Source organism: Ochotona princeps, chromosome 4 (genome assembly GCF_030435755.1).
Source record: "Ochotona princeps isolate mOchPri1 chromosome 4, mOchPri1.hap1, whole genome shotgun sequence".
Lineage (NCBI taxonomy): Eukaryota > Metazoa > Chordata > Mammalia > Lagomorpha > Ochotonidae > Ochotona > Ochotona princeps.
The window spans coordinates 12,775,793-12,911,328 of NC_080835.1; the positions used below are offsets into that span (position 1 = coordinate 12,775,793).

General features: G+C 39.5%; 11 protein-coding genes and 1 long non-coding RNA gene across 12 annotated transcripts; 10 read left to right on the forward strand and 2 right to left on the reverse strand.

The window, feature by feature from the left end:
- The first annotated feature begins 3,249 nt into the window (after positions 1-3,249).
- LOC101518785 (olfactory receptor 9G1-like) lies at positions 3,250-5,428 on the forward strand. Its single transcript, XM_004585309.2, has 2 exons — positions 3,250-3,339; positions 4,709-5,428. The coding sequence occupies exons 1-2, from the start codon at positions 3,250-3,252 to the stop codon at positions 5,426-5,428; spliced, it is 810 nt and encodes a 269-aa protein (XP_004585366.2).
- Positions 5,429-14,971: 9,543 nt separating this feature from the next.
- On the forward strand, positions 14,972-15,937 carry LOC101530030 (olfactory receptor 9G4-like). The gene has a single exon (XM_004585524.2). The coding sequence runs from the start codon at positions 15,005-15,007 to the stop codon at positions 15,935-15,937; it is 933 nt and encodes a 310-aa protein (XP_004585581.2). The 5' UTR covers positions 14,972-15,004.
- Positions 15,938-24,018: 8,081 nt separating this feature from the next.
- LOC101530284 (olfactory receptor 9G19-like) lies at positions 24,019-24,936 on the reverse strand. The gene has a single exon (XM_004585525.2). It carries the CDS (start codon positions 24,934-24,936, stop codon positions 24,019-24,021), a length of 918 nt encoding a protein of 305 aa, XP_004585582.2.
- A 12,966-nt stretch (positions 24,937-37,902) lies between these two features.
- Positions 37,903-38,871, forward strand: LOC101530532 (putative olfactory receptor 2B8). Its single transcript, XM_004585526.2, has one exon. The coding sequence runs from the start codon at positions 37,936-37,938 to the stop codon at positions 38,869-38,871; it is 936 nt and encodes a 311-aa protein (XP_004585583.2). The 5' UTR covers positions 37,903-37,935.
- Positions 38,872-53,812: 14,941 nt separating this feature from the next.
- LOC131480054 (uncharacterized) lies at positions 53,813-55,233 on the forward strand. The gene is made up of 3 exons (XR_009245225.1): positions 53,813-53,940; positions 54,776-54,836; positions 55,070-55,233. It is a non-coding gene; the product is annotated as an uncharacterized LOC131480054 (long non-coding RNA).
- A 207-nt stretch (positions 55,234-55,440) lies between these two features.
- On the forward strand, positions 55,441-63,667 carry LOC131479971 (spermatogenesis-associated protein 31E1-like). The gene is given in 3 exon segments (XM_058662250.1): positions 55,441-56,692; positions 57,311-57,540; positions 63,578-63,667. Coding segments are annotated over 3 exon segments (1,572 nt in total).
- A 2,342-nt stretch (positions 63,668-66,009) lies between these two features.
- Positions 66,010-66,986, forward strand: LOC101531007 (olfactory receptor 5T7-like). The gene has a single exon (XM_012927017.2). The coding sequence runs from the start codon at positions 66,048-66,050 to the stop codon at positions 66,984-66,986; it is 939 nt and encodes a 312-aa protein (XP_012782471.2). The 5' UTR covers positions 66,010-66,047.
- An 8,921-nt stretch (positions 66,987-75,907) lies between these two features.
- Positions 75,908-77,726, forward strand: LOC101531254 (olfactory receptor 8K3). The gene has a single exon (XM_004585529.2). The coding sequence runs from the start codon at positions 76,081-76,083 to the stop codon at positions 77,020-77,022; it is 942 nt and encodes a 313-aa protein (XP_004585586.2). The 5' UTR covers positions 75,908-76,080; the 3' UTR covers positions 77,023-77,726.
- A 9,516-nt stretch (positions 77,727-87,242) lies between these two features.
- LOC101519027 (olfactory receptor 8J2-like) lies at positions 87,243-88,190 on the forward strand. The gene has a single exon (XM_004585310.2). It carries the CDS (start codon positions 87,243-87,245, stop codon positions 88,188-88,190), a length of 948 nt encoding a protein of 315 aa, XP_004585367.2.
- Positions 88,191-100,415: 12,225 nt separating this feature from the next.
- On the forward strand, positions 100,416-101,360 carry LOC131479972 (olfactory receptor 8K3-like). The gene has a single exon (XM_058662251.1). It carries the CDS (start codon positions 100,416-100,418, stop codon positions 101,358-101,360), a length of 945 nt encoding a protein of 314 aa, XP_058518234.1.
- Positions 101,361-107,470: 6,110 nt separating this feature from the next.
- On the forward strand, positions 107,471-108,459 carry LOC131480055 (olfactory receptor 8J2-like). Its single transcript, XM_058662439.1, has one exon. The coding sequence runs from the start codon at positions 107,471-107,473 to the stop codon at positions 108,416-108,418; it is 948 nt and encodes a 315-aa protein (XP_058518422.1). The 3' UTR covers positions 108,419-108,459.
- Positions 108,460-123,785: 15,326 nt separating this feature from the next.
- LOC131479973 (olfactory receptor 5M10-like) lies at positions 123,786-124,733 on the reverse strand. Its single transcript, XM_058662252.1, has one exon. The coding sequence runs from the start codon at positions 124,731-124,733 to the stop codon at positions 123,786-123,788; it is 948 nt and encodes a 315-aa protein (XP_058518235.1).
- Positions 124,734-135,536: the final 10,803 nt, after the last annotated feature.

Sequence of the window (135,536 nt, forward strand, 5' to 3'; positions counted from 1 at the left end):
TTGCTCATAATTTACCCTGAGCAGGGACCTACATCTCCTCTTTCTCTTGATACGCATGTATGTCCATCCAGGCAAAGACTGGCCTAAGAACTTAGTTCTCTTTTATTAAGCAGAACAAGAAAATTGTGATCCTCAGCAGTGTGCCAATCATATGACACGCTCACTTTCCTAACAAAGGTTATGCTTTTTCCTGTAAGCTAAAGGTAACTTTCAATGAAATTATTGAAACACATACATTTTGTGTTTATAAATGAGCTTTCTTTGTAAGGGAACTAATAAAATACACCACACTTTCTTAAAGAATATCAAACTGAAATAAAATGTTTTGAATTTATTTTTTGTCCTTAGATTCAGTATCTCTGTTACTTCCTTCCTCTTCCTCCATGTCGAGAATTAACAAGGAGTTTTTGATGCTTGCTGATGTTTGGTATCCATTTAGTCTCTTCCTTTCTTGCAAACTTCATTGTCTAACTTTTGTGTCTAATCATGAGAAATGCTTCTCTCTTTTCTGAACTTTTAGCAGGTTTATAACTACAATAGGAAGATGCTTCGAGAAGGTCTTTCTTCAGCACTTACTTTATCTTAGTGTGTAATCACCTTCGGCCACCTGTTTCCAACATCTGAATGAAGCAACTTTCCTCTAGATACGCAACACTTCACAACACCATCAGCTCTGTTGATTTTGAAATTTCCTGCCTCACAATCTTTTATGCAGTTTTATTGATTCCCAGAAATATAACTTCCTACAACCTCTCAGGGGTCCATAGCTTGGGGAATAGCTAACCAATTTAGCAAAGTTGTATATTTCTAAATAAGGAGTTGTTTAATAGGATGGAAAAAACATTTGGGATATTGTGGTTCCCTGATGTAAATTTAATGTGTCATAAATTTTATCCTTAGGCTTGCCTGAATTGTGCAGCTTAACCATAATTTGCATACATATGTGTTATGTATGCTATAAAATGTGAAGGGTCTTTAAAAAGTTCAAGGGAAACATGGTTTCCAAGAAACCAGGCATGCATTTTGAACTTTCTGTTTGTATCAAACAAACTTTTACTTTTATTTTCAATGAATTTTTCAAAGTACTCACACACACACACACACACACACACACACACACACACACCCTGCTTAACCATGTTAACTGTATCGTAGGACTCTGCCTTCTGTCTATTTAAGAGGATTATACAATGTATGTTAAGGTCAGGAGACTAAGGGCAGTGGATTTTCTTCTGGCTCATTTCCTACAAGGAAGTCATGCTGCCACTTTCCTGGACCTCAAGTTCAGCCCCCAACAGGACACCTTTCAAAGTTAACTCTTTCGTGCCCAGAACCTCTCCCTGTTATATATTCAAGGATACAGGTAGTAGCATCTCACAAATATCATTAGTCTCCTTGGTTAAAAAATTCTATGGAATTTTCCTATATTTTACACATTCCTTTCTAGTAATCCCTTTATTGAATCCTCCTCAAATAAACCAATTGACCATGCGTTACTTGCCAGGCTCATGACCAAGTCTGGTCTAAGTAGCTAAAAATGTGTAATTGAAGTGAAACTGGGTTGTTCACATACTTGGATTATGTGGAACAATTTATAACTGGGGAGCAGTGACCCACTGATAAAGATGTAACACAGTGGCATCAAATTTATGATCACTGGTATTAACCAACATTAGAAGAATAAATACAAGACTAGATATTGATAAATGCGTAAGTTTAGAGATAAGTATCACATGCTGAGTTGACTGTTGAAACGTGCATCTGTGAATGGGTAGTTGGAAAAAAATAGCCAGACTATTTCTCATTACCTATTCCCTTTGAGAAAAGATATTTAAAAACCAGACATGAGGCCTGATCATTGACTTTGCAGACTTAGAGGCCAAATACATGCTCAGCTTGAATAGTACAGGTTAAACATCTCTGATTTAAAAACGTGAAATTACTATTGATTCAAATTTGAATATATTGAACTCTGACATTAAATAAAAATGGGTGAAAATTCCACACTTAATCTTGTGTTATGGGTTGTAGTTCAAATGCAGGCACATTAAAAATATTGTATAAAACAATCTGCATGTTTTACATATAAACTGTGAATGTGCTTATTGTTTAAACTAGGGTCCCATTACAAGATGTTTCACTAAATATACATTTTTTTTTTGCAAATATTCAAATAGTGAAAAGAAATCCAACTTGGAAATACATCTATTCCCACACTTTTGGGTAAAAGAGGCTTAATCTGCATTTAATTAAAAGATAACAGAACCCACTGGAAAGCTGTAAAATCCTGAGACATAAGATTGGGGACTTTTGAAAATTAAAGAATGGTCTAAGTTTGAATCTTAAGTTCTCTTGAGACTGTTTTTCAAATTGAAGTTTTATTTATTCTTATTTGAGAGGCAGATTCACAGAGAGAAGGAGAGACAGAGAAGGGTCTGCTCTCTGCTGCTTCACTCTCCACATGGCCACAATGGCTGGAACTGAGAAAATCTTACTCCAGGGTTTGGTGCAGAGGCCAGAAGACTTGAAGCATCCCCTCCACCGCCTTCCTAGGCCAGAAGCACGGTGCTGGCTGGGAAGTGGAACTCAGACAAAAACCGGCACCCATATGTGATGGCGGCACTAGAAGGTAATAGCTGGCCTATGTTTAAAATGCAGTTTCTTCTAAATATTTGAGAGAAAAAGGATTGCTCCAGAATGAATACTTGCACCTTGGAAAAGTTACTTACACACCAGTAAAAGTTTCCTTAGTGAACTTCAGTATTGACGTTGTATTTGGGATCATGGTGAAACTGAAAAATTAATGCAGTCAAGACTGAGTTGCACACAGTGTCCCAGGGAGAACACCCTGACAGTGGTCTTTGCTCACCAAGACCTCAACCTGGTTTCATCACTGCACCCAGTTTCTCTTTTCTGTCCTTGGATGAACTATGTGAGGACTTCCTCAATAAGCAACTCTGAGAAGTCAAGTGTGACCCACAGCATACTTACAAGTTGAACTTGACCTGTGGCATACCTAGCAGCCATGCTTTATTGGAGTGCCCAGAGGGCTAGACGTGCCTTTTAGTCAATTTAAGTGTCATAGTTGGGTGGAGGATTGTTGGGAGATGTCATTCTGTCTTACCCTTTCTTAGTTTACATAAGTTTGTATGTGCTTTACAATAAACAAACATGCTTGACCAGAGTGCCTCTGGTGGTTCTTCCTGTTGTTGAACACCATAGCCTTACCTCCTCAATGATTCTGAGAACATGTTGGACAGGAAACCCCTGAGAGAGAAACAGAGAAGTAGATCAATTGAAAAGAATGAAAATCTGAGAAGAGAGCTCAAGCATGTATTGGTAACTGATCTTTGACAAGAGACCTGAAAATTATACAGGGGTAAATTTAATCTCTGCAACAAATGTTGTTGGGATAATTGGATAGCAACCTGCAGAGGTAAGAATAAAAACCCACCTGTTTCACTTTATACAAAAGTGAGGTCTAAATACATCAAGGACCTATAGATGCACCAGAAGTCATCAAACTATTAGAGGAAAACATAGAAAGCACTCAAGAAGATACATACAGTAATAGGCAGAGACTTTTAGAAACGTGATCAAAAGCACAGGCAACCAAAGTCAAAATCAACCAACCAACCAAACAAACAGAACCCAAATGGAACTATATCAAGCTTTTGTATTGCAAAGGAAACAATCAAGTGAAGAAGCGATCAATACAATGGGAGAAAATCTTTGCATACTCTTTAACTTAGGGGGTACTAATATTGAGAATTTATAAAGAGCTCCAGAAACTCAATGAGAGCAGAGGAAATAACTCTGTTTAGAAATGAGCAAAGAAAATTAACCAGCTTTTTAAAAAGAAAAAAGTCACATGACTAATGGACATATGAAAAAATGCTCAGGCTCCATAGCTTAGGGAAATGCAAATAAAAACCACACTGAATCCCAATTAAATTCATTGAGCTTCAGCTACATTCAGAACTGTACTAGCAACACCTGCTGGAGTATACATGGGAGAAAAGGTACACTACTTTGTTGTGTAGTATAGGCTAATACAGTCACTATGGAAGTGAGTATGGAGAGTCCTGAGAGAACAGAAAATTAATCTACTGCATGGCCCACATCCCACTTATAGGAACACTTCCAAAGGAAATAAAATCTGCATATGAGAAAATGACCTGTTCTCCTATATTTTAGCAGCATAATCTACAAGAGCAAAAACATGGAAACAACTCAGATGCCTAGTGAAAGAGGAGTGGATAAAAAAACTGGCATATCTACTTCATGGAATATTACTCAGCCACTAAAAGAACATAATTCTGTTATTTTCAGCAAAATCGTCCCAACTGGAGACCCTTCTGCTCACTGAAATAAGCAATTTCCAACAGGACAAATTTCATATGTTCTGTCTGATATAAGGCAACCTGACTATCTTCTTGCCTAAAACAGTATCCTGGAAGAAAAAAATACCTACTGGAAAAAAAACTGAATAATTACTACTAGAACTCTCTGATTGTCCTGTTATTAGATGTATTTAATTAAAATGGTTATACTGAAGCACAGATGATGCATAACACCTGTTCAAAGCAAGCATGATTCTTCCTATTGTAAGTGGCATCTCAGGGTGGGAGAGAGAAAATGTCATCAATGATAAGGACAAGAGAATTCAATTCTGCTGTACTTTGTTTCTAGGTGATGTGTCTGGAAGCCATGCAGAGGGGCCAATCACTCAGTGACCGAGTTCATCCTGCTGGGCTTCACAACAAATCCCATGATGCAGCTGGTCCTCTTTGTGCTGTTCCTGGGAGTCTACTCCATGACCTTGTTTGGAAACACCACCCTCATCGTGCTGATCTGCCATGACTCCCGGCTACACACACCCATGTATTTTTTCATTGGAAATTTATCTTTTCTGGATCTCTGGTATTCCTCTGTCTACACTCCTAAGATCCTAGTGACCTGCATGTCTGAAGACAAAAGCATCTCATTTGCTGGCTGCCTGTGTCAGTTCTTCTTCTCGGCTGGATTGGCCTACAGTGAGTGTTACCTGTTGGCTGCCATGGCTTATGACCGCTACATGGCCATCTCCAACCCCTTGCTTTATGCTCAGGCCATGACAAAGAGATTGTGCACTGCATTGGTTTTATATTCCTACACTGGCGGGTTTGTCAATGCAATACTATTAACCAGCAACACATTCACTCTGGATTTTTGTGATGACAATGTCATTGATGACTTTTTCTGTGATGTCCCACCACTAATAAAGTTAGCATGTAATGTGAGAAAGAGCTATCAAACTGTGCTGTACTTCCTCTTGACTTCCAATGTCATTACCCCCAGCCTGTTCATCCTGGCCTCCTACATTTTCATCATCACTGCTATCCTAAGGATTCGATCCACCCAGGGCCGCCCTATTATGGATAGGTAGAATTAATTTAATATTTTTTTTCAAGATTTTATTGTTATTGGAAAGCCAGATATGCAGAGAGGAGGAGAGACAGAGAGGAAGATCTTCCATCCGATGTTCCACTCCCCAAGTGAGCCGCAACGGGCCGGTATGTGCCGATCCGATGCCGGGAACCTGGAACCTCCTCCGGGTCTCCCACACGGGTGCAGTGTCCCAAAGCTTTGGGCCGTCCTCAACTGCTTTCCCAGGCCACAAGCAGGGAGCTAGATGGGAAGCGGAGCCGCCGGGATTAGAACCGGCGCCCATATGGGATCCCGGGGCTTTCAAGGCGAGGACTTTAGCCGCTTGGCTACACCGCCGGGCCTGAATTAATTTAATTTAATATTAAAATTGCTTTACAAAAATTATGTATTTAAATTTATTTTTTAGAATGATTACGTGGTTGATCAGTGTGGGAAGGATCAAGGTTTAGGAAAAATTGTGTGAACTCATTGCTTTCATATTTGCTATTTTTTTTCTTGTTGTTCTTGAGGTAAGGTTATTTTGAAAGTTTCTGAGAGGCAGAGAGAGAAAAGAGAGAGAGAGAGACAAAGAAAGAGAGAGACAGGAGAAATCTTTCACATAGTGTGGCTATTAACTGGCGCCAATAGCCAGTTAAAGGGCATGCTGAAGCCAGGAATCAGGATCTCCGACACATGCAGCTGGGACCCAAACATGGGGCTATTTTCCACTAATCTTCCCACACCATTCTTAGGGAGCTGGATCAGCAGTGAAGCAGCTGGGTCATGACATGCCACCCATGAATGATGCCTTTATTCCCGACAGCAGCTTTATCTGCTATGCCACAACTTGGACCTTCCAACACAGTAGTGATATCTGGCAGCTGGCATTAGGCTACAGTGGCTCAAGTGGCTGTTTTTGATGTTGATATTCTCTATGTAGTCCTGGTTTCAGACCTAGCTACAGTGCTCCTGATTTGTTTTCCTACCAGTGTGCCAGGGAAAGCAGCAAATACCCATGTGGAAGATCAGAACAAAATCCCAGACTCTTGTTTCAGCCTGGCTCCACTTTGGCTCTCTCAGCTATTTGCAGAATCAAACCAGTAGAGAGAAGAGTCTCTCCTCCATCTCTGTATTTGTCTCAGTAACTTTGCTTGTCAAACGAACAAAGCATTTTTAAGCTTAATATCTGAGTTTAATACAAAACATGTATGTATGTAATAGCTCTGGCTTCCTAAAGATTGCATGTGACTTTATTCTTTTCTCCAAATTTGATCCAATTATTGTTTCTACCCAATGGACATTATAAAAATATAAGGGAAACATATGAGGAATTTTTGAAGGTCTGGAATGATTGCTCAGCTGGATATTCCCAGCCATTGCAAATGCCAGGATCCTAAATGGGCGCATTTTCTTCATGTTCTGGCTGCTCCACTTCCCATTCAGCTCCTTGCTTGTGGCCTGGGAAAGTGGTGGAGGATGGCCCTAATCCGTGTGACATTTACTGAACCAGAAACTTCTTCATGGGAATCTCCTGATGGACAAAAAATATCTAAATGATACTGAGATTTTTGCTTGTTTAAATCTGATCCACTTAATGTCATTTTCTTTTCTTCTTAAAGATTTTTTTTATTGGAAAGTCAGATTTACACAGAGAAGAAGAGACAAAGAGAAAGATCTCCCATCTTCTGGTTCATTCGTTAAGGGGCCACAACTGTCAGAGCTGAGCCAATTTGAGTCAGGATCCAGGAGCTTTTTCTGGGTCTCCCATGTGGGTACAGGGATCCAAGTCCTTGAACGATTTTGTCCTGTCTTCCTAGGCTACAAGCAGGGAGTTGGAAGGGAAGTGGAGCACCCAGGACACAAACTGGAGCCTCCATTGGATCCTGGCACATGCAAGGCAAGGACTTCAGTCATTAGATTCCTGCGCCAGGCCCTTAATGTTATTTTCTTACAGTGGAGTTTGTACTCAGGGCCTGGGGAAGACTCTTATGGGTGTTGCATTTATCAATTCATCCATCAGGAGAGACCGGGGGTGATTCTATATCTTGACTCTTGCAAGTAATATGGCAGTGAATACAGGAATGAGATATTGGAGTTTTGACCTGGATTTCCATGTTAATTAGTGTTGAATTTTTTTGTGTGTGTTTATCACCATCTCATATGTGCTTTTCATCTCCTTTGGAAATATTCCCAGAAGTGGTATACAAATCATACAGAAGGCCAGTTTTCAGATCTCGTAGCACTCTCCATACCAACTGCCATAGTGGTTGTTCTAGCATACACTTGCACCAGTGAATGGGAGTATCTTTCTTCCCACATCCACTCCAGGAGGTGTTGTTAGTAGAGTTTTGAACTTAGCTTGTTCTTACTGTAGATGGGTGGAGCTTAAAATTCATCTGGAAATACAAGAGGCCATGGATAGCCAAAACTATGTTGAGGAATAACTTATGACTGCTTATGAAGGAGTATACTATTGTAATAATATGAAGAAAATCAGTCAGGGGTGGGAATTTGGGAGGGGAATGGTTATGGTTAATTTCTTCAATAAATGCTGTTATTATGACAATTGGATAGCAACCTATAGAGGTAAGAATCAAGACCCCCATATTTCACTTTCTACAAAAATCAGCTCTAAATGGATTAAAGACCTACATTTTTGTCCTTAAACCATAACACTGTTAGAGGAAAATATAAAAAGCACTCTACAAGATACAGGAATTGGTGAAGAATTCTTAGAAAGGTCACCAAAAGCACAGGCAGTCAAAACCAGGATAAACAAATGACACTGCATCAAACTAAGAAGCTTCTGTACAGCAAAGAAAATGATCCACAAAGTACTGAAGCATCCAACAGAATGGGAGAAAATCTTTGTATACTACATACCCAATGGGACTAATATCCAAGATTTACAAAGAGTTTCAGAACCTCAATCACAGCAAAATAAACAACACTGTGCAGAAATGGGTTAAGGCAGTAACCAGACATTTTTCAAAAGAACACATTCAAATGGCTAATAGACATATGAAAACATGCTCAGGTTCCTTAGCTATCAGGGAAATGCAAATGAAAATTATAGTATATCTTTTTAAAAGGTGATGTAACATTGCAGATATTCATCACGGTGGCCATCTCAGCTTTCCCATTTTCTCACATTCTCAAAACTACACATAGTTCGTGCTGTATTGTAGCTTGCTGAGATAAGGATGGGTTATGAAGAATGACCCAGTGTTTTTCCAAGTCCTTCTTGGTGCAGAGCATCCTTTAGTTGTTTAGCTGGCATGTCATGTGGGACCTGAACTGGAAAACCCAGGACTGGCTGCTTGTAAGGGTTATTGCTTGTGGTAGAAGAGACACAAGCAGAGAAACCCCATCCATTCTCAATTGCTTTCTCTAGCCTTGTGGTACAGATTCCAAGGAGACTGAGGCCTTTGTGTGGCCAAGACTGACTGTAATAAACCTGTTTCTTGTATTCATAACTCTGTGTGTGTGTGTGCTCACATATATGAGAATTTAGCTTGTTTACCATAAACACAGCCACATTCTCAATAATTGGAATTTTGAATGTTGATTTATCTTTTGGGGTGATATATTTCAGCCAAGGATTAGTAGGATATACTTATAGATGACTGAGATGAGGAAAGTTGGTTTGAAGAGAGAAAGCAACACATTCCAAAGTAAGAACTCAAGGGCCACATGATCTAATATTAGATGTATTGTTTTTTTTTTACCATAGACACATTTGATGATTATATTGTTACTAAGATATGTTGAATGAACTTGAAGAAGACATGGATTAGCTCATTATGTCCTAATTTAAAATATCACCCTTAAATTTCAGCTGAACTCTAATTGAGTCTTTGGAGACTGAAATATCTCTTTCTTAGTTGCAATGTCAGAGGAATCACTAGCGGTTATCAGGAAAATGCATATATTAGGTCCAACAAATTCATGTCAAAACCCGAGAGACAGGAGAAAGATTGTCACTTCCAATAACTGGCCTTTTTAATTCAGGGTAAGCATGTGGTGTCAGATGCAACTAAGCACTTAGATTTTCTATGGGTGACCACAGCTGCAATTACAAGGGGTGAAGAGAGACGTGCCTTGGCTCTGGAAGAATCGGTGCTTTGCTGCTCACACACACATGCAGACACACATGAATATATATTCTTACACTCACTCATAGACACATGTAAACAAGTAAGGGCAGACATTCAAAATTCTCTTTTAAATAAGAATTTATCCAATAAAATATTTGGCCTCTTCCACAGTTTGAAATTAAGCCTGATAGCTATTACAGGTTATTGCATAATTTCATATCCAGTAACAGAATCAAGAGGAAAAAAATGTGCCTTCATTTGACTTTAATGGCTTTTGCTATGCTTCCAGACTTCTAGAATGTGACATTACCACTTCTTGGTATTTATTTCAGGTTAAAAGATCACATATCTTCCCAGATTCATGCAGAGATAATAGGGTAAGAACAGGTTGATTCCAAATTTTTGACTTGAAAAATTATGCAGGTGGAATTTCAACAATTGATGGTGGGAATGAACAGATCACATTTTTTTCTGAAGACAGGAAATTTACCTGTAAATATGGTGAGTTGGTTTTCTCTTCTTCCAGAATGTTAGTAGTGGAAGAATCTGACACTTTTGTTAGAATTTATATCCGGAGGGTTATGATGGGGAAATACAAGCATAGATTTATGGGAGTTTGTAAGTCTTCTAAATGTTTATATGTGTGTGTGTGTGTATGCTTTTGTACATTGTAGCAATAATGATTAATGCTTTTTTCATGTACACTAAGTACATGAATCAACAAAAAAAACCCTACTTATATGCTGATGAAGACATTAAAGAATTAGGGGCTTAGGGGATGTGTATAAGCTCACAGGATTGATGTATTCAGAAAAACTTGAAGAGAATGTAAATCTTGAGGTAAAACATGCATCCTTTGGCATTTTCTGTCTCCGACTTCAACAAAGATTGTGCTCACAGCATATCCCAGATATATGTATACATTAGGAATGCGAATCAGGTCTTCATACCATATTGAAACATATAAGGTTATCTGTTTTCTTGTGATGGTTTTTATATATATTCTAATAAATTAGAATCACACTAGTGTGGTATTTAAAAAGCACCAGAGTATTTTATAAATATGTAAATTTCATTCTCTGAAGGCAGTATATTCTCCTTTGACACAGGTAATGATTTTCAGGGGTGCATTGCGATGAGAAACACCCTCAACCAAAGGTTTCCATCTACCTTGATTGCCATCTCCAAAGTATCACTGCTTAAAGTGATATCAATTAGCCTTCCCATTGTTTTATCCATAGGTTTATAGTTTCATGTCTTACACTTATGTATTTAAAGTATCCGGGGAAAATTTTTATAGGAGGTGGCAAATATGAACGAGCCTCATTCTTTGCATTGGGATACCCAATTATCCCAGTATTACTGATGGAAGAGACTTCGATTTCTCTGTCCTGAGTTCTTGGAGTCCTTGTCAAAAATTAGTTGTGTAATGTTTTTCTGGACCCTTTATTCTGTTTCCTTGATGTCTGAGTCCCTTTGATGTATTGCAGTACAGTAGTCTGATGACATGTTTTCTGATATAGTTTGAAATAAGAAAATGTGAAGCCAGTAACTTCTTTGCTAAAATATTTATTGATCTATTTTATATAAAAGGCAGAATGATAATGCTAGAAGAGCCATTCCACCTTCCGGCTGATCCCTCAAATGGCTGCAAAGGGTGGGATTGGGTCAGACTGAAACATACAGTCAAAATCAGGAGTCTGGAACTCTACCCAGTCTTCCACGTGGGAGGCAGGGCCCAAATATTGGAGTCAACTTCTGTTGCTTTCCCAAGCACATCTGTTGGGAGCTGAATCAGTACTGGAGCATCAGGGGCTTGAACTCTTGCTCCCACAAGCAGCACCAGCAGAGCAGGCAGTGACTTCTGTGTCTGTAATACAATGGGAGCTTCTGATTTTTCCATGAACTAAGCTTTAGCTATTCAGAATGCTTTGTGTGATTCCAAACAAATTTTTGGATGTTTTGTTCTATTGTCAAACATACCAGTGTAAAACATGTGAAACTGAGAAAGTCTTCTAGGAGAGGTAGGCGAGATCAAAAATCCAACACTGTATGGCAGTCATGTTGTGGGATCTCTTAATATATCAGACTGAAACAGATAGGTGTGATTTTTCCTAACTGGAAAGCTAGAGAAGTGAAAAGCAGGATGGTAGATGAGAGGCTGGGGAGTGCGACAACATGATGTAAGCAGTAAGACGCTCAGTTAAAAATAAGTAAGTCCTGGGACTTAATGTGCAGCCGTAGTGACTCTGTATGGGACACATGAAACGTGCTTGAAGAACACATTTTAAATGTTTTCATTGCAAAACAAAGACAATAGAAATGTTTTTTTTTTAGAGAAGGATTTATTATATTTGTAATGGAAAGGCAGATATGAACTGGAACCCATATGGGATCCTGCTGTGTGCAAAGTGAGGATTTAACCACTAGGCTACCGCACCAGGACCCGAAATGTATGTCTTTAACTTAAGTCAGGATGGTGACAAAGTTTTTGGATTGCAGCCAAAATGTGAATGACAGCATGCCATTTTAAAAGCTGTTGGATATTATTTTCCCACTCAGAAAAAATAGCAACCATTTGTGAGATGCATTTTCTTCCCAGACACTGGGTTGTACACTTTATCAGCATTATATGGATAATAACTTATGTTTTGAGATGTACAACTGATAGGTTGAAAAAAATGTTGCATTTTGTACAAGATTACAGAGCTTTCAAGTAGTGAGAGCAGATATAAACTAATGTGCCATTTAAGTTCAGTTTCTGACTACTTTAAACCCTTCTGTCTCTAGCTGGGCTAGCACAGCTGTCCAGTTAGTTCTTGCTTTATTGGAACTGGATCAAATCTAATGGTCCTAATCACATGTTTTGGGACCAGTAGCAGTGACAGAATACAGAATATGACCATTCGTCACACTGCATTGCACAGTAACCCAGGCTTATTATCTGATGGTGGCAAGATTCCAAAAGTGAGATGAGAATCCACCCCCCCGAAATCTTTTGAGACTCTGTGTGGAATCCACCTGGGTCCAAAACTAATTTCTGAAAGCAAATCACAAGACCAACAATCACACAAGAGTTTGTAAAAACCCACATTGTTGCAACAGGTGATGCACTGTGGCCTTCTTTCCCTCTGGCTTATCTTGTAGTTCATTACTTTTTGGTGAACTTGTTCTTTCTGTTTTAGCACTAAACATTTTGGTACCAAAGTATAATGTGACACAATTACATGTCACAGGCCGAAGTCAGAACGATCATGCATATGTTATATGTTTACATGAAGAGTTTTAAACGTCTATTATGTTTATTTACTCATACTTTCTAGATTTTGCAGTGTGTCATATAAAAATAAACATGGCACCATTTACACTTATATATATATTGTATTCCATATATAAATGTTATATATATATATAAGTAAATATAAATGTTATATATATATAAGTAAATATAAATGTTATATATATATATATACTCCTTGCATTTTTTGGATTAACTGACACATGATGAAAATAAATTTTTAGAGGAGAGGTTGTGCAAATATTTTTGCCTCTGGTTCCTTTGGGCCATTTAGTAGACTGGTTAATTCATCAGTTATTTGCCTTTTCTGAGCTAAAACAAAACAAAAAAATAGTACGCCACTTTTGCTCTTTCCCAAACTTGTGCTGTGTTAAAAATATTTTCCCAAACTTGTGCTGTGTTGTATTTTCCAAACTTGTGCTGTGTTAAAAATAAGCCTGACATATCTCAGAAGTGTTTCGTTTTACAGGCAGATGCTAACAAAAAAGAGGACGTTCTCAGATGGATTGACTGCAACTCAAGATTTTATACATTATTTATTTATCAGCTGTAAGCTTCTGGCAGGATAATGCTACTCAAGGTTATGTGTATTTAGAAAAAAAGGAGTAGTGTGTTAATGTACGATAGAACAGCAGTGTGTGTCTACTGTGAAATTCCTGGAGTGTGAGACTATTGTGAGAAAATCAACTACATGAATCATCTAGGTTGACTGAAGTCCCATTAGATGGAGAAAATTGATGAAAAAGGATTATAAGCATAGCTTCACAAAAGGCTTGGTGCAGAACTATCTATAGTTTGTTCATTAAAGGAAATCCCTGATGCAATTGTACAGAAATGAAAGGAATTTCAGGACTCCAGCTATTTTGAGCATGATGCTATTAGTCCAATTACATCATCTCTGATCATCACCAGCTACATCTATGCATCTCACTCCCTAACAAGCCAGAATAGCCAATATAGAGGTAGACATGTTGAGCTTATATTCCAATTAAAACACTTTGGCTTAACTCAGAAGTAAATGTTTGCAACACAGAAATAAATAACAATAACCACTTCTGGTTTTAACTTCCTTTTAAAAAAGATTTACTTATGCACTTTTATTTGACAGGCAGATTTACAGAGGGAGGGAGGGAGGGAGGGAGGGAGACACCCACCCACCCACACACACACACACAGAGAGAGAGAGAGAGAGAGAGAGAGAGAGAGAAACATCTAGTCACTGTTTTATTCCCTAATGGTCAGAATGGACGAAACTAAGCCCATCCGAAGTCAGGAGCCAGAAACTGCTTCTGCGTCTCTCACTTGGATCCAGACACCCAAGGACTTCAACCATCGTCCATTGATTTCCCAGTCTACAAACAGTGAGCTGGATCAGAGTGAAACAGCTGGGTCATGAGAACTGGCACGCATATGGGCTGCTACTGCTGCAAGATGCAGGATTAGCCTATTGAGCCACTGTGTCACTCCCTGCTCACCATTTTAACCTTTTCCTTCTACTTTAGGAACCTTTAGGGGAGCGACTGGGGTTTATTTGCCCCTAGATCGATAGTCTACAGAGGTTATTTGCTTCACATACTTATTAAAAAATCATATATATATATATATATATATATATATATGTCAAGTAGTGTTCTTAGCTAAATATCTTCTCTTAGCTTTCCTCTGAGATTTTTTTTAAGTATCAGGATTTCACTCTGAAGAGTTCATGGTCTCTCAATGACTTAATGTTAGGTTCTTTCTAATACTCAACATCTAGGACACAAAATAATTGTTTTAAGCAAGAAAATTTCTCCCTCATTCCCTCTGCCTCTCTACTTCATACGTTTGCTCCTTCACTAAGCATCAAAAAGCTCCTTTGCTCAATCAGACTGAAGTCAGGAAGCTATTAGTAACCTCCCTGAGCTTGATTTTTTTTCCCATCTCTTTGTCAGAAAAGCTACTTTTTATTAAGTTTAAAACATGATGAACTTTATTTAAAAATGAGAAGTGTAATCTTAAAAATCAGTTATGAATCCAATTCCAACAATCATCCAAACTCACAGACTGACTCATGTTATACAATTTAAAGTCGTTAGGAAGAAAAACCTCCAGATTGTCTTCTAATTGTTGACATCACTGTTGCCTTTGTTCACGTGTTTTACCTAATAAGTCAATGAGTTATCTTTTTGCTTCTTACACTCAGACTTTCCACGCTGGGGGCATGGAAGTGGAAAATCGTACCTTCCTGACTGAATTCATCCTGGTGGGCTTCTCAGCAGATCCCCGGTGGCAGCTGATTCTATTTGGAGTATTTCTGTTACTCTATCTGTTAACCTTGTCAGGCAACATGAGCCTCGTCATCCTAATCTGGATTGATTCACGCCTGAATACACCTATGTACTTTTTCATAGGTAGCCTTTCCTTTCTGGATTTCTGCTACACCTCCGTGTATATCCCCAAAATCCTGGCTATTTGTGTATCAGAAGATAAGCACATCTCCTTGGCTGGATGTGGGGCTCAGTTTTTCTTCTCCTGTGTTGTAGCCTACACTGAGTGCTATCTCCTAGCAGCTATGGCCTATGACCGTCATGCAGCAATTTGTAAGCCACTACTGTATTCAAGTGTTATGTCTACTGCTCTGTGTACTGGGCTTGTGGCTGGCTGCTACATAGGAGGATTCCTGAATGCCATTGCACACACTGCCAACACATTCCGCCTACGTTTCTGTGGTCAAAACATCATTGACCACTTTTTCTGTGATGTACTACCCCTGGTTAAAATGTCCTGTACGGATACCCAGGAGTATGTGAAAATCCTTACATGTATGGTTGGCTTCACTGTCTTCTCCTGCCTCCTCGTCATCTTTCTTTCCTATTTCACCATCCTCCTGGCTATCCTGAGGATCCGCTCAGCTTCAGGAAGGCGCAAGGCGTTCTCCACCTGTGCCTCCCACCTCATCTCTGTCATGCTCTTCTATGGATCCGTGCTGTTCATATATTCAAGACCTAGCTCCTCCTACTCCCTGGAAAGAGACAAGGTGACTGCCTTGTTCTACACCATCGTCAACCCTCTGCTCAACCCTCTCATCTACAGCCTGAGAAACAAGGATGTCAAAGAGGCCTTCAGGAAAGCCACGCAGAGCATATGTTCGTAAATGTGAAAATGATGCTTGAAGTCATTTTTCAAATTTTAGATCTGTAGACTTCCTTTTATGCCTTCTGTAGTTTAATCAAAAATTTAAAATATACTTATGAACAGAAATAAGGCAAAATACTATTTGGTGTGAGGTGAAGATTTCAAGTTAGTAGTAATTGAAGTTGTGAAATATATTTGGCAAGCAAATTTTAGTGCTAAAGAAATGAAAGAATAATCATATTGTGGGAACATTGCTTAAGTTATTCTAAATGTTTGTTTCTAGTAAGGCATCTGTTCCAGAGTTCTTTCTAAAGCACCAATTAATTATGCACAATTAGTGTATAATATTAAATATTAAAAATATTAGTGTAGACATGCAGCTTTTATATTAACAAAATAATCATATACCAAAAGGTAGCCTGCTTGCGAGTTTTGCATAATTAGTGATTATATTTTTCATGGTTAAGACACATTCTGTGTTTTCTCATATTTTATATTAATGTAAGAGAGTTCTTTTTAGATGAAAATTTTCTACTTTATACAACATTTACTTTTCTCATTAGGGGAATACAACAAAGTCAAATTTAACAAAGTGACAAAACAAAACACCCATCCTATGCTATGACCAAGAAATATTTTATTTGTGTAGTATGAAGAGACTTACAGATTAAAATTAAAGACATGGCTTTTGTGTAGTTATTTTGTTTAATACTCTTTATGTGTATAATATATGTCTTACATACAATCATCTTGATTATGAATTTGTGTACATGTTCATGGAGTCAGTGTGCAAATAGGTTTCATGATATTGCAGTTTAACATTATAAAATAAACCAGTGAGAAACTTACATATTGGAAGTTAGAGATCTGCTGTTAAAATTATAATTATTCTTGAGACACATATTGCAAAATTCAATTGAATGAAGTTTCTTAGGAAAAGTAATGGCATACACAGTTTGTATTTGCATTATTTCTGATATTTCTTTATACTTCCATTTATCTTCTAATCAATTTGCACTTCATTTTGTCATGTCCTTTTCATAATTTTTTAAATTCTGTTTTAACAAAAGTCCTGTTATTACTTCATAAGACGAATTTTAGATGGGTTCTCTAATTTCTGTAATCACAATATAATACTTAATTCACATTCTTGTAAAACACATCACTTAATAGATGCCAGAAACGGAGCCACTTTAGGAATGATGAAAAATTTCGCCCTTTGTGGTCTTCTTCTGACCCCATTTTTTAAACCAGCTCACAGGAACTGTTACAGAGTTTAGGTTATAAACTGATCATTAAAACAAAATTAATCAATTAATGTAAAATAACATATGCTTTCTTTTGAATTTCTTTTAATTGGAAAAATAATTTTCAGAAAAAGAAATCTGGTTGTTTAGCTTTTTCTGAAGAAATCTGGTAACATTCACCATAATACTGATGTGAGCAACTTATATCAGTTTATCAGTAGATGCAATGGAGAAAGCCTAAGAGCCTCAAATGACACCCAGTGAGGCCTTCTGAGTCGGCACCTGGGAGGCTCCTGCTTGCAGCAGACATCCTGCCTACCTTGTGCACGGGGCTGTTTTTTTTTTTTTTCTGAACCTATCATAGTAAATTCAGCAAGATAAATTTGATGTTACAAAGCTTATAATATAGTTGTTGGTTGTATTTATTTTTCAGGCAATATTACTTGAGATCTAAGAGCTATTCTGTATACTGTGATAAAGCAGTGAAGACAATCAGGTTTATCTTATTTGAAGGAAATTGTTGCAGAAGGAAGAAATCTGTACAAGCAGACAAGCAAGCAACTAACTGAGATATGAAGTCAACGACAGTTGAAAATTGGCAGTGGCTCTAAAGATGAAGTGGGAGAGCAGTTATTTTGAAATTGAGACACTCATAAAAAGAGAACACATAAACACTTAAAAACAGAGGATATTAATAAGCAAAGAAACTTTAAAGGAATAGGCAGCCAAAAGAATTAGAGAAAATGTTTACCAACTATGCCTTTGAGAAAATATTAATATCCAGGATCTATAAAGAGCTCAAGAAATCTGATAATTGCAAAACAAACAATCCAGTAAAATGAGCAAGCACACAAACGTTCTTCATTTTTCAAAGAGTGAAATGCCAATGGCAATAGGCAAATGAAAAAAAAAAGCAGGAACATAAACCATTCAAAAACTGCAAATAAAAACCATAAAGAGATTTCAGGCAACCCTATTAGAGTGAATATTATTATCTCCAAAACACAAAATAGTAAAATCTGGTAAGGATATGGAGAAAGAGACATCAAAATACATGGTGGATAGGACTGTAATGTAGCGTAATCATTATAGAAGACAGTATGCAAAGTTTTTTGAAATCTGAAAATAGACACACCATGTGATTTTTGGGAATTAGCTCAAATAAAATTAAATCTGCACACAAGAGTGCTATGTGTACCTACCTATTTATTTCAGCTCAAGTTGCAGCAGATTAGATGTAGAATCAAGTCAGGTGTCTGCCAACTGAAGACTGGGTGTATAAAATACAACATCCAAACACACAATAGAATACTATGCAGTGATTAAAAAGAATACAATCCAATCTTCTGCAAGAAAAGTATACAACTATAGAACATTAGTTTAGTGAAATAAGCCAGTCCTGAAAAGATCAATGTCATAATTTTTTTTTCTGATATGTGGTGGTTAGTACAGAACACACACACCCTAAAGGATAGGAATGAAACCGATATCCTATGATTGATTACTGTTTTCAGCCCTTATCTATATTCTAAAGAACAGGAGTCTTTGTACTTTTACTTGCTGAAAATTATAGTTACTGATACATTCAGCTGTGATCATAAACTAAATTTAAATGTTTACAGAAAAAGTTAAAAGAAAATAAACTAAGGAAGGAATGGAGATTGAGGGAAAAAGGGAGTGTGTGAAACAAGTATGACTTCTTAGAATCATATCTATGAAATATTTTTACATTAGTAATATTTTAGAAAGGCTTATGTCAATTATCAGAGAGATACAACTTCAAAACATAATGAGCCACATATCATTTGGGTAAATGGAAAAGGTGTGTAGAAAAGTTGCTCATTGGTTGATATTTAAATTAGCACAATCGTTTTGGAAAAGAGTGAGGAATTACTTCAAATATTAAGAATAGATTTGCTGTATACTGTGAAATTAATTTATCACAGGCATATTTGCACTCCCATATTTGTTGTACTATTATTCATAAAATGTGAGGTATAGAAACAGCCTAAGTGTTTGTTGATGGGTAAAAAAATATGGAATGTGAACACAAGGAAACATTCCTAAGCCTTAATAGAATAAGATTCTGTCATTTGTGACAACCTGGGTGATCTAAGCACTGTGTGTTAAGCAAAACAAGGGAGACACAGAAAGACCAATACCACAGGATCTCACTCATATGTGAAGTATAACAAGGTTGAAATCATACAAGTCCAGGGTGGCACAGTGGCTATCAGCAGTTGGGTGGTGTGCGCAGGGACGAGAGATGTGCTGATAGGAATTGGGGTTAGGTGAGATAAGTCCCAGTGAACGATTGTGTGACATGGAGAATATAGTTAATGTTACTGTATTGCACATTTAAATATTGAAATGAGATTAGACTTAAATTATAATGAAGTATCTTATGACTTGCTGGATATATTTAATATTATTAATCTCACCACAATGAAAGGACAATACATATGGTAACGGCTATGACATTTAATGTAACGAAAACAACAAGTCTACTTCAATCATTTCATGTTGTATCATGACAGCACATCCTACTCCATAAAAATGTAACTACTTTTTAATGAAGGTAAAATTAGAAATAGAAATGAATTTAGACACTATCTTTGTCATTTCCAGTTAGGAACAGAGTTTATGAGAAGTAGGGAGTTTCTTGTAAGGGTGTATCTTCTACATGCACAAAGGGAGGTCTCTGCAGGACACTCCAACAAAGTACTAGAGATTGCAGGAAGAGGAACAGAGAACTCTAGTCAGACTAAAAAGAAAACAACACATCAATCCTCTAGAAAACGCTAAATAAAAATTAGTGTCTACTTTATGCTAAAATCCATGGTTTTGGCTACTAAAATGATACTTTGTGGTAGCATTCTATAAAGTAGGCTGGGTTTTATATCCACGTAATTTTAAGGATCTGATCATTCATGCACGTCCATTAGTATTCTGTGGATAAAAGACTCACTTTTATGGAGTAAACTGAGTTTGGTGCTAGGAATTTAATTCCTATCTGTTAAATATTACGAGGTTTTAACGCCTTTTGTTCTATGAAAGCCTCTATATTCTTCAGTGGTATTTGATCTGTTTTTATGGCTTGCAATAATATTTTGCAAATAGAAATAAGAACAGATTGTTTTCTATAATATTAAAATCTATACATGGTGTAATGAATAGATGTGATGAACAACATACTAGCATATATAAAACTTTTGACTTATATTGTTATGGATACAATTGCAGACAGTCAGTTGAATACATTCCAACTTGAGTAAGTGACCCAGAGTCACTTTCTTGGAGAGCTTTTGCCACCTATGTTGAATGGAAGTAGAATTCCATGCAGCGTATCCATCAGCAGCTCTGTTGCTCTAAATACTTCCACAGAAATGTTACTTTGAAAATTATCTCTTGTTGGGAATCACTGGGAATCATGGCCTCGTGCTTTGCAATACTGAACTGTCTGATCCTGACATGGTAAGCCTCAGGCAAGGTGAGACCATATTTGTTTTCATTCACCCGTGTACATATCACTTCCCTACCATGATCCCATTACAAAATCCTAATTAGCATTTGCCAACCATTTCACAAATGAGCTAATTGATATGAAAAATCAAAATCATTTTTAAGTATTTTTAGTTTTAAAAAGGATAACAATGTATAGTATTTTCTTTTTCAAAATTTATTTTTATTTGAAAGCACAGTTACAGGAAGAAAGAGAGATTATTCCTTTGTGTTGCATCTTTCCCCAAACATGTGCAAAGGGCAGAGCTGGACTGGTCCGAAGCCAGGTGCCTGGGCCTTCTCCTGGTCTTGGGTCTTTTCTTACTGCTTCTCAGGCACAATAGCAAGGGAGATGGATTGAGATTAGAGAAGCTGGAACTTGAACTGATGACCACAGAGGAATGCTGTGCTTACTAATCATGGCACTAGTCCCAATAACTTTCTTACATGTCTCTGTATACCTATAAAAATTAATCCTTTACCACACGTAAATCCTTTGGAAAGAAACACAGCAATTATTGATGATGGCCATCATTAGAACGGAAAAGAGAGATATGGCTATGATGCTTACTGAGATTTTTAAATTTACTATAATACACTTTTATAGACATAGTATTCATCCCTCCCTCTATCCATCCTCCCTTCACATTTCCTCTGCCACCACTCCCTTGCATATATTATTTGAGTTCAGTGACTGGTATCACGTCTGAAAGAAATTGTTTGACTCACTGCTAAACAAGTCTCAGAGAAACTAATTTGCCAAGGAAATTTTAAATGAAGAAACAAATCAGTTGAAGGCATAAAAGGAGAAACAAAACATCACACACACCTGAACTCCCCAAGCTGGAGGGAGTTCTCCAGAGGGTGGCCTCTGGACTACACTGTCCCTTGGGATCTCTTTGGGCTCATGCTGCTGATCTGGAAGGGAACACGGAACAATCACAGGTCTACTGGCTGAAGGACTACATTGTATACTTGTGTGTTTGGAGTTTCCAGCCTCCACGATCTAAACACAGCTACAGCGCACATGTACTGCAGTGGAAGCTTTCCCCACAGGGAGGGAAAGAGTTTACTGAGACATCTACACTGTAGCACACTCTAAAGCATATTTGAAAAAACCCATCAATGTCACATGGTTAATTACATTTTGTTGTGTTGTGTTGTTACTATTTTCTTCCCCTAGAATTATTATTATTATTATTATTATTATTATTATTATTATTATTATTAGCTGCATTTTCTGGCATCGTGATTTCTTTAGATATGTTCTGAGGTTGAGATGAACTTTCCACACTTAGATCAAGCAAGGGTAGATGATGTGTACATATATGGATTTGTATTTGTAGAACGGGGTTTAGTTGAGTCTCCTAAGACATTTTGAATATAATTATAGTTAGAGTGTCCTTCTGTAGCTATGACAGTTTCAGATTTATAACAGTTGTTGTCCTCTAAAATAGCGTAGTTTTTGTTTTCTTTCAAGTAACATAAAATAACGGGTTACCTTCAGTGTAATATTATAACTGGGTCTATCAGTAATAATTAGACATGTATATGTATATCATTTTCTTTATTAGGGAAGCAGAATGCATCTTTTTGGAAAGTAGAAAATGAGTTGGCAGAGTTACGAAGCTCAAACACTTTGAAATCATATGGTTGGACCAGTGTCTACGGGGTTACCCTGTGCTCACTTAGGATTTATTCTGCCCCAGGGTCTCAATGTTTCAGGTTAATGTAATGGGACAAATATGTGGATCAATCTTCCCATTCTATGCGGAGCACTACATTTACTAAGACTACCTATCTTACCGATAGTTGTGTGAATTTCCTTTCTTTAAAGTTTTAACTAATGCAAACTGGGACATATCTCTGCCTTATACATATAAATTACATTACCATTGCTGTACTTTGGAAATTTAGTAACATTTATATGCAATGTTCCATATGTGTCTTTTGCTACTGTTGATATTTTTTACCTAAAATTTTATTTGCAAAATACATAAATATTAGCATAAATTTTTCATTAGAGAAATTTTCTCTGCTGAGGTTATTTTTCAACTTGTTTTATTTCCCTACAGTTATTTTTTTGTTAACAAATGTTTTGTTTTAATTTTAGAATACCAATATTTGGAGATAGAAGTCAAGATCAGTTTACTCATAGAAAACAAAGGGGAGCCCAGAGAGTTATTCAATGGGTCACAGAAGTCATATCTGTTTCAGAAAGAAACTCATGTTTGGTAGATTTAAATAGAAAGAAGCATGCCTGCCAGATCTCATAGTTATTCTTTGGGTATTTGTAGAAATTTCTGTTAACATTACTTAGAAAAGATATTTAAATTTTAAGATAATTTTAAGGAATTGTAAGTAATGAGTGTTCCCTGGTTAAAAACCACAGGGCAATATTAAAAGTTAATTCAATACATTTTAAAATTATTTTTACCAGATAAATAGATCAGTTCAGTTCTGTGCATATCAATTAAGTGTCATATTCCATATTGTGTCTTTTATTACTGTTGATGTTTTTACCTAAAATTTTATTTACAAAATACATAAATATTACCATACATTTTTCTTAAGGGAAATTTTTCCTCTGCCGAGCTCATGTTCCAAGCTGCATTATTTTTTTCCTGCAGTTATTTTTTTTTTATTGTTAACAGTAATTTTGCTTCGATCTTAGAAATCTATATTTTAGATAGAAGTCAGATCAGTTCACTCCTAGAAACCAAAGGGGCGGCCAGAGAGTTATTCAATGAGTGACAGAAGTCATACCTGATTCAGAAAAAAAAAAAAAACCTCATCGTGTATATATAAAAAGGAAGGAGCATGCCTGCTGGATCGCATCGTAGTAATTCCTTGGGTATTTGTAGAAATTTTAGTTAACATTGCTTGGTAAAAATGTTTAAACATTGATGATTCTCTTTAAAAGAAATGTAAGTCATGAGTGTTCCCTGGTTAAAAACCACAGGATAATATTAAACAATTCAAACATTTATCCTTATTTAACAAAATAAAAACATCAGTTCTGTTCTCTGAATATCAGTTAACCAAATCTTCAGCTAGTGAGCACAAGTTATGCAGCTCCTTTTTTAAAGATTATTTTGTTGTTCGTGGTCATTGGTTTCAATCCAAAGTGACATGACATTCAAAGCACATCCTTATAATTCACATTCAAATTTTATCTTCTGTCCGACAACTTGCCTGCCTTATACCACCTGAACTGTCTAATTAATATTAAAGAGGAGATGCTTCAACCTCCATTTTATGAGCATTAATTCTGATGTAATATGTTGACAGTTCTGCTTGAAATGTAACTGATTAAATAGAGTCTTGTAACTAACAGAAAAAACATCGGTTTTTACCTGCAGAGTTTGTTCAGAGCCTCCTTCACATCTTTGTTCCTGAAGCTGTAGATTATGGGATTCAGCATGGGGAACACCACAGTGTAAAAGGCAGACACAATTTTGTCCCTAGACAAAGAGTAGCTAGACTGAGGGCGAGAGTAGATGTAGAGAATGGAGCCATAGTATAAGGTCACAGAGATGAGGTGGGCAGAGCAAGTGGAGAAGGCCTTGAGGCGGCCCTGGGTGGAGCGTATTCTCAGGATGGTGGCAATGATGAAGAGGTAGGAGGCGAGGATGAACACAACGGGGGTGATGACATTGGAGGTCAGGAGAAAGTACATCATAGTCTCGTAACCTTCCTTTCTGCCGCAGGCCAGCTCCACCAGGGGAAGCAAGTCACAGAAAAAGTCATCAATGACATTGTCACTACAGAAGTCAAAGGAAAATGTTTTTTTGGTGCCGATGAAAGAATTAATAAAGCCACCAAGATATGAAGCTATTAGTAAAAATGCACACAGTTTTCTGGACATGACTTGAGCATAAAGCAGTGGCTTGGAGATGGCCATGTAGCGGTCATAAGCCATGGCAGCCAACAGGTAACACTCAGTATAATCCAACCCACCTGAAAAGAAGAACTGACACAGGCAGCCAGCAAATGAGATGCTTTTGTCTTCAGACATGCAGGTCATTAGGATCTTAGGAGTGTAGACAGAGGACAAGCAGAGATCCAGAAAAGACAAATTTCCAATGAAAAAATACATGGGTGTGTGTAGCCGGGAGTCATGGCAGATCAGCACAATGAGGGTGGTGTTTCCAAACAAGGTCATGGAATAGACTCCCAGAAACAGCACAAAGAGGACCAGCTGCATCATGGGATTTGTTGTGAAACCCAGCAGGATGAACTCGGTCACTGAGTGATTGCCCCTCTGCATGATGTGGGGCATCTCACCTAGCAGAGACAACAGAGAGAGTTTAGTGAATCACTCTGTTGAATAGACAACATGCTAAATAAATAATTTGACATCTGTCATAATCCTTAATGTCTAGAATCCACTAATCTGCTGTTTCAGAGTTTTCATTGTGTGACTACGGGTAAACATACAAAAATCCCTGTAAATATGAGATTTTAGCTATTCAATAAAAACTCCATATTTGAGTACTTATAATGCTGATTATCTTTCTAGCTAGCTAGGATAACAGTTTATTCTTCAAGCTTGAGATTAGCACTAATGAATTACAGTATTAACATGCAGTTTTACTTCTGAGGAAGTTTAAGAATACTGTTAAGATTGTTCGAGTTGGACTTCAGCTATTACCACTTACCTAATTTTCAATGATTCACAAATTTAAGAATGCATTTTTGAATCCTCATTTGAACATACCTAGATGTGTCTTCATGATTTATCTTAGTGAGTTATTTCTTCTGGATGGATAAGTGCCTTTCTTGTCTTAATATTCCTGTGATTTTATCAGTTTTTCTTTCTGTATGCGGTCAACATTTTTCTAATTTTTGAATTGCATCAGAACTAATCCTGAATTTCATGTCTTTACAATGAAAGAATTCTCTGGAGTTTTCATCTAGTCTGATGACTCAAAGTGATCTATATTTTTGAATAGGTACGAATAATGTATCTTTTTTCCAAATGTATTCCGTGGACTACAGATGTGTTGATTCAAATGCCAGCCTAACAAATTGACAGGATATCTCTGTGGCATCACCAGCAAATTGCTATTTTTTTCATTCTTTCTTAATTCTCCTCTTATTGTCTCACAATAGCATTAATCTATTGTAGGAAGAGTGATCTAATGTAATTCTTGACTTCTAAATTTCTGTTTTCATTTAATTAGTAGCATCTGTTACGCTGCTTTTAAAATATATGCTTGGCTCAGCCAATGTTTTTCAGCTGCAGTTTTCCTATAGTAGGTGCAGGGACCATTATCGTACACTTGGATGCTACAAAGATTTCTCACGGCGTCTCTGCTTGCATCCCTACATGAGTTTCTCAGCAGCAGACTGGAGCGGTTCTGTGACGTAATAATCTGCTTGCAGATTCCTGTCTGTTACTTAGAGCCTACCCTGATGATGATTGTAATATCATGCATTGTTTTAACTCAGGACCAGCACGCTTACCTTCAGCTCTCAAAGTCACAGCCAGTGCATCACACAGAGGCTCCAGATGACTTATACTTGCTCAGGCTCTCCAGTGTGTCTGATTCCTCTAATCCCTCTGGACTTCCTGGTTTAGAAAGGTTTAGAAAGATTCTGAGAAAGCAACACACCAACAAGTGTGTTGAACTCATTTTGCCTGTGCAAAGTGAAGGAACTTTTTAATTTGAAGATGATGATGCTAATTATCCCATGCTGAATATTTGCTGTTTGAAAAATCCCCAACAGGGAATAGAAAAAAAAGGCAATAAATGAATACTGTGAAGCAACTCCTAGAAGTATCTGTAGCACCTCCTATTACAGTCAAGAATACAGGAGGGAGCTTTGCAAAGTTCACAGAAATGTAGAATGACAATGACTTGCAGTTTCCCATGGACCTTTTGAGATCTCTTGCATGCTGAGAGCAGACAACTGACATTCCCCAAAAAAGCTCAAGTCTACGTCCAAATAGGACTTGAAGCTAATGCAATCTGACTACAAAGTGCATGGATTTCTCTTCTACACTAGGGCATTTTATTTATTTTTTATTAAATTTATTCATTAATTACATTGTGTTGTAATTGCATAGGAACTGGCATTCTCCCCCCACTTCCCCCACATCCTCCCCCAATGGTAGGTTCCACCACCCTGTTGCGTAACCATAGTTCAAGTTCAGTTGAGATTCCCTCTTAGCAAGCATATGCCAGGCATAGAGTCCAGCATCTTATAGTCCAGTCAAGTCCAACTACTTATTGGGGAGACCCTCTCTGGTCTGAGGGTAGAGCCAGCAGAGTATCATCCCGATCAAATAAAAGCACTAACATACTATCAGCAACAATTAACATCGTTATGGAATTAATTGACATAGTATTGAGCAGCCAACATGTTAAAAATAAATGCGAGTTCTTAACCACATTCTGTGACCACCTCATTCACATTTCCATTTTAGTTTATATACTACATATGACATAACATCCATAACATAACATGTTATGCATAACATCATATCTTCTTAAATTAAGGCGAACATGTGGTATCTAACCCTTTGGAGTTGGCTCATTTCCCTTAGCATTATGGTTTCCAGTTTGGCCCATTTGGCCACAAAGAACTGCATTTTGTTTTTTTTAATAGCTGAGTAGTATTCCATGGAGTAGATGAACCATAGCTTTCTTATCCAATCCTCTGTTGATGGGCATTTTGGTTGTTTCCATGTTTTTGCAATTACTGATTGTGCGGCTATGAACATAGGAGTGCATGTTGGTTTCTCATAAAACAAGTGTTCTGGATATATTCCTAGGAGTGCTATTGCTGGATCGATCATACGGTATGTCGATTTTGAGTTGTTTGAATATTCTCCGTACTGATTTCCATAGAGGCTGTACCAGCCTGCAGCCCCACCAGCAGTGAAGTAGGGTTCCCTTTTCCCCGCAACCTCGCCAACAAGTGTTGTTGGTGTTTTTCATGTGGGCCACTCTTACTGGCATTAGGTGGTACCTCATTGATGTTTTAATTTGGATTTCCCTTATTGCCAGGGAACTTGAGCATTTTTTCATATGTTTGTTTGCCATTTGGGATTGTTCCTTTGTGAAATGTCTGCCCATTTCCCGTGCCCATTTCTTGAGTGGCTTGTTTATTTTGGTGTTTTGGCTGTTTGTAGCTCTTTGTATATTCTGGAGATTAGCCCTCTATCACCTATGTAGTGCGCAAAGATCTTCTCCCATTCTGTGGGCTGCTTTTTTACTTTGTTGATTGTTTCTCTAGCTGTACAGAAGCTTCTTAGTTTGATGAGGTTCCAATTGTTTATTCTGGTCTTGATTTCTATTGCTTTTGGAGTCCTTTTTAGGAAGTAGGGACCTACCCCTAGATCTTGCAGAGTATTTCCAACATTTTCTTCCAAAAGTTTGAAGGTTTCTGGGTGTAGGTTTAGATCTGTTATCCATTTAGATTTGATCTTAGTGTATGGTGAGAGATGTGGGTCTTTTTGTTTCTGCGGGCTATCAACCAGTTGTCCCAACAGCATTTATTGAGCAGACTTTTCCATTTGCCAGGATTATCGTTTGTCCTTTTGTCAAAGATTATTTGGCTGTATCTGTGTGGGTTCCCGTCTGGTGTTTCTATTCTGCTCCATTGATCTTCCTCTCTATCTTTGTGCCAGTACCACGCTGTTTTGATAACCACTGCCCTATAGTATGTCCAGAGGTCTGGAACTGTGATTCCCCCTGCTAACTTCCTGTTCTTCAAGATGGTTCTGGCTATTCGTGGTTTTTTGTGGTCATGTTCAATTTCTTTTTTAAGTGGTTTGTAGTTTTCCTCAAATAGGTCTCCTACATTTTTGATGTTTTTTTTTTTTTTTGATAAAATCAGAAATAGAGTCAAGTAAAAGCCATTTAATTTCCATACAGTCTACCAGACTATGGGGAATTAATAATTAATAATTACGTACTATCAGGTAAGATATAACACAGAAAAAAATAGTGATAGCCCTTGTATTTGTGGTCTTTAGAGCTTAGGCTGCCAGGAGTATAAAACAAAGCAATTGCCTTGATTTGACTGTTGATAGCTTACACAACAGGCCCCAGACCAAGAAAGAGATAATGAGCAAACCCACATATGGGAATGCATTGTTGTGTGTCTGTCCTTAGCATTTAGCCCTGATACCTCTTTTTCTCATGTTAGTAGATTTCTTCACTTCTGTTAAACCATGGAATCATGACTTGAGCACTCTGATCACCACACAAAAAATTTATCAGCTTCAGGGAGTACTGGGTGTGTAACAGGACCTGACTAGAAACTATGTGTACCTATCTGGGCAGGAGTCTGTCTGACCCTTAACCGTGTCTGTGGTTCGATCCATGTACCACAGGTTATTGACACTTAATAAAACAGAACTTGGCAAATCTGGAATTCTCTTTTAAACACCTTTGTCAGCAAAACATTAAACACAATTTCTATTGTGTCATTTTAGCATAATCAAAGGAAGAAACTAGGCAAATCAATGTGAAACATTACGATGTGGAAAAAGATGATAAGGATATCTTGATATTCATTGTATCCAAGATAAAAGGATATACCCTGAAAGAAGAAGTAATTTCTTGCATGAAAGAATTTAAAACCAGAACAGAGTAACAGCATTCAATAAATTTCAATAGAAGCATTACTGGAAGCAAGCATTTGCTGTGCAAATCTGTGTGCCTTCACTGTTTTTAACACAGCAAATAAAAAGAACAAATAATCCTGTTCTCTTTTTTATTTTTTTAATAATCTTACTTAGTTGATTAGGGTACAAATGGTCGAGGGCTATAGGAAAGTGGGTAAGACCATTGTTTTCACACTAATATCATCATCATTTTCTTTCCCTGTGTCTGGGGTCAGGGGAGAAAGAAAGGATGAAGCCCCACCCAGCCTCCCACCCATCCCAGGAACCCAATGTGAGGCATGCTCCCAGGGTCCTGCACATGCAGTTTTGATAGTTCAACAGTTCTGAATTGCTGCCAATCTCACTGTTCCAATCACGATGAAATCAATTCAGAATCCACTGGCTGACATAATCTCTTTATGGTTGGGGTTCTGAGATCAGCAGCTCAGTTGCAGGGATCTCCAAAGAAACTTCCTCTGAAGTGATCCCAGACCTGATTCTGTCTGTGCTTGCCAGTACAGGGTCTGGCACAGTCTGTTGCCCCAATTATCTTATGCACAAGCTGGTTGTTGCAAATACTGGATCAGTTCTGTTTCCAGCCCTGTCATCTACTTGAACCAATGGGTGTTGCAGTCCAGCCCAATCCTGCCCACTCATTCCTCACGCAAACCAGTGATAGTTGCAGGGTGGTTGGGGCAACTCCCCGTAACCCCCATCAGGTCTGCCCCCTATCCTGGTTCCCATGCTTGCCAGTATGTACTGCAGGCTTGTTCAGTCTGTCCCACATCTCACTTAGCTGTCATACATATCACTGGGCATTAAAGCCTAGTTCAACCCAACTGACACTACTATCCAGCCCACACACATACTGGTGAGTGCCTTTCTGTCTAGCCACCCCTTCCCCTGTCCTGGTTTTCACGCTCTCCAAGTGGGAGTGGTAACCCTAAAGGGAGGTGCCCACTATCTCCCTACTAGGCCACTCCCACTCCACTCTTCAGGTGGTTCTGAAGTTTAACTTGACAGATTAAGCCTCCAGTGCTAGGATTTACCCTTCATTGACTGACACAAACAGTATAGTTAGATGCTCAGCAAACCCATCTGTTTTTTTCTCAACACGTAGACCAACTATATTCCCCAGGATACCTTGTAGGTGAGACACTGTTTTATGGCTTCATTCTGCCCAGTGAGATAAGAATACAGGTGACATAAAATATTTCTGGTCACACATCTTCACCAGTCTCTGTTTTTGTCTTCTAACAAATCTTGACGGCCATGTATTAATCATCAAAAGAGAGAAACAACCCTAATCATGGAGTCAATGGGTAATATAAGGATGAAATTTCCCAAATTTGTCTTGTGGTTCAGACTACCTCTCAGTCTTTCTCGTAAACAGTGCTGGAAAATATTGAACATCTATGTATAAAATGAATCTGCATCCTTATCTCATGTACAAAAAAGTTGAAGTAGAATGAAAGAGATAAACAAAGAAGCTGAGGCTATTTAGAAATATTAGGAAAATTCTTGGGAACACGTGTCTGGGCCAAAATTCCAAAGGATTCAAAAGGAGAGTGATCAAAAGCAGAAATAGGTAAAAGTGATTGTAGAAAACTGAATAACGTTTTAACAGGAAATACAGTAATCAACACCATGAAGAAAGAAGCCCTGCAGAGTGGGAGAAAATATTTGCAAACTGCACATTCATTTTAGGGTTAATAGTCAAAAGTAATAGGAACCCAAGAAATTCAATAGCAAAATTCCAAATAATACAATTGAAAGCTCAACAAGACATCTGCATACAGATTTCTCAGAAGAGGTCATACAAATGACCAACAGATCCATGAAAACATGTTTACCATTTACCTTATGATCCAAAAGTATCAGCCAGAACCACCCGGAGATATAACATACTCCAGTTAGAAAAGCTAGTTTTTAATGAAGACGTTAAGGGCCCAGCACGGTGGTCTAGCAGCTAAAGTTCTCGCCTTGAACGCACCAGGATCCCTTAGGGGCACCGGTTCTAATCCCGGCAGCTCTGCTTCCCATCCAGCTCCCTGCTTGTGGCCTGGGAAAGCAGTCAAGGATAGCCCAAAGCCTTGGGACCCTGCATTCCTGTGGGAGACTTCTAAGTAGCTCCTGGCTCCTGGCTTTGGACTGGCACAGCACCAGCCATTGTGGTCACTTGGGAAGTGAATCATGAATGGAAGATCTTTCTCTCTGTCTCTCCTCCTCTCTGTAGACTATGCAATAAAAAGAAATCTCAAAAAAAAAAACACACATTAAAAACAAACAAACAAAAAAACAAGTACTGATAAGAAAATGGAGAAAGGTGAAGTCATACATTGGTGGGAATGAAAAGTAGTATAGCCATCATGGAAAGCAGTAAAACAACTGAAGCTTGATTAAAAAATTAAAGACATAATCACCATGCAACTTTACAGTCCACTGCTGAGTATATATATTCAAAGAAAATGAGAACAATCTATTGAAGATATATTTGTAATTTTTGTTTGCATTGTAGATACCTGAGAATAAATTAGTCATCACTAAATTTGTGTTTCCTTTGTATGGGGTCCTGGTAACATGCATTTTAGGGTGATCAGCTCCTGTGACGAATGCACTCAATTTCATATCGGGCAATGTAGCACTGTCTTGTACCACTATCTTTGAGCCATTGACAAGATTCATGCTGTGGAGAGTGGAAAGGTAGTAGCGGAAGGCAGGAGAGCAGTGTTCAAGAAACGTATCAACCAGAATCCCTAAGAACAGATAATTAAATTTGAATGACTGGTCTGGGACATTATCCCCCAAGAATTAAAACTTCAGCCTAAGCCTTTAAAATGAAAAAAATATATAACACTTGGATCATTTAGGGATTTTACTCTGTTTGCTTTTATCCTCTTCTTTTAAAATATCTATAAAAAGGCTGACTGGGATTGTAACTGTGTTTCGTTTGTAGTTATCAGAAAAGGACACACACACACACTTGTGTGCAAGGGACTGTATTATTTTGCACACAGAGCTCGCCTGCTTTGTCTTTCTTGAGCTTTTGCTTCTGTGCTCATACACAGAGGACAGGTATGAATTGGTTTATTTCCATGCTGTTAACCTTGGAGTGCATTTGTTCTGCTGTGCCCATATTCAAAGTAGTCAGCCGAGATGTGAAAAAATAATAATGACAAAAACAAACAAACAAACAAACAAACAAACAAACAACAACAAAAAACCACGGCAGCTATTTAACTTTGGGACTATATGTTCTGACATTGTGGAAATGTATATTCTTTCTGATTCTCAACATTTGCATTTTAAAAAATGATGTGAATATATGTTGAAGCTTTTGTCAAGGTAGTTTTTATGTGAAGAGCATCCTGAAAGTACTTGCCCTCCAGAAGAGAATCATAGTAGCAACTGTTACCCGTTTTCTGAGGGACTTAGATCCTTAGTTTTTGCTAGGGAATTCATTGCTTCCTTTGAACATCAAAAGCTACAAACCTTGCTAAGATGTCCACCTGCATGACATTATTGCTGATTTAAAATTTGATTTCCTGTTATGGCATGTTCTTACAGAGGAATTCATCGCGTCAAATGCTTCTCTGCATGTTTTATCAATACCTCATGCTATCTGTTATTCAAGAGTAGTCTGTAGTCTGTGGAATGACTTCATGCTAACTGGTAAATAATCATCTATAGTGTAATTTTTGCCTAAGTTATTTTTTCTGATTGAATGATAATTCTATTTCCAGCTTAGTTTCATAAGTCCTTATGGATTCATTGGCAAGATGTTTTGTGGCTGCCTGGAAACTTAGCTAATGTTCTTACTTTTGTGGAACAAGACTGATACAGTGTGATCTTTATTCTTAGTTGCCAAGCCTTTCTGTTCTTCAATTTACAGCAACTTTTATTTGCTAATGAATTAATAGCTAATGAGGAGTCAGTATAAAGGCTGGCCATACCAAACATCCATATAGGATGTATGAGTTCCATGTGGGCTATAAGAGCCTCCTCATCCTCACTGATATGCATTTACTGCTGATGGATACAGTTGTAGCTGATAGTCCCGGTGGAGCACAACTGAATACAACAGTGAATTGTGTAAAGCTAGAGTTTATAAAATGCTTTTGACTCTAATTTCTAAATCTCACAGATGCTATGCTAAAACTTCTAGATGTGCTTTCTACCATAACCAGTGTGATAATTCATGAATTAAATACTAGCACAGTTCTTGATCAATGTAGTGCAAAAATGATTAGGAGTTTAGGAAACCGTCCAGGTGATTCAGAATGGAAGTCATGATTTCAGAATCCATGCTGTCAGTCTCTAAAATCCATTGTTTCGTAAAATTTTCTCCAGAAGATGATATATTGCTTAAAAACCCTATTAAAACACTGCTATCTAGAAAATCTACTTGCTAAATAGAAGTAAATAATTTAACCACACCCAATGAGCAAGACAATGATTCAGTTGTGTAACAGTGACACAGATTGATGTGTCAACCTTTATAAATGTTGAGTTTATGGAGGAACAAAATAGTTTTTCTCTAACTTGGTGTTTAAGATATTGTAAGTTTTTTCTTGTGATTTGTAAAATGCAAGATGAATCATTATTCTGTGAAATATGTAAAATTCCAAAAGTGCTGTATCAGTGTGATGCCAAATAATCCAATTTAGAGGAAAGTGTCAGAGTCTCCTGCTGCCAAATTCTGCCAGGAAGCTCCAGCACCTTTAAAACAACACAATTCAGTCACAGGATTTTCAAGCATTAGGCACAACTGTATACAAAAGTCAAAGACTCTGGAGCAGACAACTTTACTGGATTATATACTTTTACTAAAATCATGGTTCCCATGAAAATATTCAGTAAGTTCTTTCAGTAAATAAATTCTTTCAATAAATAAGTTATTCATCAAATTAAATTCAAATAAGTTGAAATTTATGTGTACTTAACAGCTTTTACTGTGGGTTATAAACTAGGAGAAACAAAAGCGTGGCAAGATCTGAACAAATTCAGAGTCAGTTGGGCAGACAGACTCAAAAGCAAAAAGACAAGTTAACATCTTTTATTTATATGCACTCAATCACATGCACACACTCAAAGGACAGAAATCTCTTGGCTGAAGAAACCTGCATTAATTCTGTGTGAGCGAATAAAATTAGGAAGGATTTTCAAGAGGATATTTTGCATGCCTAAATAAAAATAATTCATAGATTTCTACATAGACAAGCTGGAAAAGGCTTGTAGAACATTTGTCTTTGTCCTGATGAATTGGTTGGTTGGTACACAGCTAAACACACGATTCCTTAACTATCAAGGTGTTTCCGTAGGCAATTGTAGACATCAAATTTCTGGACAACTGATACTGGTTTCCTAATGTGGTCTTAAAATTTATTCCACTTTCCTTATGTATGAGATGGAGCCTATGCATCTTCAGAAGAACAGGATAGGATTATATGTTGACAAACTGCAGAAGTGAACGAGTCCCAGTTAGCCTGTCAATTAAATGGCCAAAAATGTTCTTTTAGGCTAATTAAGGGTCTACATTCATTTTTAACTTAAAAAAAATTTTTTTGATTTGAAGATAGAGTTATGAGACACACACACACACACACACACACACACAGAGAGAGAGAGAGAGAGAGAGAGAGAGAGAGAGAGAGAGAGAGAGAGAGAGTGTGTGTGTTTTCATCTACTGATTATTCCCTAAATAGCTAAACCTGCCAGGGCAAGTCCAAGGTTTGGTCAGGTCAAAGCCAGGAATTCTACTGGGTTCTCCTAATTTGGTGCAGAGGCCCAGAAACTTGAACCATTTTCAACTGCTTATTTAGGTGTGTTGACACAAAGCTAATTTGAACCTGAAGCAGTTGGGACTTGAATCAATAACCATATAGTATGTTGGCATCTCATGTGGTGGCTGAACCAATTATGTTGCAATGTCCAAGCCCCCTTTTTAATCTTCAAAATACAGATAATGTTTACATGTTGATAAATAATTTTCCTGTTCTTTTGCATTTATACTAGTTTAAGTATTCATACATACCAATAATAGTAAAAATATTATTTTGGGGTAGTCTTCTTACTATATAGATTGAATGCCATGTAATATATGTGTGTGTTGGAGGAACTAGGACATACATTCACTTACTCTTCAAGTGACTACAGATAAGTTGCTTATCTTAAAAGGCTTACACTCTGTCATATTATTTTTATGGAGGGGACAGGGGTTATCAACAACTCTTATTCTCTTGAGTAATGGGAATCCTTTTATGAGGATCACATGTCCTAACCATGATATAATATCAGCTAATATATATGAAATATTTACATTATGTCTGCTTTAGATGATGTATATTTAATATGTGTGCATGTACTTATTTATTTGATGGACATAGATACAGACAGAGAAACACACACATACACAGAGGAAGGTTCTCCAATGCTTAGAAGGTTACTCAAATGGCTGTGATAATGAAAAGTTGGTTCAGGGAAAAGTCATGGTCCTGGAATTGCATTCAGGTTTCCCACATAGGCTGAAGAGACTCAGGTACTTTGGCCATTTCCCAACCTTCTTCTAGGAGCATTAGCAGGAATCTGGGAGCAGAGTAACCTGTTCTTGGAAAGCGTATGAGCTGATCAAGTTGCAAGTGGTAGTTTTACCTGCTACACCACAATGCCAATTACTGCATGCATTATCTTCCTTCTGCAGAAGCTGTTACATTCTCACTTTCCTACAGATGAAGAAAGTGAGACAGATCTGTTGCATGGATAGTGTACGCCTCCTGAATAGGCATGTAGTCATCCAGTCTTCCGGATGGAAGATCCTGCGTACTCCATCACTGGTATGTTTTCTCCTGCTTGTAGTCCTCATGTTCTCAGTGCAGAAATGTATCATTTGCCATTTGTTGTCATTAAAATCACTTCTGAAAACCACCAAGACATGTCTTGTTTACAGCATGACTTCTAATCTCTGTTTGAAGGAGCTAGAACGTAACTACGTCGACTCCCTTTCCTGTTTCTTGTTTGAGGAAAGGAGGACTTCAAATGGTCTCCCTATCCTCTTTTGAAGTCCCTCCTTCCTGTAGCCACGAACTTGATATTTCTCGTGATATTGCTTATAAGCCACAGGTAAAGAGAAGGAAAAATTAAAAGAGAAAAATAATGAACAAACACACGATTTAATTGTAGACACTACTGTGACTATGCTTATCTTTAGGAGTTTCCACTACTCATTTCCTTTTTTAGAAAAATATTCATTTTCCATCCACTAGTTCACTCCCTGAATGGTTGCTGCTGTGTCCAGAGCTGGGGCTGGTCCAAAGCCAGGAACCAGGGGTTTATTTCAGGTCTCCCATATGAGTACAGTGATCTAAATATTCTGACTCTCCCTGCTGTCTTCCTAGGACATTAACAGGGAGCTGTATTGGGAGTAGAGCCACCAGGACTCAAACTAGTGCCTGCGCGTGATGCTGTCGCCACAGGTAGAGGCATAGCTTGCCACCACAACACCAGCCCTGCATGTCTTTTTAAATTGTTTCAGCTAAATATGTTAAGGTTTGAAGGCAATTAACCAGGCATGCTCAAACTCTATAAACAAGGATGCAATAGAGACAAAGAAGTGAGTATGGATTCTTCAACAGTAGACCATGTACATTTACTCCATCTGTGTGTTTTCTATTGTATGACTTTTTTTGAAATGGTGATTTTAGAGATGTAAAATCCACCTTTACTAGTATCCAGCCATAGGTAATATTACTAAGCTACCTTAGTGCTTGAACATTATCTTCAATCCTTTGAACACATCATTTCAATCAGTACTTAATTTTTCCTCAAAACTGATTCTATTATTCTTATTTTATATACCAGGAAGCCACCCAATTACACAGTGAGAAAATGGTGCATTTGAGAGAACTTATAATGAGTGTCTCTGATCTTCCTTTCTTCCTTCCTTCCTTCCTTCCTTCCTTCCTTCCTTCCTTCCTTCCTTCCTTCCTCTCTTTCTCTCTTTCTCTCTCTCTCTCTCTTTCTCTCTTTCTCCTCTTTCTCTCTTTCTCTCTTTCTCTCTTTCTCTCTTTCTCTCTTTCTCTCTTTCTCTCTTTCTTTCTTTCTTTCTTTCTTTCACTTGGCATGCACATTGCTTGGTCTCCTGGGTCTAGAAGCGCTCTAACGTGGCCTGAGGAGAATGTATGAAGGAGCGCAGGGTACAGTCCCTGACTGACCTCTGCATTAGTGGCAACTGTGAAGCCACAGCATTCACTGATTTTCATTTGCAGGCTGATGGATGTTGTTCAGTGCTAGCGAGGAAAATACAAGATATTTTGAACTGAGTGACATCTAAGTAATACTTTAAAGAATAAATGAGCTTTGCATAGTTACCAACAAGCAAAAAAATCTTGCTTCAGAAAACAGAATTGTTTCACCAAGAGAGAATTCTATCTGTCTAGTGAGGCTTGAGTGTGATACTGTTATGTGATCAGGATCTTCCTTCCAAATGCGGAGGGACAGATTTCATTTGTATTAGAGCAAAAAATCTTAGGGCATAAAATCAGCTCTGTATCTCTTTTTCCTTTCCTGTGTCCTGGGTGTCTGATATATTTGGATATTTGATTTTATCTATAGGCGAATGAATGATTCTGAGAGAGGAATATGACCTGACAAATGGATGCAAAGAAAATAAACTTCACGGTGACTGAATTTGTGTTCCTGGGGCTCTCATCTGAGCCCAACACGCAGCTCATGCTTTTCATTATGTTCTTGCTCTTCTATTTGCTAACAGTGGCTGGGAATATTATCATCATTACTATTATTCAGATAGAACCTCACCTCCAAACCCCAATGTACTTTTTCCTCACCAATTTGTCCTTTTTGGACATTTGTTATACATCCACCAATGTTCCTCAAATGTTGTCCAACATGGTGGGGAGAAAGAAGACCATCCCCTTTTCCAGCTGTGCTATTCAGATGTACTTTTCCCTCTCGTTTGGAATGATTGAATGTGTTTTGCTTGGTGTCATGGCTTATGACAGATATGTTGCCATTTGTCACCCTCTTCATTATACTGTTATCATGGACCGAAATACCTGTATCCAACTGGCAGGTGTTTCTTGGTTTAGTAGCTTCCTGAGTTCCATGGTAATCAACGTCCTTACCTTGAGTTTGCCCTACTGTGGACCCAATGTCTTGAATCATTTTTTCTGTGAAGTACCTTCTGTTCTGAGACTGGCTTGCACAGACACCTCGTTCACTGAGTTGGTGGTTTTTGTCTTCAGTATCATCATCGTCTTCATCCCTTTCCTCCTCATTGTTGTCTCATACATGCGTATTCTCCTGTCCGTTCTCAGAATGCAGTCAGCCTCTGGCAGGTACAAAGCTCTGTCCACCTGTGCCTCCCATCTAACAGTGGTGGCCTTATTCTATGGAACTGCCATCTTCATGTACATGAGACCCCAGTCCAAGTCCTCCCGGGCAGGGGGTAAAGTCATTGCGGTGTTCTACACTGTGGTCACACCCATGCTCAATCCTTTGATCTACAGCTTGAGGAATCAAGATGTGAAAGGAGCACTGAGGAGAGCTATTGCAAAACGCACGGCTTGAGAGCTGTGCTGACTCAGTGCGTTCAATTGTTTATTTAAAATGGTTTCCTTTTGAATATGAAGTGGGGAGTAAACATAAGCTTGGGCAATCGATCTCCTTCCTGCCCCTCAAAAAAACACACAAGACTAGCTGTTACTCAGCAGCAAAAATACTTCTTCTGAGGACATAACAGAGCTTGCAAGTGTCAAGTGACTGCTATTTTGTCGCTGAAGAATGCTGTTTCTTTCTAACAATAGACTCTGAAATTAATTGTTTGAGACTCTGGTGAACATTGCTTTCCTAGAAGACATAAGCCATGTTTTAAATAAACATTTTATTTCTTTTTATTGGAAAGGCAATTTTATAGAGAAAAGGAGAGACAGAGAGAAAGATTCACTCTGCAATTGGCCACAGTGGTTAGAGCTGCTCGGATTTGAAGCCAGGAGCCAGAAGCCTCTTTGTGTCTCCCATGTGTTTACAGGGACCCAAAGACTTGAGTCATCCTGTGTTGCTTTCCCAGGCCACACACTGGGAGCTGGAAGGGATGTGGAGCAGCCAGGACACAGACTGATGCCCATATGGGATCCCAGTGCTTACCAGCTGAGGATTTATCCATTGAGTTATTGCACAAAGCCCAAGATTTATTGTTGATGTTGTTGTTATTTTATTTTTATTGGAGAGGCGGATTAGATTTATAGAGAGAAGGAGAGATAGAAAGATCTTACCCACTGACTAACTCCCAAAATGTCTGTTTAGTTGTTAAATATGGAACTATGCTCTTTGCTTTTTGTTTCTTTTTAAGATTTCTTATTTGAAAGCCTGAGTTACAGAGAGAGGGAGAGACAGAGAGATCTCCCATCCACTGGTTCACTCCACAAGCTACAATGGCCAGAGCTGGCCAGTGTGAAGCCAGGAGCCTGCAGTTTCCTCCAGAAGTTCTATGTGGGCGCCTGGGACCAAACACAGGGGCCATTTTCTGATGTTTTCACAGGCACATCAACAGGGAGCTTTATCAGACTTGGTGCAGCCAGGACATGAACTGGTGTCTGCATGGGTTTACCCATTATGCCACAGTGCTGGTCCCTCTGCTTGTTTTTCAGAAGGGTTTTCTGCGGCTTCGTATGCCATCCTCATACAGGTCATATTTACCACAGTCTCTTGAGGACATTAAGAGGCCACCTTTGGTGCTGTCTTAGACCTGTGCAAGTGTGCTCCATGTTGTTGCTCAGGTGATTAAATGCACAACAACCAGTTCTCAGAACGTACCCCCCTTTCTTCAGAGATGCAGGCTTGTACCTCTCAGACTCAGAGTCCACAGGGATGTGTGCCATTAGCATGTTGTATGTTTTCCAGGATAGAAGTTAATCAGGGTGATTTTCTTCATAGTGAGTAAATACATGGTTGTGAAATAATGAAGTTCATGATGAAATTCATTACCAAATGAATTCTGATCTTAGCTTTGATAAATAAATAAACAAACAGTGCCTTGATGGAGAAGAAGTCTAAGGATACAAAGCATAGTACTAGCTCTGACATTGCCCAGTGATCTTGCAGTTGAACTATTTTTTAGTTTATTTAATTTTGTTGGAAGGGCAGAGTTACACACAGATGAGGGAAGATAAGATAGATAGAGACAGACAGAGATCCTCCAGGTATTGGTTTGCTTCTCAAATGGATACAGTGGCCAGAGTTGAGCCAATCCAAGTCTAGCAGCCAAGAGCTTCCTGTGCGTCCCCTGTGCGAGTGCAACATTTCAAGGCCTTGGGTCATGATCAGTGAATGCCTGCTACTCCTCAGTTACAACCCCAAACATGATAGTTGTCTTTATTTCAAAGGCCTTGGGTCATAATCCGCTGCTTTTTTCTCAGGTCGTAAGCAGGGAGCTGGATCTCAGTGGTGCAGCCAGAACTTGAACAAGTGCCCATAGGGGATGTCAGCGCCAGCAAATGGAGGCTTATGCTGCAATGCCACAGTGCTGGCTCCCATTGAATTGATATTTCATCTAGATTCTTATTCTTCTTTTCAGGACTATAACCTATGAATTCTCAGAAACTCCTATTAATCTGGATATAATGATGTAATATTGAAGCATAAGTTATAACAGAGTTTAAACATTTGACCCAACATGGTAGGCTAATGGCTGAAATCCTAACCTTACACACATTGGGATCCCATGTGGGTACTTGTTCTAATCCCAGTGTCTCCGCTTCCCATCCAGCTCCCTGCTTGTGGCCTGGGAAAGCAGTCAAGAATGGCCCAAAGCCATGGAGATTAGGAAGAAGCTCCTGACTCCTGGTTTTGGATCAGCTCAGCTCTGGCTGTTGTGGCCAGCTGGGGAGTAAACCAGCTGATGGAAGGAAGGCCTTTCTCTGTGTCTTTCCCCCCCTGTATGTCTGACTTTCCAATAATAAAAAAAAAAAGATTAAATTTACCAGTATGATTTAAAGTGTCACTCATAAGAAAGATAAGAAATATGTGGCTGTCACTGTGCTCTAATAGGTTAAGCCTTTTCCTGTAGTGTGGGCATCTGATCTGGGTGCTAATTCAATCCCGAAAGCTGCTGAACTTCATTTACATCTCCAGTTTTTCTTTAAAATATTTTTAATAGCATAATATAGGATTAGAAGCATCACCAATAGAGATACAAAAGCATGGAATTTTAGAATACGGATAATTCAATAAAGACAAAAAGAAACCACAGGTCTGTTATGAAAAGGAAAAAAAATCAAGAAAAACCACTTTAGTAAAGAGTAAATTTGGAAAAGTCAAATAACCCATCAGGTTATATGAAAATAAAAGGTGAGTCTTGACAAAAGACAGCAACCAATACAGGAAGGATAATGTTTCTTAAAAGGAGTGATAAAAATTTTGGATCATCTATGAAACAAAACAAACAGTAACTCATCATTCATGCTATTAAACACACACACACACACACACATCATTAACAGAAATGTAAAACAAACTAAAACTTGTGGAAAACAATTGCCAATTAGCGATTGAACAACAGCGAAAAATAACGTGTCCAGTATATATAAGGAATTCTCAAAACTTGTTAATATGAAAATCAAAATAGTAGGCCCACAATAAAAATTGAGCATAAATTTAGGAAGATACTGTGATCAGAAATCATGGTTAACTTCATGTTTTAGTTATCATGAACAAAGCTCTTCGAAACATGATGAATTCATATCCTTTTGATAAAATGAGTTCATGTTCTTTGGATCTATATATCCATTACTGGGATTATTGGATTACATGCCAGTTCTGCTTAACTTTTTGTAAGGATATCTTCATACTGTTTCCATGACAGCTGTACCCACTGAAATTCCTGCAAATAACGTACAGGAGTCCACTTCCTCCTTCCCCTTGTCAGCATTTGGTTCTCTCTTATTTTTTAGTATGGAAATATTTACTGTATTTTGACTTTATTATCAATGTTTATATTTTTATTTGTGTAAAGATGACAGATTTCATGCATATAATTTTATGTACATAAGGTATATCCCATCCTCCATAAAGGTTTTTTTTTTTAAAGATTTTTTTTAAAGATTCGAAAGGCAAATTTCACAGAGAGAAGGAGAGACGGTCTTCCATCCTCTGGCTCTCGTGCATGGGTGCAGGACCAGCAGACTTGAGCCATCCTCCCCTGCTTTCCCAGTAACAACAAGGGGACTATATAGGAATTAGAGCAGCTGTGACATGAACAGGTGCCAATATTGGATATTGGTGCCACAGGTTGAGGGTTAGCTTGCCATGCCACCACATCAACAGCTATAATAGCAATGTTATATCTCATGTGGTTTTGATTTACATTTCCTTTATGACTAGTGGCAGTGAGCATTTTTTCATATGGTAATTTGTGTACCTTTGAGAATTGTTCATTCAGGTCCTTCGCCCATATCCTAACTATTATTTTTGTTGTTGGATTTTTTTCTTTTAGTTGTTGATATTTAAAGATATTTCTCCTGTATTGAATGAGTAGCTTTGTGAGTATTCTCTGTTGTGTTGATTTTTTTTTAACTTCCTTGGTTCATCTACCTGTCAAGGTGACCCAGTCCCACCCCATGTCAACATAAAGGCATCAGAGCCACCAGGTGTGGGATGAGTACAGAGGAATGCAGAAGGCAAGACAAACCTGTAAGCTGGGAAAGATGCCCAGGGCATTGGCATGGTGGCTTCTAAGAATGCCTGTCAGTTGGAATTTTAAGGGAGAATTGCAGGGGATTTTGTAAGTCAACTGCATAGAGAATCAGTTGTTCCTGTGGGAGCTGGGCATTCTCCTGTAGCATGGGCTGCATGGAGGGCATCCTCATGGAGGGTTAGAGTTCCCACTTTCCTCTGGCATTTTAAAGGCAGCACCTGATGATCGGGAGCATGGTGGGGCCGTGGGAAACAAAGGCCCATTGTACTCCCCTGGGTGGACATTTCATCCGCAGAATGTGATTCCTGAGCTGCTAAGCTCCTGTGTGCCTGAAGACATTTGCTGCCAGTTTGGCTGGTGCAGGACTCATGGGAGGTACCTGTCGTGTTCTCCCATGGGATTAGTTAGCATTGTTCCTCCGGTGTCATTTGCAACATCTGCCTGCACTGTCAAAGAGCAGCCCTGATGCCAGGGATTGCCTGGCTCTCTGAAGTCTCGGGGCCTGGAGCCTGGTACCCACACCTCTGCAACACTTCTCTCTGGAGGAAGGACAGATGTGAGGGGCTGTGTCCTATGCCTCAGATGTGTGCACAATGGATCCAGGACCAGGCTGGTAACTTACCGATGCCTTGGACAGTTTCCTTGTGTGGAGTGGGGGATTGTCCAGGACGTGGTGCCTTCCTGGGTTGGACGACAGCAGATCAGAGCTGCTGATCAGTATGAAATACCCTTGGCCCGTCCCTTCCACCCATGAATAGCTGGAGTCACAGCCGTGTCTTCTGGGGCCCCTGCTAGGATGGACTCCCCTCCATCCAGTGTGACCTGATGAGCACTCTTTGTCCTGGGCCTCCATCCTGCCTGCCATCCTTCCCACCCTTCTGTGTCCAGCCTCCCTCAATTATCTTGTTCTCCCAGCTGCTGCGATAGTGCCTGGTGCCGAGAACAGGGAAGTCCTGGCCTCTCTCTGCTGCTCATGGTGGCTGGTGGCCACGTGTTTTCCCTTCTTCCAATCTGTTGTTGTGGCAAAATATAGCTTGACATAGATATGCTATCTTCACCATTTTTTGTCAGTACAATTCCAGTGGCTTTTAAAAAAAAGATTTATTTATTTTATATTTGAAGGCAGATTTTTCAGAGAAAGAGAGAGAGACAGAGAAAAGATTCTCTATCTACTGGTTCACTCCTCAAATGACTGCAGTAGTTGGGGTCTGACTGGTCCAAAGCCAGGAGCCAGGATGGTCTTGGGTCCCACATGGGTTTCCCACATACGTGTAGTGTCCTAAGGAATTGGGCTATCATCCACTGCTTTTCCTAGGTGCATTAACAGGGAGCTGGATTGAAAGTGGGGCTGTCAGGATTTGAATTAGCACTGATTAGGATACCAGTGTCACAAGAGATGGCTTAACTTGCTGTGCTACAACTCTTTCCCTTTGGAATGCTGTTCCTATTTGCTTTTCTCTCCACCTGTGCCTGCCAAGAGATTGAGTGAAGACCAAGTCATCCCACAGTATTTGTCCTTTTGAGCACCTTTAAGAACAAGACAAGACAAAGTCACTCCCTGTAGACAAGGACCATCAGATGCAGCATCTTCTCCCTCCATCCCAAAGGGTGTCTAGGCAGCAGGTTCCACACCTGCCACTCTCTCTTACCTGAAAGACTTCAAACCCCCATGGTCAAGCCCCTTGGGAGTTCTTTGTACATGTGGGGTTGGGAATGAGAACAACCCAGGCTAGCAGACATGGGGTCAGCCTGCTTGGTTTGATGAACTTAGAAAAGTCTCAACAGATTGAAGAGCCCTGTTTCCTTCTACTACTTGTGTGGCTTACAACTCCCTTCTAGTCATTCCAGCACTCAGGGTCCACTGAGCATTGCCTAATTGGGTAGAGTTTCCTAGTGGCAGAACCTGAGACGAATAGTCTTCCACTAATGATTCTCTGCAGGGGAAGAAGGGAAAAGAAATAGGATGCAGCAGGTGCAAAAGCCAAGAAAAACTTTTTCATTTTTTGCTTCAGACTAACCCCAGTTTGGTCCCTGGGATATTTGGGGGCTACTAATAAGCAGTGTGGAGTTGTTCTACTTGAAGGTAAGGTGGTAGGCCTTCTAATCCTATATCACAGAGCCCTTGGTTGCAGATCACACCCTAAAGGATCTACTGAGCAGGTGGCTCTTTCAGCCCACCACAGTTCCATGAGCTTGTTCCTGTTAACATCTTTAGGTGATGGGCAGTGAGTGGACCTGCAGGTGCTGAGGTGGAACACTTCAGCCTCCTCACTTGCCTCTTGCTGCCTCAGACTAATGCGTGCCCCTTGCTGGGAGTGTCTCTGCCCCTGGCACCTTGGCTCTGAGGCCCCTTTCCTACTGGGTCTTGTTTTTGCCCATCTGCTCCCAATTCTCCCTCTGTAAGGTCCTTGCCCAGAGCTGGGCACCCATGAGATGACTCTAAGGAATACAACTGAACTGTGAGGACAGTTACCTTGGGAGGCCACTGCCTGGAGCTCGTCCAAGCTCTCTGGACTGTAGGCAAGCTGAGGACTAGAACCTGTTATGTCACTAAAATCCTCTTTTGTCTGATCTTGATGAGGGTTCATGTTTCTAACTCATTGCTCTGGTTTTAGTGGGTTCTGCATTCCTGGGTGGTTGCTTTGCTGGGGTTGTCACCTTTGCCCTCCTGGGTTGGAAAACTCTAAAGTTATGTATAATCGATGAGAGTTGATCACATGCTTGAAAATTTCATGGACCGGGCCCGGTGGTGTGGCCGAGTGGCTAAAGTCCTCGCCTTGAAAGCCCCGGGATCCCATATGGGCGCCGGTTCTAATCCCGGCAGCTCCGCTTCCCATCCAGCTCCCTGATTGTGGCCTGGGAAAGCAGTCGAGGACGGCCCAATGCATTTGGACCCTGCACCCACGTGGGAGACCTGGAAGAGGTTCCTGGTTCCCGGCATCGGATTGGTGCGCACCGGCCCGTTGCGGCTCACTTGGGGAGTGAAACATCGGATGGAAGATCTTCCTCTCTGTCTCTCCTCCTCTCTGTATATCCGGCTTTCCAATAAAAATAAAAAGTCTTTAAAAAAAAATTTCATGGACCAAAATCCCGAGGGCTATGAACAGACACATACACACACACACACACACACACACACACACACACACACCCAGAAGCCTCTGAAGTCAAATATTGGGGATTTCCAAGGGAAATGAGAAGTTGCCTTCAGCCACAGCATCAGGGACACCACACCAGCTGGCCACATTCTGCATCCACTGCCAGCTTGCTCCACCACCCAGAGTTTTCTGGCTTACTCTGAGATAAAGCTCACAAATCCCCAGCTGTCTTCAGGACTGGGCCATGCATCAGCTCCACTGTCAGAGTCAGAGAGATCTGAGAAAGACACCCAGGTTCAGCTGTGGACCTAGCACCTCAGATACCAAAGAGGGGCTCTCTGTCTTTCCCATGTCACTCCCATGTGAGTGACTTCCCTCAGTGACAGCCCTTGTGACAATGCACAGAAGGACACAAAAAAGGCAGCAAAGGTATTCCCAAGACCACCAGGGGACCAGGGTTAGAGAGTCAGGCTGGTGCCAACCAGGACACACCCAGAAGCAATGACTTTGACCAAGAGCCAAGGCAGCAGCTGAGCCATGCCTCCCAACCAATCTGGAAGGAAGCAGAGAGTGCAAAGAAAGGGGTTATTCAGGGCCGCAGGCAGCCTACCGGTCCTGTACATTTTGCCTTGCCACCCCTGACATTCTTCCCACTCACGGGCACCAGCCTTCCCTGCCCATGATAAATGTGGAGGGGATAGCGGGAGTTTTGGCTGCCCAACACTGCCCAACTAGCTGCCTGAGAGCTTCAGGTTGTCCAGCAAAAGACAGACTTAGCTCTGGCCAATGATCCTCAAATACCCATGTCAGCCCTTGCATCTGCCATTTGGTATCACCCAGAAGTTGAGAACTTTTCTTTCCCTCAAACACTACAGTAAGACTCAGTGCCATTCCTGTGCACTGACAAAACATTGGGATTGCCAGCAACTAGACCATGACCTCCCAGAGTTGAACGATATTTATGTGATGTGAACAGCCACTTGGAAGGAATAGGGAATGATAGTTCTCAGCAGATCTATGGCCACTGCCCCTGACAAATTCCTCCTCTGGGAATAAGATAGAAACCACGGTTACAAGGTTCCAGATTTAGAAGGGATACATTGGTTCAAAATCTATCATGACTCTACAAATGTCTGCCCACATCAATCAAGTCCAATGAGAAGAGTGTTCTGCCTTATTGGCTTGGTCTCTCCAAGGAGTTGAGGCCATGTTTATTTGTATCTTTCTCCCATGCCTTAACAGTTAATGACATCAATTAAGGGGGCGCAATTAGGCACCCAGAAAGAATCTTCTATATGCAAGATCAGTTGATTTTCATACAGGATGACAACATTATTGAGTAAAACCGAATAATGGGACAACTACCTTTTAGTATGTAAGAGATGAAAATTCAATCCTTTCCTCATGCTATATGCAAAATTGGTCAAAATGGGTTGAACTTAAAAATCTTTAGGAGAAAACACAGAAAGAAACAAATGTCTATAACCTTGAATTTAGATATAGATTCTTAGATATGACATCAAAAGCACAAGTGTGGGGCCCTTGTACCCAAATGAGAGACCTGGAAGAAGGTCCTGAGTCCTGGCTTTGGCCTAGCTCAGTCATGATTGTTGTGGCCATTTGGGGAGTGAGCCAGTGGATGCAAGAGCTCTCTCCCTCTGTAACTCTGCCTTTCAGAATAAATCAAATCTTTTTAAAAGACCTGAATTTCATGGCCTGTGAATTTTACCTCCACAGAAAGAAGTGAGTGGTGATTGTGTGGTTGTTGAGTGGGTTAGTTCTGGCTGTGCAGAGGAAGGCACCATTGCTGTCAGAGTGAGCAAGTGTCTCACAGGGCCTCTGCTGAGGTGGGGGTGGGGGAGGCCAGTCCTGAAGGCTGTGTGCCCTAAGATCTAATTTCTGTGACATTAGCAGGAAGCTGGACCAGAAGCAGAGCACCAGGGACTTGGACCAGGCACTCCTACATGGAATATGGGCAGTCACAAGCAGTGACTTTGGCCTATTCCTTTTGTTTTTCTACTTTGACCACAAATCATCACCAATCCCAACCACTGAGTTGCTCTGCTCAGGGATTCCCAGGGTGATTTCTTTTCCCTATGACTTTTGAGGGAGGTTTGTCACAACTCTTCTGCAGAGCTTAAGAGAATCAGCAACTCTGACTCTCTCCTTCAGAGCTGCCTTTTGGGATAGCCCCTGGTGTCAGGTCATCCTTTGATAGCCGCACTTTTCTCTAGACTTGGCAAGCTCCTTGCCACCTGCTACTCCTTTCTCATTTCCTTCTTTTCATGGTTGGGCCAAAGGCCCATTCTCCCTCCAAGCCTGCAGCCTAGATCTCCACACTGAGATCACCTTATGGCCCCAGCATGACAGAGAGCAGATGGAACCCAAAGATGGGTGCCATCAAACCCTTCCCTTCTTCATATAAAGACTTCAATAACCTCTCTCCAGTCTTGGTTCCCATCAGAAGTGAAATTGACATTCTGGGTCCTCACAGACAAGATCATAAAAAGTCTTGCAGATTCTTACAGTGCACTTATCTTGGACACTTGCTTAGGATGAAGTCTAATCATAGGGAAATCATATGGAAAATAGCCCGACCATCCTAAGACCACCATGCTGGGAGGGAGTCCATGCTAGGAGTCCAGGTGGTGAGCACACATGAAAAAGGAGACGTGCAGGATTAGCACAGTAGCTTATGACACAATCTTTTGCATTGTGTTGGTTTGTGTCCTGGCTGCTCCACTTCCAATTCTGTTCCATATATGTGGCCTAGGAAAGCAGTAGAGGATTACTCAAAGCCTAGAGTCCCTGCATCCTTGTAAGAGATTGGGAAGAAGCTTCTGACTCCTAGTTTTGAATTGGCTTATCTCCAGCCATTGCAGCCACTGGGGGGTAAACCAGTGGATGTAAGGTCCTTACTCTAACTTCTCTGTAAATCTGTCCCTAGGATAAAAGAAACACATCTCTAAAACTATTTTAAACAAGAGAGATGCACAACATTCTCCAACTGCCCCGGCTCTCCTGGCCCAGGAGCCATACAGTAAGTAACGAAGCTTTCTGGGCCAGGCATTCGGATGATCAGTTAAGACACTGCTTGTATCCCAATCAGCATGACTGAGCTTGGGTTCCAGCTCTGCTCCTGATTCCAGCTTCCTGTTGATGCTCAAGTACTTGGGTCCCTGCTACCCCCATGGGATATCTAAAGCGAGTTCCTGGCTCTTCACTTTGGCCTGGCTGAGCTCTGGTTGTTGGAACCTTTAGAGAATGAACTAGTGAGATGTCCCTCTCCCTGTTTGGTCTCTACATTAAAAAATTTTTTTTTCATAAAACCAACGTTTAGTGGCCAACTTTGGAGTGTAGCTGGTAACCACTGCCAGTGATATTGGGACTCCATGTGGGCACTGGTTTTGTGATGGGGTGCAGCCGTTTGATGGCTAGCACCTGCTTGTCAGGTTAATTGACAGCTCTTACACCAAAGAAAAGGAATTTCCATGCTCCACCCCTCCTGCGTCCCTTTCCCTTCAAGTTAATTGACAGCACAGAAATGTTCTGTGCACCTGGCCCCTCTGCCTCTGACTGTGCAACTTTAGAATCATAAAAACAAAACAAAACAAAACAAAAACAACTTTGGGCTCTGGGCTGCTGCTTCTCTGCCTCTGATACTTAATTAAATTCATGGAAACTTTGTCTCATGCGGCTCTCAATCTGATTGGAGGATGAGAGCTTAAACTTCTGCCTTGTGGTGCAGTAGCTCATGATATGCAGCAGGAACTGCCATCACCAAGCTTGGGCAATAACGGCTCCTCCTAACATCCTACATTTGGGTCCTGTGTGATCTCTCTTCTACTCCACACAGTTTGTGACCTGGCTGTACTGCTTTCAATCCAATTCCCTATTGGTAGCCTTGGAACAGCAATGGCAGGTGATCCAAGTGTTTGGGTCCTGCTACCCAAGTGGGAGATACTGATGAGGCTCATGGCTTCTGTCTGGCCTAGGTCTGGCTAATGTGGCTATCTGGGGAGTGAACCAAATGATGGAAGACCTTATTCTCTCTAACTCTCTCTCTTTCTTTTTCAAAATGAATAAATCATTTTTAAAACTTTCAGATGGCTGATTTACTGTCATCAAACTATAATTTCAAGAGACTTTAAGAATGCACCTCATTGAGCCCAGCTGATACCTAGACCATGAGAGATAAAAAATGTTCAATGATAAAAGCCACTGTACTTTGATGTGGTTTACTTAAGAATAGATAACATTGTCTTGGACCTGGTGGGCATGGCCTAGCAGCTAAGGTCTTCTCCTTGAACACTCTGGGATCCCATATGGGCGCTAGTTCTAATCACGGCAGCTTCACTTCCCATCCAGCTCCCTGCTTGTGGCCTGGGAAAGCAATCGAGGACGGCCCAAAGCCTTGGGACCCTGCACCCACGTGGGAGACCCAGAAGAGGTCCCTGGCTCCTGGCTTCGGATTGGCGTAGTACCAGCTGTTGCGGTCACTTGGGTAGTGAACTAGTGAACAAAAGATCTTCTTCTCCGTTTATTTCCCTCTCTGTATATCTGACTTTGTAATAAAAAGAAATAAATCTTTAAAAAAAAGAATAGATAACATTTTCTGAACATGAGGTCTTATGGAGTTTCTGGTCACATTCAGATGAAACATGCTAACATTTATTTATTTTTAATTTTATTGTTTCATATTGTTTGTGCAGTTGAGAGGGCTGTACACACATGTGGACCTCCACTCAGTGTGGGGAGAGTCCAGACATGGAGTAAGGTGGCTGGGACAGATTTTTCCCTTCCTTCCTTTTTTCTACTGTGTTGTGGCAGTGGGAAGGAGCCATTCCCTGCTGTCAAATTACATCAGCATGCAGGGATAGGGGACGGTCATTCGATGACACCTTGGAGACCCCAATGTGGGGAAGAATGTTCTGAGGGTGATACTTGAGTGTTTTTGATGATTCAGAGAAGTCATTGGTTTCATTGTGCACAGCTGAGAAAAATCTTTCTAAGGTCTATTGACTGACTCAAGTCAATCTTAGTTCATCCACAGATCTAAATACTTGCCACAAAGCTTGGCCAGGAGAATTGTCCAACATATTCTGCTTTCCATCCTCTGATGAGGCACTGAACTGCTCCCACTGGTACCCTAGATGAGCTGGCGGTCATGTCCTCTCTGTGCATCTGGTCATGCTGTCTACTGTATGGGCATTGCATTAGCAACTGAAGAGGGCCAGTCCCAATATGTACACTCCAAGGTCAGATCACACATCTTGTGATTTTTCCCTGTGGCCAGGGTTTGCGTTCAAAAGTCTAGTTGAAGAGTCCTCCAAGAAACCTCATCTGGGGAGAGCTCAGATTTGACTCTTGTGTGCACCAGCGAGTGCAGGGTTAGCTTTGGTCTGTCACCTACACCAGCCAACACACATACTGGTGGATGCAGCTGCTTGGTCAGTCCTACCTTCAGCCCCATCTCTCATTTGAACTGATGAGTGCTGTAGCCTCAGCTCAGCCTACCACATGCCTGGTCCTCAAGGAAACTAGCAGGTGCTGCAGCCTAGTCAGGGTGGCCCCCACAGCTGCCATCAGGCCTACTTATAGCCTGTTTTTTTTTTTTTTTCCTATGTTGGCATGTGCTGTGGCTAGGTTGGTTAGTCCTGTATCCCATTTGGTTCTTGTGCACATCCACGGGCTCTGTAGCGAGTGGGTACTGTGGCCTATCTCTGCCAGGCATTTCCCCCAGCCTAAGCTGGGGAATAAACAAGGGACAGGGAACCCAAAGGCAAAAATGGAAGCCTCCACCTGTATCAGTCCCCTTTATGGGGTGGTATCCTAAATGAATATGAGAGTGGAATGGGGTCTACATATGATTTGGGCATATGAGGTTCTCTGGGAGTTTCAAGACTCCTTCGTGTGACCATAATGGTGTCTCACCCTTCCTGGTCCTGGGTGAAGCACAGGTGAATCACGGGAAATTGGGCACACCAGACTGATGGATAAAGGGTGGAGTTACAGTGCGAGGCTGGAAGCAGACATCGTGGGGATCATCTTCCAGCTCACCTATTTCTTAAAAACAAAACAAAAAGCAAAAAGCATTTATTTATATTTGAAATCAGGGCACAGTTACAGAGAGAGAAGACACAGAGAGATCTTCCTTCTGCTGGTTCACTCCCCAAATGGCAGCAAAGACCAGAGCTGGTTAGGCTCAACTCAGGAGCCAGGACGTTCTTTGGGTCTTCCATGGGGTGCAGGAGCCCAAGGACTTGGGCCGTTATTCTGCTGCTTCCCTTGCCATAAGCAGGAAGCTAAATCAGAAATGGAACATCCAGGATTCTAACTGGCACCTAAACGGCAGAGGTTTAACCCACTATGCCATGGTACCAGCATCCCAACTCACCTGTGCCTACCTATCTTCCTGCCTGTCTCCCCCATGTAAACAGCAGCCAAGCCCCAAGGCTAGCATTCACACTCAAGTGGACTGATCCCCTGGAAGACAGGAACCAGGCAGGGGGTCACACAGGGCCCTGCAAGGGCTGATCCTCCCCCATTCTCTTCTCTTTCCAGGCTTCAGCCAAGTCACATGCCCCCAGGACACACTTGGCATGAGGACTTGCATCACTCCAGCCTCCCACTCCTGGGTAAGTCCTGCCAGGACCTCCAGGCTTGGTCCTTCCCCTGGGCCTGCCTCACAGGGAGGGTTAAGTTCCAAAGTCAAACTGCAAGGTGGCAATTGGATGCAGGGTCCCTAGTCCTTCGTGTGTGTGTGTGTGTGTGTGTGTGTGTGTGTGTGTAATTCAGCAGTGTCCCCACCCCACAGCCCTGCCTGCCTGCCTTCTCCACCCAGCATCAGGTAAAGTGGCTGCTAGGCCTTCAGGGCCCTGGTCACACATGAGAATTTTCTCCGTTGTGGCAACTGTGGTCTCTGTGGAAGCAGCTGATTCAGGCTTCCTGTGTCACCCCCACAATGGGACTGGTGACTTTTGATTGGGGTGGTGGCCTGATGGCCAGGGTCAGAGGGGTGAGGCAGGAGAGCTTCTGGGAGATGATTGTTGTGTGGTTTCATTAGGTAAAGACACTAATACATTTTAAAGTTTTGCCTAAAGGACTTATGCTAAACTGAAGAAATGCCCAATTTTTCTGTAATAAAAAGATGTATTATTTGTTTATTTTAAAGATAGAGTGACAGAGGAAAGAGAAGCATCACTTGCCTGGCTCACTCCCTAAAAGGCTGCAGCAGTTAAGGCTGGGCCAGGCCGGGGCAGCATTCAGGAGCTCCAGCCTGGCCGCCTAGGCCACGGGGTGCTGGGTGGCTGGGATCCATGTTGGGAGGTTGGGAGGTTGGGGGAGAAAAAACAGTCTGGGAAAGGCACACACCTTGGGTCCAAGTCTTTCCCTTGAGTCAGGCTCCTGTTAGGGCATGGCAGTGAGAGGTGAGGACTGGAAGGAGTCCTTAGGCTCCAGGCAGCTGGACCATCCCAGCCAGCTGGCTCCTTGTTTCCTGGGTCAAGGCTGGCTGGTGGTTCACTGGCTCATCCTTCACTGCCTCCCCGTTTGCTTCCTCAGCAGAGGCACAAGGACCAAAGACGCCCAGGGTGACATCACAGAGAACCTCCTCTGTGCTTCCCATAGAAATCTAGTGCAAGTTCCCATTTTATTTTTATTCTAACTTAGAAATGAGCAAAGGAAAAGAACATAGAGCAAGTCCTGGTGTTCATGGGCACAGAGAGGTATACTCTGTCCAGAGAGGATAGAGAGCTGGGTCCCAGGCCTTCTTTCCCTCCTTTGTCTCTCAGAGTCCAGGACACACAGTGAAAAAGATCAAGAGCCGGAAGTGCAGAACTCTGAGAGGTAAGGCCTTGCCCTTTGGCCCCCAATCACGCAGGTGGCTTTAGCTCACCAGTGTCCATGGAAACTGACTCAGAGGGAGGCTGCTGGGAAGGACAGCCCAGCCAACCTGGGAGTGGGTGTTTGCCCACTAGGGGGCACTATGGGCTGCAGAGACCTGCACTGCATTCATAGTCCAGCTGTGGACAAACTGGCCTCACTGCCACAAGGACTATTTTTCTTTGAGGGGAGCCCCTCGTTTGTCCCCCTTGGTGCACTGGTGAGTGTTAGCTCTTTTCTCCACACCCCCTGCCAGACACAGCAAGTGAGCCACAGGACAGGTCCTTTATTTGGGTGGGGGTGGTAGCTGTGGGCAGGGAGAAAATGCAGCAGAGAGAAAGTGCTTGAGGAGGGAAGAGAGAGAACAAAGGAGGAAGGAGACATAGAGAGACACAGAGCAGAGCAGTGCAGACGGAGCAAGGGGCAGGGGCATCTTTATAACCTTGAGCTGGCTTGTGGGCAGTGAGGGTACAAAGTTCACTTAGGCCAGTGGGCCTTAAGGGTGTCCGGACCTAGGTTGAACAAGCATTCAAGGGGACTGAGACCCAGGGATTTCAGGCAGTTCTGGGAAAGCAGGTATTCCACTAGGTGGCACTAGGTCCAGGATGGCAGGGTCAGTCTCCAGGGCCATGTACCACTGTCACCTTAGAGTGAGCAGAGGCGGCAGGGAGACAGAGGTGTGGAAGCACTTTGTAACTGTTAGCCCCGTGATGACACAGATGCTTGGGCACAGGGTCTGTTCTTCAAGGGCCCCCCTAGAAGGGACATCCCACCAGATCACTCTTCTCCTGATTTCCAGCCTTCAAACATCACCAGGGGAAACCCAAGAAGGCTCCAGGCCTCACTTCCCTTCTGCAAAGGTGAGGAACATTCTGCATGTCTCCTTCTTGCACCTGCTGTAACTCACAGGGCCCGGAGCCCCAAGGGCAGGGAGTCCATCAGACTGAAATGGGAAAGGTGGGAGTAAGAGATCAATGAAGACATGGTGGGGGGAGGGGCCATGGGCTGCAGGCACCAACCCCTGTCTTGACTGGGTGGGTGAATCACTGGCCCTGCCAGTTCCTAGCTTTAGCTGTGCCTCATTCTCCAACAGACAGCTGGGGAGGCTCCCATGTGGCGATCCCCATGATGATGAGTGAAGGACAGCACCTGCTCCAGCACAGTGGCCACATGGGGATGAAGACGAGGACTATACCACCCTGTCCATATCGACTTCCCCAGGGCCCCTGATTGAACAGGCTCTGCCAGTGGCTCCTACCCTGTCCCCAGACCCAGTGATCCCCCGATCTTTTGTCCCCGAATGTCTCTTGCTCACCAGAGCCATTACCACCCCCCAAAAGCCTCTTGCCCCAGACATCTGTGCTGACGGCTCCCCAACCAGCTCAGGTGGCCCAGCCTCTCCAACCCTCGGACCTCAGCCTGCCTCTACATCAGTTCAGGTCAGAGACTCTCCCTCTGGACTCCATGCCACAAGACTTGTATCCTCCCAGCTCTTGGCAGCCTTGTCCCACAGCAGAGCTCTCAGCCCAGGATTCCACCAGCTGCCCCATCTCTGCCCTCTCCTGGTGGCAGGCAGCTGCCAGGGCCTGGAACCAAAGCCCTCCGCCCTGCAGCAACGCCCAGTGGGCAGGGACTGGTGACTGCTGTTTCATCAAGCCCAATGTCCAGAAGTTGCTGGAGACCAATATGGCAGCAGGGAACATGTGGACGGAGGGAGCAGAGGAGGAATCAGTCCACCTCGTGGATGCCCTGGGGATCAGAATTGAGTCCTCGGCTGGCCGGCAGGATGCTACCACCCCTCCTCCATTGTGGATCTTGAAAGACAAATTATACAAACTGCCTGATCCTCACAGGTTTTATTTTCCCAAGGCCCAGGAGGACCCTTTTCAGCAGAAATACAGCTAGCTCTTCTGGGGCCTTCCAATCCTGCACAGTGAGTCCCTGGTGGCTGCTGTTGGGGTCCCATTAGAATGTCCATCTATTTTCTTCAATGGGTTCCAGAAGTCCCTGCTGCCCTGGCGTCAGTCCCCACCTCTGGCACCGATCCAGTCCCAATCTACCCACTCATCACCACATCAGGTACCTTTACTTCAACCCGTGAAAAAATTGCACCAGATGTTGGACCAGTGTAATCCCAACAGTTGGACCTCCCAGGACCACAGGCTAACTCTCAAAATTCACAAAGAGTTGGCCAGCCATGAGCTGCGATGCAAAGTGGAGCAGCAGCTCCAAAAGAGGCTCACACAGCCCTTGTGTGGGTCTCCCCACAAGACGAAGCAAATGCCAGCACAGGCCCCAGTTCCTGGAACAAGTCAGGCAAAGGCTAAGCCCCAGTCCCCTTGGGCCTCCGTTCTAGGACTGCAAAGCAAGAACATGCAAACAAAGCCACACCTGCACCCTCCAAGGCTGCACCTTGAGAAGGACTCGGGCAAGGCCCCAGGCTACTGCCTGGCTGGAGTCCTAGGTGATCCACCCAAGGATTCCCAGATCCCCTTGGCAAAGGCCCAAGGGCAAAACACCAGCACACCATCAGCAGGTGACTTGATGACCTCAAGAAACGACCTAGCCAGGAACCTAATCACACACTTTGAGAAGAAATTAGAGGACATAAAAGCAGGCAGGGGCCTGGGGTCTGTGCTCAGTCAGGACAGGCTGGGAACCTTCCTTGTTCCAGCCATCCCTGAAGACTCTACAACCAGAAACCCAGTGGGCTTAAGTAATGGGGAGTCCTGTGAAGTGCCCCCCATGATCTTTCTAATCAATTCAGAAAGTCACAAAACAGTAGAAGATCATATAAGAAAGCTTCATGTGAAACATCGGTGGAGCCTCCCCTTCAGGGTTCTCACACCCATCAATCTCCTGAAGGGAAAAAAAACAACAGCTTCTCCACTTCTCCCTCCTTTCCTCCCCTCGGATGCCACCTGCATTTCTGAAAGATACTCCGAAACTGAGCTCACAATTTCCCTGGGAGAAGCTAATGGGGAAGCACCAGTGGAGATGATGAAGGCAAAAGAACCAGTGCTCACCCGGAGGGGTCATCTCCCTGTCCTCTGGACTGTGTACAAGAAGACCTACAGTACCCTGAAGATGATTCCACCCAGGGCCATCTGTGGACTCTCTCAGACCCCAGGCAGCAGCCAGACCCAATAGGACAATGGGACCCTGGCCTCAGCAAACACTTGCCGTAACCCATTTATCATGGAGCTTTATGAAGCTTTCCAATCTGTGCAGTCTGGCGAGAGCAGACAGACAGCACAGGTAGGGGAGGACAAGTCCTCTCCACAGGAAGTCACCATGGGAGTGAATTCAATCACCATCTCCCCAAACTCCTTAGGAACCAAACAGAGCCTCTCCAGCAGTCCTGCAGGACCCCAGAAAGGAGAGGCAGACCTGAAGGCCCAGGTTATGCACAGGCAGGACCTCCCAGTACAGGAGGATTTGGAGGACTTGGCAATAGGCACCATCCTGCAAGACCTTGCCACTGACCATCACCTCCAAGACTGTGCCCCCGAGCCTTCCTCAACTATGGACATCTTGCCTTTTCAGGCCACTGAGGCCAGATGTGTGAGCCTATCAAGCACCAACTCAGCTTCACACATTGTAACTGATACTTTGTCAGGGCAGAGTGCAGCCCAGAGCCACAGGAGCCAAGGAGGATCTTGAACATGAGGCCCCCTGGGAGAGTGAGCTCAAGATGCAACCCACTAACAGGTGGGATGTATGCAGAAGAAGCCCATTACGAGGGCAGGAAGGCAAATCAGTAGTTCAGAAAGCTGCCCATGTCCCTGGGCTGTGCCACCCTGTCCAGGACATACTAAGAAGAACATTGCTGCTCCAGCCCAACCCAGAATTGTCAGCCCCATGCAATGATATGGAGAGCATGATAAAGAACCTTTTAAAAAAATAATGCCAAAAATTAAGAAATACAAATCTATTTCAAAAACATCCTGTGGGTGCAACAGGGTGTCAGCCTCAAATGCTCTGGTGACCCAAGAGGACAAAATGCTGCATCACAATATGTGTGCCTGCCACCACAACACAGCCAGCAGACGCCCTGGCCAGCCACAGCTGCTCTCTCACGAACACATGGGTTCGAGACCCAGAGAACAAGCAGGCTGTGCCACCCAGGGAGCCTTTGTGCCTAGTCAGACCGTGTCAGCAAAAGCTCAAGGCAGCAGGTGCCTTAGGACACACTGTACACTGTCCATGTACTGCTATCGGCAGAAAAAAGTCCTGTCTGGCCATTCCCAATCTGCTGCCTCCAACACCTGCCAAGGTCAAGGGAACACTTCTTTGCCCTGGCAGAGAAGACTGTTTTAGGACACTGACTGCGAGACACTCCCAAAGATACACACTGCTGTTTTTATGTTTTTTTTGTTTTGTTTCTTTCTTTATTCATTTATTTATTTTTGAAGTTAAATCCCCTCTGCTTTCTAATTTTTACATATCTTTGAAAAATTCATCCGAAAACATTCCCAGGCCTCAGTGGAGATGTGTTCCTGCCAGCAGAAGGAGCTCCCTGCTCTCCCAGGCCAAATGCAAGGATGGCCGACAGACCTTGCATCACCAAACTGCCAAGACACTGTAACAGGCCACAACTGTCCTATCAAGGGCATAAGGAGCGAAGACCCAGAATACGACCAGGCTGTGCCAGCCAGGGAGCCCATGTACCAGGGCACCCTCCTGGTGCAATGCTCAGACTCACACACCCATCCCTGTCTAAGGCCCTTACAGGCTCACCTAGTTACCAGGCGATAGCATGGAGATGCTTGTGAGAGACCTCACACAGGACCTCATGTTGCCCTACAGTCTCCACCAGAAACAGCATGGGAGATCCACACAGTGCCCTGGCACTGGGACCTCCCATCCAATGGTCCTTCCCAGGGGTCAAACGGACAGATTGGGAGCCAGACTGTCCCCTGCACTGCCACGGACAGACATTGTCAACTGTGACCCTAGTATGCTGTGGTGCTTGGGGTCCAGCACACAGAAATTCTTTCTTTAGTATCACTATTACCAATAACTACTAAAGGCAGACAGCTGACCTGCAAAATTTGCACCTGCACAGGTTGCCATTCACTTTAGTGCAAACCCACAACTTAGAGAATGACACATTTGATTCTTCTCTGAGGTCCTTGCCTATACTCCTGCTTGGCTACGGATTTTTGTTTTCTGAACTCTTTAGGGAGTAGGAGATCTTAGAGAATATTGCAAATTGAAAACACATTTCCTGCAAAATTAAAGAGACATTTCATTCTAAGAGTAATGGTGCAACCAATTTTTTAAATCATAAAAATCCTCATACAGGATATGTATAGGGAGAAACAGATGGAGGTATTCTAAAACTAGGAAAGCTTACTGCCTCTCTATTATACTTTTTCACTCAAAAATACAACGAACATAGATTGCAAACGCACAGTAAAAGTGATTGTCTTTTACACAGGTTTATGTTAAACTGTTACCCAAATTAAGAGAAAATTCTTTTTAACAGTATATGAAGCAACTATGAAAAATTGCAGCTACTAGCTGGAAAGGAAATCTGTAATAATAATAATGTACCTTAAATGATGTTTGCAAATTAGTATAAAAAAGTTGTTCAAAGTAAATCAAGAAACTATTTCTAATTTGAAGAGAACAAATAAGAGCCCATATTGATAAAGAATGGCCCAAAATATATTTGGTAAGGAAGTAATATACTGGATTTTTTTTTTCTCTTGGGCAACTGACAAAGTTTATTTCCAGGGTTCCAGTTTATATACATTCAGCAAAGCAACAGTTCAAACACAGTTCAGCTCAGACATTGGTTACAGTTGTCAGGCTTGATATACGGCTAGTGTTACTTGTGTGTAAGGAGGGAGTTCGAGGAGAGCGAACAAGGCATCAGGATCAAAGCAGGTGTGAGATATTGATAAGGAGCACTACTTTCACATAGGATAACAGACTAAGCACAGATGTTCGTCATGTATCTGGGAAGCATGAAAGCATATTCAAGGACTGGGGGCAAGAGTGCACTCTGGGTGAGAGGCCCTGTGCCTCCTCTTTCCTGGAGCCTCTTCTCAACAGCATCCCACAGGCCTCTGCCATCCCACCAACTATGCTGTTGGATGTTTCCAACAACAGGTCGTTCCAAATTTACTTCACATTTTTCCTCACCTAGTCCTGGAGTTAACCATTTCTTCCAGCAAATTTGGCTCTCTCTACATATATAAAAGTTACATAGGTTCTGGGATTTTCCCTCTCCCCTCTCCAATTCTCCCCCTCCTAGGGTTTCCCTTATATTGTTATAGTAGTAAAGTCCTTCCAAAATAGTCAGAAGTCCATCATTCTGCTATTTAAGTGTATCCTTACATTGTAGGTATGGACAATGGCAGAGAGTTCCTCTCTGCAGTTCCTCTAGATGACTATAGGTACATGCATGTTTACATACACAGCTATTAATCTTGTGTTTTGCATGAAGGTTGCCATATATCAGAGAGAACATGGTATTTATCCTTTGGGGATGGGCTTAACTCACTGAGCAGAATGGTCTCCAGTTGGAACCATTTTGTTGAGAATGATAACATGTTAGGAGCCACAGACTTATGGGCCTTAGACTTGGCCTACCTGACAGCCTGTTGCATTGCAAAGCCTGCCTTGGGCAAGCAGGGCTACAGCAAGCAGGATATTAGGCCAGAACATCCTGTGCAAAGCAAGCAGAATAGAACCTCCACCCTTGTTCCTGTTCAGATGATTAGTTCCTCCCCTGTTTCAACACAGCTGATTAGTTCCTTCCCTGCTTCAGTGAAGATAATTACTCCCAGGAAACCCCTCCCTTTCTCCCCCTCCCCTAGAGAAGAAGGTATACATGAGGAGTAAAAATAAAGAGGGAGGCACTCTTTTCCACCAAGTACGTGTGTCCATGTGTTTCTTGGGCCAGCAGCCCAGGAGCTAGCAGCCCGGCATTCCCAGTTCACCCTCAGGGTTTGAGCGTGGTGTCCTGCAGGTAGGGACAATGACATTTTATTCTTTTTCATGGCTGAGTAATTAATATTCCATAGAATAGATGTGCCATAGATTCTTTGCACACTCCTTCATTGTTTCCTTGCCGTTACTATTGTGGAGTGTGCTATGTGCATCTTTTAACAGGGAAAGAAAATACTTCTGAAAGGTTCCAATCTAAGATATTCATTCTTTAGTGAAAATATATTGAGAAATGAATTAGAAGCACACTCTAGACTTCAGAAAATCAACTAACCAATAGATAAAATGTGAATAAACTGTGTGTTCTCTAAAATGGTGTAAGTGCAACTGATACAGTTTAGAGGCAAAAACTCATGAATTGGTGCAAAAGAGCAAATTGCCATCATCATCCTGAAATCGATGACGTTCTCCATGCATCCAAATGACACAGGAATACAGTGTGTGGCGATGATGTTAGATTTTACACTGTAAGGCATAAGCATCATAATCCCAATGTGAAATATTTTAACATTGTATTTTCTAAAAAAAAAAAACCCACATATTGTTAGAATTGAGATAATGGCAGCTTTTAGAACAGATTTATTTTTAAAAATTATTAGCAACAAGAATAATACAAATTAAATAAAGAGAGGAGGAAAAGGAAGAGGGAAGAAGGGAAGAAGGAAAGGCTAGGAGATGGTTAGAAGGGGAACTGGAACAGCTGGAGGACACAATCATTTCATGATTGCAAAAATTTCACTCATCTATGGCAAACAAATTTCATGTATTTCACCATAGGTTTAGAAACAAGATACTATTTCACTCCTACCCTCTCCCCTGCCTGCTTTCCTGACTCCTCCTTTCCTATTTTTTCCCTAACTCTTCAGAATGGCAAGGAAATGTACCTTAACAACAAAAGTTACATGTTAGAAATAAGTTTGGGCTGAAAGTGGCCTCCAGGGCCTGTATGGCAGGGGAATACAGCTCTTCCATGGAGGAGTTTGCCTATGTGTGGATATGAGGGCCACTGAGGCAGTTTTGACATGTGAGTACAGACTTTGGGGCCTTCTATGAAATAGGCCAATACACTTGCATGTAATCAAAGGAACTGAGATGGAGCATTTGGCGGCAGCAGACCAGAGAGTATGTCTGGGTCTTACCAAGAGACCAGCCATGTGTGAGAACAGGCCTGGCAACGCAGCCAGGCAGCCAGTGCTTGCTGCCCATTGGCATGAATGAAGCTAGGGCTGGGGTGCCTGTTTGGCAGTGATAGGTCAAATTTTGGAGGGGATTTATGGGCTCACCCTTTCAGACTGCAGTACTGCAGTTTTGCATGAGAGCTGGAGTTGACAAAGGGCCAAGCGAGGCACAGTCAAGGAACTTACCACAAAGGAGCTGGAGTTGTTAGTAGACCTAGTGGCTGGGCCAGGCAGCATCATCTATTGATGTGCTGAGATCCAAGACTAGGGGGCAGGCAAAGCTCAGCCACAGTACCTACCTGCACATACAAAGGATGATGCTGAAAGACTATGCTGGCCAAGGGCCTAGCACCTGCTGGCATATGTGAGATTTGGGACTATAAGCAGGTCTGGTAGGCCGACCTGGGGAACTCACCTATGGGTCACAGGTCCTGCTAGCGAGCACTAGAGCTAGAGCTGGCAATAGACCAATCAGGCAAGGCTACTGCACTCATCATCATGTACGTGTTCTAGGTCTAGAAGCAAGTGGAGATGGGACAGGCTGTGGCATGCGATGGCACACGCAAGTACTAAGCCTTGGTGTGGGCTGCATGGGGCTAAGTTTATCTACTGGTTTACAGGAGAGTCAGGTCTGAGGGCAGGTCAGAGGAGAGCTGGCCTGGCCTGTCCCCAACAACTGCTGGCATGTGTGACTCTACATTCCTTGGATCACTGTTTAAAAACCTGCTGACAGCATTGATTTCACTTCATTATTGTCTTTGAATTAAAAGATTAGCTTTCATTAAGAGCGTATTTTACATGTTGTAGTGTTACAATGAGCATAAGAGAGAAGATGTTTTAATGACCAATTTAATTTCCCTTGGGTACATACTGAGGAATGAGTTTTAGGATCATACCGTGATTCTAGTTTTTTTTTTAGAACTCCCATATTGTTATTGCATTGGGCATATAATTTATTAGTATTTTATTTCCTAAGATGTAATTATCATACTTGACTTCCAGATCCTTCACTGCTTTCCGGGTCACCATTGTTTTCAGTATATTTGCTATGGGGAGTGGAGAAATTTTTTTTTCTGAGATTAGTCAGTGGCAAGGGAAGCTGTTATTAATAATATAAAAGTATGTACAACATTTTGTTCCAAATGTGGCAATTGTTGTGCCCATAAATTTGTACTCAAGAAAGATAGAAGAAAATATACGGGAAACTGCCCATTTCCTAAACATGCTTCATAGTTGAACCAGGCCTAAGTTTCATTGGTGTGATGACTTGCTGTCTCTGTTCTCGAGACAGAGCTAGAGAAGGTGATATTGTTCCTTAAGACACTGGCCAATAGTATTCAACTTGTCCTAAAATGACAGTGCTATACACTGAGTCTTAATTGTTTCTAATTTCCAGTGGGAGAAATTACTAATTTTCTGGATCTCATTATAGGGATAGAAATGCTAACATGTTGTCTTTATAGCTACTCTGGAATGGTGACATCATCAAGATAAAGCCGTACAGAAATTGGCTGGGCCAGTGCCTTGGCAACGTGGAGGATCTCCACGGCTAAACCTGGGACTAGAAAGTTTCCTGAAAGTTTACTCTCCTCTGATCCTGAAAAGACCTCGACATCACCCAACAAAGAGTAGGAAACTGTCAACGTGGTCATTGTCCCTGGCCCTCAGGATCGAGGAGTAACAGTAATTAGCAGGACTGAAGCCAAAATCTTATAATGTAAAAGCATGGCACAAGCCTTTCCCCCTAGCCCCAGGTGTCCTTGCCTGCCTTTTCATCAAAAGGAATTCACCTCAGAGGTCTTTTGCTTCTCCAATAGATAAAATAACCTTAATAGCCAGTATTGTCTGGAGGAAATCCTGTAACTGCATTCAACTATTCCCATTCCATGGGCTGGAGCCCACCAGACCATTGCAAATTCCCTAACGAAAACAGCACTGCTGAGCTTCCACACACATTCTCAGCCCTGAATGACCCTCTCTAAGAACCTTCACCCCCAGAAAGCCCTGGAGTTAAATAGCTACCCTGCTCCTGGCTTTGCAATAAATACTACTTTTTTTCAAACACCTCAATATCAATGATTGATTTTGTGTGTGTCTGACCAGTGGATCCAGTTTGGGGGTCCTGCTACAACGCCTCCAACCTATTCTGAGTGTTGTTCAAGACATGACCTGTATGTATACTTCAAGTGTCCCAAGTAATGACATCACTGGTATTTAATCAACTGGTATTTAAAGCATTTTAAATTGCAAATCAAAGTACTTTATTCTTGGAACAAGCAGTGTCTTGTGCCTATCCCAGAACCATATCCATTGTTATTACTAAGCAATCATGTTTGTTATTTTGAACCAGAAGATAATTGGAATCTATTTCCCCTGGGGTATCTCTTGTGGGTTTTGTCAACACTTGAATTCATTTATATAAGCAGCTTCAGCTAGCCTTATCTATAATACAACTCAGTCTGCACCTGTTCCTCAGGTATGAGTAATATTTCAAATGCTTTAAAGATATCTGGGAGCCAGAATCTAAGATGTTAGAACAAATATGTTACTATATAGTGAATGTTTTAGTGGAAACACAAAATCCTCATGCTATAGCTTGCTTTTTACTTACTGAATTTGTGGATGGAATGTATTAATTCAAGTATCAGTTGTTAAGAATTCTGTGGAAGTAAACTGAACAATTCCATGAAAATAAGGGAAAATGGAAAATAAAAGCCTGAATTTTTATGTGTATTTGGGTAATTAGGGGCTGTTCCAAGTAAGAATATTTATATTTTTTTTCAGAGTTAAGAAAACACTTGGTATATTCAATCTTGATGTAGTTGGAAAATAATAATTAGTTAATTTTCTATCCATGTTATGTAGCAAACACTTCACTATTTGGCATAAAGATAGTTATAAATAATGTCTTCCCTGAATACTACTGCAATGGTAGCCGGGTAAATATTAGCCTATTTGAAAAATTAAATCTCCGTGCAGTACAGATGCAGAGAAGCCTCAACACCAGACAAGCCATCGCCGAAGGAAGTGCTCTTGTTCTGTAATCCAGTGAGATGGGCTTCTGCCCCTCCCTGGGGCCAACATGGGAAAACCCTCTGTCCTGCACAGAAGCAGCTATTAAATTCTATAGCACTGTGCCGTTATTTTTCTGAAGGTTTCATGTAACTTTACCTCCAGAAAACCCACACCCACAACTTCCCAAAAGCAGGAAGAAAGGAGCAAACCAGGTGACCCATATTCACGTCCATAAAAACCACCAAATATGGAGAGTTCAGTTTCTCTGAGTGCAAGTCTATAATATCTACATAAAAATGATCACAGCAAAATGCTAAGTATTACTAGATCTAAAAATTGATATAATTTAAAAATAAAAAAAGATAAAAGGAAAAAAATACAAAATCCAAATTCAAAAACAAAGGCTTTAATTTCTCTGAGGCTAATGTGTGTGGGGGAGGGGATTTGCAGAATGAAGTCAAGATTTAACAGGAGGTGCCTGTGAGGGAGACCTGGGACTGAATTATGGCTCTGCCAATTAAACACTATGAAAATTATCTCAAGATGCAATAAAATAATGTACACACCAAAGTTCATTTCTGAAGCATGTATTTAATAATGTTTACTCACCTTGAGTTTCATATGAAAATAGTTAATACATGAAATTTATTGATAAATTAACAATGTGACTTGGTTACTTCTGAGACAATTCATCCACTCCTGTCTTCCATTTAATGCTTCAGTGAATGACCTAACTCCCAGCTGACTATCATCATGACACCATCTTCGAATCCACTTCTGGGAAATTGTGTTCTATTAACACTCACACAAACATAAAGAGATAGTTCATGTTCCCTCGATTGTCAATATTGTTATTCTTTCTGCAGTAATTTCAACTGTTTTAACAATATCTTCCAGCTTGCTTTGTGGCATTTCAACATGAAGAACGCCACTGAAGTTACCATGTTTGTTCTAAAGGGCTTCACAGAAAATCTTCAGTTACAGATCATGTCTTTCTTCCTGTTTCTGGCCATCTACCTCTTTACATTAATGGGAAATTTAGGACTTATTGTGTTGGTGATTGGGGATTCTCGACTCCACAACCCGATGTACTACTTTTTGAGTGTGCTGTCCTCTGTAGATGCCTGCTATTCCTCAGTTATTACTCCAAATATGTTAGTAGATTTTGTATCAACGAACAAAACCATTCCACTGCTTGGATGTGCAACACAGATGTTTTTTGCCGTTACCCTGGGAACCACAGAATGCTTCCTCCTGGCAGCCATGGCCTATGACCGTTATGTAGCCATCTACAACCCACTGCTGTATTCAGTAAGCATGTCACCCAGAGTCTATGTGCCTCTCATTGTTGCCTGCTATGTTGGTGGCATTTTACACGCCACTGTTCATACAGTGGCCACATTTAGTCTCTCCTTCTGTGGAACCAATGAAATCAGACATATCTTTTGTGATATCCCTCCTCTCCTGGCTATTTCTTGTTCAGATACCCACATAAACCAGTTTCTACTCTTCTACCTTGCTGGTGCTATTGAAATATCCACCATATTAGTGGTACTGATCTCCTATGGTTTCATTCTGTCAGCCATTCAGAAGGTGCATTCTGCTGAAGGGAAGCACAAAGTCTTCTCTACCTGTGGTTCTCATCTCACTAGAGTTTCCATTTTCCATGGAACCGTGCTTTTCATGTATGTGAGACCAAATTCCAGCTACGCTTTGGAGCATGACATGATAGTGTCCATATTTTATACCATTGTGATTCCCATGCTGAATCCCATTATCTGCAGTTTGAGGAACAAAGATGTGAAAGAGGCAATGAAAAAAGTGTTTGGGAAAAATAAGTCCATCAATAAAGCTTAAGTTTCATACTAAAAACTCAGTTGGGCACATTGAGTAGTAGCTTGTTCCTACATATTCACAAGAACACCTTGTCTGAAGACTCTTGATGGGGTGCTGGCGCAGTTTTACAGTCAGAACAACACTCGCAATTTCAGCATCTCATCATTGGGTGTGTTGATTTGAGTCACTGCCGTCCCACTTTGACTAAGTTCCTTACCAATCCACCTGCGAAGACGGTAGACCTCCAGAGCGTAGGTCCCTTTCACCTGTGGAAGAGATCTGAATGGGATCCCAGGCTCCTGGATTCATTTTGGGCCAGTCCTGGACATTGTGGTCTTTTGGAACTGATTCAGTAGATGGGCAATCTTTCTGATTGGTTCCTTGTGGCTCTCTCCAGTCTCTGCTACTACCCCTTTCAAGTATATGAATAAGTAAGTATTTTATTGAAGAGAGGCTTAAAGCTTGTTAAATGTGGGAAAACATTGGCTAAGTGGTCCTTTCTGAAGTCTCAAATGATTTCAGGTTGGAAAAAAAGTTAATACACCAACTTACATACCTTGAGATGGTGACATGTCCTTAATTCCTTCATATGTAATACTTAAAGGCTTTTTTCTTTTACTAATATATTTTCGAATTGTACCACAGATGTCAGAGTCACAATGTGAAATATTTATAATTACATCTGACTGGCTTAATCAAATACAGTATCACTCCATCCCAAGAGAATCTGCTTTCCCCAGAGGTACAGATCATTTTCTTGGAGTGCTTGAATCCATTCCAGTTCAGGGTTTTGTGTTTTATCTGTAGGTCTACACAGCAAGCTAACTGCAGCCGGTGGTTCAGGTATCAGAGAGCACATGGCCAAATTCCAAGAGGTCTCTAATGGGCTTATCTGTGAAATTACAGCTCTCGTCATCCACTGTGTCTTGAGAACGTGGGCAAAAATCCTCGCTTAAGTCTCCATTGAAATAACATGAAGTGTTAACACGTATGAAGATTACACCTAAGAAGAACAGCAAAATCAAAGCCCAGATTGGCAGATCGGGTTCTCCTGGTGAATAGGTTCTTGGCCATCTTTAGGATTTCTTAAGATCTGTGCTGTAGTCAGCTACTAGCCCTGTTTGCTTTGTCACGTGCCACACCGCGCTGCGCTGAAAGAAGGTCCTGGTATAAACTGTGTTTCAAGCAGACATCATTTTCATTGCAGAAAACTGCCTCTTTTTTTAAAGATTTATTTATTTTTTATTGGAAAGTCAGATATACAGAGAGGAGGAGAGACAGAGAGGAAGATCCTCTGTCCGATGATTCACTCCCCAAGTTACTGCAACAGCCGATGCTATGCCAATCCGAAGCCAGGAGCCAGGAACTTCCTCCAGGTCTACCACACTGATGCAGAGTCCCAAGGCTTTGGGCCGTCCTCAACTGCTTTCCCAGGCCACAAGCAGGGAGCTGGATGGGAAGTGGAGCTGCCGGGATTAGAACTGGTGCCCATATGGGATCCCAGTGCGTTCAAGGTGAGGACTTTAGCTGTTAGGCCACGCCGCTGACCCCAAAAACTGCCTCTTTCAAAGATGATTTTCAGTGATAGTCCCTCCCCCTTCACTGTTGACTGGAGTGTAATTTTTTCTATGTTATTTCTGTGTGTGAGGCAGAGAAAGAGACAGAGAGAGAGAATCAGAGAGGGGGAGCGCACTGCCTTTCATGGAGTCACTGCCCAACTGCTAGAGCCTTAATTTTCTGTCTTCCAGCATTTGCTCAACCACCACATTTGCCCCTTAGAGTTCCTTTTAATTGTTAATGACAGCAAGACAATACCCCTAGAACACAGAAGGCAACTGAGAGATGTTTTTTCTAGAATGGAATTTACACCTTTAAATAACACTTCAGCAGTAAAAATACAGAGCATCTATGTATTTATACACAAGGCATTCCTACAGAATTTCCTACAGAATATTCCTACAGAATTTCCTCTCTGATAGCCTTCATATGTCAAAACAAGGTCACAGTTATTTGTAAATGATTATTTGTGCATATACAAACCATGTGGAATCAGGACTTTCCCCAGTCGGTATGTATGTGTATGTGCACATATGTGTGTGTAAGTATGTGTGTCCCATATTAAACATGGCAGAGATCTTTAAACATAACAAAATTATAAAGAAATATATATATATATATATAAATGTATATTTGCTTTAAAATATATACAATTCTGGGCCCAGTGCAATAGCTTAGTGGCTAAAGTCTTCACCTTGCACATGCCAGGATCCCATATGGGCATCAGTTCTAATCCCGGCAGCCCCGCTTCCCATCCAGCTCCCTGCTTGTGGCCTGGGAAAGTGGTAGAGGACGGCCCAAAGCCTTGGGACCCTGCACCTGCATGGGAGACCCAGAAGAAGCTTCTGGCTCCTGGCTTCAGATTGGTGCAGTTCTGGCCACAACAGCCACTTGGGTAGTGAACTAGTGAACAAAAGATCTTCTTCTCTGTTGATTTTCCTCTCTGTATATCTGACTTTCCAAAAAAAATCCTTAATATATATATATATTAGATATATTATATTAGATATTGCATTATATTATATATACAATATATAATTCTTATATATTGTATATATAATTCTTGTATAAATCAAGAACATGCTTACTAATGGGACAAGTCACACAATTGAGAAAATAGGTACAACTACGCACGTATTAAACTAATAAATAATATAGTAAAATCCGTAAGATATTAAAGTGTACATACAGACAATTCACAAAATGAGAATCTCTTGGGGATAACATTTATCCTCCAATAAGAATTTGTAAAACACAAATGTGAAATGATATAAAACATACAATTGACACATACTTAAAGATGGACGGGCCCAGCACGGTAGCCTAGTCTTTCTCACTGGTAGCAGCGTCCACATATTTGAGTCGTTGCTTTCTCCCCCCGCCCCCGTATTCTGTACCAGCAGGAAGTGAACTGAGGAGCGTATCTGGAACCCAGATGCTGGCACTCCAATATGAAGGTGCAGGCCTTCCAGTCTGTGCTGTAACCACACATCTCTCATATACACTGTTTTATTTCCATGCATACTTTGTGCAGTTCCCTCTGCCTATAATATTTTCTCCACTACAAATTGCCAATAAACAATTAGTTGTGATGCTTCGCTTATATCTGTCCTGGCAGATCATTTTCTATCTATCTCAATGTTTCTCTATTTTGGCTTTTTCAAATAAAAGGACTACTTTAAAGATTACAATTTTGGCTTGGCTGCTCTGAGTTTGCAAAATATTTATGAGAGTCATACTTGTGTAATGCTTGTTCATTTTTTTAAAAACATGTTAATATTTGCTGATGTATTTACTTGTAAGGCAGTATCAAAGAGAAACAGAAAGGGTATGAGCTCTTCCACCCACTGGCTCACTCCCTGAGTGACAGCATGATCCTGGGCTGGGCCCGGCCATAGCAAAGAAACAGAAACTCCTCAGTGTCTTCCACTTGGGTAACAGAACCCCAACAACTTGCCCATCTTCTGCTGATTTCCCAAATGCAAAACAGGGAGCTGGACTTAAAACAGATAGCCAGAACTCAAACAGGCACTTTGAAATTGGATGTTGACAACACGTGCCACAGCTAAACCTGCTGCCCTACAGTGCTGATCCCTTCAATCGTGTTTATCACAAGATAGACACGGGACATTTCCAAACTGGATAGGCCCAGTGCTTTAGCTCAATGGATAAATCCTCACCCTGCAAGCACCGGGATCCCAAACTGGCACCAGCTACTATTCCAGATGCTCCACTCTCCCATCTAGGTCCCTGCTTGTGGCCTGGGAAAGCAGTAGAGGACGACCTAAAGCCTTGGGATCCCACACTCATGTGGTAGACCCAGAAGAAGTTTCTGGGTCCTGGCTTCTGATCAGTTCAGCTCTGGGTGTTATAGCCATTTGGACAGTAAACTAGTAGATGGAAAACTTTTCTGTCGCCTTCTCTGCATTAATCTCATCTGCTTTTCCAATAAAAAAGAAATAAGTAAATCTTAAAAAAAGAAAAAAAAAAGCACTGGCAACATTAAGCACAGTGCTTCCCAGCTGATCTCTGGAACTTGATTTACAGAATTGACTTCATGCTTGTTTATCAGTAACTCCTCCTCACTCCCAAACCCCTGATACTACACAACCACCACTCTACTCTCCAGGCCCGTAAGTTGGAGCGATTTAGATGCCTTGTGTGAGGGGAATCATGAAGTATTCGTTCTTCTGCAACTGACTGATTTCACTTAGAAAATGTTCTCTAGGTTCATCCATTATATCTCTTCTTGCATATGTATTATGTTAAGGCAGGATAGCATTCAATTTGTGGAAGTTAGCGTTAGGGCTCAGCACTATGGCGAAACAGGTAGTCACCACCTGCAGTGCTGGCTTGTGTCCTGGTCATGCTTTCTCCAGTCATGCTTTCTGCTGGCATAATGAGGAAAAGCAATGAAATGGGGTCTGATTATTTTGTCCTTGCCATCCACGCGAGAGGCCTGGAAAAGCTTTGGCCTAAGCCAGCCTTAGCTATGCCAGGCAGCTGGAGAGTGACCCAGCAGGTGGACGGTCTCCCTTGTTCTCTCTTGTTTTCCTTTGTTTACTTCAAATTAAATTATAAACCATGAAAAAAGGAGCAAGATTGTGGAGAAAAAAACCTTAGAATGTCTGTATTTTACTTTGAAAAAATTTGGACTGCGGAATGCATGAGTAATTTTTATAATATACATTGTCTGTAAACATTTTTAAGACCCCTTGAATTTACCACATTTTACTTCTCATCATTCATCAACCAGTGGATAATCAGGTGGTTTCCCTATTTCCACACATGTTAGACACATATGAGAACAGTAGTACATCACTGAAATTATAGTATCAAAGTGTTTGACTAAATACCTCGAAGTGAGATTGCTGGAGAGCAGAAGAGCCAAGCAAACAAACAAAATCACAACTGAATATCCATTGTTATTGACAATTAGTGGGTAGCCTCTTGGTAGTTCATTAAACTTTCAAATGTTTTAGTGATAATCAACAAAATGACTGGCATTTCCTTAGGGAGAGTCCCAGAAACTAAAAAAAGGTCATAAATTGACCTCAACAAGTGCCCTGCTGAGGAACACCTGGGAGCGTCAAGAAAGAGATTGCATTACAGGTAACGGATGGATGTTTCATGTGATGCCATCATGTCACCAGTAGCTACAATATTTCAGAGACATTTTCAAAAAATTGTCTTGGATAGCAGAGATGTAGTAAAATGTGATTCTTTCCAATTGTGTTTGTATGCTTTCTTTCTAAGTTCTAACCTAAGGGCTTCTCTCCTTTTATGCTTCATAGTACTTCTTCATATATATATATATATATATATATATATATATATATATATGAACATAAGAGGTTAAACATCTGTGAGGATCTTTTAAACACACGCATTGTGCATGCTTACAAAATTTAATACACCCTGGTCAAAGTAAACACTTCGTTACTTTTTATGAAAATTAATCCCTACAAGAGGACTTTATTTTTCAGCCTTTTATTATGGCAAGCCAAAACAAAACAAACAGGATTTCACTGTTTCTTATTGTATTCTCTAATTAGATTTTTTTTTCATATTTCTTTTTTAACTTCTTAAAAATTTATTTTGAAAATCAGAATCAGAGAGCGAGACACAGGGAAGTCATCCAAGATCTTGCTCAGCCTCCAGATAACCTCAATGGGCAGAACAGGGTCAGGTGAAGCCGGGAGCCATGTGCATTATTTTGGCCTTCTCCAGGCTAGCAGTGGAGTGGCCGAGACAGGAGCCAGCAACAGCACGGGCTCCCCGTTGTAGATGGTATCATTAGCCACTGCACCACAAGTTGGCCCCACATATTTTTCACTTCGCTAATAAAACAAAGGTGTTTGCATGGGAACCAAGAAGAGCATCTGGTAATTACAACCTTAGGCATAATATTTTCAAAGTTGAATGCAAATTATATGGATCAGCTATACAAATAATGCTGGAAAATCATGTGCTTCTATTTGTTGCTTATAGCTCATTCAGAGACTTTATCAGCAAGATTTCTCTGTGAAGAGAGCTTTTCTGTTTTCTTCTTAATCATTAAGAAAACATTAGTGCTCACGATTTTTTATACCACTGATTAAATATCTTATTTATCATGCTAGCCATGTGCTATGAAGCGAAACATCCTAGTATTTGAGTTATTTGATATACTCAGCTATATCTTCTTTTATCTCCACTGCATTCTATGTTAATTAGGTTTGGTAACTTAAACAATGTTGAGCTTGCATGTTCTGAATTTACATCATAGTCAAAGGCTGAATGCTCCAGGAAATAAGTGCAACAAACAAGAAACAACAATACCATAGATGACCAGGAATATGGCTGTTGGGTTATAACAATAATAAAGTGTCATTCATGAGCAGGGAATTTGAAACTATCCAAAGATTATTTGAAGTTTTGATTTTAACCCCTAATGGGATTTTAACTCCCATTCAAGGATCATCTTTAGTGCTTCTTATCTAGTTTCTTTTTTTTTTTTTTAAGATTTATTATTATTGGAAAGCCAGATATACAGAGAGGAGGAGAGACAGAGAGGAAGATCTTCCAACCGATGTTTCACTCCCCAAGTGAGCTGCAACGGGCCAGTGTGCGCCAATGCAAAGCTGGGAACCAGGAACCTCCTCCAGGTCTCCCACACGGGTGCAGGGTCCCAAAGCTTTGGGCCGTCCTGGACTGTTTTTCCAGGCCACAAGCAGGGAGCTGGATGGGAAGTGGAGCTGCCGGGATTAGAACCAGCGCCCACATGGGATTCCGGCGCGTTCAAGGCAAGGACTTTAGCCGCTAGGCCATGGTGCCAGGCCCCTCTTATCTAGTTTCTAAAGCACTCTGGTTTGAGAATAACTTTATAGAATAAAATTTATAATATTCATTATAAAAGCTTTAAATATTTCTAAAATATAATATTCTCCATTAAGACAGAGGTTTTTATTAGTCTTGAATAAATATATTTGTTACATGAGGCAAATATATCTCAATTATAATGAAAAATTGACTAAGATGAGTGTCTCAGCTGAATATGTTAAAATATTAAAATATCTGTGAACACAAAATACAGTACAATAGCACTTTGTTCAATTTTAGTCTTGGGGTACGAAATGTGATAAAATGCATTTTTTCCGCTCACAGACTGGGAAAGAAGTTAAACTCATATGAAAAGAATGTGCATTTTTAAGTGTAAAAAAAATGCCTTTCAAGTAAGTTATTGTCACTATTAAAAAAAAGACAAAATATTCTATATAAAATCTTTGAATCTATTTCAGGTAGAATGGACATAGGGTATTGTTTAATCATCAATTATCCTTCCCCTAAATGCTTCATGTTCATTTTTGCTTTGTAAAAATAAGATGATTTTCCTAATGTAAATTGCATACACCATAACACAAAATAGAGCAGAGAGCCTGGCACAATGGCTCAGTGGCTAAATCCTTGCCTTCTAAGTGGGCAGGTTCATGTTCCAGCAGCTCCACTTCCCATCCAGCTCCCTGCTTGTGGCCTGGGAAAGCAGTCAAGGATGGCCCAAAGCTTTGGGATGCTGCACGTGCCTGGGAGACCCAGAAGAAGCTCCTGTCTCCTGGCTTTGTGTTTGGCTCAGTTCCGGCCACTTTGGCCACTTGTGGAATGAACCAGTGGATGGAAAATCTTTCTTTCTGTTCCTCCTTCTCTCTGGAAAATCTGCATTTTCAATAAAAATAAATAAATCCTAAAAAACCAAAACAAAACAGAAATCTGGTACATGTATCTCCTGAGTTGTTTCCACGTATGTCATCAATACCCAGTGTGATATTTTATAGATATTTGTTCTTTTGTCCAATTTCTATCACAGCTGTTTGACTGTTTACCTTTAAATATATGGATTTCCTGGGATATACACTGAGGCCAGGGATAATATGCATTTTTGGAAAACCTAGTAAAATTTTTACATGTAACTCACATATATAATGAAATTGTACTATATATAATTCCTAAATTTACTTTGTCATTAAGATTATATAAACAGGGCTTGGTGCGGTAGCCTATCAGCTGGTCTTCACCTTGCATGTGCCAGGATCCCATATGGGTGCTTGTTCTGTCCCTGTGGCCCCACTTCCCATCCAGCTCTCTGCCAGTGGCCTGGCAAAGCAGTTGAGGACAGCCAAAAGTCTTGCACCCGTGTGGGAGACCCAGAAAAAGCTCCTGGCTCCTGGCTTTGAATTGACTCAGCTCTGGCTGTTGAGGCCATTTGAACCATTGGATGTAAGATTTTCCTCTCTGTCTCTCCTCTCTGTTTATCTGACTTTTCAATAAAAATAAAATATAATCTTTTTAAAAAACATATAAACCACAGGTACAAAACCTAATCAGTATAGCTGCCCACTTATTGAATTCCAAAAGCTTTAATAATATTAGAAATAATAATAAAAAGAAAATTTTTTCACTGTGGCCTAATATTCAAAGGAACATAAAAAAAGCTCTGGAAAACTGAAATATATTGGGAAGTTTTGAATTCCAGGTGCAATATTTTTACATGGATCATTTCTATAAATCTTAAACACCACTTATTTGCATAGTGTTCCCAATTTACTCAAATTTCATGAATGTTGCATTTATATTTGCTTCTATGTATGTATATATATGCATTTTTATCTAGATTAGCTATTCTTTCTTTCTGAACTTCTAGATGGTGGCACTATAGATATTTCTGACTAAACATTATACTGGACTTTATCTTGTATATATTGAAATATACATCAGCATAATTGGTATTTAATTATTAGACAACATATCAATCCAAATATTAGTTATAAAAGCCAGAATATCTTTAGATGGTAACATTTTTTAAAATGAGCTCAGTTAAAAACTACCCATCTATCTCTTTCACTGTCTATTTACTCATGTTTTATATGTGGCGATGGGTTTATTTTCACTCACTCATAATTGCAAAGTTTAGATGTGTCTCATTTTCACTGATTTTGCATGATGAGTATGTTAGATGAACACATTTGGAAGCTACTGGCTACATTGATGTCTTTAACCAGAAGAGTTTTTCTGATCAACTAGGATGGAAAAACGCAATTTCACGGTGGTGAAAGAGTTCATTCTGCTGGGGATCACAGCTCGCCCTGAGCTCCAGGCTCCACTGTTCGCATTGTTCCTCCTCATCTACCTCATCTCAGCAGGGGGCAATCTGGGCATGATCCTCCTCACCACGACGGATGACAGGCTGCAAACACCCATGTACTTTTTTCTCAGACATCTGGCTATTACAGATCTTGGTTATTCCACAGTTGTGGGACCCAAAATGTTAGTGAACTTTGTTGTGGAGCAAAACACAATCTCCTATCATTTTTGTGCTATACAGCTCTCCTTCTTCCTTGTGTTTATTATCAGTGAGCTGTTCATTCTGTCAGCCATGTCCTATGACCGTTACGTGGCCATCTGTAAGCCACTGCTCTACACTGTCATCATGTCACAAAAGGTATGTCAGGTGTTAGTAGGAATCCCCTACCTTTATTGTACATTTGTGTCTCTTCTTGTCACCACCAAGATTTTCACTTTAACCTTCTGTGGCTACAATGTGATTAGTCATTTCTACTGTGATAGTCTCCCTTTGTTATCGTTGCTCTGCTCCAACACACATGAGATTGAAATGATTATTCTAGTCTTAGCGGCTTTTAATTTAGTTTCATCTCTTCTGGTAGTTCTTGTCTCTTACTCCCTCATACTTGTTGCTATTCTCAGGATGAAATCACCTGAGGGCAGACACAAGGCTTTCTCCACCTGTGGGTCGCACCTCACTGTGGTCACAGTGTTTTACGGGACTTTGATATTTATGTATGTGCAACCCAAGTCCAATCATTCTTTTGATACTGATAAAGTAGCTTCTATATTTTACACACTGGTTATTCCCATGTTGAATCCCTTGATCTATAGCTTGAGGAACAAGGATGTAAAATATGCTCTACAAAGGACATTTAAAAAAGTATGTGGTGCTCTTTACTGAAGTTCACAATGAACATGAACCTTAGAAGTTATCTCTGGGTTTAAACTGACTCTATTCTACACTCTAGTGCACATACTGACAAATAAATATAAATACTTGCCTTCTAAATACTACTCAAAATTCTATTAATTGCAAATACATTACTGAACACAAGGATATCTTTTTTCTTACTTGTATAAACACAACAATTGATGAAGTTTTATGGTACAGTAACCTGTATCTGGGGACCATCAACTGTAAGAGTTGACAAGGAGACTAGACATGCTGTAAATGAATGAGAAAAAAAATTACAAAATGTAGATAATAAGTTCAGGGTGGTGTGATGTTGTAAAGAATTGAGCAGATGAATTTGGCAAAGCCTCTGTTCCATGTGTAAGGACCTGCGAGGCCTTTTCCATGGTCCACACTGTGAACACAAGTTTTTGACAAGTTAGCAGTCCACAGTTTTAGTGAAGCATGTAATTAATTAAATCTACATCAGACCATTTGTGGATAGGTCATTTAAGATAAAATTCTTAATGTCTGATGTGAGACTTTCAAAGGCCTTGTAAATTTTTCATATCTAATCTTGATTCTCTGCAGCCAATTGTTGCCCAATGGATAATTACTCCTTAAGGAAGAATGAATATTTTTATTTCAAGTTGTGTTCTACTGATGTCATGGATCCTTGCACAAGATGCAGACACTATAAAGAGGCAGGTGTGTTGCCCCACTTTCTCATGCCTAACTGTCTTCCTATTTGGTTCAATGATCAGTATACTATCTTCTAGTTAAGTTCTTTAACTACATCTCTCTGGTATTTTTACTAGGAGGAAGTGGAGATAGCAGAGCTATTTCAACCCTTGCACATTTCTAGTGAGGATGCACTCTCCTCATAACCCCTTCTGTTTCCCTCCAAATTTACCTCATTGTTTCCATTCTTTAATACTCATGGGATTTCAGTTACTTCATAGAAACATTTGTTTGCTTTCTTAGTAAAGCTTATTGACAATGGACTAGAAATAAATCATTTCAATTGAAGAATAAAATATGGGTATTTGTGTGTACATGTATTTTAAAGCATTTTTTAAATTCCTAGAAAGTAAATTTTGAACAGAGATAAGATAAAATGCTAGCATTGATTTCTGATTGCACTAACTTAATGAAATGTTTAAGATTACATACTTTCTAATTATCTTGGTTATCTTCCAGTTTATCTGCAGTAAAAAGTTACTACTTTTGTAACATAAATGCAAACACTTCTAAGACACAAATTTTAAAAGACAAAAAATGAGTACATGTAACCACATACTCCACTTCTAAAATGAACAGATGTGTTTCCATAATCCCTCAAACAACAAAACAGTAACAGGACAAGAATTGAGCTGAGACTTACAATGTGAAAACTACTGTGTCCATTCTAAAAGTCCATCTCTACTCCACCATTGTGTCACGCATGTTGTATTTTTCCATAGCATAGAAAACTTTTAAGAATCAAGAAATGTTATTGAATCAAAATGTTTGCTAGAGAATATGAGTCAATAGAATTTAGTACAACAAAGCTTTCAGGGATAAAGGAGCAATTTTCTACGTTACTTTTTCAGAATCCTAAACATGAGGTATATTTTCCAACTGTACTAGGAGTACTACTGTGATAAAAAGAACTGTAAAGAACTATAAAGCCATAGAATATACAGAAATTCCAATCTAACAGGTTTTTTTTTAAATTCTAATGTGTATTTATTTGACTTGGCAGTCAGTGTTACGGGAGGTAGGTTGGGGAGGGAGAGAGAGATCCTCCATCTCTTTTGTCACTCTCAAAATGATTGTAATGTACAGAGCTGGATTGACCCAAAAACTGGAGCCAGGAGCTTCTTCCAGATCTCCCATGTGGGTGTGGGTCCCAAGCACTCAGGCCATTCTCTGCTGCTTTCCCAGTCCATACGGGAGCTGGATTGCAAGTGGAGCAGCCAGGACACAAACTAATACCCATATGGAGTGCTGGCGCCACATCACATCAGATGATGCCTGAGCTCCATAAACTAGCTGTGCCTAAAACCAGTAATATAACATGTAGGGATAAAAGCAGGGTTTTATGTTAGCTTTAAAAATCAGATTCAATTCATTTCATTCACAAAATGGGCAAAAGGCATCTCAACAGACACAACATGCCATTTTAAAGCTTCAATATATATTAGTGACAAAAGCTTTAGCTAAACTAATAATTAGTTAATTAGGTAATAACTAGTTAATGATAAAACCTGTATAGAGCATGTAATCATCTCAATTTTCACCTGAAGAAATATTACAAGAGTCATATTCTTCCTGAAAAGTGTCATTATGCTTGACTTTAAAGGATTAAAAGTTGGGGCTCTCTTGGTGGTATGCTTCTGTTGCTCTGGCGTTCTGACTCTCGGCTTTCCCAGGACAGAAAGCTCGTGGCTAACTTTGAGCAGCGTCCTAGGATGACCGTGGCCACATCCTTGCGATCATGTATCTTTGGGCACATTCACTGATTGTGATGGATGCAGGAGGGCAGCAGTCACAGTGGTGTGGTGTTGCGGTAACAGGTGCCCCAGGGGCATTCAACGAGCTACTGTCTGAACTCCACTGGCAGCCAGGGCTCTACCAGCAACAGGGTGGGAGGAGACGTTTGCTGGGAGCTCAGGAGCTAGGCTCAGAGGGGGAACTGCACATCCTGCTGGTCTGTTTGATTTGGCCAGGAGCAGAGATGGAACAGTGAGTCCCAGACGGGCAGTGTGGGAGCAGGGTGGATTTCATGGCCTAGTCTGCCCCCTGGGACTGGGTCGGGCACCATTTTGTACGGTGTGAAAGGCTTTGAGCCTGCAGGGACAGCAGTGAGCTGCGCCTGTGCTGGACTGGGACTGAGCTCACTGGACTCAGTGCATTAAGTGCTCCCACAGGAGGATAGTTCTGACTTTGGCATTGTACAGGTCAGGGTGGGTCTGTGTGGGCCTCGGACCTGGCGAGCGGTGGGTTCTGGCGGATCAGTGCCAACAACTTGGCTGTGTGGGACACCTGGTGTTTCCCTGGTCCTGAGACCTGCTCCAAGCAGAGGTGGGAGGGGGTTGTGCAGAAAGTGGTGCACACTTAGCATGGTGTCACAGGAGGTGGAGAGTGGCAAGTCAGGAGTTGGGGCTGAGGAGATTGTGATGGAGGTCTAAACTGGGAACACAGACCTGGAACTCACTGGAGGGAGTGGCACGGGTGACTGTGAACGGAGAGCCATGTACCAACTGCAATAAGTGGAGCTGGACTGTTGACCTGTGGGTGACAGAGTTTAAAGGCCTGCTCCAAGGAGAAGAATCTGTTAACCAGAAGTACAAAGACCAAGAGAGAAAGAGACAGTGGCACAATGAATATTACTGAAGACTCCTCTGCAAAGGAGCAAAACCCTTTGCCAGTCTCAGAATTCACTGAGGAAGACATCAAGAAAATGGGGGATACAGAATTTAAAATGCTTGTTATAAAGCTTCCTATCAACAGTGAGAAATACATAAAGAAGGCATTCAAGGAATTTAAAGAATCTGTTACACAGCAAATAACAGCAGTGACTCAAAGGAAAGCTGATATATCAGAAATGAAGAATACAGTGGAGCAAACTAAAGGTACAGTGGGGAGTTGGGGAAGGGTGTGGGAAATCCCAGGGCCTATGGAACTGTATCATAAAATGATAATCATAATAATGATAGTGAAAGCTATCAATAACAATTGAAAAAGTTGGGAAAAAGAATTTAATTAAAGATTACTCTTGTAAACTGAGGCTAACATGTACAAATTGCATCTCAAAAGTTCATCGGCAAGGGGGCAGCATCATGGCATAGTAGGATAAGCCTCTGCCTGTGGCACTGGCATCTAACATGACCACCTGTATTCGTCCCAGATGCTCCCTTTGGATCAAGCTCCCAGCTTGAGACCTGGAAAAGCAGCAGAGGATGGCCGGAGTCCTCAGGATCCTGACCCTACATGGAAGACCTGGAAGAAACTCCCTGCTCATGGCTCCCAGCCACAGTCAGCTCAGCTCCAGCTGTTGCGGCTAACTGGGGAATGAAGGAGATATCTATTTTTTTTTGTTCTGTAAATTTCTTTCAAATAAATATAAATATACCTTTAAAAATTCATAGGCAAAGAATTTCTTCCTATTACATATTCCTACCACAAAAGTTCTACTTTTACTTGGAACTCTATCTGGATCATTTTCTTAAACTATCAAAATAATCACAGTCACCAACACTAATAATCTGTTCACATCCAAGATATGCAAAGAAGGACTGATTGTCCCTGGAGTTCTGTATGTGGTTGTATATGGACTGGGAGGATTGCAGGATTTTTATATAAATGGACCTTAAACCGAACTGTAAATCATAAGCACTTTGTTCTTAAAGGTTTTTAAGGTTTGCAAAATTAAAATAATCACACAATCCATGTAATAACACAAACAAGCCACTGCCAAGTGGTGGCTCAAAAGGTTAGTTCTCCCCCAAAGTGGCTCCAGGATCCCATATGTCCCTGCTGCTCTATTTCCTAAGGATCTCTGTGTTGGTGGCCTGGGAAGGAAGTGGAAGATGGCTCAAGACCTTGGCCTCAGCACCCATGTCGGAGACCTGCAGGAAGCTCTTCACTCCCTGCTTGTGACTTTGTCAGCTCCCAGCACAGTGGGCACTTGGGGAATGAACCAGGGATGGAAGATCTCTGTCTGTACTTCACGTAAACCTGCCTTTCAAATAAAAGTAAATACATCATTTTTGGAAAAAGGAAGAAAAGGCGAAAACAAAGAAAAGTAAATATAATGGCTGATCTTTTGACTTAACAATTTATAGTTAACACACACAAGGGAAATATATAAAGTATGCAAACAAATCATAAATCATTTTAAACAAATTTTAAATCATTTTAAAAAACAGCTTATGTGAATATATCCTACAAAATCAAGAAATAATTTGATCTGAATTAACATATTCTAAAACCAAGCTGAGTAGAAAAATGAATTAAAAATTATGCATTCAGTGACTCAAACATTAATTTCAAATATCTATAAAAGCATGCTTCTTATATAATTTACATATAAATGAACCTATATACATGTGTACATATTATACATACATATATATAAAATTGATAACTACATAATTTTAAATGCAGTCAATAACAACTTTAGGTTTACCTTCAATATGAAAATAACTTAGTATGGTAAAAGCAAGGATTAGTGAGATGAAGAGGGATTCTATAAACTTCAGTTTTATAAGATATACTGATACATAAAAATGGGGACTACCACATCTCTGAACTACATTTAGTCTGATAAAAATTTTAAAAAGAAATTTTAAAAATAGTTGGGGAGACATCATATCCGGGTATTCAGTCTTGAATGTGGTTTCCCCGCATTATAACGTATGAACGACAGTATTCTTTCTGGATCTGTGATCATTGTTGGGCATATTTCACTACGATTTTAATTTCTCTGTTTTAAAGAAAAACAGTGTATATATTTATACAATGATTACAATGAAAATGAATGTTATAAAATGTTAAGCATGTAATATATTTGTGCATATATATTAACTAAAAAGGCAAACTATTTTGTTCCATACAATAGCAACAATTTATTTTAGATAATGTATGCATATTTTTCACATATTATGAAATATTACATTTCATTTGAAGTGGTAAAATGACACAGGTTTTTACATGTAAAATGTTGACATCTATGCTTGGTATATGCTTGCAATGAAAGACTCTCAACTGAACTTGAACTGTGGCAATGCAGCAAGGTGGAGGAATCCATCATGGGGGGAGGGTTTGGGGAGGAGTGGGGGGAATCCCAGTACCTATAAAACTGTGTCACGTAATGCAAAGTAATAAAACAAACAAACAAAAGTTGACATTTTATGTAATGTGAAATAGAATTTGAAATCGAATCTCCATTAGAAATATTAACTATTTTGGAGGAATATGTCCCTTGTAGTTATTAAATCCACATGTTGTCAACTAATTCCTTTATGTAGTCACAAATCACAATCACGCCTATGTGACCTTCGAATAATAGCTTCTTGTTTCTTACTCTCTCTTACCCCTGATATTATCCATCTTTGTTTCATCTCTATGGATTTATTTCATATAAATAGAATCAAATGAAATGTGAGCTACTAATGCATGTGCATTCCACTTAGCATGGTATACCTAGGATCCACAGACACTGGACCCTGTAGCTACTTCATCATTTTAACAAACAGTTAACAAGTGATTTACTTTTCTAGCAAAAGAATGCTGTTAACCAGGGTATATTGTACACCAGAGTGTCAAAATTTATTCTTCCCCTTTTACTAAAAATTTCCACCTCTTCATTAACACCTCTTCATTTTTGCCTTCCCCAAATGCCTAACAACTACCTTTCTACTTCGTTTCTCTGTGTTTGGGAATTTCCCATAGCCCACAAAGGTGGAATCATGTAATACTTATTTTACTGTGCCAGGCTCATTTCACTAAGGATAATCGTCACAAAATTCATTTTTCTTGCCACGTTATTGCAGAATATTGTCCTCTCTTAGGGCTAAACGACATCACTCTTCATATATACTTCACACTTACTTTATCCGTTCTCCTTGTACAATCATTTATATGGTGTCTGCACCTTAGTTATCATAAACAATGGAATAATATGGCTATATAAATGGGACTGCACAATATTTCTCAGAATCGAATTTTAAGTATTTTGGATAAAAATCCAGAAGTGGGTTTGCTGGATTCCATGATAGCTCTTACTTTAGTTTGTTGACGCACAGAAGTATCAAGGGGGGGGGAAAGCAACTTTTTTTCCTATCCTAAAATGAGGGACTCATCCAGAGAATGCTATAAAAGTTGCCACTATTTCTTTCTCAACTTTAAAATCACATTAAATTTGAATATGGTACTTGGAGGAATAGAAAACAACTTATTTGAGTAGAATTTAGGGTGAATAACTTGTTGACTCCTTTACTTCATCCTGCAGTCAATTAAAAGTATTTTTTTGAATGTTTGCTGCTTCCTGAAAATTAGTTTAAAAGTTGCATTACAATGATAATTTATTCAGACATCAGTTTTACACTAAAATTGCAAAATGTGTAGAAAAAAATTACACAATAGTCAAAGCGCAAAATGTTATTACAAATGTACAATTGGAAGATGCAACTGTTTTTTGTTTCTATTTTTGAGAAAAAAATGTAGCTTACATTCAGATTATTTTAAATAAAATTAGAAAAAATATATAACTACTGAGTCCTTTTCTAATTTTTCACATTTCACACTTATTCAATAGCATCTGGTTGTTATGATACTGTAATGATGGCCTCATAGTCTATTCCCAATGCTCATACCAAGACTAACAATTAGTCAACTGACCATTACATCCAAATGTTGACTACTTCATCTTCATGCCAACAGTGCCAGCCACCTAGTACGGCGTTTAAGGGTACATCTCTAAAAATAACCTCATGAAGCCACCTAGTATGGCGTTTAAGGGTACATCTCTAAAAATAACCTCATGAAGCCACTGAGTCAACGTCATTGTGGACATGAAGACCTAAAAATCCCTTGGCTAATGATCATCCCAGTTATTTTCATTTCTCTTGGGAATCAATTAGTTGACAAAGTTATTTCCTATGTACAACTTATGATTAGGAACTTATTTTAGTGTGAAGATCTTCAGGGAATCCAGAAATATAAAGGAAAACTCACCAAGGTGATCTCTGCAGCAGTCTTAGGAGTAGATTTTTACAGCTCTCCCACAGGTAAGTGATAGCAAACAGCTTTTTTATCACTCACTCTAAATGGAAGGGCCAAGGGTCTTTGAAAACTATGCAGCTGAAACGGACTCCAGATGGAATGAGAGGGCTTTTCCAAGAGACAAAAATTTCTAACCACAGATTGGCAAATGGAAAAACTTTGTAAGAATGAGCAATATCCTTGCTGATGAGTTTGATTGTTTTAGTATTTATATAGAATAAAGAATCACTCTATAATACATACTGTCCCAGGACACTCCACACAGGGAGCTCCTGAAGTGTTTGGGAAACACATAAGTCTGTTTCCAAAAGAGGCTTGCAAAGTTGCTTAAACACAGTGAAATTTTATTTATGTAATTATTAAGTTCTATTTTATTTTATTTTATTATTTGAAAATGAGATATATAGAGAGAAAGATCTTCTATCCGCTGGTTCACTCCTTCAGTGCCCACAAAGGCCGGAACTGAGCCCATCTGAGGCCAGGATCCAGGAGCCACTTCTGGGTCTCCCATGTCAGCTCAAGGACCAGGGGACTGGAGGGGAAGTGAAGCAGCTGAGATATGAACCAGTGCCCATATGAGATCTTAGTGGAAGCAAGGTGAGGATTTAGTCATTAATCATTACTATGCCAGTCCCTTGCTGTTTCTTGCATTGTAAATGGCTGCTGTAGAAAAACATTATTCAAGCAAGATTCCCTGGTGTTAATTGTTCGAGTGTGAACTGTGATTATATCCTTTTTGGGTCATGACAGCACACACTGAGATTCAGTGTTTATCCCCCCCAAACAGTCCCTAACAAACCTAACACACATTCAATAGTGAGATACCAATGGTAGAGTCACAGGAAATCATGTCAGATGTCATTTAAGACCTAATTTATGTGGCTATTTCTTATCTGAATGGTGACTTTTCTGAAAGTGAAATGACACGTTAAACTGATTGGCTTGAAGCATATATATCTTTTGAAACTTAGGTCCTGAGAATTTATATTGTTAGAACTATAAAATATTATTTTTAGTTGAAAACTAATGTATGTGGAATATATGTGTTCTGTAACAAACACAATTATAATTCAATTTTTATAATCATTTTAATTATAAAAGTTCTCAGTAAGGCAGAAGTAGTTATAGAGATTGAAATGAAAAAACATAATGAGAAATTATTCAAACTATGCTTGCAATATTAGCTGCAGATAATATCCTATTTGTATCCATTTGGAATTAGGTTTTGCACAAAGAAATTGATACTTGTATAAATGTGCTATCTCATTTACTTTGCAAAATGCAATGCTACAGACAGTTGGTAAAATCATGATGATTCGTTTCTGAAACAGGCAGTTAAACATCACAAACAAACCAAATTAGACTAATAAGACTACATAAGCATAGCTCACAAAGAACCTAATATTTTATATAGATTCTTTTAGAAAATTTATTTCATTGAAATTGAATTTCACATTAGATAAAATAATTTTAGACATTTTCTAGAGTACTCCTGTAGAATAATGAGATTGTTATTCTAAAATTCTCAGCACAATACTGTACATAGATTCTTTGTGAAATAATTACACCTAATACTCTCCCAATATACCCGCATAACAATTAAAGCATATACATAAGTGTATTAAGGTATTCTTGAACAAATAAAAACAATAAGTAATAAAATGGAGAAGAAAATGAAAGAGACTAAAACTTCAAGCAGAGGATGTAAAATCTAGAAAGAGAAAGAAAGGAAGAACTGCCACAAAAAAAAAAATAATAGAGGAGCTATTAGTCACTGCAAGCTAGAAGTAACTGGAAATGGCGGTGACAGGATTCAGAGCTGCACAGTGAAAAGCAAGTCAGTAACGAATGACAGCCTATTCAGGGTGCCCAAGGCAAAAGGTGTGGAAGTCATTAATAAGAAAAAACACTGGTCACCAAAAGTTTCCATCAGAAATAGAGCGATTCCCAAAAATATTTACTGATGGGCATGTTTCAGACAGTAGACTTGCAAGAGTGAAGGAACAGTAGCTGAGGTCAGTCACCTTGACTTCACAACGTTTTGAAGGCTCACTTATTTCTTTGTGAATGTATGTATTAGCACAAACATAGGCATCTACACATGGAAATGTACATGTTTATTTGTATAAGTATTTATACATCCATATTCATGTAAAACTACATGTTATTACGGATACCATATACAGTGATTGTAAATATACTCACTTAATATAAATTATTCCAGGCAACGGACAAATCTGTCTTTGATGACACCGTTCTAACTGCTCCAAAGAATTTTGTATTTCCAAGTTTGTGTGAAGATGGAGAAAAATATGTCAAGATATGAAACTATCAATGGTTTGTAAATCAAAATTGAACACATTTAGATGAAATTTTAAAAATAGAGTGCCAAACAGGAAAAATAATTTTCTTATCTATCACTAATCTATCTTGTCAAATAAGAAAGGAAAGCGACATTAATGGCTCCAGGGAATCTCACCCATGTAGCTGAGTTTATTCTCATGGGGGTCTCAGACCGTCCAGAGCTGCAGATCCCCCTCTTCTTCGTGTTCCTGCTCATCTACGGGCTGACCGCACTGGGGAACCTGGGCATCATCACCCTCACCAGCGTGGACTCTCGCCTGCAAACCCCCATGTACTTTTTCCTGCGACATTTGGCCATCATTAATCTTGGCAACTCTACCGTCATTGCCCCTAAAATGCTGGTTAACTACTTGTCTACCAACAAAAGTATTTCTTACTATGGGTGCGCAGCCCAACAGGGTGGATTTGCATTTTTTATTGTGGCAGAGATTCTCATGCTATCTGCAATGGCCTATGACCGCTACGTGGCTATCTGCAACCCCTTGCTCTACATGGTGGTGGTGTCTCGGCAGATCTGCCTTCTACTGGTTTCCCTCACCTACTTGCAGAGTCTGATCACAGCACTCACAGTCACCTCCTGTGTGTTCTCTGTGTCTTACTGCTCCTCTAATGTCATCAACCACTTTTACTGTGATGATGTCCCTCTCTTGGCTTTGTCCTGTTCAGATACCCACATCCCAGAAACAGCAGTGTTCACCTTCTCAGGGATTAACTTGCTTTTCTCCATGACGGTGGTTCTAGCCTCCTACTCCAACATTGTCCTGGCCATTGTGAGGATCCGTTCCTCAGAAGGACGAAGGAAGGCCTTTTCCACCTGTGCCTCTCACATGGTGGCCGTCACCGTGTTCTATGGCACTCTCCTTTTCATGTACTTGCAGCCCAGGACCAACCACTCACTAGACACTGACAAGATGGCCTCTGTCTTCTACACGCTGGTGATCCCCATGCTGAACCCTGTCATTTACAGCCTGAGGAACAAGGATGTGAAGGAGGCCCTGAAGAGATTCCTGAACAACCCATGCCGTTCCCTCAAACTACTGTAAATTTACCTTAAGTTAAGGAATTTTATCTCATTCTAATTCCATTGTCAAGAGTAATGACATACAATGGTTAGAAACTGCTTCAGTGGCAAAATGTTCTTTTTAGAATTATCTTACATAAGCAAGGAAAGTGGTGTGTATAATTAATAAATAATGACACTGGAAGAAGTATTTATACAAGTAAAAATTATTTTCCAAATGATTTTGTAATTTCTAAACAAGGAAAAGAAATGCATGTAGTATAGGTATATCAGCATTATTTTCTTGGGTAAGTTTAAGTACTTAAGACTACCTTCTTTTCCCCTTTTGTTCAAATATTAGAATATTTAGTGACTGCAGCACAACACCTATGAAATTTTGAAAATATAAATGTAAATCACAGAAAAATAAATTTTAGGAGAAAAATGGGTACTGAACTTCTTTGTGCCTGTGAGACAAAACAAAGTAAATGCGGCAAAATTGGATATATCTCAGAAAAGAGGAACCTTCATTTTTATCCATACAAAGCTAAATTTTGTGCTTATTTGAAAAGAAATGTAATTTATTTTCTCATTTCACATATTAACTTCTGTGTAAACCATCTGTCATAAAACCGAAGGTAAGCAAGCATAATTTCCTTTGGTATTTTCATCCATTATAACACAGGAAGACAAAAGCACACATTGTCTTCAAAGTATCACAAATATCAAAGCCCGCCCATTGAAAACATTGGGAGTTATCATGTGTAGGAAGACAATTAATTAAGACAATAGGAAATTTCACTGATGAAAAGCCCTAACCAGAAATAATTCTGTGAGAATGCTCCCGGAATTCCAGATAAAGGTCCTGAAGCAGTTGGTATGGTATTACACAGGCCAGGAACTCCCTAATCCTCAACTTAGATATCAAATCAGAGACATGCCTGTTAGAGGAGCACATTATTCACCGATAGACCTTCTTTTGCCTTTATCATGTAAATCAAATCCAGCCTCCAACCCTTCTTCCTTATGCCCAGGTGACCCTAAAAGTCTTTTGCTGTAAATAAACTGGGGCGATTTACCATCAGTCAGTAGTCAGTGGGTATGAGTATTGGCTCAGTGCACCAGTGTTGGACAGGAAACCATCATATCTTTGTATGTTTAAAGTGCTACTAACAGAACTAGGAGAAAGGGAAGAAAAAAGAGGACTGATATATGAGATAAAGATGTATGAAATAAAGTAAGTCTAGAAATTATCAGACTCCAGCCTAAGAATCAACTTATCTTTTAAATTTATATGAAAAGAATTTCAGGTACTTATGTATTCACATGTATAGTTTTAATTCTGTAATGCTAACCACCTCGCTTCTCTCCTCCTCCTCCTGATTTTCTGATTTTTATAATAGCATATTTTCAACTTGTATTATAGTCAGACTTAATTTTCCACTTCATGCAGAATTTAATGACAACTAAAGATAAAGTTCTCTTCCAAACCAAAAACACAACCAAGGACACGCAAACACACACACACACACACACACACACAGCAAAATCCCTTCAATATCAATATGCAAAAAACCAATACAAAAAAAAACAGAAGCATGGACAAAAACAATATGAAGAATCTAGAGGAATGGTCTCTCAGGTGCTCTAAGATGTTGAGAAACAGTTGAATTAATTTCGGAAATCAGTAAATAACATGAATGAGAAATTTAGTGAAGGGATTGAGTTTTAAAAAGGAACCAATCAGAAATATTAGAAATAAAGACCTAATAAATCAAATAGAAAGTGCAATGAAACTATGTAGCTGCAGTGTAGATGATGCAGAAGGAATATCTAATCTAGATGACAAGACCTTGAAAATAGCTGTCACAAGAAAATTGTAAAAGGAGAACTTACAAAGAATTAAAAGTACTTGTGATCTGTGGGATACCATCAAATAACCAAATATAGAATTCGTGTTGTTATCGGAAGTAATGGAGAAGCAGAGTGGTAGAGAAAACCTATTCAATGAAATAACAGTGGAAAGCATCTCCAGTTTGGGAAAAAAAGGTATGGACACCCAAGTGCAGGAAGCTCTTGGAATCCAAAAAAGTCATACTTAGAAATGATGCTCACCATGATATAATCAAACAAGCAAAGTTAAACATTAGGAAAATGTCATGAAATATGCAAGAGAAAAACATCAGGTCACTTTTACAGCACCTTTCATTAACTGACCAACATCACAGGAAGAATGGAGAGTTGTATTCCAAGTTCTAAAAGAAAAATCTGCCAACCCAGAATGCGTTATCAGCAAACTCTGCAATTCATAAATTGAAGTGAAGACTGTACAGGACAAGCAATAGTGCAGTTTTTCAATAACAGCAAGATCTATAAATAAATAAAAATGTACTATATACAGAAATAGAGAAAAGAAATTGATATTAAGAAAGGTGAAGTCACAAAGCCCATTAAACAGAATAAGGAAATTTAAAGAAAAAATAGACATATTTATGAAAATGACTAGACCAAGTCATCACCAATAACAACATTAAGAGTCAGTGAACCAACTTCCCCAAGTAAAAGGTCTAGACTGGCTCAGTTGACCCAGTGATTCTTTCTAAAAGATCCACCAGTATTCTGCCTTCTAGATACATGTTGCATCAATAAAAATATCCACAAACACAATGTAAAATTATATAAAATGTATTCCCTATAATGGAAATCAAAAGTGAGTAAGAATTACTATTCTCATATCAGACAAATTAGACTTTAAGACACAAGCTGGGGCCCGGCAGCGCGGCCTAGCAGCTAAAGTCCTTGGCTTGAATGCCTCGGGATTCCCATATGGGCACTGGTTCTAATCCCAGCAGCTCCACTTCCCATCCAGCTCCCTGCTTGTGGCCTGGGAAAGCAGTCGAGGATGGCCCAGAGCACTGGGACCCTGCACCTGCGTGTGGTAGACCTGGAGGAGGTTCCTGGTTCCCGACTTCGGATTGGAGCAGCACCAGCCATTGCAGATCACTTGGGGAGTGAATCATCGGACTGAAGATATTCCTCTCTGTATATCTGACTTTGTAATAAAAATAAATAAATCTTAAAAAAAAAGAAACAAGCTGCTGAAAGTAAAAAACAAGGTATTATGTAACTGTTAATGGATTAATTCATCAAGAAGTTTTGACTACAGTAAATGTATATTAATCCAACACTATGTTAAATGTGAAACTTCCAAAGTAATAAAAAACATGTATTGCTGCATTTAAAAGGAGACATAAACCCAGTACAATAATAGTGGAAGAACTCAACAGTGGCTGGATGAAACAAAAAATTAGTAATGAACAATAGAGCCAAAATAACCTGATAAATGTTTACAGAATGTTTTATCTCATAACTATAGAACATACATGCTTTTCATCATTCGTAGAACATTTTCTAGACTAAATCATGTATGAAGGGATAAACAAATTTGAATAAATTAATAAAAAAATCTTAGCATGTGTTTTTTTTTTTTTTTTAACCACAAAGGAATGAGACTGGAAATTAACAAAAACAAGTCTGTAGTAAATATACACACTTTCCTTTCTTCTTGCATTCCTCCTTTCTTCCTTGCTTGCTTTCTTCTTTTCTTTCTTTTTTTTTTTCCTTTGGAGAGGTGTGGAGAAAGTGACTGAGAGCACTCATTGCTACCACTGGTTTTAACTTTCCAGGCAGGGGTTCTTAAGGTCCCCACCACTGTAGCGAGCCCATCTGGGACACTGAGCTACATGGAGAGTGGTCAAAATGGCCCCTGAGAAGAGTGTCTAGGGTCACCTCCTTACAGACTATTGCAAAGGAGAGGAACATATTCAGATGTGCACAAACAGAAAGTATGCCTACTCCAGTAGGCAAAAGAATCCAGCAAGTTATCAGAGTAATGGGAAATGTATGGGAGACACAGATATTAGCACTGATTAGAAATTCTCTCCGATTGAAATGGACCATTTAGAAGAGATGGTGACGCATCCTGAACCCAGGCAAGGCAAAGCCTCAGTCCTTAATCAGCAGGAAGTATATGCGCTATGTGAGATGAATCTCCATCCTTCAGCAACTCTTAAAATTGAGAGGTGGTTGTCTCTGCAGGGTGAAAGAAATGTGATAGGCTTAGGGGCATGAGTTGGAAGTCACACCCTCTCATGTAATCCTTTATGCCTGCCTCTCAATCAAATGATCCTCTCCTGGGATGTACTGCCCCTCACCTGCAACCTGGGGCTGAAATCTTGTATCCAGGTTCATAGGTACCTGGCAATGGAGAGGAATGCTTTTTCTCTTCCCACAGACATAGGATTGAAGGTTTCAACACTTTGTGTAACATGGCATAAAATCAAAATATATGTTAACATAACAGATGGTCAAACCTGCTCTTCTACAGATCCAGATCCTGCCCCGCAGGTACACACCAAACACTACCCCAACATGCTATAGTACCTAAACAAAGCAAGACTTGTACTGGCTCCCTGCTAATATGGGCCAGCAAAAAACAATGGAGCAGGATCCAAATGCATGGGAGACCCAGATGAAGCTCCTGGATTCAGACTTCAGCCCGGCCCATCACTGGCGATTGTGGCCATCTGTGAAGTGAAACAACAGACAGAAGAGTTCTGTTTCTCCCCCTTTCCTTCACTTTTGGTAACACTTACAAATAAATAAACCAAAAAGAAGAAAATATACAGACATTGATGAATAAACAACATATGAACAGAACAGGCGAGAAGGAATCCAAAGATAAGGAGACAAATTCTTGAAGGCCAGCAGTGTGGCAGAGCAAGTTAACTGTTGCCTAAGATGCAATATCATATTTGAGTTTTGGTACTGCATTGTTAATCTAGTCCTTACTAAATTGCCTGGGGAAGAGACAGGGGACAGCTGAGCATTTGAGCACCTACCATAACAGAGGAGACCTGAACGGAGTTCCAGCTACCTGACTTCAGCCACGACCTTGGCATAAAACAACATATTGAATCTCTCTCTCTCTTTCCATCTCTTTCTCTCTCTTTGAAGCTCTGTGTTTCAAATAAATAAATTACTAGAAAAGAAATAGCTCAAATTAAAGAAATAAATCAGACATCAGAAACATTTGCAAAGGATTTGTGAAATAAGGAGATATAAAAAATAAGCAGGATTGATAAACTATCAGCTCAACTAACAAAGGAAAAAAAGAGAGGCTCAAATTAATAAAAGATGCAAAACAAGTAGTTCCAACTGATGCCACAGAATGAAAAATACCACTGAGAATTATTACAATCAACTAAATGCTAGCACTGGAAAACACAGAAGAACTGTACTGATATCTACAAAACGTAAGCCATGGAGATGTGCAAAACCTCAACAGAACAATAATCAGGGCTGAGATTTAATTATTAAAAAGGAATCTTTTAACAAAACCAACAAGTCAAGACTAGATGACTTTACTACTATTTTCTATCAAACTTTTAATGCAGAACTAATTTCAATTCTTATGAAGGCATTTGTAAAAGTTAAATGGGGGAAAACATTTCCAAAATCATTTGAGTCCCGTGTTACTTTAATTCTAATACCAGACAAAGACAACACTCAGAAAGTGATCCATAGACAGAGATCCCTCATGAATACAGAAGTAAAAATACACAACAAAATACAAGCAGAATGAATCCATGAACACATTGAAAATTCATCCATTTGGATGAACTGAGAATCATTGCAGAGAAGCAGATAATGTTCAACACATGTAAATTAATATATATGATAATCATGTTAAGGAAATGATGGGGAAAAATAGCATGATTACTAAGACCTAGACCAGACAAAAATGCCCATAAAAGAAATATAATGGATGTTATTCAGGATAAATATATTTCTGGGATTTTTATGCCAGACCAATTAGGCATCACGAACAAATCAAAAGTATACAGCAGGGAAAGAAACAAGTTAAATAACCCCAGTTTCCAGATGACATGATCTTTTATACAAAGGGAACCAAAAATTCTGCTTAGTACTGTAGAAATTTGTAAGAGAATTTAGAAAATTTCTAGGATATAAAGTCAATACATACATAGAAAAAAATATCAACAATATTTTTTATCCAAGGAGAACTGTGAGGAGCTCAATAAAGTTTGACTTTTGTGAAAATCAGTTCCCTTCACAATAGCTACGAATAAAACTTAATTCCTTGAGATACATTTAACTAAAATTTGAAAGATATCTGCAATGGAAACAAACAAGAAATATTATTCACGTTTGGAGGTCGGCAAATTATTATCACCAAAATGACTTTAGTATAAACAAGTGAATTTATTATTTCAATGCAGTCTCAATTAAAATCCCAAGGACATCTATCACAGAACTAGAAAGAGCTACTATTAAATTCATATGGAAACACGAAAGACCCACAGCAGCCAAAGCAATCTTGGTTACTCTTGTGTTACAAACACATAGCTGAAGACATCACAACACCAGCTTAACTGACCTATACCCAGGGTTATTTCAACACAAACAATCTGTTACTGGCATAAAAATAAATATATGGGACAACAGAACAGAACAGAAGCCTCAAGACTTAATCCCTAGAAATACAATCAAAGTAGAAATCAAAGACTCATGCCCAATATCATTGAACTAGCACACGCTAATACCCTGCAATAATTTTGCTGAACAGACTTCACTAAGGAATTAGTGTATGCGTATAGTTTTAAAATATAGACTGAGTAAAAACACTCATACAAATATATGTTCAACAAAATAAGAGTAACTGTAAAAACATATACTATGCTTTTTATCAGCTTTTTTAACACAGACACATGCCAGTCTTGTAGAAGGGGTACCTACGTGCAAAAAAAAAAAAAAAAAAAAAAAATGAGAATTGAAGTAGGCTTGGGGAATTTGAACTAATGACTTCCATGGGATTGGAAATTAGCTTATTATTAATTTTCTCCAACTTGCTGTAATAAAGAAACTATAATGTTACACAGCTACGCATAACTTACATTCATTCTGAAGTTAGACAATTTTTTTTAAAGATTTTTTATTATTATTGGAAAGCCGGATATACAGAGAGGAGGAGAGAGAGAGAGGAAGATCTTCCATCCGATGGCTCACTCCCCAAGTGAGCCGCAACAGGCCGATACGTGCCAATCTGATGCCGGGAACCTGGAACCTCTTCCAGGTCTCCCACGCGGGTGCAGGGTCCCAAGGCTTTGGGCCGTCCTCCACTGCTTTCCCAGGCCACAAGCAGGGAGCTGTATGGGAAGTGGAGCTGCCGGGATTAGAACCGGCGCCCATATGGGATCCAGGGGTGTTCAAGGCGAGAACTTTAGCCGCTAGGCCACGCTGCCGGGCCCAGAAGTTAGACAATTTTAAAGAGCTTTATGTCTATTCACAGACATAAGATCTGACAGAAGGCAGTATAAGAAAAGCAGTCACATCAATAGTTTGAGTGATTAGCATATGCATTCAACATATAGCATATATTCAATATAGAGGTTTGGTTATGGTTGATAACATTGTAAAAGCAAAGCAGATTAACTGTGTGTAAGTGAATGTTTCCTCTATAAGGAAAACAAAGACACCCTGGATAACTAACAATCAACTAGTAACATGGCCTCCTGTTTTCAGTTGCTTTGGGAATTACCAATCAATTACATTTCACTTCCCCAGAGCATGCTTCTAGAGAAGAGGCACTCATAAATGCTCCTGAGTGCAAGTTAGCAAGCAGAGGAGATCAACAGGTCGTTTCCATTTAGGTGTGTATCTGGCACTGCCATCCTAATTCCTAGATTAACTGCTGCAGTTACTTGGCCCTCTCTAAAATTTGAACTGTAGGTATGTTTATAGTGGCTGATGATGGACTTGGTATTAGTCTTAATAGTTTTCTCTTTTAATGGTTTCATTTTCTGTAACCATAATGTCTTTCTAATGCTGTTATTACACTCTTTAAAATCAGTAAAAGTCCCACTTTCTACTTGCTTTTATTTCTGTACTACACTGGGATTTTAAACGATGAGCATTTTGAAGGAGACTAAGAGTGTCATTGAAAATTCCAAGCAGTATGCCATATAAATCATGATGTTAAATCTCACATGGGGATCATTAGCATAATGCTAAGTGTGTATGCCTCAAAAATGGATGGTTTTCTGATAATATTTCTAGTGTTTCAATAATGTAACTCTTTCTCCTGATTTCATGAGACAATTTCAGTGGTGCCATAGCTAATTGAGACTTCAACTCTGGGTCTGTAACAGATAAATTTCCCTTAGAGCAGCCCCTGGCAATAGAACTTGTTCATGTGAAGTTTAGTTGCTAATTGATTCCAGAAAGCATAAATGAGCAAGGAAGGAAGGTGAGACAAAAAAAATGCAGAGTTGATAAGTATGCAGGATAGACAGTAAGACCTTTCTCTAACCAACAAGAATGCCTTTACTTAAGAGCGCTTGAGATACTGGCAAAACTTTTGTAGGATTTGTTTTCATGAAAGTCAGGGGAAATTACATTTTATCTATGGATTTCTTTCCATATTGGTTGAATGTTGTCTCTTGATAAGTTAATTCCAATGCACATTGAAATTATTTGAGATAATGTTCCTGTTAGCCATCTACACTTCTCCCTCAGGAAAGAATAAAGGTAATGATTCACAAAACTCCCAACATTCCAGGAGAAACAAAATCTGTCATGTATGAATACCAAGTTAGAGGTTTCCCAAATGCAATAAATGGGGACTTAGTTACCTTAGCACAGCGATAACATGTCACAGTAAATTCCAATCAATGAGTGGACATTTTGACTCAGGCTAATATTGTTACCACACCAAATGAATAAAAATGTCCTTAAGCCTAGTAGTTTGTATATATTAAATCTGTATGTGTTTCCATATTGATGATGAGGCTCAAATTAAGAAAAACCAAGGTTAGAATCAGCACAATCTAAAACTCAGAAAAGTCAACTCTTGGAAAGACCTTACTCATTTGCAGATTTTCTGCTTTCAGTTTTGGAGAACTTGCCACATATTGAAGACTTTTTTTATTCCTAGGCTTTACCTTCCATTTTCTTCTAATACAGTGTTCCTCTAAGTGCATTCATTGGCTGACTCAATTATTAGTAAAGACAATACAACACAATAGGTGAAGTGCCAGTTAGCAAACCTGTGTCTGCATGGCTTGAACAGGGATCACAGAATTTGCTTTCAATGCCCACTGCTCAGGAAACTGGGAGACAAGTAAGAGGAGAATTGAAGAAATTTGCAGAAACCTTGGGATTATAGGCCAGTTTATTTTGCTTTAATTGGGTGAAATCCATGCATAGTTTTAAATAATATGCACTTCCCTTCATACACATTTTAAAATTATGTGACATACACATTGAACCCATGTGGTTCTGGCCTTCATTCCTTCCTAATATAGCTAAATAATCTGGTCTTCATTTTATAAATTGCAGATGTCAGAATTGAACAGGGAAAAACATTTTTGGAGGATTGGTGGGAAAGAGGAGGAGGAAGAATCTGTTGTGGTGCAAGAACAAATTCAAACCATGCATGCCATCAGGCTATTAGACTGTTTTAGTTATTTAGAAGAAGTATAGTTGCACTGAAGGCAAACAATTTTAAAAACCTCACAAGGATCATCACAGGCAAATAATGGTGGCCTGGGGAATGGAGTTTCATCCCCAACTCATGGATACTACACAGTACATGTTTTCCAACAAGCTAAATTTGATATTTAAAAGGATTTTTAAGAAGCACATTTTTTGGATTACAATATTGTAATTATGAATGGTTCTGAAATTCTTTAGGAAAGACTTTTAATAATTTTATATAGCTCACAAATAAATGTTTCTACATTACAGTTTGTATTTCTTCTGTGAGACAATGTTGGATATTTTTCATAGTAAAAAAATGGAAAAATGAATAAGTGCTCACGAGATACAGAGCTCTACTGCAAGAGAAGTAGAGGTGGCCATCGTTGTGTTTGTAGCTTGAAGACATTTTATGTGTCTGTATTTCTGCTAAGGCCTTTGGTTTGTTTGTGTGTCTCTCTGTGTGTTTCCACTCCATTAGTGGGAGCACCAGGTTCTCGCAGTATGACCAGCTTGCTTCTCTCAGTTGAGCTTATAATAACATTTTATGGAAATCTCACTTGATATTGATAGTTCACTTGAAATCAGAAGTGTTCTTGTGCTTGGATTCCCATTCTTGGTAGTGGCTTGTAATCTGTGCTTCGTCATTAAAACCTAGGTTTGTTTCTTAACTTCCTTGTTTCTTCCCAGTGTTTATGGAGGCACTGGTATTACAGGGCGGAAAATAAGATTATAAACTCCATAGTGTCCCAGAAAAGCTCTAGGAATCTGTGAAATTACAACAAAAGGATGTTGGGCTGAAGAGGTATGTCACCTGCACAAACTTCTGTAGGCAGCATCTTTCTGTGTCTAAAACAATTTTCATGACAATTATATCCTCAGAAGTTGCTGTTTTACTTCATTGATTGTTGCCAGTGAGTGTATATTTTCATTTGAATTCTTATCTTGGTAATAGTTTGGATAGATTACTGAAGGGAGTAGATTCTCCATAATTAGCTTTTAATTTCTATCCCATTATTCTTGAAATTTATTTACAGTTCGGTACATCCAATTTTAAAGATTGATTGATGTTAACTTACTGATCTATATGGGACAGCCCTCCATTTGCATTAATTGAACACTTCATTTTATCCTATTCCTTGGGCTTTTATTTTCTTTAGTTCAACTGAGTAGAATTTTTGCACTGTAAGTATATACCTCTATCAGGCACCTAAGTGTTATGCAATGCTGAGTGTTTTGTGACGTGACTATTTCCCACTTCTGATGTAGTCATTTGGTTTGGGATTAAAGTTTCATCTTCTCAGTAATTCTGTTTTTTAAATCCTGCTTATTTAGCAGTTCAACCGATTTTAAAGAGTGTCATATTTTCTAAATAGATATTCAATTAATTGAGTAAAAACATCTAAAAGATGATCTAGTAAGATTTTCAGTGGAAATATGTGGAAAGCACAGGCCAATTTTGGAATGACCGCAATTTCCCATTGAATTGTGCAATTCAGGAACATAATACTTCAAGGCATTTAGGGTTGGTATGAGATTTTCAATAATTTCTTAGTATTTTCATGTTCAAGACAGATTAAGTAAAATGCTTACAATATATTCTATTAAGTTACAAAATTTCTCTTCTAAAATTTTATTTTGATCATTTTATTTCATAATTTACCCAAAGCCTCATTATTTCAATTTTGACTATTAAGTTAGTTTTATAGATTTTCTGAAACAAAAGCTCATAAATAAAAATACTTCATCTATGACTATACTCTTACATTATTCATACAATTACTCTAATATGATTCTTACTATTAAATTTGTTAATAACATTTCATCTTTTAGCATTCAAGTCTGTAGGCTACATGATTATTTTGAAAATATTAGTTTCCATTATACAGTATTTTCAATTAAGGTTTTGTTTCATGTTATAAACAGCAGTATTGTAATGCTCAGTTTTGCTCAGTGTAAGAATATAGATTACGATCTTCACAAAAGTAAACAGCTTCTGTTTTGAAAAGCATCAAAATGAAGAGTTGTGAAAATAGAGTTTAGGAAAATTTCATCTTCCAGTTACCATTCAGGATGCAAACATTGCATGAGCATAGTTTAAGAATAAAAATATCATAAATATATTGCATTATCATCGTTGTCATGTCTAATTGGCTTACCTAAATCAAGTAATTATTTGTGCTGTGTATACTGAAATGATTGAAATTTGAGTAATTCAGGTTAATGTTGTAGCACCTAGCAACCCTTAGTTCACATTACTCTGCTTTACAAACCCTTGAGATATTTCAGATTTACATCCCACAGTGCCAATGCCAGGGGCCAACACACCTGAGCCCTAACCTGATCCCTCCCCAGGTGCACTAGCAGAAAGCCAGGTCAGAAGCAGAGTCCCTGTGACTTGCTTGGCACACCACCATGGGATATGGACATCGCAAAAAGAAGAAAAATCTGCAGCAAACCAATCCCTAACTATTGATCATAATATCTACCTCTTGGTCAAATTTTTTCTTGAGATATATTACTGAATGAATTATAGAAGGTTTTTACAATGACAGCTATGGTATATGACAAAACAATCAATATTACAAATGCCTTAATAGCCTTTATAGCTGATTGTAGTACTCGCTTCAGAAAAAAATCAATTTATCCTATAAATTATTGCTTATGGTGTTGATAGCTTCTTCCACAGGAAGTACCCGTGAAGTCCAGGATGGATAAACAGAATCTAACAGAGCTCACAGAGTTTGTTCTGCTGGGGATCACAGACCGCCCTGAGCTGCAGGCTCCCTTCTTCGGGCTCTTCCTCATCATCTATGTGACCTCAGTGATGGGAAACCTGGGCATGATCATTCTTACCACGATTGACAACAAGCTACAAATGCCCATGTATTTTTTTCTGAGACATCTGGCTTTCATTGATCTTGGTTACTCAACTGCTGTAGGCCCAAAAATGCTAGTAAATTTTATAGCTAATCAAAACACAATCTCCTACAACGGGTGTGCCACACAGCTAGCTTTCTTCATCATGTTCATCATCAGTGAACTTTTTCTTCTTTCTGCCATGGCCTATGACCGTTATGTGGCCATCTGTAACCCTCTGCTCTACACAGTAATGATGTCACAACGAGTGTGCTGGATTCTGGTAGCACTCCCCTATCTCTACAGCACCTCTCTCTCTCTGGTAACCACCATAAAACTTTTTACTTCATCTTTCTGTGGCTATAATGTCGTTAGTCATTTCTACTGTGACAGTCTTCCCTTGCTGACTTTGGTATGTTCAAGCACACGTGAAGTTGAGTTGATAGTATTGATATTTTCAGCTTTTAATCTGATTTCATCTCTTCTGATAGTCCTTGTTTCCTACACACTGATCCTCCTGGCCATCCTCAGGATGAACTCTGCAGAGGGCCGGCACAAGGCCTTCTCTACCTGTGGCTCTCATCTGATGGTGGTGGTTATATTATATGGAACTCTGTTCTTCATGTATGTGCAACCCAAGTCCAGTCACTCCTTTGATATTGATAAAATGGCTTCTGTGTTTTACACATTGATAATACCCATGCTGAACCCCTTGATATACAGTTTGAGGAACAAAGAAGTAAAAAGTGCCCTGCATAGGTTACAGAAAAATCTATGCAAATGTCACTTTTTTTAGTTCAGTATAAAATGTAATTACAAAAGTTAAGTGATAGGTAATTGTGTGTTGTGCTATAAGCCTTTATTAAGGTCTGGGTTGGAAAACCATGAGCTCTAGAATACTTTCCTGGTTTGAAACCTTAGTATCACTGAATTCAAATCATCTTTTTGGATTCACTGTCATTTGTCCATATGTTCAACATAAGTACTTGAAAATTAAATCACTGTACTCGGTTGCCTAAGACTCTGATACAATGAAGGAACCCTTTTTTTTCTATGAATCTCTCATTTAACCTTTCTCATATTAGACAACCTGTGTTTCTAAAAGGTGTCTTTTTCCTTGTGTCTTACTGATGATTTTACATTTACAGTATCTACTACACTGGCATATGGATATATGAAACTGGTGACTTCTGATTATGTATTGGAAATATTGTATATATATATATATGCATATAAAAATGTGGAAGTAAACACATAATACAAAACACATATAGAAATGAAATTGATGTCTTGTGATAAGAATATTTTGCCCTTATTGATACATTTATGAAAGTGTGGTTTTCCTGTTCTTTGCTTGTGAAATATTATGGTTAGTAGTGACATCAGCCTATGATTATAGAGTTGATTAAAATTATATATATTTTTTAAATTAAAGAAAAGAAAGAAGGAGAGAGATTAAGGATGGTAGAAGAAAAAGAGGAAAATTTATCTTCTTAGAACTGCATCTATGAAATACGTAATATTGGTTTTGTTTATACTAACAGTTTTTTTAAAGAATTGTGAGGAGGAAATGTGAGAAAATGCATCAAAATGGAAAAATGTCCAAAGTTAAAAAAAACAATTAATTAACCAGCTAATCAAATAAAATTTTAGAAATTAGTGAAATTTTCAACATTGTTGAGTGCATGATCATCTTGAAAAGATGACCTATTTTCTTGATATAATAGCAAAAATCAAGTGAAAATTTAGCTTAAAATGCTGGACACAGTAGCAATAGCATGCATAAGATCACCAAGGGAAAACTAATGATAATTCTCATGGCTTTACTAGTAGAAACACAACAAACAATGTTATAGCAATAACAAAATTAGGAATATACTCAACTGACACTGGCAAAAGATTAAAGGTGATGCAACTGGTGAAGCATGTTTCTCTACGAGTATTGCCAAACAAATCTGACATCCATATATGTGGAAATACAAGTAAATTCCATCTCTTTATTGTGTTGTGATGCTAAAATTATTCCAAGAAAGGATTCCTTTGTAGAAGTCTACTTTAGAAATCCATGTAATGTGTAGAAATTTGAGTTCTTTCGCATTCTTTCAAGACTTCTGGAAAATAGGAGGATAAATCATCAATTTCAGCATATAATTTTCTATGATACCGTCGATCTACTCTTGAATAATAAGGTAGACTGGAGAATAGCAAACAGAAAGATGATTCAAATGTCATCAATGTAACCTTAAACAGAAAACAATCCTGACAATTTAAAAAGACTGTGAATAAAAAATTTAATCTGTGTGTGACACAACACAAGTTTAATATGAAGACAGAAAAGGTGTAAGATGGTAAGAAGGGGAAGATAAAGAGGAACAAATGTATGCCACAACACAACCACAGAGGAAGCTGCTGGCTTCAGATTGGCTCAGCTTCAGTGGTTGTAGACATTCGAGTTTGGATCAGTAGAGAGAAGAGTTCTCTTAATTTCTCCTTCTCTCACTGTAAATCTGCTTTTCAAACAAAAATAGAATAAATTTAAATGAATGAATGAATGAATGGATGGATGGATGAAATGAAATGAAGTTGCCACAAAAGCTTCATGGACATTATAAATAGAAGCTAAATTCATTTGGGGAGTGAGAAATGAAATCCATGCACAGAAGGTTCATATGTTCACAAACCACATATTATGAAAAAAGAAAATCAAACCTGAATTTTGAAAGCATTTGAAGCAGAATAAATTTGTCTTTTTAATCCCTTGAGATAGTGTTTTTTATATCTCTCACTTTTTTTTTCCATCTATTCATCAATCTAAGATCATTTAAGCTACTTCTGCATCTTGGATATTGTGAATAATATCTAAATGTTTGTGTGAGTTCATAATATCTCTCCATTTTCCTATTTATAAATTTTTTGTCCACATACCCAGAAGAGGAACTTCTGAATCATTTGGTACAATTGGATCTATTTTTTTTTAATTTACAAGAATTATCAAAAAGAAGGAATGGTTTTATTCTCACTTTAAGAGTGAATATTCTAGTAAATGAACTTCATCTGTGACTGCTATTGCAAAAAATTAAACATGATAAATATCAACTACCACATTAAAAAATAGAAACATATCACTTATTTTAAAATTTAAGATGGGATTTATTCATTTCTTTCACTAACTTATTTCATCAGTTAGACTCAAAAGCCTTTGTTTCCTGAGAATTTAGCTAGTCATACAAGGGAGTATTACTGCAATGTGTATTTTGCATTTACATGACTCGCAACTAAAATAATTCAAAAATAAATATAAAACATTACAAATATTCAGCAATAAGTTTTACATATGCTTTGAAAAACTAAACAGAGACCTGACTAATGAGCACTAATTTTGTCTGTTTCCCTTAGGAATCAAAAGTTTATTTGGGAAATTTAGTTCCCATGTTCAGGGACTGGAGCTTCGAGATTATCATGGGCTAGAGGGAAGGTCTCCAGGGACACCAAACAGTTAAAATGCTGCTCAGAATGCTTTATGTACCAACCCTACTGGCTGGTGCCAGCCAATCACTCCATGCAGGCAGGTTGTACCAAATACTTCATTTATAATCAAATGTGTGCTTCAAGTTTCTTTTTATTTTTTTTAAGATTTATTTTTTATTACAAAGTCAGATATACATAGAGGAGGAGAGACAGAGAGGAAGAGCTTCCGTCTGATGGTTCACTCCCCGCTTCAAGTTTTTTTAAAGGTGTGTCATTTCAAAATTAAACTCAAAACTGAAATAATGGTTCAAATATCTACCTGTTGAATCCTAAGTAGAATGATGCTGAGAGAATAAGGATAATGTCCAATATGCCTATTAATATTAAATGGCTTATGTCCTGACATAGAACAATTAATAGTCACTATAGGGCATGAAACCATGTACAAAGATAAATTGTATCTTCCATACAATTTATGGGTGTCTTAGAGGACACACCGTACTTGACAAGAAGCTCCATAAGTGTCTGGTAATCATTTAAAAAGGTTCCTATTTATTTTTATTTAATTGAAAGACATACAGAGAAAGCAATCTTCCATTGTTTTTTATTCCTCAAATGCCTAAAACTGGAACTGGACCATACAGAAGCCAGGGTCCAAAGTACTTGATCTTCATCTGCTATTTCCCAGGGTAATGCAGTAGCAGAAAGCTCAATTAGAAGCAGAGTGGAGACTTGAACTCAGAAAAATCTTAAATAGGAAATGGGTGTCATAAGTGTTGTCTTACATGTTGTACCAAACACTCAACCCAATTCCAAGTTTCTAAAATAGGTTTACAAATGTATTTGAAGTCATTAACGATGAGGTATCTTGTTGTGCTGTTGTTTCCTTTATAGATTTTTGCATGACCAGAAAGAAAAATCCCACACAAGAAAGCTTCCCTGATGGTAAGGAACTGAGTCTGTCTTGCTAGTGGGTACTGAAAGTATAGATTGAAATTTAGTGTTTGCTGCAACACAATGCATGACTAACAACCTTGAGACAAACTCCACAGTTTGAGGACAGTTGAAAGCATTCTCAAACTCACCTCAGAAGTCAAGGATTAATTTATGTGATTGTACATATCCAAATTATGACACATCCAAAGATGAAATGAAATGCTAAAATGTTAACATTAGGCAATCGATATTGGCCTCAACAGTTAAAATGCTGCATTAGATTCCCAAGTTCACATCCCAACTCGGCTTCTAATAATACCCCTCTGGTGCTGGGTCCCCTGGAAGGCAGCAGGGGATGACTTTCGTAGTGGGGTCCATGTCAATCATGTGGAAACCAGACTGAATTGTGCCTGGCTGAGAATTGCTGAGAATTTATAACATTGTTAGAACTATAAAGTATTTCTACTCAATAATTAGCTGAAATCATGTTTGGGAAATTTAATTCAGGGAATATACTCAATCAAGATTCTGAAAATTTAAAGGAGTAACGGAAAGTGTTTTTCAAAACCTTCAATTCAGCATCATTAACTTACTGAAGATGAAAAGAGCTCTAGCTTTGCCATTGGTCACATTTCAGTGGAGGAAGGAATTAAAAATAGGTATAAATATGAAATGCCTGCAGATCATCTTCATTCTCAAACTTTTATTATAAAGTTAGTACTTGCTGTTGCTGGCAATGGTGTTCCTAGACCGTGTTGCAAAAATGAAAGATAATTTCGTGTCATGTCATTGAGTATGAGAAATAATGCAATGAGTTCCTTAACCTACTGGAATTAGTTTCATTAAAAATGTGCTGTTCCAGAATTTTCCATGTCAGGTTAACCTGCTTATAATGAAGCAGTACTGTTTATGTTTGAATGTCTAAGACTAAAGATAAAGAACAGCTGGTCTAGTGAATCTCATCAGCTCCTAGGAAGACATTTATTCAATGTATCAGAATCATGGAAGCAAACACTGAAAGCGTGACGATCTGGTTGCTGACAAGGTGTGTAAACTGACTTAAAGCAAATGAATAAGAAGCCAATGTAAAAACATTCAAACCATGTTAATAACAGTATTTATACATAGCATTAATTTGGGATTCACTTGAAACTATTCTATGTTAAAATATATACGTTTGTTTTAATTTGATCATTTAAAGGTACAAGCAATTGATAAATATCATATAACTAGCAACCCATGTAAACAAAGTCACTTAGAACCATAATGCCATAATCTTTAGGACATACTACTAGCAATGTCTGACTTCTCAGTAACTGTGTATTGCTGAGTATTGGTCATGACATAAGAAATGAAAACCAGTATAAACATGTATTAGAGAACTCCAGTAGAATAATAAAAATATTATTCCAAAATCATTACCATGACTTACAAGCTGGGTTATTTGGTTAATAATTGTACTATCCTCAACTCAGCATTTTTAAAAAAGAAATTAAATGTAATCAAACTTTAACAAATAAAATGTTAGGTAATAAAATTTGAACAATAGACCTTAAATAACTCAAAGGAAGTGATATAAGATAGAATGAAAGGAAGGGCTGTTGGAATAAAATAATACAGACAATGCTATGTACATCCAGGTCAAATGTGATGTACCTCAGGTCACAGCTAGTTCAAGTGGCAAAAGAAACGAGCTCAGAAAGAGTTCAAAATGACATTCAAAGGAACTGATATTAACTCTAGGCCTGTTTGTGGGCAAATAAGAAGGAAAGGTGTGACAAAAATTACTAGGAATAATTATATGAAAAAAAAGTCTTTTCCAAAGAAATACAAGGACACACAAGGATGAATGACGCCAGGTACAGGCTGGAGAAGAAACATGCGGAGGCCAAGAAAATGGTTCACCCCTCAAATGGCCACCACCACCAGGGCTGGGCAAGGTAAACCTAGGAATCTGGAGCTCCATTTAGGCCATCTCCATAACTTCCAGGGTCCCAAATGCTTGGCCCATCATCTGCTGCTTTTTCAGACACATGAACAAAACACTGGATCAGAAGTAGAGCAGCCATATCCTGTGACTAGACCAGAGATGGTCTCCCCAAGAAACAGCTGAATTTATCTGGACAATAAGATGCTGGACATTATGCTTGGTATATGTTTGCAAAGAAAGAATCTGGACTTAATTTGGACTGTAATACAACAACAAGGTGGAGGAATCCACCATGGGGGGAGGGCACGGGGAGGGGTTGGGGGAATCCCAGAGCCTATGAAACTGTGTCACATAATGCAACGTAACTAAAGAAAAAAATGAAGTAGAGCAGCTATATCTAAAATTACAAGATATGGTAAAAGCATGCCTAAGATCTGAAGATTTTAAACGTTTCTCATAAAACTTACACTGATTTTAAGCAATACAATTGAAACCTAGCAGACATAATATAATCTGATCATGCCTTAACTGCTTTCCATTTTTCCTCCAAAAGAGATAAACTAACAAAACAAATGGCATCATGGAATGTCACCCATGTAGCTGAGTTTATTCTCATGGGGGTCTCAGACCGTCCAGAGCTGCAGATCCCCCTCTTCTTCGTGTTCCTGCTCATCTACGGGCTGACCGCACTGGGGAACCTGGGCATCATCACCCTCACCAGCGTGGACTCTCGCCTGCAAACCCCCATGTACTTTTTCCTGCGACATTTGGCCATCATTAATCTTGGCAACTCTACCGTCATTGCCCCTAAAATGCTGGTTAACTACTTGTCTACCAACAAAAGTATTTCTTACTATGGGTGCGCAGCCCAATTGGGAGGATTTTTAGTTTTCATTGTGGCAGAGATTTTCATGCTATCTGCAATGGCCTATGACCGCTACGTGGCTATCTGCAACCCCTTGCTCTACATGGTGGTGGTGTCTCGGCAGATCTGCCTTCTACTGGTTTCCCTCACCTACTTGCAGAGTCTGATCACAGCACTCACAGTCACCCCCTGTGTGTTCTCTGTGTCTTACTGCTCCTCTAATGTCATCAACCACTTTTACTGTGATGATGTCCCTCTCTTGGCTTTGTCCTGTTCAGATACCCACATCCCAGAAACAGCAGTGTTCACCTTCTCAGGGATTAACTTGTTTTTCTCCATGACGGTGGTTCTAGCCTCCTACTCCAACATTGTCCTTGCCATTGTGAGGATCCGTTCCTCAGAAGGACGAAGGAAGGCTTTTTCCACCTGTGCCTCTCACATGGTGGCCGTCACCGTGTTCTATGGCACTCTCCTTTTCATGTACTTGCAGCCCAGGACCAACCACTCACTAGACACTGACAAGATGGCCTCTGTCTTCTACACACTGGTGATCCCCATGCTGAACCCTGTCATTTACAGCCTGAGGAACAAGGATGTGAAGGAGGCCCTGAAGAGATTCCTGAACAACCCATGCCGTTCCCTCAAACTACTGTAAATTTAGAACTATGATCATCTTCACCAAAGAACTTTCATGTTATCATGCCAACACTGCTCTATTATGAATTGTCATTAAGTAATTGAAAACATCAGTTTTAAATGCAAAATTCTTGTGTGTGTCCTAATTTAACAAACTCAATTTAAAATATCATTCACATTACATTTTGTAAATAAATTTCAAGTGTCCAAATTGCTTTACAATTTCTGAACAGGAAGAGAACTATTTGCAGATATCAGAAGTATGGCAAGAACTTTATTTGGAGGTTGTAAGATCTTAGATTATCCCCTTGTAAGTGGTGTTCTACATCATCTTCTCCAAGAAATTTAATGGTCCATCTTTGTCACTTAAATATAGTTTACATTCAACTTGTATTTAAAGGAAAAATTCTAAATAAAAAATGATCAAAATAGGGCATGTGAAAAACAGGCTACATTTTTAACTTTTATTTTTAAAATTGTTTACATGTTCGAGAGGGGTACATACTCATGTGGGTCACCAATTAGCATGGGGAGGGTTAAGTGAGTGGTGCAGATGGGTGGGATGAATTGTAGTTGTTTTCTTTTTATTCTCCTGGTCTTCTGACAGCAGGGAGGGACCACTCCTTGCTGTCAAACCACACAGTACCCGGGGACAGGAGACAATCATTTGATGACAAATACAGTGAGGAATGTTCCAACGGTGCTGCTTGATTGGTTTTCACAGTTCTGAGACATCATTGACTTCACTGCACCAGGATTTAGAAAAAAATTTTATCAAAGACTGTTGGTTGATTAGGTCCACAACAGAGACAGAGACAGATGCTTGCTGCAAGGCTTTGGCAGAAGAGTTTTTCCAAATTGTTTTACTTTATATCCTCTGATAAGGAACTCGACATTTGCTGGCCTGGATGAGCTGGGCTTGCTGTCCACCACATAGGCATCAGCAACTGAGGAGGCCCAGTCCTGACACATGCTCTCCAAGATTTGACCATCTATGGTGATTTCCAAGTGGCCGGGATTTAAGTCTAGGGATCTTGTTGTGAAGTCCCCAAGCAGCCTCACTTGGGAAAACATGTCTAGACTCTTGTGTGTACCAGCTAGTGCAGGGTCATTAACTACACCAGACAATACATAGACTGGTAAAAGGAGTTGCCTTGTCAACTCTGCCTCCAATCCATTTCTCACATGAACTGACAGGTGCCATGACCTAACCTAGCCCATGCCACCACGGGCCTGGTCCACATACATCAGTAAGTGATGCAGTGCAGTAAGGATAACCCTGTTAACCCCTCCCAAGGCCTGTCCACAGCCTGGGTTTTCATATGTGCCAGCATCTGCTACAGCCTAGCCCAGCCATCCTACATTTCTTCTGTCTTTTGTGCACACCCACAAGTGCTTCAGCTTAGCTCCCCACAGACCCAGCCCACACGCATATGTCCTAAATACTGTCACCTTGCGCAGCCTGGCCTGCCCACAGTTCCTGGCTCTCATGTTACCAGCAGGAGCTACAATCCAACAAGGGAATATCCACCATTCCCCTAATAGGCCTGATCCCATCTCTAGATCTTACACCTGCCAGGGAATACTGAGATCCAGAACAGGTAATTGTTTGAACGAGGACTCTGCTGCAGATGGATTCTCACCTGTCCACAGGGCTTTTCTCCTGTGAGGAAGATCCATCACCTCTAGTTTCCTGAATGTGTTTCATGAGAAACTTTCATGGAAATAAAAACACCTTTTCACAAAAATTATTGCAATTTGCATTTCAGATCTCAATGGAAAGAAGCAGAAATAGAGGCTTACATTGTTTGTAGCATGGTTCAACTTAATTCTTAAACTATCATAAACAACAAAGAATTTCCCAGTTGTCTTTTTTATATCTTTTCCAAGTTTTAAGTTGTATCATGAGATACTGGCTTTTCCTTCCTATTCCTTCTGTCATTAACAATTCCAAAAGGTTAGAGGTCTGAGATCAGGGTACCAACTACATATCAGAACAAAAGATTCCACTGACACCAGTGCTTCCCAGGGAGCTTTACAGGCCTGAGGAGCTATGTGCTTGTAACAGCAGGAGGTGACGACACTTAGTACTGTTAGTAAACCACATTGTCACAAACGCTCCGTTACAGAGCAGACTAGGGAAGATTGTCTGTAAGGGCAGGGACAAAGTTTTCCATAATATTGTGTGTGTTGTGAATCAGCTTCCGACACACACTTGGAACGCAAGGATCAGGAGCAAAGGAGCAGAAATGAGAGCACACCTCTCATAGGCAGAGTGACATATTGGCAGAATGGTTGCTTCCAGTTCCTGAGCTATCATGGTCTGCTCGACTACAAGTACCGACTCCCCGGGAAGGGTATCTACTCGCAGAGGAAGAAATGGTTCCCAGGGAAGATGGAACAGCTGCCCATTGAATGAGATTTCCAGGATACCTTTTGATCATGTTGGGGTTCCTATTCCTGTGAATAAATAAGCGAAAAGAAAAGAAAAGAAAAGAAAAGAAAAGAAAAGAAAAGAAAAGAAAAGAAAAGAAAAGAAAAAAAGAAGCTAAGGGTAGTTGAGGTCATTTTTTTTTTTTTTGGCTACTAAGGGTCATTTTGACTGCATAGTAGAGGTAAACAAGATTAAGTCTGGAACATCTTGAGCTTCTCTTAGCATTAGCACACTTTGTGACTATCACCAATAACATCTGCAGCTACAGGACCATTCATGGAGTAGTTCCTTTAGAAATGAATATTTGGGTTACTGCATCGAAACAGACAGGCACAACCAAACAAGGTGCTTGCTAAAGGTAACAAACATGAGAATGCCTAGGCAAGAAGGTAGTTACATTAATGAACAGTTACACATAGGAGGATCGCAGTTGTCACAAACAATTCATCCTGTTATGAATGTGCTTGGAGTGTCTACATATATTATGTTAGGCAAATATCCTTGTTTCTAAAGAGTGCAAGCTGTATTTCAGTGTGCTTCATTTATATATTGTAAGCTAAAGAATGTAAGTGGAAGAATAAATGTCACTAAGTACTTTGCCTGCTTTTACAGGAAACAGGTGAGTAGTTTCTCAGTCATACCGAGTTATAATACATTGTTTTAGGAGTTCTGATGTTGCTATTATCTTTATTTAGAAGTGAAGATTATTTAAGAAGATGTGTATGAACGCCAAGTTGAATAATTATGTGTTTATTTGACTGGGCCAAAGGACGTGCAAGTAACTGGTGAACACCATTTTGGAGCATGTCTACGAAGGTATTTTTGTGAGAGTTTAACATTTTACTTTATGAAATCAATAAGGTAGCCATCTCTACTGAGCTTAGGCAAAGTTTCAACACTAGAACACGGAACGTTAAACATATAAAGGAGTATGTATGAAAGTAGCATTAATGATTTATTTAAATATTTATGAATAAATAAGTTCTAATAAAGAATTAACAAATTGACTTTCTCATTTTAGGCATGAAACAGAAACGTGGACTTAGGATTGGAAAAACTGTCTTACCTCCTTCACCTGTTCCTCACCTACGCACCACTATAACTGTGACAAACAAGGCCTCACCATCCTGAAGAAAGCAGTTATGCGAATCTAACTTATTCCAGGCAATTGACTGTCATTATTTTAAAAAGACAAAAAAAAAACCAAAAACCTGAATTATTTCAGGTAGCCTAGACCTATTGGATCATTTTATTGTTAGTCCCCTAGCCACCCCCGAAAAAATGTACATAAAAATGAGTGCTTAATAGTTTCCATAATTTTCCTCAAATAAAAATGCTTTTCTTTATGCCATTCACTAAGATATAGTATTGATTATGACTTTATCTTTTTTCTTCTTATTATTATTGTTGTTGTTATCATTTTAAGATATAGTTCCATAGGCCTTGGGATTTCCCTTAACCCCAAATCAAGTCCCCTCTCCCCCATTGAGTTTCCCGATATTATTACCATAGTATAAGTCTTCATAAACAGTCATATGTCCATTATTGCAGGCATGGACAATGGCAGAGTTCAGCATCCTATTGTCAAGATATAGTTAACAGTTTCATTGTAAGTCATCTTTGTCTGGAAGTACAAATGCATACTACACTGTAATCTCACATCTGGATGTTAGTCTTCATTCCACAGCTACTGTACATCCCCTCAAATGAGAAGTTATGGCACAATTGGCTGCAAGCAAAGAGTTGTGTACCAACTGTAATAAGTAAAATCAAACTGTAGACCTGTGGGTGACACAGCTTAGAAACCTGCCCCAAGGAGAAGACTCTGCTAACCAGAAGTACAATGACCAAGAGCAAAAGAAGAGACAAAGGCACAACGAATGTTACTGAAAACTCCCTTGCAAAGGAACAAAACCATTTGCCAACCTCAGAGTTAACTGAGGAAGACATCGAGAAATTGGGGGACACAGAATGCAGAAAACTCATTATAAAGCTTCTGATCAACGATGAGAAGCACATACAAGAGTTCAAAGAATTTAAGGAAGCAATAAAGCAAATCAAGACTGATATATCAGAAATTAAGAACACAGTAGCAAATTAAAAGTACAGTGGAGAGTCTCTAAAATAGAATGAAGCAAGCAGAAGAAAGAATCTCAGAATTGGAAGATATTTCCTGTCATTAGGGGGAAGCAAACAAAAAGCTGGAAGCAGAGCTGGATCAGGCCAAAAAAAGTATTCAAGAATTGAAAGGCATTCAATTATAATTCTTCATTTCTAGTCTCTCAAACTGGTTTAATTAAATGAAAAAAGGAGTGGAAAGCATTTGATATCCTCAAGGAGTCTTTGGATTATATACATGGCATATCAATTTTATGATGCAGCAGAATGTTTAGTGTAAAGAGATTAAAATATAAGCTTTCCTGGAAATATAATGCCTTAATCTGTTAAATTTAGTTTATTAAAAACTTCTCCCTGAGTAGAAGAGATTGATGGAGCAGATCAAGTAGAATCAATTGACAAATTTACTCTAAGAAATAGAGTGCCAGTATAATAACGAAGGTGTGAGGATGTTGAATATTAACTTAGAAATGATATTGTCAGTGTGTTTTTGAGATTTTAAAAAAAAATTTGAAAGTCACATATACATAGAGGAGGGACAGAGAGGAAGATCTTCTGACTGTTGTTTACTCCCCAAGTGGCCACAATGGCTGGAGCTGAGCTGATCCAAAGCCAGGAGCCAGGAGCCTTTTCAGGATCTCCCACACGCGTGTGCAGCATCCCAAGGCTTTGGGCTGTCCTCGACTGCTTTCCCAGGCCACAAGCAGACTGTCAGGATTAGACCTGGTGCACATATGGGATTCCTGTGCTTGCCAGGTGAAGACTTTAGCCACTATGCTACTGCTCCAGGTCCCATATTGTCAGTCTTAAAGGGTCAGTGTACAACACTCTATGCTGCCATTTTACATGCAGAAGTAAATGAGCGAAGGATTGCAGCCATAATATCCTTACTGCTTGCAATTGTTTCGAAGGCGAATGTTTTAAAATGTAAATGAGGAACTAATACAAATTAAATGCTTTCACTTTTTTTCCTGTATTAATGATGACCTCACTGTAAAATGTAATTTAATATGTTCAAGATATGGGCTTCGAAGAGCTCACCTGGCTCTCTCAGCTGTAACTGACTGCAGCTGTTCATATGGACAAGCATAGGCGGAAATGGCTATTTGTTGACTGTAGTGCATGACCCTTCCCTGCCAAACCATGGGATTAAATTGTACTTCACATGCAATTAGATAAACAATGGAATAATTATCCAGAAGCATTGGTCTGTCTCATTATCTTAATTAAATGAGATTCCTTGGAATCCATCAGCACTGGTTCTGTGTCCTTAGCGGTTATTTGCATATAGCATGATATGCAGATATCTTGTGCAATCTTTCTGTGAAATGGATTTATCATAATAAACTGCTTCCTCAGGATCTGGACTTGTGAAATGGTACTGTCAGTTTTTTAAATATTCATAAAACTATGCTCACTCGTCCTAGGTGTAGCTTTGCCATTCTTCAATAGTCACTTCCAGAGATGAGTCATTTACATATTAGATGTAAAAGCACTTTCACATGGATAAGTGATTTGCATTTAAGACATATTCTAAGATATATTGCAGACTTACTTTAACACATGTGACAGCAATTGTAATAATACCAAATAATATGAGTAGAATATTAAATTGTGATAAATAGATTTACCTGTTTAAGTCTATGTGTTCCCATGGCTAGGTCTGGGTATCATAATATAAGTAGTTATTGAAATACATGATTTTCTCCTTAATGTACTGATTATAACGCAAAAAATTAATAAATGTACACTCCAGTTTCTGTGTGAATAATCACTTCCTTCTGCTTTAGTCTTCATATTTTTCACTAACATACATTAGGATTAGCCTAGACAGTTTTTTACTTGATATGTGAAAATCTGAGAACTCAATGGTGTACATTTGCTCAAATATAAGTATTCGAGTCACATTCTGCCCTCATCACATTTATTTAGAGTATGGGGACTCTAGTTAATTTTTGATGTTAAAGTTTCAGTGTCCTATAAATACAGACACAACCAATATGGGATTTACTTACCATCATCCATCAAGTGAACTGAATTGATCTATGTAGTTTATCATTAAAAGGGTTTCTGAAAGGAGGAGATAGCACAAAATGGAGAGTTTCACCATGAACATTAAACATTATTAGAGTAAGAAATTATCTGAGTCAATACTTAATATTGTGAAACAATTACTATATTCCCAATTGTCAAATTACATCTGCATTTGATTGCTTAATTGGAAAATCATGTCACCTGGGAAAAAATAGTGGGGGAAATTGAAACATAGTTGGGCTCTCTGAACAAAAATAGATCATTAAAGTGTTACAAGGTGAAAAGATTTCAAAATTTTAGGAAGGGCTGTATTCTAATTTCCACTGTGTGTTTCCCACCCTGGAAGTAGGTGGGGGAAATCTTTCACGATAGCCTGTGAGGTTTCTCCCACTCCTTAATTTGTTATATTCAAACAGAAACTTGCTATATTTATGTATATGTACACACAATATATATACAATGCATATATATTGATGGGTTTCATAGTTTGAGGCAGAAGTGAAGATCTTCTACCAACCAATTCACTTTTCAAATTCCTACACAATCAGGGCTGGACCAGGTTCAAGCTGGCGCTCAGAATCTAATCTTCCTCTCCCTGTAGATAAGAGGAACCCAATTTCTTGAACATTCACCTGTTGCCACCTAGTGTGCACATCGTATGAAACTTGAACATGAATCAGAAGTCAGGAATTGAATTGAGGCACTCTGATACGAAATGCAAGTGCTTCAAGTAGTAGGTTTTAATTCCCACACAAACTTCTTGGTTATTAGGAAAAAAATGTTGGATAGAGAGTGAAATGGGGTAGGAATTCACAGCCAATTCAGGTTTACAATCAAAAAGAAACGAAACTCCGCAGAGCAAATATGTGGCTGAGGATAGATGTCTTTAGCTTGCAAGTGGAGTGAACACATGGCAGAGGTTCAGTCTTCCAGCAGGATGGGCTTCCATAGCTGGAGGGTGTGAGATGTTTAGAGGGGGCAGAATAATTCGGGGATAAGTGAAGAGGTTTTCAAAAGTCATGTCACTGAACTTTATGTCCTCGTCTCTTCAATTAGAATAAATACAGCAATTTGTGTAATATTTTTATATCCCTAAATACAGCAAGGAAGGAAAATAGAGAAGTATAACTATGGTTCTAAATTTGTGTTGTGAAATATGGAAAATGTGTTCACATTATATGATTAAAATATGTTAAAATATTTTAAAAGGAATAAAACAAAATAACAGCATATATATATATATATATATATATATATATATATAAAGAGTTCCATTTTGATAATCCATGCATCACATCTTTATTTACCACCAGCAGAAATCAGTCAACTCTTGCATGCGTAACCTAAAAATTCAATTGCTTCTTTGTTGCTTTTGTCATAGAAAATGCTCATAGTTAGGAATCTCACCTAATTATGAACTGTCATATATTTATATAATGTATAAACTTATTTTCAATTTTAGTAAAGCAAAAGGTTTTCCAAGATTCTTTTACATAAGAGTAATTAAATTTCACTTATTTGCATAGACATAAAGAAATATAAATCTACTGAAACAGCATCTACCCTTTGTTGACTTGAAAATACTTGAATATTTGGTAATAATAAAATGAATTGACTTTCTTTTCTGCTGCTGTTAACATTTTTGAGACATAATTTAAAAGCTGTAACACTCTTCTTTTAAAATGTATAATTAAATGGCTTATAGCTGTACAACCATTAACCAATTAATTTTAGTACATTTTTTGTGGGTTCCCAAATATTAGTGTACATCTTAGCAATTAGTTCTCACTTCCCACCAGCTCATCCCACCCTCTGGATTTGTGTTCATTCTGTATATTTTAAACAAACGTTACCATAATATATATTTTATGTCTGTATTATGCCACTTAACTTACATCTGGATCTATTTGAATTATAATGAGATTATTACCCTATCTGGATTTTACTCATTTTGAAACACAATTATCCCAAATAGCCAATCGAATCTTGAGTAAGTGGAGCAAAGAAGCTGGTAGCATCGTTTCAAGGCATACTATAGCTTTAGGTTAATTAACACAACTTTTTATTTTAGAAAAACAGATGAACAGAAATAAATCTACACATTATTGCCATCTGATACTTGACAGAAGCACATCTTTGTCCATTGGAGTAAAGACACTCCAATAAATCATCCTGGGAAAACAAAGCCACAATACATCTGTGATTCATGTGTTATTCCAATCTGTCATCTATACAAACAAGTCAACACTCAGTGGCTCAAATACCTAAACATAAGACATAAAGCTGTTAACCAAAACATAACCAAAACATAAGCCATAAAACTGTTAACCACCATAAGAAAGCACTGGGAAATAACTCAAATTTTTGGAGTTTGCAATGATTTTTTTAGATAAGATCATCAAAGCACAGGAAAAAAGACCAAAATTAGACAAGCACATGTGAGAGGTTTTTGCACAACAAAGGTGTTCATAAATAAAGTGAAGAGTCAGTTTTAGAATGGGGAAATATTTGAAAAGTAATCATCTGACAATATTGAACACAAAAGGAACTCAATAATGCTACAGTTAAAAATAATTGAAATAAGCACATCGATTGCAAAGACATGTTTCAACTGGAAATACAGTTTATAGGTGTGTGAGAAGAAAAAGCCTTGTAATAGTATGAAAAAAAAAAAAAGGCTTTACGTCTCTAACCAGCAGTGAAATGAAAATTAAAGCCACAGAAATAACTGTCTAACAGGCTACTAAGAACAATAATAAATGGTGACTGGAGTTTTAATTGGTATTGCTATTATTAGAAGCAGAATTGAGCTTCTAAAAATCTAAAATTGGAACTACAATGGAAGCCATAATTCCCACTACCACACATGTAAGTGTAAAATTATTAATATGAAGGTGTTTGCATTACCATGCTTATTACAGCACTATTTGTAACAGATAAGACATGCAATCAAGCATGTTGTCAATTAGTAGTTTTCTTAAAAGGTAAGACAATGGAATAATAATCCTAAAAAGGACAAAATTCTGTCATGTTTTGCAATTCATGAAACTGGGTGACAGCATGAAGAGTAAAATAAGGCCATTCAGAGAATGACAAATACTGCAGGCCATCACCCACCTGTGGGAAGCCACAGCGCTGATCTCATAAGCAGGGAATAGAATAGTGATCACTACAAGGTAGGAAGGGTAATAAGAGGAGCTAGGATGTAAAGAAGTTATATAGCAAAATCAAAATGCACTTAATTTGCTTCTACAGTAGATACTCTACTATATTTTCTCATTTCCCATAGGTAAGTTTTATCAATACTTTTTTTTAAGATTTATTTTATTTTTATTGCGAAATCAGATATACAGAGGAGAGAGAGAGGAAGATCTGTCTGTTGCTTCACTCCCCAAATGGCTGTAATGGCTGGAACTGAGCCCATCTGAAACTAGGAGCCCAGAGCCTCTTCTGGGTCTCCCATGCAGGTACAGGTTCCCAAGGTTTTGGGTCATCCTCACCTGCTTTCCCAGGCCACAAGCAAGGAACTGGATAGGAAGCAGGGCCGCTGCGATGAGAACTGGCATGCATATTGGATCCAGGAGCATGCAAAGCGAAGACTTTGACAGCTGGGCTACTGCAACAGGCCCAGTTTCATAAATTCTTATACATCTTTACAACAGAGTATATTTCACTCTTGGTAAGCAGTACCGATCACTATCCAATATTAACAGTAATCTCCTGAAGCACTGTGGTTGGATATGAACTTCAGTAATGAATTTCATGAAAATAACTTTGGAGTTGCTATGTAAAAAAACAAACATTTAGATCACTCACTTAGAGATGGCCTTAAATTTCCAGTAATATAACCAGTTACATGACTTTTGGTCGATGATTAGTTTATCTGAAATTAATGTCTTCATACATGAGAAGAATGAAATCTAACTAACTTGTGGGGATTAAAAGATGTATTTTCAACCTATTACATGCCACAGAGCTTTGGATTGACTCAGCTCAGCTGTTGTGACTACTTGTGGAGTGAACCAGGAAATGAAATGTTTTTCTCTCTGTATTTTTTTCTTTGTTAATTTGCCCTCTAATAAAAAAAATGAATAAATATTTTTTGAAAAAGATACAATGTATTGCTTTGATAGATGCATATATTATATGATAGAAAAATTAGAGCAGATTAAAACTTGGAGCTTACATTAAGAAAATGTAGTCTATATAGGTCTTTCATAAACCCCAAATCCTTGCTTTAACATGGAACAATCTGGTAATTCTACTTTCATGAATACAAATTCGTAGATCAATCTGAAATGCACAGGAATGGATGTTTCTTACTATAACGATGCATATCGCAATCACAATAATCCTCCGAAGAGGTAACCTCCTCACTTTGTCACTTCCAAAAATCCATCTAGCACTGGCACATGTGGGGGACTCTGATAACTAGCTCAGTGTGAAGTGGAAGGAGAGATACTTTGAAATTAAATAGTGTACCTTTACCTGACTTGGTGACCATGTGACTTGGATGAAGTGACAATCTCTCTGGTTAAAAATTTAAATGTAGGGCTTGGCAGCGTGGCCTAGTGGCTAAGGTCCTCGCCTTGATCCCATATGGCCGCTGGTTCTTATCCCGGCAGCTCCACTTCCTCTCTATCTCTCCTCCTCTCAGTATATCTGACTTTGTAATGAAAATAAAATAAATCTTTAAAAAAAAAATTTAAATGTAGGAAATGGAGATAATCATTCCTTCATCATTTCCCTTTCAAAAAGCATGATTCAAATGTACATTGCTTGAGCTGTTTTTAGATCAACTTACCTTTATTTTTCATTTATGTAGTTATTGATCTACAGAATGTGAGTAGGTTATAGGAAGGCCATGGGTATAGCTCCAAGAAGACAACCACACTCTGCTCTCCTCCGTCATCAATCACAATCCCTCTTCTACTCACTGCTTTTTTTTTTTGACAGCCAACTTCTAAAAAGTTTTATTAATTTCATGCTTTATTTGATAGAGAAACAGACATAAAGAGAGATCTTCCCTCCACTGGTTCATTCCCCAAACACCTACAATAGCTTGGTCTGGGCAAGGACCCAGGCAAGAGCTCAGAACTCCATCTGGATCTCCCAGGTGACTGGCATAGATTCTGGCTACTTGAAATATCACCTGATCCTCCAGCGTTTGCATTAGCACGTGTCAAGAAGTAGAGGCAGGACTCAAACTCAAATGACAAATTAATTACACATTAATACAAATACTAATTCTAAATTCTAACCAAATCTGTGAAGTAGAAACTATTATCCTGACCTCACAGCGGCAGAGTGGGAATGTAATTGTCTTTTTTAAATTGCATTTCATTTTATAACATCGTTTCATAGGCTCTGGTGTTCCCCCATCCCCTCTCTGTGCCCTCCCCCAATGGTGGATTGCTCCACCTTATTGCAGTATTACAGTTCAAATCCAGTCTTGTTTCTTTCATTGCAAGCATGTGCCATGCATAGAGTCCAGCATCTTATTATCCAGAACAATTCAACAGTTTCTTGGGGAGACCAACTCTGGTCTAAAGGCATAGCTGGCAGAATATCGTTCCAACCAATTAAAAGCCATAACATAGCATCAACAACAGTTTCCAACATTATAGGGGGTTAGTTGACATTGTACTGAGTGACTGATATGTTAGAAAATGCAGGTTCTTAACCACATCCTGTCACTACTTCATTGACATTTCAATTTTAGTTTGTATACAACTGGCTTCTATCTACCTTTAAATGGCTATAGGATTCTATTCATCTGTCTCGTGTCATTTTTATGTTAGTATTTAACAGTTTATTGTGTTGAAGCACAATTTTTACTGAACTTGGCAGATTTTAGGATAGTCTAAACTGGCTTATAGCTTTAACAAGGCATATGACACCAGTTGAGGCAAAGAACACTGTTGGGAGGGGTGTGCAGAGAAATCCTCCATACCCTAGATAAAGGTATGTGTGAGTCCCCACTGATCATTTCCTGTCTAGTCCTAAGCTTTCCTTGTTGTTCTCTGTCTATTCTAATTTTTTTGTTGTTTTGTTTTGTTTTGGGGGGCCTCCGGGGCGACCCTGATGGTCATTGTTAGAGAGGTTGGGGATCCAGAGTTGGAACTAAGTAAGGAACAGAGAAAGCTCTTCTCCCTAGTGCTGAAGGGAGTTAATTGTTCTGTTTGTGTAGACTGCTGAGGGCTCCTGGCTGTTGTTGTGGTGACATTGGGCCCTGCGAGGAGGGATTTGGACTTCTTCTATCCCATGTGGGAGATTCAAATGGGAGTGGATGACCTTGGAGTTCTCGGCCTCCGAAGGCACTCCAATTCCCTGTGGTCTCCTTGGCAGTTGGGATGTAGTCCTTGGTGCCCATACTGATAGTCTTTGGTGAGGATCCAGGAGTCTCCAGCGTTGGGATATAAGCCTCCCGTTGTCCACCTGCTCCACTCTGGGATCCCCCTGCTCTGTGCAAATGACCTCCTGTTAAGAGGTTGTCAAGATCACTCTTGATACCCGCTATGTCTTTGTGGTTTTATAATTGTTTAATGCTGATTCAAGTCTGTTGTCTATAAGTTCCCTGTTATGTTCTTGATAGGTTATGCTTTACGTCTGCCTCATACATGCTAGGGAGATGGAAGATTTCTCTGCTCTCCAGCCCCATCACCGAGAAGCATAGGGTTTTAAAAGTGCATTAGGTTTTTTACAGAGGTAATTTTAATCCACTCTATATTCATGGGCTTAATTCATCGATAAACATAAATTTCAGCAAATAAATGTGAGAATATCACATTTCCAGAACAGTTTAAACAAAGGCTAAAAACAGCAATTATATCCCAACGTGACAATGCCATTCTTATGCATACATATTGCATTCCACACCTGCTTCCATATGTCAGAGAAAACATTTTTTTTTTCTTGTTTTCGAAGCTGGCTTATTTCGTTAAGAATAATGGTACCCTATTGCATCCATTTTGTTGAAAAAGATAGGATTTCATTCTTGTTTCATTGTTGACTAGTATTCCACAATGTAAATCTAAAACATTTACATTATCCAGTCCTCTATATTTGGACATCTGGGTTGGTTAAAATCAGAGTCAACATTGCAAATATAGCAAACTTATAAAGGAATTTAATAATCAATAAACATTTGTATACATTTTAATACACAGCTGCTTGGTTCACTACAATATATTTATTATTATACAGGCAATGTCTAGCTCCTATTGTCCCATTAAATTTATTAAGCTAATTTTGGATAAAGCCTGGATTGGGCTCATCACAGACAACTTCATGAACAAAAGTCAATATTGGATTTCATCCCACAGCCAGATACATGAATATTCACATTCACTTCATTGTATTCTATTTCTTGAAATTCTTGGGTGTACATAACTTACTGGGCAATCCTAATTGAATTCTAATCAATTACCTCTAAGTCAAGGTAACTGCAGTGAAATCCATACCATAAGTGCCATTATGTTTGTTTTAGTGATCAAATCTTTTCCATATGCTTGAAAATGCACAATCATTCAGTTGTTTTAAAAATTTGGGAGAATGAGTATTTATAAATTTTTTACAAGATGATTACAGTGATGAATAAGGCTGCAGAGTCTTTGATCAACATCAGTCATTGTGGTTTAAAGATTACATCACAATCAAGCAAGAAGTGCTAACTCAATGACCCTGCTTTAAATGTTACTGGAACTCAATGGATCCTAATCCCAGAGGAGATAGGTTTCCAATGTTCCAATCATAGCATCTTAGTCAGAAATTAATTAATCATACTTCATCATGTGGAATTAGTAGACATTAATACACAGAGTTGCTTTCCAAAGATGTTTCCTAAAATATACAAACTGTAGGTTTTACCTGAATGATTTGCATGGATTCATATATTAATACATTAATTTCTGAAGGCAGTTTAAAAAGGCAGAGTAGATGATGACATACAAACTTTCAGGAATTCACAGTTAAGTCATGTTAAATACCAAAGAAGTTTAAACTCCATTTTTATGATACATTTCCCAAGTTACATGCTGCACAGCATAGATCACATTGCTTCTCCTTAGACTGCAGATCAGCAAGTTAAGCATGGGACCCAAACAGGCATTAAATGCAATTATTTTTAAATCTTCCACGGAATTCTGAGAAGTGATAATAATTCCCAGAATCATTCCTAAGTCAAAGTGATTGCTGTGAAAAACAAACCCGAAAACACATGATACTGTGTTGAGGACTGAAACTGCCCCACATGCTCAAAAACTCATAATCAAGGATTGATCATTTTTTCTCAAAGTTTATGAATACAATTAGCATTATTAGGTTTCCTAACAGATTATAGTGATTCATCAGGCATTAGAGCCCTTGATCGACAAGACATTCCAGTGTGAATATTTCATTTGTAACAAGCAGGAAGCTCAATCAGGGTAACACCATTATCCATACTGATATAGCTTTGTGGAACACAACGTAACGGAGGACGGATTTCCACTGTCCCAACAGTAGAAACTTAATTATACACATTGAATTATTCACTGAAAGAATACTAATAAGGATCAATATTCTTCTGAGATCAGGCAAGATCGGCGCGTTCAGGGTGGTATGGCCGTAGACAAGAATCAATATTGTATGGTTTACTAAACTTGTTCCGTATTATAGACACAAACTTTGAGAAGGGTTTTTTATAAATTGGTCTCAGAGCTGACAATCATAACAAGGAATGAACACAGCATTGCAGTTTAATGCATTTAGAGATTCACTATGTCATTACAGACATGTAGTGATTACAAAGGTAAGAAGCTTAAGCTCCAATGTTCAGAAGTAATTTTCCCCTAAGTACTTGCTGCATGGCATAAATCACAGCGTTGTTCCTTAGGCTATAAATCAGTGGATTCAGCATTGGACTCAAAAAGGTATAAAACACAGCAATTACTTTGGATTCCTCTACAGACTGGTCTGATGGGGGCCTTAAGTACATGCAGAAGAGGGTGCCATAAAATAGGGTGACTGTGGTCAAGTGGGAACCATAGGTAGAAAATGCTTTGTACCTGCCTTCAGCAGACCGGATTCTCAAGATGGCTGCAAAAATGAACAGGTAGGACAGAAGAATAACGAACAGGGAGCTTGAGAGAGTAAAGCCAGCAACGATGAACATTGCCATCTTTTTGACGTGGGTGTCAGAGCAAGCCAGCATTATCAGTGGCGGGTCAGCACAGTAGAAGTGATTGATTACAAGGGGACCACAGAAGGATAAGTGAAAAGTCAACAGGGTCTGAGAGAGTCCATTGAGAAAGCCAAACACATAAGGAAAGGCCACTAGAGAGATACAGATGCTCATGGACATTCTGGTGCTATAATGCAGAGGGCTGCAAATGGCTACATAGCGATCCACTGCCATTGAAGCGAGGATGTAAAACTCCGTGATCACCAGGGCAATGAAAAGGAAACACTGTGTGAAGCAGCCAGCATAGGAGATGGTCTTGTGTTCTGCAAGGAAATGGTTCAGCATCTTTGGAGTGATGTTGGAAGAATAGCAAACGTCCACAAAGGAGAGGTGGCCAAGGAAGAAATACATGGGTGTCTGGAGGTGAGAATTGGTCCTGATGAGCATGATCAGGCCCAGATTTCCTGCCAGTGTCATTGTGTAGATGCCCAGAAACACCCCGAACAGGATCTTCTCCAGCACGGGATTGTCTGTGAGTCCCAGGAGAATGAATTCTGTAACTGTTGTTTGGTGCTGTGATGACATTTTCTTACACCTTGAAAAGTGAAAGTGACAACAAGCAGAAAATATTGTGTCACTAATATTGACTCCACTTCTTTTATAATTCAGTCACATATTTATTGATCCAAGGGACAGTTACATTGCATGAAATCACCAAATTTCCTGATTTCTACCTTGTACTTCTGTGTTTCTTTCCCAGAAACATTAAAGTCTGTTTCTCATTGTCACTTTCTTACATTAACTCACACATTTACATGTTTATTCATTACTAGTTATTCATGTTTTCATGTTTATTCACACAAGGATATCTGTCCTTTAGGCACCTCCATTTCTCTTTTTAAAAGTTCCTAAAATAGAGCCCAGCGTGGTAGCCTACCTGCTAAATGCAAGAGCTGAGATCTCACATGGGCTGCCGGTTCTAATCCCAGCGACCCCACTTCCCAGCCAGCTCCCTGCCTGGGGTCTGGGAAAGAAGTTGGGGATGGCCCAAAGCCTCGGGATCCCACACCCTCCTGGGAGACCTGGAAGAAACTCCTTGCTCCTGGATTTGAATTGGCTCAGCTCCAGCCATTTCAGCCACTTTGGGGGTGAATCATTGGATGGAAGATCTTTCTTTCTGTCACTCCTCCTCTCTGTATATTTGACTTTCCAATACAAACAAATAAATCTTAAAAAAACTTCCTAAAATAAGTGACATAAAAATAAAAAACTAAACATCAGTAAGTCATTTAAACCATTCAAACAGAAAAATGAAGAAATTTTAACTCTAGGATACCTGCAATCATAAAACAAGTTATTTTTTCAGATATAAAATAGAAGCTGAACTTTCAATGACTAATTTTCTTAAAAATTCACAGTTCTCTGGGTCTGGTGCTGTGGCCTAGTAGCTAAAATCCTTGCTTTGCACAATCTTGGAATCCACATTAGCACCTATTTCTATCCTGGCATCCCTGCTTCCCATCCAGCTCCCTGCTTGTGGCCTGGGAGAGCTGTTTAGGAAGACCCAAAGCCTTGGGACCCTGTACCCACATGGGAGACCAGAGGAAACTCCTGGTTCCTGGCTTCAGATCGGCTCAGCTCCAGCAGTTACAGCTACTTGGGGAGTGAATCGCCAGATGAAACATCTTCCTTTCTGACTTTCCTCCTCTCTGTATATCTGACTTTACAATAAAAAATTAAAAAGCTCGAAACAAATTGCACAGCTTTCTGGCTTAACTTTATTTAGTTAATAATTAATTTCTGAGAATTATTCTAATTTATGGAAATGTATCCACCTTTTCAGTGTGTTTTGAAAATGTTATTTTTTCCTATATCATGCAAGCAACAACAAATAAAATTTCCTACCCTAAAGGACAGGAATTGCAGAAGAAAGGTAACAGACAATACACTTACAGACAAAAATATGTAACATTAGATAAAGGCAATTAATAATAAAAATGAAACAGGGATGCGTTGAGATGGCGATAGAAGATTTACAAAAGGCAGCGTTTAAATACATAATGAAGTAAGCCTTTGAGGGAATGCTGATTTTAGTGTATCAACATTTTTGGTCCCACTAACCTAGTCTTCAATGTAATTCTATGTGCATGCACAGGTGTTCAGATGTGATCATTTTTACAGATTAATCCACTTTCTATCATTTCTTTGTGAAAATATGATATGGGGTCTGGCTCAATTGCTCAGAGCCTGAAGCCTCGCCTTGCATGCACCAGAATCCCACGTGGGCATCAGTTTGTATCCTGGCTGCTCCACTTCCCATGTAGCTCCTGCCATGTGGCCTGGGAAAGCACAGAGGATGGCCCAAAGCCTTGGAAGCCTGCAACCAAGCACATGAGATTCAGAAGAATCTCTTGCTTTCTGGCTTCAGATCAGCTCAGCCTTGGCCATTGTAGTCACCTGGGGTGTAACCAGCAAACAGATCTTTCTCTCTTTTTTCTACTCTCTGTAAATCTGCCTTTCCAATAAAAATACACAAATCTTTAAAAAAAGATTCATTAAAAAATAAGATAAAATACGACCACAACAATTCCTGAAGAATTGTACCTGAAACCATTATTTGTTTGGCTCAGACTTGCACATATCTATCAGAAAGTCTTCCATACACTAATGAAGTCTTGGGGCTGCCACTGTGATGTACAGGACAAGCTGCCACTTACAGCATTGGCATAATATGTTTCAATTCCGGTCCTAGTCTTAGCTACTCCACTTGTTGCACAGCTCACTGTTGATGAGGTCGAGCAGGCTGTGGGTGATGGCTCAAGGACCTGGGCCTGTAACACCAGTGCAAGCATCCTAAACAGTGTTCTGTCTTTTTCCAGCTCTCCCTTTGTATCCCTCTGCCTGACATATAAGTAAGTTAACCGTTCAAAAGTATCGTGAACTGTTTGCAGAGTCAATGAAAGATTGATATGTGAGGAGAAAGGTCAAACTAAATTTCTGAAATATTTATCCCAAAATGATGGGATAACAATTTCACATAAAAATTTAACCTGTGATTTTAAGGGAAAAAATGCAAGCGGCAACCTATCTGTAAATGTTAACGCATCCCATTTATGAAAAACAAGGTGAAGAGGTTTATAATATATTTTATTAGCAACAGTCCCTGAAGTATTTGAAAAACAGTTCTGAGGATCCAATTAGAATGTTTTTAGTCCTCAAGAGCATAACATTAATTTGAAGTTTTTGATGCACTAGATTCTCCTTTGAGGCCAAAACCCTTAGCTAACATTTATGCTGACAGCTCACTGTGCATATACCTTAGATATCCAGTTTAGCTTGGGAAATAAATGAAATCTTTCAATTATATGAATCAAGGGAAATGTGCTTAGATGCACTTTTATCTTATAAGATATTTCATAAGACAAAACAATTTGAGAGAAAACCGTTAGAATGACTACAGAGAGTATAAGTGACAGAAGGCCGATATAATCCAGTGAACAGAAGCAAGACAATTGCTCCAATCAGAGGACCTCTGCCCAGATGTGTTCATTCCTGAACATCCTAGAAACCAGAGACAGGTCTGAGGGTCTTCCTATCCTAAACTGCTACTTCATAACATTTGTTAATTTAAGCTGAAGGTTCAAAATAGAAAGCTATATACTTGGACATTGTTCACAATTTCTTAGAGACTACAAACATAAAGATGCTGTCACATCCTGTATTATCCAATGTACAAACAGTTTCAGATCAATACAATCCAAAAAAAAATCAAAATGTAGTTGAAAAATTCGTAGTTTAGTTACATACAACTTCAATTGATGAAGAGGAAGCTCCATGTGGATGACAAATTTTTTTATAAATGCCAGAAAATTTTGAAAACTTAAAATTTGTATTAGAATATGTAAGAAACATCATAATTGCCCTATCACAATTAACTTATTTTCTAACACTATGAATTGTAAATATTTTTAATGTTAGAACAGAGCAGACACTATGTGAAGCACCTCACACAAGAGATGGTTTTCTGTTCTGCAAGGAAATTGATCAGCATCTTTGGAGTAATATTGGAAGAAAACAAATGTCTACAAAGGAGAGGTGATCAAAGAAAAATCGCATGGGGTTTTGGAGGTGAGCGTCAGAGCAGTCATGCACAGATTCCTTGTTAGTGTGGAGATGTAGAATTCCAGAAACATCCAAAATGGGACCTTCCCTAGCCATGACGAATTAATCCATGAGGAATTAATTCTTTCACTGTGGTGTATTTTGGGGGAGACATTTTCTCTTATATTGAGAACAGAAATGACAGAGGAAGTTAGCTTCTATTTTGTTTATATATTCCATCTTTCTTACTCTCTGTCTATCCCTCTCTCTCACACACACAAATTGTTAGTTTTATCTCTCAAACTTGAATGTTGTGATATAAAAGCATATAATGATACTTCCAGACATCTGTGCAAAATGAAAGCAGAAGTTGCACTGCTTCAAAAATTTTACTGATACATCATTATTTCATACCAAAAATTTAGCAGAAACTGTTTTAAAGTTTCTGTTATGCACATCTTTCATTTCTTTTTCTCAAGTTAAACTTGGCTATCACCTTCTAACAGCCTTAAAATAGATTATTCACTGGTTCAGGGCCAACGGGACTGGTACAGCAACTCCCTAAACCCACAGCCTTCTAAATCATAATCTCATTTCTGCTGGCAAGGAGGGGACTAAAGACAGAGTATCCAAAAAGAGGCAGGTGGTAAACTTGAGGAATGTGCATGGGTTACAAAACCTGAACTAGCATGTTGCAGTGTAAGGATCCAAAATGCGGAGAACTGTAAGCCTGGGCAGCACCAGGAGGCAACATGACCTAAATGAACATAACCATTCTTCTCTAAAACATCTTTGAGAGGATTGTGTCATTTGAAAGCTACTTCTCAGTTCTTTTTAATACTGCCAAGTAGGATTCACAGTACTATTCTAAACTGGAAGGCTGGGGTTAACAGGAAAACCTGGCAAAGAAGTGGAAGGATGAATGCATATTGATCAATGCCAAAAGCCAACTCAATCTCCTTATGCAGTTCACCTGCATATAGTCCAAAAATCAAGAATGGGTTAAACTTGTTCCAGGAGTGCCAGAAAACCATAGTGTCCAAATACAGATGATCCCACTGCTTGATTGAATGTATGCAAAGAAAAAATCAGAGATAAAGAAGGAAAGATTAAAATCTTCTACAAAGAAAACTTTTTTAAAACAAAGCATCAAATGTACCTATACTTTGAGATGAAAATAAAAGAGCAAGCTTAGGGAGAACTCAGAGGTGACTTTTAATTAGGGGCATTCTCTGGAGAATTAATGGGTGGAGTGTGCACTTTGGTTGCGTCAGAGGTACTTTTGCTCATATGGGAGGAAATGACAGTTTCACCTTCAGATTTCAAGTTGTCCACAAAATTGTCTACTTCCTTTCCTTCGGCTCCAAATTTCAAAGCCTTGGTGGGGCCCGAAGGCCTGGCTAGTGCAGGTACCACCTTTGGTTTCTCAGTTTCAATGATGGGCTCTGTGATCATGGCAGCTGTGCTGCCTCCAGACACTGCAGAGCTGCCAAATCCCCCAAATCCTGGTGCTTTTTTTTACCCAGTCTCTGCATCTCTTCCAGCCTGTTGTAACTCCTTTGCTTTATGTCGCATCTCAGCCTAGACTCATGTTCTTGAGTCTCTCTGACTGCTCTGAACACCTCCTCATGAGACAACACACAAAGGGCCAAGACACGGCCTACCCTCCAGCAACACTCACCAAGTACCAAGCCCTGCACCTAGGGACAAGCCACCGCTTGCCCTCCTAGACCCCGCGCAGATGGCCAAGCTACAACCATGCTCCCTGGAACCCGCACTGAGTGCTAAGCCAAGGCCTGCCCTGGTAAACCCCGCAGAAAGGCAAGCGGCCACCTGCCCTCCTGCAGCCGTGTGATGGACAAGCTACCACTTGCCCTTGGGGACCTCAAGATGATGACCAAGCCACCAGCTTCCCTTAACCACCCCAATGGAGGCCCAAGCCGAGGCCTGCAATCACAGACACCAACAATGACCAAGACAACACTACCTGCCCTCTAGGACCCGGCGCCAATGACCAAACCATTGCATGCCTTCCTGGACCCCACGCCAAGGCCTAAGCCAAGGCCAGCCCTCCTGGACCACGCACCAAAAGCAAGCTGCTGCCTCCCAACCCGGACTCCGTGCTGATGGCTAAGCCACTGCCTACCCTTCTGACCCCACGCTGAGGACAAAGTCACCACCTGGCCTCCTGGAACCTACACTCAGGGCTAAGCCGCGGCCCACCCTAGTAAACCCCTCTCAGGAGTACAAGTGGCCACGTACCCTCTTGCACCCCTGCTGACGGCCAAGCCGCAGCCTCCCCAGCTGGACGCCACACCCAAGGACAAGCCTCCGCCTGGGCTCCCGCACACACGCTAGGGCCAAGCCGCAACCTCCCCTTCCCGGACCCCTGTACCATGGGGGTCTTACCTTGTAGATGTCCTTTGAGTCTGTGAACTCCTCCAGCGATGCTCCAAGACCAGGCACTCCGGGGACCACACCAACTCCACCTTGTGCACCACGGGCCCCACGTCCACCATGGAGGCCACCACGAGGCCCTCCCCTGCGGGGTGCAGGCGGACAGGAGGTGGGACGAGGGCTAGCTGGAGTCCACGAGCCCTTCACGTCCCCTCACGGAGCCCGCAGCGCGTCTTCCCGCAGGAGAACTGCTCCCACTCGGGAGAGTCCAGCCACGCGTCCTCTTCCTCTGCTGCTTCTTCGCTGACTGAGGGTGCGCCGCCGCAGCACCTTGCAGGAAGTTACCGTGCGGCCAATCCCTCCGCGGCAGCACCACGCAGGCTTCCTCCGCCATCGGGGACCCTTTTATTCCTCCTGGCGGACCGCATGGCGCCCGGCTGTGCTTCCTCTCCTCGCCCGGGGAAATTCTGCACAGCCGGACGGGGCCTGGGGCTCCTCGCTGTCCTGGGCCCTGGGGGCGCGAGGCAAGAGATGCAGGCTCCTCACCAGCACTGAGGACAGTGGAGGGCCCCAGGGGCCAGAGGTTCTGAGATCTCTCTCTCTCTTTTTTTTATGCTCTGTTTTCTCTCTCCTCTGAACTATTGCTGCTGTTCTTGCTTTCCAAATAAAACATTCACCATTTGTATTACAATAGCTTTAAAGACTTTGTGTCTGCAACAGAAAAAAATATATATGAAAGCAAGAAGGTAGGAAAAAATGCCAGAAGGAATAAAAGTAATCTTTTCTTGTTAATCTCGTAATTAAACATTAGCTGTCAAATAATTTTCTATTTGCTTCAATGTCATTACTTTAGTCCAGAATACATCATTCAAAAGCTGCTTTTGGTGTATTTGTGCATTAATTAAATGTCTATGCTGTGTACACCCAAATTACAGGAAACATTGAGAACATATTGTCTGCTGCAAATGATAAATATAAGTTAATGAATTGATCAATGTCAAATTATATTTTGAATAAATGAACATCAGTCCCATTCATAAGAACTAACCACTTAAATAATGGGTGCTGTACAAAATGAATTCCACACATTCATGTTTCATGAGGATCTGTAAAACATGGATCTTCCAGAAGAATTACCAATATTACGAGAAAATATTTTCATAGGACTAAGGGAAACATTAAACGCAGACCAGCAACAGCTGACATCAGTTGCCTGCTGCTTTTCCCTCTCTTCCCTGAGATTATTATTTCTTTCTCTTCTTTTCCTTGGCTCTTGGTGATACATTTTTTGATTATTTCATTTATTTGATTACTTTTTAATTTTAATTTTGTTGAAGACTCATTTTTTAATCACAGATTGCCTGCCTCCATTAATACCTAGTGGGCTTATTCTTTGAACAAAGAATGAAGTCAAAAGATCTTTCCCCAAATCCAGATAGATGATTTTAAATAAATCTTCACCAGCACAAATTCAGAGCATTTCCTGATAAAAAGTATTTCTACTACTAGCTTTTATGTTTTCCTTTTCTGTATGTAACTCATTCTCCTGTTATCCTGTTATTCTCTCTGTATATAGGTAAATACATATAGATACGTACATATATTTCTACCACATATATGATGACTATATGTAGGATCGATAAGGGAACACAATTTGATTGCAATGACTTATGAGCTTCAAGATTTAAAATTACATTTTACTACATGAGAAAATAGTCACAAGTAAATTGGAGGCAGAAGCTACCAGGTGGAAACACTTTCATACATTGATAAATGACTTGATTAATAAGGAATTCTTATTTTATATATGAACATTGATAAGGTTTATATGTTTCATAAATTCACATAAATAGGACTACATATTTCTTGATTTAATAATGAACTGAGAATGTAAAATAGTACAAAGTTCTTTTCACACTCTAAAAATAATAAAAATGTTGTTCTGTGATTATCTAGTCCTGATTCAGAATATAAAATTAAATAAACAATCTCAGCTGCTGATGAGAAGTTTAACGTTACAGCCACTTTGGGAAACAACTTTTGAATGTCCATTTTACATATTTAAGAGAAGTTAAAGTGCTTATAAGTGGAATTAATATAGATGACCACAAAATACATGTTTTTGTAAAGTAATTAAATATCAAAGAATTTCAGTGTCATATAAATGAGTTTAGAGTACCTGTAAAACATCAGTAAAAGTATGACTTAATGCACTGTGGTTGCTATAATAGGACACCTGGGAATGAGAAACTGAGAAAAAATAGACATACATTTTGGTTCTGTTTGAGGGAGTAGGAAGGGTCAGGGTGAGGAGTTACATATGGTGAGCAGTTTCTGAATGCACGGAACACAGTGGAAGGCATCAGATCATGAGGAGTTAGAGTATGTGGCTCAGTTGTACCTTTCGCTTCGTGTAAAGCTGCTAATTCCATAACTGGGACCTCCCAGTTATAACCTTATAACTCTAATTCAATATAAACGCCTTTTCTCTTTCTGTTGTTCTCTTTGCTTCCTCTGAAATTATGCATATATATGAAATAACATTCTTGGACAATGGAATTCAAAAAGTGTATATAGGTACATTGTATTTCTCATGAAATTGACTCATGGTTTTTTCATAAAATTTTTTTGATCCTTTGTTGTAATACCAATGCATGCATAGTAAAGGTCAGTAAATTCATGTGTAAAATCAAAGCTTTCAAAAACAGACCAAGTCTGAACATATTTAAAGCTTTGTTTTTCAGTTTTGAAAGTCAAATTTACAGACACACAGACACAGGGAGAGGGAAAAAGAAACAGAGGGAGGGAAGGAGAGAGATAAAGAAAGAGAGGAGAGGAAGAGGAGGTAGAACAAGCTTTCATCTGCTACTTCACTCTCCAGATGGCAACAATGGTCAGAGCTTGAACAAGCAGAAATAAAGGGCCAAGAGCTCATCTGTGTCTCCCGTTGTGTGACAGTGACCATTTTCTGCTGCTTTTTCAAAACCATTTGCATGGAGCTGCATTGGAAGCAGGGATCTGAAATGGCAGTGGAGTAGCTGGAAATTGAACTATCAATGTGTAAACTGATGTAAATGAATGTTTGTTTATGAAACACATAAAGTTAATTGAATTCTTCATAACTCTTGTATTTTTCACACTTTATTCTTTAGGATTATTACTTAATTTGCTATAATTTTCTCTGTAAGAATGTATTTGTGATATACTAATAGAGAAATCATAGAAACACTGGACCCCCCAAAGGAACTGTCTAAATGTGGATCTACCCTTCACATTTTACCCATCTTAAATGTAGACCCAAGAAAACAAAGAACCATTCATTCATTGAACAAACGTGTTTGTACACATATCATTATAGCATTCAAAAAGTGTAATTACCCCCAATTCCTGCCGGTTATTGACAGGCTAGAGAAATTCATAATTTTTTTCTGAGAATGGAAGAAATAAAGAAAAACAGACATCATTAAGCAATCTCAGAAACATTGTTCTAATCAAGGTATCAAGTAGAAAAAATAGAATGTATGATAATATTTAGATCAATTACACAGGGCAAACAAATAAGTGAGACAGACAGTAAGCTGGTATTTTATGTTTGGCAGTGAGAGAATGATGAATGACTGAGAAACAATGCATTTCTTTCCTCTGACAGATAAAATATTTTTCCACAACTTGGAATATATGGTTTGAATTATACATTTTATGCAAAGAAAATCTATACAACAAGAATGATACATGAAGAAAAAATTTAGTCCGTGTCTATTTCTGTGTAGTCTTAGTGTTTGAAATGATAAATGAATGAAGATTTTTGTGTCTGAAATAAAATGAATAGTGTCTGAAATAAAATGAATAGTGTTTGAAATGAAATGAATGAATGAGACGAAAAATAAGCAAACAGAAAGGACTTAATAGCTCTCATAATGAAGTAAGGGAAATTTGTGGGTTCCTCCCAAAGCTCATGGACAGCAACTGTTTTCTGGTGTGGACAACTTCCTGGTTGAAATGTCTACCTCCTCAAACAGAGGGCCTGAGCTGAACATTACTCCTTGCTGGTTCCACCCATTTGGCAGATCCCAACAGAGTTTCTGGCTATTGTCTTCTGCTTCTCCCTCCCTGCAGTGGTGTCTTTACTGATATCTTTCCTGGATAGAATTTTAAAATAAAAATGTAAAGTATAAAGAAGAGTATCATCTCTCCCCTGCCCAGAGTATAGAAGCCAATGAAAATTCAAATCATCACAAAGACTTAAATTTCATTTTTATATTATATTGAATTTTCTGTCGATTTTGCATGTCAGTGCCATACTATTTTAATTACTATGCTGCTGTAATGTATTTTGAGGTCAAGGATCGTGATATCTCCAGCTTGAGTTTTTTTTTTTTCTTTCTTTCTTTTTTCCTTTCTTTCTTTCTTTTCTTTTCTTTTCTTTTCTTTTCTTTTCTTTTCTTTTCTTTCACTCAGGGTCAGTTTGGGTATGCTGGGATTTTTGTGATTCTAATCAAATCTTAGGATTGATTTTTTTCCAATATGTAGGGAATGTTATTTATATTTTGGTAGTGATTACTTTGAATCTATATTTGATTTAGGTAGTGTAGATATTTTAAAAATTGATTTGTACTACTTGAAAGTCACAATTGCAAAAAGAGTTGGAGAGACAGAAAGAGCTCTTCCATCAGCTGGCTCACTACTCAAATGACCACGGCAGCCATGTGTTCCAGGTGTCTCACTTGCACAGAGGGTTTTAAGGAGTTGGGCCATCTGCTGCCTCTATACCAGGCCACCAGCAGGGAGATGGATCTGAAATGGAGCATCCGGGACACAAACTAGTGCCCATTTAGGACGTCATTGTTGCAGACAAAATGTTAGTCTCCTAAGCCACTGTTCAACCCTGAC

What these genes read in the sequence shown, in the direction of transcription:
- LOC101518785 (XM_004585309.2), top strand. Translation starts at nt 3,250, where the DNA reads ATGTTGGACAGGAAACCCCTGAGAGAGAAACAGAGAAGTAGATCAATT. An exon ending in GAGAGCTCAAGCATGTATTG is followed by an intron (nt 3,340 to 4,708) that starts GTAACTGATCTT and finishes TGTGTCTGGAAG; the next exon opens with CCATGCAGAGGGGCCAATCA.
- LOC101530030 (XM_004585524.2), top strand. Translation starts at nt 15,005, where the DNA reads ATGGAAGTGGAAAATCGTACCTTCCTGACTGAATTCATCCTGGTGGGC.
- LOC101530284 (XM_004585525.2), bottom strand. Translation starts at nt 24,936, where the DNA reads ATGCAGAGGGGCAATCACTCAGTGACCGAGTTCATCCTGCTGGGTTTC.
- LOC101530532 (XM_004585526.2), top strand. Translation starts at nt 37,936, where the DNA reads ATGGATGCAAAGAAAATAAACTTCACGGTGACTGAATTTGTGTTCCTG.
- LOC101531007 (XM_012927017.2), top strand. Translation starts at nt 66,048, where the DNA reads ATGAAGAACGCCACTGAAGTTACCATGTTTGTTCTAAAGGGCTTCACA.
- LOC101531254 (XM_004585529.2), top strand. Translation starts at nt 76,081, where the DNA reads ATGGAAAAACGCAATTTCACGGTGGTGAAAGAGTTCATTCTGCTGGGG.
- LOC101519027 (XM_004585310.2), top strand. Translation starts at nt 87,243, where the DNA reads ATGGCTCCAGGGAATCTCACCCATGTAGCTGAGTTTATTCTCATGGGG.
- LOC131479972 (XM_058662251.1), top strand. Translation starts at nt 100,416, where the DNA reads ATGGATAAACAGAATCTAACAGAGCTCACAGAGTTTGTTCTGCTGGGG.
- LOC131480055 (XM_058662439.1), top strand. Translation starts at nt 107,471, where the DNA reads ATGGCATCATGGAATGTCACCCATGTAGCTGAGTTTATTCTCATGGGG.
- LOC131479973 (XM_058662252.1), bottom strand. Translation starts at nt 124,733, where the DNA reads ATGTCATCACAGCACCAAACAACAGTTACAGAATTCATTCTCCTGGGA.